Source organism: Perca fluviatilis, chromosome 6, assembly GCF_010015445.1.
Source record: "Perca fluviatilis chromosome 6, GENO_Pfluv_1.0, whole genome shotgun sequence".
In the NCBI taxonomy this organism is placed as follows: domain Eukaryota; kingdom Metazoa; phylum Chordata; class Actinopteri; order Perciformes; family Percidae; genus Perca; species Perca fluviatilis.
The window spans coordinates 8,633,213-8,777,391 of NC_053117.1; the positions used below are offsets into that span (position 1 = coordinate 8,633,213).

The 144,179-nt window shown below is 41.3% G+C and overlaps 1 protein-coding gene across 1 annotated transcript; it reads right to left on the reverse strand.

Annotated features, from left to right (window-relative positions):
* Positions 1-10,190: 10,190 nt before the first annotated feature.
* On the reverse strand, positions 10,191-94,231 carry tacr1a (tachykinin receptor 1a). The gene is made up of 6 exons (XM_039804237.1): positions 93,433-94,231; positions 61,601-61,795; positions 37,783-37,933; positions 33,148-33,344; positions 23,187-23,569; positions 10,191-11,997 (listed from the first exon to the last, which is right to left on the reverse strand). Exons 1-5 carry the CDS (start codon positions 93,834-93,836, stop codon positions 23,224-23,226), a joined length of 1,293 nt encoding a protein of 430 aa, XP_039660171.1. The 5' UTR covers positions 93,837-94,231; the 3' UTR covers positions 10,191-11,997; positions 23,187-23,223.
* Positions 94,232-144,179: the final 49,948 nt, after the last annotated feature.

Genomic DNA, 144,179 nt, shown 5'->3' on the forward strand with positions numbered 1-144,179 from the left:
TTGTAACTGTAATGGAATAAAGTTACTCATAATTTGTATTCTGAATACGTAACGACGGTACATGTATTGCGTTACTCCCCAACACTGCATATTTAACATCTGTGCAGGAACTTTTGACTTTGACGTCTTTTATTTATTAGTGAGAACAATATTTCTTTTAAAACAACACAGTGATTATAGAATGACATTGAGCTGAGATACCAACGGAGTATGTACAGTCTCAGATACCACTTGAGCATTAAAAACTTGAAAACATGTCCCTATTAAAGTACATTAAGAACAGATAAAAAATGTGATTATTTTGGAATTAATCACTAGTTAACACTCGAGTTTCGACACGCGAGTTTGAATGACATTAATTGATTGACAGCCCTATTTAAAATCTAAGTCACGTCAGATTGTCATCAGCAATAAAGAACAAAGACAATTTCCAGGATCCCACACTACTTCACGGCGTCATCAAAAAGTCCTTTATTTTGTAATTGTTTTAACTGAGAGACTCGTAGCAGTAGAAAACTACATATTGTACAGTTACATGTAAACTACATTTATAAATTGTGTGCCAATTACATAATCATACCTGAAGTCATAAAGAATAATGCCAGCACTTTACAGCCTCCACAAATAGTTTAAAGTGAGGCAGGCTCTCATCAGAACACAGACCTGGCTGGTTGATTGCTCATATTGAATAAAAATGTCTACGTCAGGTAGCCTGGTTCCCAGGCTACACATCAGCCTGAGATATCAGTAAATCAGAATATACATTTGTTGTAAACCTCCAGGGTGGGACCAGTGTGTGTGTGTGTGTGTGTGTGTGTGTGTGTGTGTGTGTGTGTGTGTGTGTGTGTGTGTGTGTGCTACTGGCTAGTATGTAATTTTTTTTTCCTCGATGTGCGAGGCAGTAAAGCTGCTGACAGTGAAGTGAAATGATAGTCCTTCAATTTGAATCTCTGTATCTCTGGAGACGCCTCCCAGGATCCAAGACAAGAATCCGCTCTCCACCACCTGCCTCAACTCTCACACACACAATCCAACCCCCACACACACACACACACACATACACACACTCACACATCAGACACAGTCAATCCCTTACTCATGGATATTAACACACTTATGCCAGCAGTAATGCACAGACATGCCTAACCCTTGTGTTTTCCTCGTGTCAAATTTATTTCCAAAGTTTTTCATATCAGAAATATGGTTTCTTACAACCAAACTGCCCCAAAATAACTTGGATGCATGCATGTACTTTGTATGGAACCCATACAACATTCTTTGCAGGTAAAATTATTGATTGAATTTTGGTTGTTTTACTCAATTTCATAGCATTTGAAAAATAATTAACCTAGGGGTTAATAACATACTGTATGTGTACCAAGTTGACCGTTCTCTGGGACATGTTTTCATGCTATCATCGAATGTGCTTGAAACAAGCTATTGCAAACCGGTGATTAGCTTGTAACGCTAGTAGTGGGGGTAGAGGGTAAATCGCTATTTCTAAACCACTAACAAGGCTCAAAATAGCACCACACTTCAACTGTAGCATAATGAGGGTCCCTACATGTAAACCGAAGCATTGAGAACTTTGTCATGACCAGTCGAACCACGAACGCCGTGTTTGAGCTATGTTACCGGTTACTGGTTGCACGGTGCTCGGCGTTCGACTGCTCATGACTGTTTTCCAAGATGGCGCCCGCATGTAAACATGAACACTACTGTCTTTATAATCTATCTTTTTAATAAACTGTCTGTACACTTCCAAAGTTCTCAATGCTTCGGCTTACATGTAGGGACCCTCATTATGCTACTTTGGTGCTATTTTGAGCCTTGTTAGTGGTGTAGAAATAGTAATTTACTGCTCCGACTACTAGAGTTACAAGCTAATCACCGGTTTGCGGTAGCTAGTTTCAAGCTACAGACACATTCGATTGGTATGAAAAAAGGATCCCAGAGAACTGTCGACTCGGTACACATATGTTATTAACCCCTATGTTCATTTTGCGACGGAATTGTCCTTTAAATGGTTTCAAAACAGTATCCTGACCAAGCTTTGACATAAACCAGTCTAAGATTCACTAAACATCCAACAAAATTCATAGTTTCTGCTGTTTTTTTTTTTAACAAAAAATTGAGGTGTGTCATTTAAATTAGGTTTTTTGACAGTGAATACAAAAAAAGTGGTGAAAAAGGTGAAAAAAAAAACATTTGAAAAAGCGTCAAAAGCATTAAAAAAAGCGCCAAATAAAAGTTAATTTTCAATTTTGACCAGGAAGGACAACAAGTTCATGGTAAATGGGAAGACAGCACAAGAGTTAATAATCTCACGAACAAATGTGGATACTTATACACGCATTTATAATACTAGCCTTGTGAGGACCTTGATTGACTGCATGATATTCTTAAAGGTTAACTAACTTTTATTTTATTTTGTAACCGTTGTATCTAAGTGACTGATGGTAACAACAATCTTTGACATTGGTCCAGTAATAAGCGATATCGCTACAATGTAAGTTAATAGGGCAATTGTCCAGCTTGTATTTACCTTCACAAAAGTGCTCGCTTTTCCACTGACAGGCTCAGATTAATATTCTAAGTGTCTGACAATATTATGGACCCTTTAAGGCCTGGACACTCCAGCAAAGTGATTGTACCTGATCCTGATCCTGTCACCAAACTTCTCGCACCACCTAAAATATTTCACAAAGACAAATACATTTCGCTTTGCTACTTCCTGTTGTAACTGGGCCTTTACTCCTCATTGACATGCACCAAATTACACACACACACACACACACACACACACACACACACACACACACACACACACACACACACACACACACACACACACACACTAAAGAGATTCAAGGCGAAACTCATCCATCTTCCCTGTGACGGTCGGGCAGCAGTCTTTTGCCTATCCCTGCTTAAGCCGCCCCCACTCTGGCACCCTTCACCAAATGTGGAAGAGGTATGTATTATCATGAGCTGCCAGGCTGCAGGTGCTACCCAGGGACTGAGATGCGATAATTAGCCTTGATGAAAGCTCCCCAGGCTAATTTCATATCGCCTTTGTCCCTACTCCCTTTTTTCCAACACCTCTACTATCTCAGTCTCTCTTTCCTCTGTCTTGATTCTTCTCACTTGCCTCTCACTCTTTAAGCTCTTTCTATCTGTTTTGTGGCAATTTCTCTCCAGCTTCCATCGTCTGCCTGTCTTTTGCTTTTGTCGTCTCCTGGATCTTCTCTTCTACTCTCCCCTCCTTCAATCTCCTCTAGAGTTTCATGTTGTCATTACAGTAATTTCCTGTCAGTCTCCCATCAAATTACTTTTCTCTCTTTAAAAAAAAATGTTTTCTCTAATTTATCCCTTTATTATAATGAGAATGTAAACTTGAAAAAGAAAATGTAATTCCAAAATTGCAATTTTAATTATTTGAGTAAAAATGATGAAAAATGAATCCAATATTCATTTTCACATTGGCGCTCCATGACCATATTAAAATGGAAAAGCAGTTTGACATTTATTTTTAAATTTGTACCCCACTGCACAGTGGAGAATATTCAAATGTCAACAAAGTGACACCCAAACAATGATCATCATATTTGGTTGAGGAGATGTGATACAAAATACATAAATTTGGGCAGAAAGTAGAATGGCGGCCATGGCGTCCTTGCAATTGCTCCATTTCTGAAATTGTTTAGGGCCTCAAACTGTACAAGTGTACCAAAGTTCATGCTTTTATGAAAAGTGAACATAATTGCGACCTGGACTAAAAGCAATATAGTTCTCATCATGTTTCCATATTTTTGTTAATGTAGTTTCTCCGTCTGTTGCTACGTGCTTTTCCACATCAGGGGGCTGAAGACTTATCACTGTCAGTAACGTCAGGCATGCTACTGCACAGTGCTGCCGCTCCCGCCACGCGCATCATGCGCTGTGCGTAGGGCACCAAGTTCTGATAGGGTACCAAAAAATGCTTAATGAAAAATCATCATAGTCATAATAATTATAATGCCGATATTATTTAACTATAGAAATATTAGGCACTTTTTAGGCATGTATATCACAAAACAGGCAGAACAAGAGATAACAAGAAAGTAACGAAAAGATAAGAAAAAAGAAGAAACTGCGAGATGATGCCTGTGCGTGACTTGCAGGTAAGTCCATGTTTAATCATTCTTGCTAAAATGTGCTGCTAATGTAATGGTTAGCCCATGCATACACCTCAAACTAGCTGACGTTATTGCTAATGTTAGCAAACTCAAATATGTTATACTTAGGTGCAAGCTAAGTTGAGATTTTACTGTTAAACATTATCTATGCATTTCACAAGTAACTGACGCCAGCTAGCTGTAACTTTAGATATTGAGCAGTAGTTTATGGTTTAGTCAGTGCATAAGATAGGCTAACAATTCCTCTTGCTTCAGACCATTTATTACCGTGTAGCGTGCGATTAATAGTCTTTAGCCAGGCATTTAGCAAAGTTTACCTAGCATAGTATCATTTGAGAATGCATATTTTGGCGTTTGCAATGCATAATAAACACACGACCATCTTTAGGATTGTCATTCAGTAGAATTCAGCAGAATGTAGGCTACAGTCTCACACAAATTAGGTGAGGTGTCGGATGTGCAGTGGGACAGAAAAAGGCTCTTGATAATGTGAAGTCTGAAGAGCTCAGACTTTTAGTGTTACTGCTACAGCTAGCTTAGCTACATCTGAATGTGACAGAAGCTAGATGACAAAATGAACTTACGTTTTGATTGCGTTTATGTCAGGATGCAAAGGCAAGGACGACATCTGCCGCTGAAATAGAAAAACCTTTTGTAGTAGACAAAATGCTCTCGTAACCATATTTAAGTTGTATTCAATTAAATGGTAAAATAATGTTTAAGATTCAGAAATGTAGTCTTGTGTAAGGTGTATCATTTTGCTTTTATTCCTGTAGGTAAGATATAAATATAAAATGTCATTATGAATGATATAAAGCAAACATTATTGTTGAATTGTGTGCAATATTGCAACTCATTCTATTATGCTTTTATATTAGATTAGATTAGATTTATCAAATAGTTGATAAATAAGTAATAAAGGGGGAGAGCTCCTTGGCTGCATGCTTTCAGTTTTAAATGTTCGGTATAAGATTCTTTGTCTGAATATTTTGTCTCTTTTTACTTCATCATAAAAGGAGTTGTGCTTAGGGCACCAAAATGGCTAGCAGCGGCACTGCTACTACAGTAGCTAGCAATACCTGTACTGCTGCTAGCCTCCTGATCCGCGGTAGACTTGGAAGAGCAACCTGGGTTGCTGTTGTCGGCCGATGCATCCTTGATTGTAGGCCTACTACTGTAGTCGAACCCGCGGCCGTCAAGGAGAAAACCTCCACACAAGGGTGCGCGCTCCACCAGGCGAGCCACCCAGGCACCCCTATAGTATGTGTATTCAATGCAATGTGACTGGGCTATTCCCATTTTTAGGGTTGCATGTCTGTGTATAGGTCAGTTTGAAAATGTAATTGGACCGTTTGACTTTGAAATGGCAAATCCCATTTTTCTTTGCGTACCCTCGACGTCTCCTGTTTGGGAATAACTGGTCTAAAATGGGTGCCAAACATAGAACAAGAACCGGCCCGCCAAAGGGTCCAATCAGGCCCACTGAATGACTTTACAAAGTGTGAAAATAGCAGAGAAGTAATTAATTACAACTCCAAATCTACCACTTTAATCTCAGATAATATCCAAGTTCTTTTTCCGTAAATTTACGACTTTAATCTTAGAAATTCTGACTTTTTTCTCGGAATATTACCCCTCTCTCCCGGGTCCGTAACATTATTTTTATTTCTATAATGGCCTTACGCTGTCGTAGCAGAAGCAACTTGTGTTTGCCAACATCAAGCTGACAAGAAACTCTGACAAGTTTCTGATCTTTCTGGAGAGGTTTAAAGGTCTGGCCCGCTTGAGATCAAATTAGGGGTATGTGGCCCATGAACTAAAATGAGTTTGACACCCCTGGTCTAAAACAATCATACATTGGGTTTTTCTATTTGTTCTCACAAAAATCCCCTACTTCTGAGTAAAGTGTTTGTTATGGAATACGGATTAAAGGGTGGGAAGACATGAAAATTAGCACAGATGGTGCTACCTGGAGGTTGTGGTTCTTCTGACAGACTTCATGAATTTGCTCGCTGAATCTCTCTCCACTGGTTTGGAAAATGACAGGAACCAGATGCAGTGCAGGCTGAGCTTCCTAAAGGCTGACAGGAGACCTGATTATTATGACCTTTTATTACACATCATACATTGGCTGAGTAGCTCTCACACTACTGGAGGTCCTTGCTGACCATGCCCTAATGAGCTGCTGGCTTTCAGCAGAGACATTTATTGTCCTAAGGTGGTCTGTTTAAGAGGCTATTGTTCCTGACAATAACAATACTGTAGGCGAAACACTCAATCTATTTTGGGAATAAAAATGACCAAATTATATCAAACATTAACACAAAAGGAATCAGCAGCTTAAGGAACCATACTACTGGTTTGCATGTTTCAGCCACTTTACAGCAAATCACATCTATTTTACATTTTGTACACCGTGCTGCTGTGTTTTAGATATTTGAATGTTTTCTCTGCTTTTCTTGGCAGCCATTGGTTTTCATTTATTTCAAAATCAATTTGATTGATGATTAAATTAATAAATGAATGAATGCAGACTTGATTTTCACTGTGATGGGTAACACAACTTCTGTTTCCAAGTATAAAAAAAAATCAATTAGCAGATTCAACTTTATTAAAGGGCCTATGACATGCTGCTTTTTGGATGCTTTTATATAGGCCTCAGTGGTCCCCTAATACTGTATTTGAAGTCTCTTTTATATAGACCTCAGTGGTCCCCTAATACTGTATCTGAAGTCTCTTTTATATAGGCCTTAGTGGTCCCCTAATACTGTATCTGAAGTCTCTTTTATATAGGCCTTAGTGGTCCCCTAATACTGTATCTGAAGTCTCTTTTATATAGACCTTAGTGGTCCCCTAATACTGTATCTGAAGTCTCTTTTATATAGGCCTTAGTGGTCCCCTAATACTGTATCTGAAGTCTCGTTTATATAGACCTTAGTGGTCCCCTAATACTGTATCTGAAGTCTCTTTTATATAGACCTCAGTGGTCCCCTAATACTGTATCTGAAGTCTCTTTTATATAGGCCTTAGTGGTCCCCTAATACTGTATCTGAAGTCTCTTTTATATAGGCCTTAGTGGTCCCCTAATACTGTATCTGAAGTCTCTTTTATATAGACCTTAGTGGTCCCCTAATACTGTATCTGAAGTCTCTTTTATATAGACCTTAGTGGTCCCCTAATATTGTATCTGAAGTCTTTTTCCCGAAATTCAGCCTTCGTGCAGAATGACAGCCACTAGAGCCAGTCCCACAATGAGCTTTCCTTAGTATGTGCCATTTCTGTGTCTGTAGCTTTAAATACTATTGAGGAGGAGAGAGGCGGGGCAAGGTGGAGGGTGGAGGGTGGGGGTGTGGCCTTGACCAACTGCCACTTTGTTTGTTTGAAAGCCATGATGTTTCGCTCTCATGGGAGGGCAAAATTCTCTGGGGGGGTAAAGCAGAGAAAGGGGAGGTAACCTTGCTGCTTATGACCTCATAAGGAGGAGATTCCAGATCGGCCCATCTGAGCTTTCATTTTCTCAAAGGCAGAGCAGGATACCCAGGGCTCGGTTTACACCTATCGCCATTTCTAGCCACTGGGGGACCATAGGCAGGCTGGGGGAACTCATATTAATGTTAAAAAACCTCATAAAGTGAAATTTTCATGCCATGGGACCTTTTAAGTTGTGTTATCCATCACAGTGAGAATCAAATCTGCATTCATTCATTTTATACAGATTTAGTAACAAATGAGAATTAACATGCTGTGTTTATTCTGTGTGAGCTTTAGTTTTTTTTTAACCATTAGATAGAGCAAGGCTAGCTTTTTCCCACTGTCTCCTCCAGTCGTTATGCTATGCTATGCTATGCTAAACTAAGCGTCTCCTGGCTCAAGCTTCATATTTCGCGTACGGACATGAAAGTGGTATCAAATATTCTCATCTAATGTAGCTCAGCAGGACAGCCAATAGGAGCATTTCCCAAAATGTCCAACTGTTCTTTTAACTACAAATGATGTATACTTTACCTGTTTTCTGACCATTTTCAAAAATAAGAGATAAGATTTTTTTTAATGTATTTTTCCTGCTGTTCAAGGCAGAACTACTACTTCAATTCAAATATCGAATTTAAGAAGACTGATTTGTGTAATACTGCTGGAGCAAAATACTGACCTAAGGTCACTGCATTTGATGTCATCTGCCACGAAATGAGGTCATATTCACTACCAACACATTCTCACTCTCCCATCGCGTAAAATACGGACGCTTGGTCATGTGCCTTCGGCGTTTGTTATTCACGCTAAAAGTCTCCTTTAGCGTCGGGACTCTTGACGTCACTTTTGACGCTCTGGGTTGGGACGTACTGACTGATGCGGCACAAGAACAGGACAGTTAGGTTTGGGAAAAGATCATGGGTAGGGTTATAAAATGTAAGTTTCAGTGACATGCGGTATAAGAACGGGACACGAACCCCGGGATACTGGATGAAAGTCCTGTGTTGTTTGACCCATCCACCAACTCAGCCAACCTCCCAACACAGCATTTCGGTCTTTCATACTACTCGCTACCGTGACATGAGCGTGGCGTTTCTGTTGCGTGTCAGTTGGGTGGCGGCTGCGTGGCGTTTTCTATGTCTTTGAACACCATGTACGTTTCCCATTGATAAAATTAAATAATAGCGTGTTCTTCAACTTTATTTTGTCAATATTTTTGTGTTTGTACATTTGTTTGCACATCTTTCGATATATATATTTTTATATTTCAATTCCCTTTCCTGAGATAATAAAGTCCATGTCCAAGTCCCTTGTTCGACGTATAGGGGGGAGAGATGTGGAAATGTACTGCACTCAAGCAGTAGTATACTTCATGTTAAACATAAATATATATACTGATTTGATTACAGCAAAGACAACGTCGGCAGAATTGACGGCAAAATTGGCTACAGAATATTTCGTTCTGTATTGACAGGTGCAATATTTGAAAATCGATAATTATTTATTATTATCTTTTTTAAATTACATTTATATCTGCATTTATGTCAAAACCTAGAGACTTTCAAACATCAAAATGTAATTTACTAAATGTATTCTTGTCAAAATGACAAACATGTTTTCGTATTCTATTTTAGCCTGGAAACGCTTCCAACACTCTTGCGTGTTAAAATAGGCGTTGGTCCTATTTCTAGCATGCACACGTTTTCGCCACGGCTAAGACGTGCGTGTTACATAGGCAGTATGAAAGCTCTAACCTGTTAACATGGGAGCCGAAATAAAAACAGACACGCCACGCAGCTGACACGCTCACGCCACGCAGGCAGTGTGCAGGAGCCCTAAGTCATCTTACGGCGCCACGGTCGCGCTGCTGCTCCGCCCGGTGCGTTCCGTACATACGCTGAAGGGAAGGGAAGTCTGTATCTGACGCTGAGAGCCACTGACCAAGCGTATGTATTTTAGTTGGGAGTGAGAATGGGTTGTCACTACTGGTTGTCGTCAAACAAGTCATCTTAGAACATTGACACTGATTTTACACTGTTTTTAAACGACAATGATCATTTTTGTCATGTAAGTGTTGCTCAATATATAGTCTTGTAGTCACATGACAGGGAGCCTTGCTTGCTTGTTTGTGGTTTGATATGCATACAGTGTGCTCTGTTTGAAGGTCCAGTGCAGCACACTACATGTTTTTATCTGACACCAGCAAAACACACACACACACACACACACACACACACACACACACACACACACACACACACACACACGTGCACACAGTGAGCCTTCTATTCTCGCTGCTGCTGCTTCTTCCTCCGCATCCTTCTCTCGCTCATCTCTGTGCACTCGTACCACAGGTCAGGATTCATATAGACAGAGAGTGAGCCGTGGCTACAAAGTGTTTTTTTGGTCTATTCTCTCTCTGAACATTATGGATCCTGTACGGCACTCTCTGTGCCAGATGCTTGTTTCCATCCTTTAGTCACAGGTGTTGTTTGATGTGAAGAAAAAAAAAGAAACAGAACACACACTCACTTGTACACCTTTTGTTGCTTGAAATGAATTCTGTTATTTCTCATTTTCTTTATTAGAAGACATTACAATTGATACCCCGATTTTGGCACAGATCACAGATAAAAACACCCACTGTACAGTAAATAGAACAGATACACAGCCACCTCAGAGCAGTACTCACAGTGAAAAAATAGATACACAAGATTAACTTAACTTTAATAGCAAAAGCATGGAGGTTTTGGAGAAACAGCCATTTAGAATGATGTCTCAACCTAAATCTCTTTCAGGAATAAGCATGATAGAAACAAGCAAAACAGATACAGCACAACACAGTATAGGACTTAGACTGGCATACATGGCTGTGTCTGAAACTTGGCAGATATCTACTTAGTGTATGTTTCAGATCCATATTTCTTATCTATGTAGTCACAAATATGATCAGAAATGTATTTTTTCACGTACTGCGCAGTATTAGTTAGCTCTATATTCCAGCACACTGGACTTCAAATGAAACATTTGAGGGATTCAAAGGGCTATAAGTTCTACACGGTTGATCGGATGTGAATGTAATCACCCTCAAATTATAGCTGAGTCAGCATTTTAAAGGATAAGGCTGTGGTATATTTTTCTCATTGTTAACAAATCCCGAAAAAGTCAACAATGCATTTCTGACTTCCCTAACCTGACAGGGGCCATTTGTTCCGACAGAAGATGTAAATCATTGAAAAATATATAGTTAATTCAACTTAATTAAATTACTGTAATACATTTCAAAGATATAGTTAGTTTCCTTGGTTAATTAAATTAACGAAAAAAAAAGGCTTAGTCATTTATTAAAACAGCTGGGCTCTGTTTTTAGCCAACGTTATTCAAGCAGGAGCCAATAGTGTATTTGTTAAGGGACTATATTAAACACACTATTACACACTGCGCTAGTGAGTGTTTCCAGCAGCATAATGGTGTTGATGTGTTTTAATTCATATTTGGGTTTTGGCCTTTTTTTGTTTATCCTGGGTCTAAACCTCTAAATCGCCAGAGGTCTGCAGTTGTGCCCACTGGCAATTCCACATGTTGGAGAAACAGTCGACCAACCAGATCTTAGAAGGCGGGACAAAAAATGGGGACATCATGTTACTGCTACTGTAACCCTCCTGAAACAATTTTGGGCTGTGAGATGATTTTGGCGCAGTGGTCTCATTCGATATTGCAAGATCACGTGACACACACACACACACACACTGGCCCAAAACGGCATGTTCCCATGCGCATTGTCTGTAAAACAACAAATACATTTTTCTGAGTGTCACAAGCACCATGAAATGATGCTTTGTATTATACTGTAAGAATGTCATTGATTCCCTACTGATTCCCAACAAGAAATCAGGTAACAAGAAGGTGATTTCAGACTGAATGAATGAATGACATGAAACTAAATGGGAATTCATGAGAACAAGATAGAATATTGCCAGCCTTTAACTTAAAGTTTCAATTGAATGCACAGGAGTACAGAGCCAAAACAGAACGTTCCGAATGTTTAATTTGAAACATGCAGCCCCTGACTCTCAACCTTCTAAACCTTCTTAAATTTAGGACACAAATGTCAATAAAGTTGTAGTATGGCGGGCTGGCCGTGCCTACAACAACATGCCCCTTATGTGGCAGTTTCAGTAAAAGCAGTGCTGTTTAGTTTTCAGACACAGCCAGAGGTATTTGAACATTTCTATTGAAACAGGCACTAGTACTGTAAGAAGACGTCTCTTCATGGCACACAGTTGGCATCTTTCCCCAGAGTCCAATCACTTTTCTTCACAGACGCACAGTCCCATGCGCCGAGATACTGTAATGTACATGTGTCCATGGATTAATTCAATTTACAACACGGACACAGATCGTGATTCAATGCGAGTTCTTTTTTCAGCTCATAATCAAAACGTCACATTCAAAAGCACAGTAGATTCACAAGAGAGACCACTGAAAAAGTTGAAATCTGTGCAAGATGAGGAAAACCAGAATAGGTTGGTATTTTCACAAAGCAAAACACTGAGCCTGACTGCAGCAACGCACATCTTCACATTGACTATAATATTACAGAGGCTGTTCTTCACTGCAGTTTAGTTATATAGTTATAGTTATATATTTGCAGATTGCTGTGGTCTTGACCCTGGAAACAGAGAATTTCTCCTTATATACTACTATATAATGTCATTTACTCTGGCTAAAGCATCATCCATACTGTATGTGTACACATTCTTATAAATAAGATATATTTTTGTAAATGAAGTGCGCAGTAATGCATCAGTGAATTTAAGGACATTAAACGACTAGCTATGCTGTGTGCGACACTTTTAAAACTACTTAGGTCACTGTGGCGAATAAGTACACTAATCCTCACACATACACACACACACACACACACACACACACGCATTTATATTTTGAGACTGTCCTCCCCCCAAAAAAAACAAAGTTCCCATAGTTGTTTGTGAAATCAACAATTATGACCTATATTTACGTTTATAGTGCGGGCGCCCACTAGTGGCCGTAGTATGACTCTGATTATGACGGGAGCAAAGCAGGAAGTAAGGTGAGAAAGTATAAGAGCGCCAAATTCCCGCAAAAGGAACAAACACAGGCCTTCCACCCAGGAGAGCGTGGTTCGACTCCCGTTTGAAAACAAATGTAACTTTACGAACCTCACGTTCTACACAGGCTACACGGCGGGGTGAATAGCCTCATCAGCACCATCTCTTCCTGTGTTTCGATCCGTCCCTCGCTCTCCAATCATGCGTTTTGCTAAATGCTAAAATATGTCATGCATAATTCCTAAAATAATTATACTACGATAATGAATGAATTCAGTGATGGATTCTAAACATTTGATATGTAGCATTTAAAAGTTTTTCAGTTACAACGTTGGTGTTTAGTAAATCTATCACTGCCGGCTGTATTGTACCTTTTATATACACTTTTTTTTTCTACCAAAAATGTTTTGCGCTGCCTTAAAAAACTATTCAAAGGGGGTACATTGTTGAAAAAAGTTTGAGAACTACTGCATTAGAGGGTAGGAACAAATGACCGATATCGTTGTATGGTTTGGAGGACATTATGAATCATAACGCCGGCTCTGGCGATTCTACTGTTAACTTAGCGCTATATAAATACAAATTTGCTTCACTCGACTATATAGTTACAAGCTCTTTGTCTGACTTTGTGTAAAATCGGTCCGTTTATAACACACACACACACACGCTTGAACATGCACCCATGTCACTGTTGTGTGTCACTGTATATTTTCACCCCATTTAATGATGAGACCTGTAAGCAGAAGTATATGCGTGTGTGCGTGTGTGCCTGTGTGCGAGGTACACTCCTGCTTGTGTTCGGCCCTCTCCACTTCTCTGCTGTAATTAGCATGATTGGAGAGCGAGGGACGGATCGAAACACAGGAAGAGATGGCGCTGATGAGGCTATTCACCCCGCTGTGTAGCCTGCCTGGCGCCTCTCCTCAGCAACAAGCAAGGCATTTTTTGTCTCCATCACTACAACTATGTGTGTGTGTGTGTGTGTGTTAACGAGGCAGAGAGAGACAGCAGCCTGCAGTACGCTCATTTGAGGAGCACTCAAACAAAGTTGATTACACATTCATTAAAGCCCCAGCCTCTCGTTTACTCTCTCCACTTGACCAGTCCAAGTGATACGTGGGGGATGAGTGAACATACTCTGCATTCAGGACACATGGGGTGGATTATTCCTGGCTACCTGGTTTTAATTAGGTTACCGTGGTCAAATGAGAAATGAATAAAGCTGATGAGAAGAAGAGAATGTTTTTTTAAGTATACCTTCACAGTGCTCACTCCACTCTTTAAATGCCTCTCACTTGCTCAGACAGCTGATGCTACATCATAATGGTTACTATGGATAGGTTATGTCATATTAGGTCTATCATTTGACGGGCTTGTTTGGGAATTCCAATTCAATATGATGTTCAAACCTTGCTCTGACAAATCACATCGAGATTCATTTCACTTTGACAAGCTGAGTTAAAGGTCCCATGACATGGTTCTCTTTGGATGCTTTTATATAGACCTTAGTGGTCCCCTAATACTGTATCTGAAGTCTCTTTTATATAGACCTTAGTGGTCCAAAACTAACGGCAGGGACACAAAGCCTGCGAAGCGCTGCGAAGCATAGATTCGTGCCAGGCGTCTGTTTGGTAGTCATCCAACAACAACCCCCACCACCTCCAAGCCAGGCCTCTTCCACCTGTGTCTGTGTTTTTGTCTCTCTGTGTGCCTGTCTTGCTCTATAGACACAGTCAAGACTAGTGGTGGGCGGATCGATCCAAATATCGATAATATCAATCCCAACGTTGGAATTGATATTGATCAATACCAGTGTAACGAGATTGATACTTTAGTTTTAGTTTCTCTCCAGGATGCACCGCTGCGGTTTCATCAAAGAGCCGACCTGGCTGTCTGTGTCTTGGTAAGTGCCGCTACTTTCAAGTGCCGCTCCTGTCACACATGCTGTCAAAGCGCGGAGCAGGCACACTTTGCTCCTCCTCCCCCCTCTTGTGATTTGATGTTGTACCGTCACGTGACTCAGCGGCGCCAGGCAAACAAGCAAGCAAGCAAGCAGACAGGCCTGGTGGCGGCCAGCAGTACACACACACACACACACAGACACACAACCGAACACACAAGCAGGACAGAGACGAAGAGGAGCGCTGTGTGGCTATATTTTTAGGCCAAAAATTAAACAACGGCAAGCTGTAGAATTTGTAAAAAGGGTGTAAGATACAGTGGTAACACAACAAATTCATACAAGCATATGAAAATTCTGTCCTGGGTTTTAACTTATTTAAAAATCACAAAACCACTTAAAGGTCCCATGGCATGGTGCTATTTGGATGCTTTTATATAGACCTTAGTGGTCCCCTAATACTGTATCTGAAGTCTCTTTTATATAGACCTTAGTGGTCCCCTAATACTGTATCTGAAGTCTCTTTCCCGAAATTCAGCCTTGGTGCAGAATTACAGCCACTAGAGCCAGTCCCACAATGACCTTTCCATAGTATGTGCCATTTCTGTGTCTCTGTGTATTAGCGAGGAGGTGAGAGCAAATTGGTGGCAAAAGCAAAGAAAGGGGGGTAACCTTGCTCCTTATGACCTCATAAGGAGGAGATTCCAGATCGGCCCATCTGAGCTTTCATTTTCTCAAAGGCAGAGCAGGATACCCAGGGCTCGGTTTACACCTATCACCATTTCTAGCCACCGGGGGACCATAGGCAGGCTGGGGGAATGCATATTAATGTTAAAAAAACCTCATAAAGTGAAATTTTCATGCCATGGGGCCTTTAAAGGTCATGAAAATTCATTCAGATTTAGCAATTTGATGATGTATCGTATCGGTATCGGCGAAACTGGCCCTGTATTTACTTGGTATCGGATCAATACCAGATTTTGCAGTATCGCACACCACTAGTCAAGACAGCCAAAATCACAGCTCTGCAGTTAGCTATGTAAGAATGTGGTAGCATCAATTTGATGCCCAGCTCCAACTCCTAGGTCATGTTTTCAGTTTTCTTTTACATTCATCTTACTTTGCTTACTTCCTGTTTTATTTTGATACAGTGTATTTGTGTTGGAGGTCACTTTCCCTCCAGTTTAGCTTTTCAGCCTCTTTCCCTGAGAGCTTGTAAGTGTTTTTGATCTTCCTCTTGTTTTTTGACCTTTTTGACCTGTCTGAGTTGAGTTTTTGGATTCTATCGCCAGATTTATTTTTTGTCTATTGCCTGCCAGTGTTTTTGTTTGTTTGTACCAAGTGTACAATAAATCAATTTTGTCTCACTGTCCTTGAGAGGTCTGTTGGGTCCTCGTAAGGAAAAAGAACCACAAACAAACTCATGTCTTCTGCACACGTACTGTATGAGCTAATTTACTTGCAGGAGTACATGCAGACGAGGAAAATTTCATCCAACTCTCTGACTCTAAATCATCCTATCAGGGCAGGAGGCATCAAGGGTGCAGGTCTCGTTCATACTGTAATCAAATCAAATAAGTATGTTCTAACAACATCATTGTCTCTCTTTAACGCTCTGTGGTTGAAATGACATGATGCTGAGAAGGCCTGCTGCCTTTGCAGATGGTAACTTAGTTACACAGTATCATTTTAGGCTGATTTGCATTTTGAATGCTTCTGCCCAATAAAACAAAGAGAGGAAAACATTGCTACAAGGTCAAGGGATAGTGTGTCACTGCTGTTGCCAGGAGAAGCTAAAGGTTAATGTCTTTTCCATACTTTGAAATTAATTGGACATTTGGCTGGATTTTGAATAGTTGAAAACTTAAAGGCCCTAATTTTTGTTTTCTTTCAGTCAGCTACTTATTATGAATGATGGGTCCCTGTTTGAACACACATCCTGCTTAAGTTTAAACAGCTGTGGTTATTTCATAACTGTATTTCTGAATTTTTTGTGTTCTCCTCATTGGTTTGAAGTGGGTGGGGGTTCAGTTGGAAAAGTTCTGTGCACCAATCAGGATATAGCAGCATTTTGATTAAAATGTCATGAGTTGTTTGCTCATGTTGCCAGGTCAATCAAATATGATTAAACTACATCCACACGCTCCTGATAAATCAGATTAGTTGAGTTTGTGATTGTTGAACTCTAATACTGTAAATTATAGTTAACTTGATCTTTGATTGTTGCTAATTTACTCATTCAGTGTTAGAAAGAAGTAGCCTGGGAAAACCCTGACGAACTTCCGGCAAATTTGAGATTTGCGCTGCAAGTCAGTTCAAGCCCATTTCCAATTTTTCCAAATCGAGGCACCAAGAGTTCCCCCAGCCTGCCAGTGGCTAGAAATGGTGATAGGTGTAAACCGAGCCCTGGGTATCCTGCTCTGCCTTTGAGAAAATGAAAGCTCAGATGGGCCGATCTGGAATGTACCCTATATGTCGTCATAAGGGGAAAGGTTACCTCCCCTTTCTCTGCTTTGCCCGCCCAGAGAATTTGGCCCACCCATGAGAAAATGAGCTACGACCGCAAGCTGGTCAAGGCCACACCTCCACCTTGCCCTGCGTCTCTCCTCTTCAATAGCATTTAAAGCTACTGACACAGAAATGGTACATCCTAAGGAAAGCTCATTGTGGACTGGCTCGTAGTGGTTGTAATTCTGCACCAAAGCTGAATTTCAGGAAAGAGACTTCAGATACAGTATAAGGGGACCACTAAGGCCTATATAAAGCATCCAAAAAGCAGCATGTCATAGGACCTTTAAAAATGTATAAAATAAATTCCTCTTATTGCTGGCAATTCATATCTAAGTTCACATGCTTGTATAAGAATATAGAGAAGTTTTGATATGTCTCATGTTATTATGCTCCGTGACATGGCATGTTTTATCCGTTACACAGTGAATATTAAAAGCTAAATTTAAAAAAAAGAAAATCGCAAATCGAATTGTAGTGACAATATCTGCCTATTTTACGCCTCCAATGATTTCAGAAACATATATTAGTGTACGGTTTAGCTGTAAAATGACAAAGTTTGTGACCTGGCTGTCATGTTGAAAACAGTCGAGCCAAAACCAAGCACCTGTCATTTTATAAAAGTTACCAACTGAACCTTTAAATGACATCAAATGATTAAATGATATAATCATGTATGAATATTCAGGACCAAACCACTATGCTACTATATTTATTAAAATTGCAGTAAAAGTTCTTCCCTAAATCACTCTCACTCAACATAGTGTATGTTAATGTGTTAGCATGCAGCATCAAAGACAGAGATCTATGATTTTGATGTTCTCATCACTGAACTGATGACTTGGCCAAGACATTCATCACCCAAAACCTCTCTAGGATGTCTCACTTTTATATTCTAGCCTCTGAAAAAGTGGAACGTCATGGTGATGGCAGGTCGATTCTGTTTTATATCCTTCATTTCCATTTTTCCATTTCATGTGGCTTCCTTTTTTCCCTTCACCATGTTTGTACTTTAGTGTTAGATATGTGTCCATGTCACCCAGACAACGTTTTGTTAGCTTAATACTTGGTGAATACAGTTATATAATATTGATTTTTATTGTGATTCCAATAAAGTCATGTTGCTTGACATCTGCTCCTCAGTTTCATGTCAGCTGACACTGGAATTTATAACAGCTTTTGTGCGTTGAGAATAGACCTGAGGCCTGTACGACGAAGCAAGATTTGGCGTTAACGAGGTAACTTCAGGTTGAATCCAGGGTTTTGTGTATCAAGATGGTGGATCACTTGTTACCGGGTTAAATTGCCATGGTAACTTGCCCTACAGTCACATTAGCTACAGAAGACAGTGACACACACTCGCTTGATGGGCGTTCCTGGGCGTGCCTAGCCTATTCCTGGTTGCTTAGCAAAAGTAAAGGTTTGGCACGTTGTATCGATAGTAGCATGCTATTGCCTAGTATCTGCAAGAGGTCTTACAAGTCACTTCAGAGGTTTTGTCAAGTCACGAGAACAATGTTTTTGGATTTAAAAATATTTATTTCTCGATAGGGGTAACAAAATATATGAGATAAAAAAATCCATACTCGATTGATAACGGCGTCAACGTTCTTAGATTAGTATTTTTATGAAAGATATAGATTTTCAGCGGAGGAAATTGCATATCGGCTATTTGTAGGCTTCTTGAGCCGTGTGTTGCCAATGCATACATCGGTTTGAATTATGTTTTTATATTTTTTTTCTCTCACGATCGCTTACCACTGCCAGGGTTGCAAGTGAAATAATAGGCTAAAGCAACGACAGTTTATGGAAAGCAAAAGTGTAATGATGGTCAGATCTTGTGCCTGACTGATGGGGAAGTGATACTGATAAGAGTTGTGATTTACGCATAACAGCGTCGGCTATTTTTTATTTTTTGACAGCTTTCCTTCCTGTTTTAGGAAGAGTAATAGCAGCGACTGTAATGCGTTTTCCCTGTAAAACCGTGTCTGTGTTCTTCATATTTATGTAGAATTATAGTTTGCTGTTCTTTTCTAAAATATGCGGCTCTGGTAGATGTTTGCGATTGGTCACGCTGGATTGGGAAACCCTGGGTTGATTGAACTAGTTGTTAACCACCGTCGTGACACAGCTTATGCGGGACCGCGGTTGTTAGGTTAAACCGGGTAACTGAAATAAATCCAGGGCATGTTGATCTGGATTCGTAGTACAGGGCTCAGGAGTCAGGAGGGGTACTGTGTGTGTGTGTGTGTGTGTGTGTGTGGTGTGTGTGTGTGTGTGCGCGCGTGTGTATGTGTGGAATGATTGGTGTCAACAGGTGATCACTCTCTGCGTGCGTGTGCTGTCAAGTCACACTGCAAAGAATATCCATCTTGAAACAAGGATTTTTCACAAAGGCCCAAAAAAAACATCTACAAGAAATCCTTCACCCCTCTGCTGGACAGCACAAAATCAACACCACAGTCAGCTGATACCTTAACACTCCCATGTCTTGTTTTTATATGTCTGTGTGAATGTCTCTTTGTGACTGGAGCCTTGTCAAAGACAATTTTCTGTAACCCTTGTGTAACAGACAATAAAGTATTATCTTATCTTATTTAATTGATTTCCAATGAAAAACAAGCGGATTTGTCAAAACTTGTTTTCCACTGTTTCAGGGAAAAAAAATATTTTTCAGTCTTAAATACTTCACTAAGACTTATTAAAATGGATTCTGTCTTCTCTCTTGCATTGTGTGTTTCAGCATAAATTACAGCTCGGCTGTTTGGTAGATGTGCGTGGGTAAAGCCTGTGTTTGTTCTGTACACAACAAATATGTGCATCTCGAGGATTTAGTTATTAAGCTCACCCAAGGATATTTGTGGTAAAAAATACTCTGACTTCCATCAAACCATTACAAACTATGCTTCGAATCTTCCAATTAAAACTGTGGCAAGTGAATATCTTGATATAAGTTTTAATATTATGCTATAACATGAAATCCGTTGAAACTAAAAGATTACTATAAACTATTTGCCCCTGTAGTACTGATAGTATGACTGAGAATTGTGTGACAAGCCTAATATGTTTCCACTAAAATCCCATGCCAAGCTTGTCATTTCTTACAGTGGGTATATGTTTCTGTGTGTGTACGTATGTGTGTGTGTGTTAACCACTGTAGGAGGTTTGTCCCAGTGGGCTTCTGTAGCCCCTGTTACCTAACCAACCTTTTCCTGGACCCCAGCAGAGTGGGCTGCGTCTCTGCTCCCCTCGCCCTTTTACAGACATTATGCTACTCAGCAAGGCACATCACTGCACATTAGAGAGCTATAGCTAACAGGCTGCCTGTGCACATTCCAGGCTGCAACATCTAAAAAGCCATTTCCACCTGATAGTAACATGCATGGTGTATGACTGGATTACAAAATGGAGTGACAGCACATAAAATGGGGATATTTGGAGAGAGGGGAAGATCTGATCACGTAAACCACCCGCAGAGGAGGTCAGAGATGACTTTATCCACCTTAACAAACACAAAAATACCAAGAAAAAGCACACAAATGAAATAGGCAGCAAGACATTTTAGTGAACTGGATGTAAATGTAAAAATAAATGTAAATCCAGACCAGGGTTATTATAGTAAACTAAAAATAAAACGAAAATAGGCAGTGAATAAAAACGTATTTTAATCTACGCCGTGGCTAAGTACGTGCCGTAGCCTGACGTGCATCTCTCAAAAAATGTAACTACACGTGGCGGCGACGCACATCGCTCGGCCGTGGCTTGGTAGCGCCGCATTTCCCCCGACTCATTTCCTGGTTCTCCTTCTCCATAAACAACATGAAATCAAGGAGAGGGAGAACTTTTCCTGCTACAAATTTCCCACTGTGGTCAGAAAGAACAGGGGAGTCACTTTGTTTCTCTCACTATGGCTCTAGAGTCGCTACTCGCTCCGAAGCTAATCACCGTCACTCTCTCACTCTCTCTACCACACACTCCCCACACACACATGCCGGCCCTGCTGTTCTCTTAAAGAGACTGACGCACACACCAACGCACAAGTATTATATAAACATCAGGCCACTAACATAGGCTACAGCGAAAGCTCTGCGTGGAGCCTCTGCAGAACCATAAAATCAAGCTTAAAGTATTGCAAAGATTAAACATTATAAATCATGGCCAACCATGTATTTTGTATGTAAATGGACTGTTTTTATATAGCGCTTTTCTAGTCTTAACGACTACTCAAAGCGCTTTAACATAGTACAGGAACCATTCACCATTCACACATTCATACACTGTGGCTGAGGTTGCCGTAGAAGGTGCCACCTGCTCATCAGATAAACATTCACACTCCGATGGCACAGCATCGGGGGCAACTCGGGGTTCAGTGTCTTGCCCAAGGACACTTTGGCATGGAACTGCAGGGCCAGGGATCGAACCACCAACCTTCCGATTGACAGGCGACCTCTCTACCACTTAGCCACAGCCACCCCGTAAGTATGTGGAGACATTATACCTGACCCTAACAAAAACAAACTAAAACTACTACTCAAATTAAAATGAAAACTAATTGAAACTATCATACATGTTACAGCCAGGTGGAAGGGTAATGAGAGTAACAAACATTTCACAGTTTGTCAGTGGTGCCTTGCATTCAGATCACGACCCAGTGTCATGTATGTCTTACAAAGGTGGAGCCAGTTGCACGTGGCTGAGGGGACGGTTATTATTGTCAAACTATATTAATTCTGTGGGAAACTGGAGCATTCCATCTGCTCTTCATTGCAGATCGGTCTCTAGGCTACACACCAGGATTGTTTGGGTTTTGGTGGAGTCGCGGAAAACTAAATCTGGGATTGAGGACTCATATTTCTCTTGAGGTTCACCGTTGCCTCTTCAGCATTTGGAGCACCATTATGTTCCAGAGACGATACTCCCAGCTGTTGAAGTCCATGTTTAGCCAGATGACAGCTGAGCTAGGCCCTGCCGGCGTTTCAGGTGAGTGCTCGAACTTTTCAGTAGAGCTGCAACGATTATTATTATTATATATATATATATATAATATTATATTTTGATAATCGATTATTCGTTAGGGAAACTGAACATCTTTGGGTTTTGGGACTGACAAAACAAGAAATTAAAAGACATCACCTTGGACTTTAAGAAACTGGGATGGAATTTTTTCTCTATTTTCTCATTTTTATACACCAAACGATTAATCGATTAATCAAGAAAACAACTGGCAGAATAATTGTGCAGCCTCACTTTTCAGCGCGCCTGCTTAGAGCACTCCTTGGGGCAGATAGGCACTCATCCTGCACATTGGATTGCTTGTGCATACACACGCTCGCACATGCAAAGTTCAGAGTCTATGCTCTGTTGTTTATCGCCTCTCCTCCTATCTCGTCTTCTGGGATAGAGCCTTTCAACTGAACCCACACATCTGCCTGTTTTTTTTCAACTTGTATCTTCTCCGCAGAGAGTTCCTGTGAAAACCAGGATTTCTCCATTAAAAGGTGCAGAGGTCTCCGAGCTCTGTCTCTTCGCAGAGAACACCTCTGTTAAAACGAGAAGCTGCTGTGTTCACAGCATGCTGCTCTCATGTTATAGCGCCACTTGAAAATAGACTTATGTGAAGTCACACCGCTTGTGCGATTGAGGATGTGTGAACGTTCCCTCTTCACTCAGAGCAGGCGGATGTGACAAGCGGAGGCCGTGAAGATTGGAGGCGCTAGCATCTGCTTCAATGTAGCTTTTGAACTGGAATGTGCTCATGTCATCTAAGTGCTCGTCATTACTTTTTGGCAGTGAGCAAACCCTTTCTAATGGGAGTTGATCATTGACTGTGAGCGGCAGGAGTGCTTGGTACTGGGTGAGGACAGCGCTCAGTGAACAGGGACTTAGTCTCACTTGCAAATTACCTCGCATGCCGTTCCAGTGAAAATGTATTCATCAAAAACCCAGTCACAGTCACTGGCAGACAATCACACATTCACGCTGTACTTTTGCATGAACACACACAGGCAAAAGCAACTAAGTGAACAATCAACTCACTCTCTCTCCCTGCAGTCCTGCAAACTGCGTTTGAGGTCTATTCCTGCAGGTGGTTACTAGAGTAGAAACTGGACGTCTCTGAGACCGTTTTGGAAACGCTCCGGGACGATGACCCATTGGAGGTGAGGTCCAAGGAGGAACTATGTGGTCTAGCCCCGACCGTGGCCCCACCGCGCCGTGGACCTGCTATTGCCTTGACCCTGGGCGGCTCCATGTCATCCCCAACCTGGGTAATAGTGGAAACGGTGGTCTCCATCCGGCTGGCCTTGTAAACGCTTGTCTGGGTCTGAAGGTAGCGAGTGGACTTGAGTTCCAGGCCTTCATAAGAGCCTCGAGGGACGCAGGGGCAGAAGTGGAATGCTTGTTTAAAACCAGCACGAAACCTGTGCAAGAAAAACACAGATTAGTTTTATTTAGATCGGTTTATGTGCACATTTAAAAACAAAACTAGCCTAGGATTGAATACAGACCATAACATTCTTGTTTTAGTAATGGCTGGCTCAACTACCAGGGATAAAAATATACCTGCCAATAAAAAGCAGGAGAAAAACAGAGAGAGGATTGTGTGTCTCTAGACCGGGGACACATATATATCTTTATTGAAAAAGTGGATTTTGCATTATTTGTATACCTGTAAGTGATACAGATGTCATCTCTCCATCTTCCCTGAAACGTCCAGATTTTTGCTCAGTTTTATGGTCATACTACCTTGTAATAGAATAGGTACAGTAGTTAACTACACTTAAATTCCTCCCAAACATCCAGATTAATGCTCAGTAGATTACCCTGTAATAATAGAATAGGTACCCATTAGGAAAGAAATAACTACAGTATACGTTATTCCATAACTTCACATCTTGTTCCCCTATACCTAAATATACTAATTATTGGTACATACTCTACTAGTAAACTGTAACTTCGGAGTAATTAAGATGTACGTTGCGGGCTGTAATCTAAAGAGTTTGATGTAACTTGTGCTAAATACCAGCAATTGTGGCAACAATGGGTAACTAACATTACTGAGTGGCAGGCAGCTCTTTTCAGGGTAAATACTCCCATAAGACCACTTTGCACTACCTGCCCAGCAACAAACAGCAGACATACACAGTTAGGCCTAGTCCCGTGTATTTTTTAAAACTTAGCTTTTTCTATGAGTTTGGGCCTTTTGTCTGCATGCAAACTGTGTATTAGGCTAAAGAAAACTGACTTTTTGAAAAAGTCTGTCCATGGTGAAGATTTTAAGAAACTCTGTTTTCAATGTTGACGTGCTAATTAGAGACTAGCTGGTAAACAAAGTTGAGCATTTAGCAGCTAAAAGGCCAAATTTAAATGGGTGAGGCTATTTGCACCCCTGGTACAATTAGCAGTGTATGCTATTTGCACCTCTGGTACAATTAGCAGTATGCTATTTGTACCCTGGTGCAATTAGAAGTGTATGCTATTTGCACCCCTGGTACAATTAGCAGTGTATGCTATTTGCACCCCTGGTGCAATTAGAAGTGTATGCTATTTGCACCCCTGGTGCAATTAGAAGTGTATGCTATTTGTACCCTGGTGCAATTAGAAGTGCTATTCGTACCCTGGTGCAATTAGAAATGAATGCTATTAGTACCCCGCCGGTGCACACAGCAATGTGTTCTATTAATACCCTATCTGGTACAAATATCAATGTATGCTATTTGCACCCCTGTGCATTTACAGTACCTTGCCATATATTTACACACAGTTATCCATACTACTCATCTATTACACCTTTTTGGAATATTATCGCCCTGACATTCTTACCCTAACCATAACCAATCCCACTCCTCTTGCCTAAACCTAACCAACCCAACCAGAGCAGGCATATTCATGAGTCTTCCCCTACCACCCTGCAAAAAAAAAATAAATTCGCGTTCGCGGGTCCTGACTTGCGCAATTGCATGCAAATTATCCAATCCAAATTTAAAAAAATAATATCAACACACAGGGGAATCGAACTCCAAACTCCCATACCAAAGGTAAGCATACTAACCACTCACCTAGCAGTTCTTTTAAAAAGCAGGACAACTGTTTAACACTTGGTTTCTTCAAGCCTCGGTTGCTAGGTAACCATACTGTATACAAAAAAATAGGTTCTAACTAACAAACTAACGGTTGTATGCTTTCACTGAAGACAGAAAGCGCAACTGTAGTATCCATTTTCCGCTAGAAATTCAATTGTTATAAACTTTAGAGACAAAACTTCCCTAATATGCCAGTTTCTGCGGTCATGGAAGATGAACGTCCGCCATGATTTCGGTGCACGTGAGCAACGTTTTTTTGTTGTTACGTCACAGGGTGTAAATAGCTCAGCTGTGTGGCCGAGGCTATTCGTACCGGGGGTGCAAATAGACACTCCGAATTTAAATACTGGACCAAAAAATCAATTCATGCAGGTTCCAAGCCTACAGAGTGTTCATTTTGTATCTTCTTCTTATTATCAACAACGCAATTGCCTTACATTCCTTACATCCCTTCTAATGCTGAACACATCCTCCAGATATTATAGATGCAATAAAGCATTCATGGGGAGCGACCTTTAGCATTGGATTACTTAATTCGCTGTTCAATATACACCAAAGGGAAAACCAGATGGGTCCCTACAACCACAACATCATCTGTCAACGCCATGTCAGTGGCAGGGAAGAAGACCATGGAAGAGGTCAGGTACATGGACATACTATTGTATGCTTATTTTATAAACTAGCCTAGGATTGAATACTGATCATAAAATTCAAATTAGTTCGATGCAGTTTACAGAAATCCCAGAGAAATAAAATCCCTCAACAGTGATCCTCTACTAAATCAGTATTTACATATTCAGCAGACATTTCTTTTTCCATCTTCACACTAACAAAAACAGGCAATTTGGAAATCTGCCCAATCTGACAAGACTATTTACTATATTCTACAGCTTGATGTAGAACCAGACTAACAGACAGTTTGACAGAAGACTGGCTGATACAGTGTACAGTGGCTAACAGAGATTAGGCGTGGGGTGTCACGGTCAAACTTATTGTTTGTTAGTTCTTTTCCTCTCTGTTCTGTTTGTGTCCTGTGTGTTGGTCTGAGTGTGTGTGGTTGTGGGCGTGGTCATCCTGGGGCACCTGGATCTTTCGGCGCAGCTGTTCATGGTTATCCAATCTACTCTGCTTAAAGACTCCAGAGGCCTGTACTACGAATCCAGATCAACATGCCCTGGATTTATTTCAGTTACCCGGCTTCACCTAACCTAACGACCGCGGTCCCGCATAAGCTGTGTCACTACGGTGGTTACCAACTAGTTCAATCAACCCAGGGTTTCCCAATCCAGCATGGAGGCACGTTCACATTAAAAGAGGCGTTGTTTGCACAGCGTGACCAATCGCAAACATCTACCAGAGCCGCATATTTTATATAAGAAGAGCAAACTATAATTTTACATAAATATGAAGAACACAGACTCGGTTTTACAGGCAAAATGCAATACAGTCGCTGTTTCCTAAAACAGGAAGGAAAGCTAGCAAAAATAGCCGACGCTGTGTAGCCTAAATCAATTTCACTTCCCCATCAGTCAACCATAATTACACTTTTGCTTTCCATAAACTGTCGTTGCTTTAGCCTATTATTTCAGTTGCAACCCTGGCAGTGGTAAGCCATTGTGAGAGAAAATAAAAAAAAATATAAAAACATAATTCAAACCGGTGTGGCTTTGGCAATACACGGCTCAAGAAGCCGACAAATAGACGATACATAATTCCCTCCGCTGAAAATATATCTTTCATAAAAATACCCATCAGGGAACGTTAACGGGGTTGTCGGTCTCTAAATGTTTTAACTTTTATGAGCACACCTCTCTCTCTCCGCGCACCGAGCTCCAGATCTTCTAAGAACGGTGACGCCGTTATCAATCGAGTATTGATTGGTCAGTAGGCGGTGCTTTTACAGCGGTTGATTTCTAATCTCCAACATAACCATAATGCTCCCGAGCAGGTTAGGTGTTCAGCATAAGTTACCACGGCGATTTAACCCGGTAACAAGTGATCCACCGTCGTGATACACAAAACCCTGGGTTGAACCTGAAGTTACCTCGTTAACGGCAAATCGTACAGGCCTCTGGTCTCCTGACGTCCAGTGCCAGATGGTTTTCCGCTCTGCATGTGGTAAGTACCCTCGGCCGACTAAGTATCTCACGTATGATTTACTTGCTTTTTGCTTAGACCTTTAAGTCATTGTGCTTTGTTTATTTTTCTACTACAGTATATTTTTGGATTGGAGTTTCTACACGCTCGCTGCCACGCCACACTGTAAACCCAGATTTTGATTCAACTCAAAAGATTGAGTTCATATTACTTAAATGTGTCTAATTTATTGACATCACTTGTTAATTCTGATTAAGATTAACTTTTTCATGTCCTTTCTTATTGTAATTGTGTTTTTAAGTTTAATCAATAGTTTCTACTCAAACAAACTGAGTTTGTATTACTTAAACATTTGTCATTTCTTTACATTAATTATGAATTCTGAGTAAACTGTACTTTTAATGGCCTACCTTATTGTAATTATGTGTTTGAGTACAAACAACTCAATATCATGAAGTTTTGCCTAGCAACACATTGACGTCACCCATGCAACCACCAAAAATCTAGTTTATACCAGTTTTGACAGAGTGGCATTGATGACAGAACAGAGACGGAACAGAACAAAGACAAAGCTGTATTGGAATTTTCGACAACTGACGTTCTAGCAAGCAAGTTGTTTGACCCACGTTTGAAGCCTTCGGTGAATGAACCGAGTTCAGCCACAAAACGGTAAGTTGGAACATGGCACTAGTTGCATCCCGTTGCAGTCCCGACTGCTAGCTGAGGTAACTTAGCTTGGAGTATATCACGAAAGTGAGTAAACACCTCACATTTTTACAAATATTTTATTATATATTTTCATGAGGACAACACTATAGAAATGAAACTTTGATATACAGATATATATATGATAGACATATAGACTACTTTGAGTTATATCATAGTTTCATTTCTATAGTACTGTAGTTATTTAAAAAAAAGCGAAAAAAAACAAACAAAACAAACGTAGCTAGTTATTAACAAGCTAGCAAGGTAGCTAACCAGCTAACTCTGCCTCACACTCTCTTAGCTAACGTATGTGTTCACTGGTAACGTTAGCTAGCGCAAGTAACGGAAATTATATGTCGCTCCCAGACAGCTAATGCAAGTTAAAAATCATAATTCATAATGCATAAAAACATCACATCATGGTGTCAACTCATTTGAACCTGAACATGTTTTGTTTTTACATGTTTCAGGTGTGTCTGGAGTTCAGCTGGGTGGTTGGTAGGAGCCTGAGACAGGAGTTCTACGAGGCCCTTGACCATTATAGTCCCAGGCTCATGGAAATCTTCAAGGCAAAGAGGGGCCTCACAGGGCAGGTCTTGGCTAACCCGATGCGACAAAAAAAGGTTAGTTGATTTTCAACTCTATATTTACGTCTTAGATCAGATAGTCTGATACTTAATTGAGCTTGAAAGAACACACATGGTGTAAATAAATGTCTGGTAATGTGAGATATCCTGTTGGTAGACGCTTTCTTCTCTTTAACTTTGAGTAGCCTATGTGTAATGGAGTTGAATTGACTAAACCAACTCCTCAGAGTAATTACTTGCCACCCATTACATTAGTTTGCCAGGTTTTGCTAACTGATCTGTAAATGAGGTATGCAAATAACTACTTGTATGCATAATGTCAAGAACACTGTGTGTGAGTTAACAGGTGGGGTGCAGTACGTAAATGGCTCTGCTGTGTATTATTGATTATATGTGTGCACATAGTGTTCAGGGTAACATATGGGTGTGATGTCCTCTCTGCTCCCTCAATCCACCAGGCTTAGGATGTGACAGAAGTCAGATGCCTCGTCCTCACGGGGCTTCCTGTCATTCTTAGTGACGATCCATCCACCTTCTTCAAGGCCTGCTTTGTAAGCAACTTTGATTTTTCTCTACCTCCCCTCCCTTGCTCCCCCTGTTCTCTACCTCCCCTCCTCTCTCCCTACCATACATTTTAAGGTGTGCATGTGTTAATAGTTTCTTTTTTTATTGTTATTGTTGTTTGAAAAAAAATTTGTGGATGCTTCTTGCAACTGTCCTGAGTGATTTTCTGTAGCGGCCGCTGCACTGGGCAGTGGGTGGACACTGGATAGGACAGACATGTGGGCTGTGTACCTATATAGGGTGTTTGTAGCACTATGTTGTCATGTTGATGTAATCATGCCCGGTTCCTTTTTTCAGGACGTTGATGATGAAGAAGGTTCGTACAATGATGTGCCAGTGGGGATCACTCTGCCATGAACAGGAAAACATCACTCCACACACGCAGTCCCTTCACCACAATGCATCCTCAGTGGGAATCATCTTGGAGGGAAACATTGTGATGGATGTTGAGAGCCTGCCCCAGGCCATGTACATTGTCTTCGGACTTACCTATGCACTGCATCTCAACTACCCAAAGTACATGAAGAACACTTTTGATTGTACTTCTGAAGGTGGAGGGGAGAGTATGGGCTCTCCATACAGGTATCTGCTCTGTTATTTTTTTCACCCACCCGTTCTTTCTTCTTTCATTCTCACACGCTTTTTTGTTTTTCCATGTATATATTTGGTATTTGTAAATGTTAAGATGCCAGTGTTCAGCAGGGCTGAGTTTTATCTTGCCAGTTTGTCAACCAAATTTGAAGAGGCGCAGTACAATATTGTAATGATTGGAGGTAAAGAGGAAGAGATTTTTTTTTCTTTTCATGCCATCACTGAGGAAACTACATACTAGAAGCCTATTAGGCTGAAAAAAAATACATGTTCAAAAAAAAAATTGGATCAGTGTAATGTTGCAGTTGTATGTATGTATTTTACACGGCTCTATTGATTGAAAGACATATTTTGAGTTTCAGGAAATAAAAAGTTAATTTGGGTCAGTTAGAATATACAATTTAGTTGAATTGGTAATGGAGTAATGCTTACTTAACAAGCTGAGTTAAATAAATGGGCAGGGAATGATTGTTTAAACTAAGTATCTTCAGTTACTGTAACTCAGTTATTAGTACATTCAACTTAAATGTTCTATTCCATTCCATTATGGGCTCAAGTACATTGAACGTAGTCCACTTCACTTATTCAACTAATGCTTCATTACTTAAAAATTTTAAGGCAACGAGTTACCTTGATTTTTTTAAGTAGATTCTACTTATCCGGGTTTACAGTGCACGCCACAAGCTCTGGATTCATACAGCCACCTCCCACTCCCCTCAACCTTGCCATTACTCTGTGTCCATAAAGATGAATTGAATCTTGTTACATATTCTACTTCTGAGTCCAGATAAACTAAAAACCTAACATGGGGGAAATAATCGATACAGCATAGTATCACGATATTTTCCGTGGCAATACTGTATCGATACACAGATGCCAAGTATTGATCTATTGTTATATATGTGTCGGTCAGTTTGTCTGCTTGGCAATCCCATTTTGCAGCAATACAATTTGAAGTGAGATGAACAAACCGAGACATGTATCTTTTTAGATAAAACAGGTGTTGACATAATTTCCTTTTGGGGACATAATTTGAAATTGGGAAAAAAAAGGTAATAAATTGCAATATATCGCAGAATATTGCAATATGTTTAAAATCGCAATAACATTGTATCGTGACATACTTATCGTGATGATATTGTATCGTGAGACCTCTGTTGATTCCCACGCCTAATAGAGATGTATTGTAAAAAAAAAAAAAGGCAAGACTGTAACTTAAGCATTTTTGAAAAGTTAACACTGAATGTTGCATATACCGATGACCTATGTTTTTACCCGCACTTGATGTTTAGCATGACATAAACCATAAAAGGAAGAGATGACAGAAATAAGAATTGCGCAGTTGAGATAAAGAAATCACAAGCGGCTGGCGACTGGATGAAAACACTCAATTGCTGAGAGAGATGACAAGAGATCGCTTGAAAATGAGAGTAGAGGGTCACAATCGGTCACGCATTTGAATTTAAATCAGCTGAGCTGTTAAAGACAAAAGCCGGTTGTTATCCTGTACAGTGTGAAATCTCATTTCTCTGACAGCACAATGCCAATTAACAGGTGGGCGCAATGCAAGGCAGTGGGAGAGGATTGATTAAAGACAACACGCAGAGGTGGCCATCTGTCTTCATTTTACAAATGACGAGTGTTGAATTCATGCTAATAACGCCACAGTTTGACAGTAAGTTGTTGATGTTCACAGTGGGATTCAGCCAGTTTCAGAGATGGGTTTTAAAGTTGGCAGTTTATTATAACTAAGTCTTTGAGGTGCACAGATTTTCGTTCCAGAGAAATGACAGAGTGAGCAAAAAGTAAGCAGCCTGTCTAGAGGCGTCAACTAAGCTTGTCACTAAGGCAGCAGTGGAGGATGGGGTATTGCTATGTGATGAGTGTACCTGTGTGTGTGTGTGTGTGTGTGTGTGTGTGTGTGTGTGTGTGTGTGTGTGTGTGTGTGTGTGTGTGTGTGTGTGTGTGTGTGTGTGACTACAGTCCTGAAGGACACAAAGATCGCTGCCATTTTTTTTTTTGTCCTGGTGATTTACCGACAATAGAGGACATTTTGCCAGATTGGCTGTATGTAATAGAAAATGTGGAAAGTACCTGCGCTTTCTGGAGGGCTCCTAACAAGCTTTGTGCTGAGGAGAGACGTGTGTAATGGGCCTATGGTGTTGTCATTTATACATATGTTTATTTGGTTTGTGGTTTATTGTCTATTTTGCTATTATTTTGTTGAATGGTCTTGAATACTGTAGTTACTGTGTCATCTTTTCTTGAATTTTGTCTGGGTGGGTGGTGATGACGAGGGGGGGTGGGTGGTTCATGTTTCGAATGGTATGTTTTGTTTGTTTTAAAAAAGAAAAAAATGTTAATCACAAAAAAACCAAAAAGGAGCATATTACCTTTTCACGATCTTTTAAATGCACACGAGGATAGCAGCACCAATCAGGGGGTCTATATTGTAATTGTAATGAATAAATGACGAGACAATTCAAGGACCCCCTCGAAAACGAGATGCTTCATCTCAAGGGGTTATCCTCTTAACAATTTCAATTCATGAAGTTATAGTAGTGCATATGAATAGTGCAATGAAACACTGCACCAAGGGAGGAAATTAATTAGTGATAATACTTTTGAATGATTTACTCCAAGTCTCAAATACCATCAACAACAACATGAATAACAACTATTAGTGCATACCAACAATACAATAATACTGTTGTCATTCACTAATTCATTTACAGTAATTGCTTTTACTTTGCCGCTCTTTCATTCGGTGTGAAGTTACCGTCAATGAAACTCAACACTTCCTGCACATTTTAAACTTAAAAGCCTTTACACAACTCTTCTGGAGTACCAGTGCTTTATTCACCACAACTCGCCTTTCGTCCATCAACTTGATGATGTTTTAGAAATTAATACGGGTTATCCGTTTGTATGAAGAGATTGAGGAGATTTAAACATACCGTCTATAGAGTTCGCTTCTCCGTATTAGAAAATGGAGATTCAAACCTGAAATGTTGTATTTTCTAACGAGTGTTTAAAAAAAGTTGGTTGTGCTGTTGTAGACTGTAACATTTCGATTTAGATTTTGAATAAAAAGTAGCAGCCCTATGGAGTTCTGGATAAGATATGCGCAACACAGTGATTATAAAATTCCTCTGTTTTTGTTAAATGTACAAATTAAAATCAGAGCAGATCATAAAACAGGGAGGCTTCTTTCTATTATATGATCAAGCATATGATCTCTGTCTCTAACATAAACCGGGTTCACATGGAGGCCTGGTTCTCTCTGCAATTGAGCTAAATATTTGAGAATCTCCACTAAATGAGTGATACAATAGATTTGTGTGTGTGTGTGTGTAGGTGCTGACGTACCTGTCGTTGAGGCAGCAGTAGATGATGGGGTTGTACATGGTGGAGCTCATAGCCAGCCACATGATGGCCAGGTAAACCTGCTGGATAAACCTTTCGATAAACATGTTTGGAAAGAACTGCTCCAGCAGGAAGAAGACGTGGTAGGGCAGCCAGCAGATGGCAAACGTACAAACCACCACGATCATCATCTTGACCACCTTTTGGACACATGAAAAAATAACAAAGGGATGTCACGAGACCACGAGTAGTCGGCACCAAAATTCAGAAAATGTGACTGTTGTGAATTATGTTACGTTCCACATTCCATTCTGTGAGAACTCTGAAGAAAGTCGTTCTCATCCGTTTGGTTTGTATCCTAACTTGCCACACTGTTTTCCTATCTGTGTGAATAAAACCTTGAGACAATCCTTCTGCCAATCCTGACTCTTTTGTCTCGTACTACAGCAATTGTTAGAAAATGTGTATATCCTCGTTATCTCATTAAACTTTTAGAACAGGGGTGTCAAACTCAATTTCCTTAAGGGCCATACTGGAAAAAGAGAATCGCACCAAGGGCCAGACATGTAGAGTTTATTGCTTTTATTTCATTGAAAAAGTAAAATATCTTGGACTCAATTATTGCATGTATCATATAGTCATCCTAGAATTTAGCAAATCGAGCAAAACGATTACATTTTCTAAGTAGGCTACCACCCAACTGACTCACAACAACCTGTTTCACAGCCTGAATATGCAAACTCTCTACTTCTGTGGGAATTTCTGAGTCTCAAAGTCAGCAAATTTGCCAAATTCTGCTTTGAGTGATGTGTAAAAGTTGAAAAACAGTTTCCCATGGTTTTGGTTTGGCGCACGACCAGGCGGGCCAAAATTTATTGTGAATCTAAATTGATATGCGGGCCGGATCACAATGTGCGACGGGCCGGATTTTAGTTTGACACGTGTTTTAGAACATTGTGAACTGAACCCTGCTTCGTGTTGTTTTGTTCTCCGAGATCTCGCCACTGTGTCCGTCTGAAAAATGCCATTACGAGTGTCAGAATGTTCCCGGAGATATTTGGCTTATGAAAAATGGCTCCAATATTTACTTCGGTGTCTACGGGGCAAAAAAAAATCTCTCATAATTATAATAATAAGTGTTACTTTTCGTGGTACGTTCACTTCTCCCATTGGAATCAATACACTCAGGACCTGCCGCTAGTCTCCTGAAAAGGCGTGGCAGTGGCGGAGCCAAAGTGACACAGATACAGGAAACTAGTCTGAGTTGGGGCGTCTCTGTGGTTCTAAACCGTCTCTGTAACATTGCGTCTACAGCAACAGCTTTCCCGACTTCACCTGGAGCTCACGAACCGAAAGTAAGTCTGTTTCTCTCTCTGCCGTTGTCTGTCACAGCCATAGACTGTTAATATTAGTCTATGGTCACAGCATAACGTTAGCTCCGATAGCTGACGTTAGCTAATGTTAGTTCTTGTCTGATATGACCCTCTATTATGTCAGTTAAGGTAACCTTAACCAGACTGGTTCAGTCCCTAACGGCAGAGAGAAAAAGACTAAACATGCTTGCTATCTGGGAGCTCCAGGTGAACTCATGGAAGACGTTGCCGTATGCTGGCTGTGTGGTGATGCCAGGCTTCAGATCAGCGGGCTGTGGGTCCAGAAGACTAACGTTTTCTCTAGATTAACGTTACATGTAACTCATGCTCTCCTTGCCCCCTTCACTCCACACCAAAACAGTGACAGAAAGTTGAAACTAAAAATAAAAAAATGACACTGAAAAAATAGTGACATGAGACTGAGACATCTCCATCCCCCCCCTCAGGTGTTTAAATAAAGGAATTAATGTTATTAAGTATTACTGTTCGCTTTTTTTTCATACACACCGTGGTATCAACTTTGGTTTTGAGTTTCATGTACTTTTGGTGGTATCGGTATGGACTACTACATTTTTGGTATCGTGACATCCCTAGAAAGCACCATCTTGTCTTCATTTTTATGTTTTGCTTTCCTGTCCTTTCTGGATTTTGCCAATGTCAATGTACATGTACTTTTCAGACTATACCAGAATGGCTGAAGGGTTGGGGAAATACAAATTAGCCTCTCCAGTATTTATTTTTTTATATCCCAGCCTTGCTGCAAAAAATGTCTGTTACAAAACACCAGACATCTGAGCACAAAGCACCTGTCAGAAAACATCCAACAGCATGCCTGCTCCATAAATAATATATAATACATATAAACCTGTCCAGGAAAACCCATCAATCACAACAATGTTGTACCAGGTATTGTCAGTTTTCTGCTTGTTTTTGTAATCTCTTGATGATGACATATGCTGCACCACACTGATTGTCTCCTCTATGGACTCAGCATTCACTTTCCTTTCTCCTTTCTTTAACAAGCTCAAAAAGTGGCAACAAATCTGTCAGTCCAGAAAAAGGCTGAGCGGCTTTGAACTTTCTGTCTGACAAAATGGAACTCAAATACTCCTAAACACATCTGCACTGTCCATAACAGACAGTGCTTACTGACGATCAATTGAAAATAATATGCATTGATGGACAGATGTAACAGATCCGTTAGGCTGCCTTATTAGAGTAGGAGGCGGACTGGTGTCCTGCACAGCTAACATGATCAAGGGATTTCTACAATCGGAAAGGAAGACTGGAAAGCATGTGTTAGTGTGCTTGTAGTGTTGTTTCTAAGATCTCTGTCTACCACAGCTTCCGAGAAACGTCATTAATGCCCTTTAGTATGGATCAGTGGAATTACATTTCCAGGATAAAGCTGTCTGACATTTCTCTCATCTTTTGCTCTCTGTGTGTTGCCTTTCTCAAAATCCCATTGTTACGGGAAACAACAACAAACTTGGGGCTAGCAAGCTACACGCTAAAAATGGCAAATTTTGGATAAAAATTTTAGTTGCTCAGGACTTCCGGTATAGGGGAATCAAGGGGGATGTTTGGCAGGTTAAGTAAGTGTGCTACTGTATGGTGTAACCTATTTATTTTACCTACTCATCTTTTTTACTCTTGTTTCACACTGTTCCCATTTTGTCTTTCCCTCTGCTGGTCTACTGATGGTCAACTGGTCTCTCACTGATGGCATCTCTATCTACAACCTTGTCAATAGCACACTGATGGGCTCAACACAAGAGTATCCCATCAGTAAGTTTATGCCTTTTACATTCTCAGTGTTACGCTGTAGCCGGTTGTAAAAGATTCTCACAGTAATGTATACCTACTCAAATATAAATGAACAAACACACAAATGCAATACAGTAACAAAAACATTTTTTTTGAACACTTGTGTTTTGCATGTACCACTTTCCATATCCAGAAGGAGAAAACCAGGAAAACATGCAGTAAGAGAAAGGGTTTACTGTACAAAAATTACAAATGAAAGTGACTAATTCTTTCAAAACTCTAAACACAAAAAGACAAAAACACATGCAAAATGTAGAACAGAAGAAATTAGGCTGCATCCTGCCTCCTATTTTGGTCTGGCCACAGCACCTCATCTACCTCTAGCCCTTGCTTCACCATTGAATCTCATTTTTCTCCAAAACAGGAGCGCTCATCTGTGGCCTTACAGTGCTAAAGCTCTGATTGTGCACAATTCAGCAACAAGTGTTTACACCTGTGAGGAGTGGGTGTTGCCAATTGGTGTATAGAGCTTGGCATTGTGATTGGTGTTGCTTTCCAAAGGGACTACAGAGATTTTAATTTTGAATGTTGTGAATGTAGACATCTGTGTGTAGTGTTTTGCAAAAAGCGTGATACAGAATTGGACACTGAGTGTAATGCAGGAATTGTGCTTGCAATTTTGCAGACTTGGTTTAGGGATTTGGTACATGAGTTTCGGGTTTCCGTGATTGTGTTTCAAGTTCCAATTTTGGTGTGTAAACAATTGGGAAAAACTGTATTGCTAAAATATATATATCTTATATTTCTAAGGTGTGTACCAACTAAGCGACCTACATTGCCATCTATGAAACCACTTCGCTAGAATGGCTATAAATAGATTCATGAACAGATTAATCAAAGCAAGACATAAAATTGACGGAGCAATCTAAAATATAGAAAACTAAATACAATAGGTAAATTGCTTGAAAAAAAAACCCTATCAAATCTATTTCAGACCTGCAGGGACTGATCTCATCAGTGCAGAGACATCTTGGTAAATATGTCTGTGTAGGATTCTCATTTGATGATCTCGGAAAAGCGAGTGTCTGCAAGTGTTTCTCTAAGGAACTGCAACACTAAAACTGTGAACACACCTGACAGGCATGGGCAATGAAAGATGACCGGAAACGAAAGAAACAGAAGTCAGAGGAGAAATAGAGAGCTGATGGCAAAAACAGAAGATGAATAGACCGGGCTGAAAAGACAACAGATACAGGTTGGCTGGAGAACTACCAAAGAGGAGAGGATGAAAGGAGAGAGGGCTGTGATTCGGGCTCATGGTGCTGTGATGATAAATTTATCACTGGAGGGAAAATGCAAGCGGACATGAACATTGCAGTCACGTCCTGTTCAGGGCTGCAGTGTACAAAAGGGCATTTGACAAGGTTATAGTAACTATGATTACACTAGTTTGTCATCCAAAACTGTGGGTAGCTATCTACTGCAAAGTTTAGGTTACCTTGCGTTTGGCAGTCAGCTGCTCCTTGTAGCGATCAGAAGAGTCTCCGGGGATTTCACTGGCCCAGAGAGTCAGTCCCACCACCAGATAAGCCCAACCCATCACCAGCAGAGGAAGAAGGTAGATCAGGATGACCACACACACATAGTACCTGCAACAGGACAAACATCCCATATCACATAGAAATCATATACAGTAAATGTTACGGCTGGGACCATATATACTTTAGTCCTGATTTCTCATTTAATTTAATTGTGATTCAATAGTATTGCGTATTGCTATTTTCTTTTCCTTCTTTAACAAAAACAAAAGTGGAATAATACACTTCTAGGGACTATATATCATGAGACATTTCTAAAAAACTAATTGTTTTCTAAGAAGAATGCACATCACATGTCAGTCATTCAGTCTGACATTGATTTCATGTATTTTCTGCATTTTGTGATGTCTCTGTTTTCCTAGAAACAGATATGATGTAGTCGCCGTCAGCGGTACCGTATAAACAGAAAATATTTAGGAGATCATTGGTAAAAAAAAAATGTAATAAAACATATTGATTCTGGGAAAAGACTCAATTTTAAAAATCGTTGGCAAAAAAAAAAATCACGATACATACGATTTTCAATTTTTGTGTCCACCCCTAGTAAATGTTTTGTTGTAATGCATGACTGAAACAGAGAGACACTGATACCGTTAATATTGTCCTAACAGAAGGCCTTTGAATTAATTTGATCTGCCTGCCAACTTCCCCTAACTCTGAAAGCACTGATGCAGCAAAGTAGTTAAACAAAAAGTTACTCATTCGAATCAAGGGCTGAATCAATCATCATTCGTTTGAGGACTGAGCAGCAATAGCTGTGCTTTGTAACACAATTAAAGATGTGAGGGGCATCAGTTAGACCTCTACTCCAATAACTGTCCAATGAATTTAAACCCTTAATGAAATAATTAGATATGACAGTTTCAGTATTTGGCTAATGATATGGTAATCTGTCACAGACACAGAGTTAGATCCTGTTAATTCCCTGTTAAGTGTGTGTGCAGGTTAATAGGGGGGCCTGTTTATATACGTGTGTGTGTGTGTGTGTGTGTGTGTATGTGTGCATTAACGTCACTTAAAATATGGCAAATTGTATTATATCACTCTGAGCTGTGTAGAGCGAGCGTGTATATCGTGTTTAACAGGGTTCAGAGAGGGAAGACCCCCTGACTCCAGCATCCACAGAGGGACAATCTGGTTTTTTTCCTCTGCGGATGCAGGAGATGAGACTCATGGGCCATTTTCTTGGCAATTAACTACAATTATGTTAATCCCACTGGATACCCAAGAGTACGGTATCTTTCATCAGAGTACAAATGACCACACACACACACACACACACACACACACACACACACACACACACACACACACACACACACACTAAAGACTTTTGAGGTTTAGATAGACCTAGACTGGCTTTGCAGTGAAAGCCTGTCTGAAAAGTCTAAAATAAAAAATCTTAATTTTTTAGGCCCAAAAATGTCTTAAATACGATTTTGACAGATCTTAAAAATTGGTTGGATTATAAAGTTAACGTTACTTTTATGAAGTTGCATTGACTTCAGTTTTTCTTTTATATTTTAAATCTTATCAAAAAAAGCTACCTCTAGAAGTAATAAGTTTAAAGAGTCCTGTTACAGTAACATTACTTTCATCTTATGTGGGTAAATGCAAGTTCACCGAGATCTGGCTCGAGAACAGCGCATTTAGTGTCGGGTTGAAGCCTGTTGAAAATAACAAATTTGAAGCCAGCTGCACCTAGCCTGGTTCCGCCCTCCGACGTACTTCCGCTCAATTTTAATTTTCCTTCAGTACTCCGTCTGGGTTTGCGGTATATTCTTGGGTTTTCTCCGGCCAAATATTTGGCGGTCCAATCAGCGAACAGAGGGAGTGGCTGAGAATGATGACGTTGAGGTTGTGACGTGCGCTAGTTTGAGTTGTAGTACCGCAATGGCAACCGAGAAAGATGCGGTCCGTTGTAGCAACCGAATACCCAGAAGTTAAAGCCCGATCAAGAACATTCTTTGCTGAGTTGTGTTGGTTGCCATGATGTGGTGGCCCTCCTCCCCACGGGGTTCGAAGAAAAGTTAGATTTTCCAGCTCGCTCCGTTAGTGGTGAAGGAGTTGGATGCTAATGCTAAATATAAGCCGATAGTGTTGTTGCCGGTCTCCCCTCTTGTTGCACATGCGCATGACATTCGTCACGACCAAACGTTAGCGATTGGTTATGGCAGATCCGCAGTTCAATCCTCTGGCAGACTGCGCAGACACCACCTGTTAAGCATGGCGATCTAGCCAGGTTAGAAGAGAGCTTCCTTCGTAACATTGAAAACTCTGGCTTATTTTCTCCCAAATTATGTTTGTTTCAGCACGTCGTACGTTAAATATGTTGCATAAGTTAAAGGTTACAAATGTTAAAGGTGCTATGATGACTTTGATTAGACATGTATTCGTAAAAATCTAACGTAATCTGGGACAAAATGTTTCCCTCCAAATGTAATAGAGAATGCATTTTACAGTAGTTGTATAGGAACATCATTATTTAGAAAACAGGGCTGGAGCACTAGTCACATTGTGATAATTTGAGTTTTTCTGTCTTTGGTTGCCAAAGCTCTAAAACTGACATCTGTGGACCTGTGCAATCTAAGACCACTGTTTTGAATTGATGACCAAAGGTTTTTGCGCTCTTATCTGAAACATCCAAAAATCACACCGTGTGAAGGTGCCTTTAGTCACACCAGCAACATGATTCTGACTTAAAGGGGCTGTGCTCAAAATACAGAAAAATAAATCAGGCCGGGATTGCCTCCACATGGCTCTCGCCAGAGTTTGAGTGTCTGGGCCAGAAAGGGCTGCACATGGCTTTTGCCTCGGACATGACAAGCAAACCGAATAATGAACCGTAATAGTGAGTGATTATTCTTAGTTTTTTTTTGTTACATTTCCAACACATACTCAATTTGCTCAAAATGTGTATGCAGGGTGAGATTTATTAAAAAAGCAGAGGAGGGGATGTTTTTGATCATGCACAACAAAACAAACCATGCAATAATTACATTTCCCTTTCAATACCATGGATAGTGCCACTCGGCCAGCCATACCAAAACACTTATTTATGAACTACAATATCCAGTGGAAAATAATCTCAAAATGAAATAGCACAATGTGGTGTCAACATAAAACACAGCGCTCTCAAGCCAGAAAGCGGAGTTCATTTAGCAGCGAAAACAAAAATACTATCACCCAGGAAACACTCCTTCTTTCCTCAGGAGTGTTTAAATCCAAACCACAATCTTTTTTCTAAACTTAACTAGTCGTTTAGGTGCCTAAACTTAACTGTCATCGAATAACTACCATGGCCCCTGAAAGGACCGTCAAATAGCGCTGCCTGTACCCGGCTCACAGTCACCTATTGGCGGCTAAACAACTGTCGCTGGCAGCTGGCGTCCAGGGGCTCTGTAGCGACTAAACACGATCAGCAACTGCCGCTCGGATATTATCGTTCTATGGCACTATAGACTGGTATATATAGACCAAAAAGGATGAAATCCCACGCATTTCCCCGGCAAATCGCAGTCTGTGTGTATGTAATTGGAACTCCGCAATGATCATGGTTGTGCGTGTCATCTCACTGTCACAGCCAATCATCTATAAAGATGAGGGGCCTCTCATGAGCCAATCAAAAAATCACATTGATTTCTTATTTGTTGAATTTTCGGTCCATCACTTAAGCCAGTGATAACAAGGGGCAAGAATGGGCTCAGCCCACCCAAACAAGATTTAAGAAAATGTGTTCAGCCAATGGAATTAATAGCACAAAAAATACGAGTGCCTTTCTAACTTCTGATTGGGTGGGCAGCCTAAAGCCTGCCACCAAAGTTGCACGCTGCCCACTGCACCGTCTTCTCGTTGTGTTCAGACTTGTTAATATGGTCAGGCACAGCTATGACAGAACCGTAAAAATAGAGACGAGCAGCCCAGCGTCTTTATTCCGTGTAGCAGCTTCTGTTGATTATAATGGAGGCACTCTGCTGTGCCTGTTGCAGCAGAAGTGTGGCGTTGCGTACGTGCGTGATTCACGTATTTCTGCCGTCATTTTGGATTTCTACCTCCGATGCAGAGCAGCGTGCAGCTGCTTCCCTAAACTTTGTCTCATTCATACACCCAAACAGGGCTCTGTGTCTGTCAGACGGTCTGGATACTGCCATACAGCAAAGGAATAACGTAATGCACAGCAGACTGTAGGGCAGGTGGATTTTTTTCATTAAAATATTGTGACTGTATCAAGTTATTACTTTTATTCTCCTAATATTACAACTTTTTTACTCAAAATATCACAACTCTTCAAAATTTCAGAACACAAATGGGATGAGTTTCATTTTGTATGTGCACAAAGTTTTAAGCTTGAGCAGAAATCTTGCTGAAACACATTTGAGCTATTAAAGTCCAGGGTGCCATGGTTTTGTATGTTCTGTTTCCTGTTTTATTTTGCAGTCTGTTTTTTCTCCCTTATCATGTCTTGTATTACTTCCTGCTTTGTGTTTTCCCGCCTTTTGTGATTGTTCTGCCTCACCCTGATTTGTTTCACCTGTCCCTTGTTACCTCGTTACCCTGTGTATTTAGTCTCTGCGCGGTTTTTGTTTCGTGTTGGAGCATTGTGCTCTTCTGTACTGTTGGTGTAGGTATGTTTTGTCTCGGGTTCAGTGTCTTGCGTCGTGTCTTGTGTTCTGCCATCTTGCCTTTGTTTGGATTATTTTTGTGTTTGCCTACCTCTGGACACTTTTTGTTGTGAGTTTTGTTCATAAAATCCCTTCAACTCTGCATTTGGGTCCAAGCCTCACCATTATTCCTGACAGAACCTGACACAGGGGTTTATAAATTAATTAAAATTAATTAATGTATCATTGAAGTGCCACATGCACATTGAAAGAGGTTAGTTCCCTGACAAAAGATGCAAAAGAGGAGGGAGAGATGTGTGTTGACTGAGCAGAGATAACATTAATTGAGAAGTTGATGTAGAGGCGGATAAATATTTGAGAGCCTTAGTGCACTATATTATGTTTTTATATTTGTAATTGTCGCCTATGTTTCCTTTACATACAGTGAATAATGCTATTTTCACCATAAATTGGTGTATAATATTAGTACATATTATTTAAATACAAAACCTCTCATCCCCGGGGCCTAACTGCAGGTTAATGGAAAAAGTAATTGTTCATGTTTTTAGTAACAACTGTGCTTTTTTTACCCTCTCCTTTTACAGCAGTAAAATTTTATCTTGTCTTCAGTTAAACCAAAAAGTCAAGCATTCTGCCACATTGGTGCAATGAAACCCTATTTAAAGTGTTAACTGAAGTCAACGCACACAGCAGCAGGTCACACAAGGTGCAGATAACGTATACCACAAGCCTGAGGAAAATCAAGTCAGAGAAAACGGAAGCTGCCACAATCCAATTACAATACTAGCAGAAATGTGATTTGTATGTACACAAGTGCCCATAGGAGTAATGAGCTTAGAGAAACTCTTGAGTAAATCCTTTTGTATGTGTGTGTGTGTGTGTGTGTCTAATGTAGGTGTGTTTCTCAAGAGTACAGATTGAACAGGATAGGCAGCATACTGTGCATCACATCTGTTATCTGCTGAATAGATGTTCCATTTTTGGTAAATGTAGACGTAACCAGACGACATTTATCTTTTGCATACTTTCTTTGGCATCCTTGACTGGACTTATTGTTATCAGGGAGGTGTGAAATTGGCAGTAACCGCTTGCTAAATCCCTCACATGAGAAGAAGGCTTAAAATTAAAGACCACAGGTAGTCGACATTTGTAATTCATTGCCTGAAATAAGTGCCTCGGTTTACACAACAGCCAGAAGACAGAGGAGAAATGGAGGGTTTGTTAATACATCTCGGTCTTGTGAAAGCTAAAAGAACGTGATGAATCCCCAAACTGGGACACATTAAAAGAACATAAGAGATCCCCATTTCTAATCTTGGCTATACAGTGTGTTGGGTGCCCGGATAGCTAATTTGGTAGAGTGGGTGCCCATATATAGAGGTTTACTCCTCATTCCCCCCTCTCTCTCCCCTTTCATTTCTTCAGCTGTCCTGTCAAAAATAAAGGCTGAAAATGCCCTAAAAAATAATCTTTAAAAAAGCAGTGTGTTGTTTAACTGTTCTCAGGTCTCTTATTTTCTAAATCCGCTGTCATAAGCAATCCTACTTTTTTTCGCTTGAAAAGTCGGCAATGTTAGTCACTTTAAAAACCCGATTATATTCGGGTTAAGGCGTTACCCATGTTTTTCAAAGGCCATGTAAACACCTTACCCCAGCTAAAATCGGAATCTCATAACCTGGTTAACAGACCTAGAAAACTCCTTTAGTAACCAGTGTATTCCTGCATGTATACTGTACACCTTAACCGGGGTAAGCTCGGGTTACACGTCTGTGCATGCTCCGTAGGTTATAACTGCCATAGTCTATATTCACGATGTTCCACTTACAGGATTGCTCCTGTGCCACTGGAAATTCTGCTGGATGTCCGTTACCTTCCACTTTCTTTGTGTTGTGATATTAAACTCCGGTGGATTTATGAGGACTATGGTTAACTGCTCCTCAGATCTCTGCAGGGTAAATCCAGACAGCTAGCTAGACCTGATGTGTCCAATCTGAGTTTTCGGTTGCACGACTAAAACAACTTTTGAACGAACACATGTTCCACCAAGACAACTTTGGTCCCGAGGCTATTTTGCAGCGGCACCATGGCTCCGTCTAGCGCTTAGCGTTGCCAAAGACGATTGTGATTGGTTTAAAAGAAATGGCAATAAACCAGAGAACGTTTATCTCCTATCTCGGAATGCTGTGTGGACTAGCCAGACCCTACTCCGCAGCGTTGTGGAGAATGGTCTGGCAATGCGAGACTAACCACCCCCTCCCAACTCCTCTGCAATGTATTTGACCCAGAAATAAAAGAGAGCAGGTGGAAGCAATGGCGACAAAAACAACAGCAACAACAAAAGCTTTACACCAACCCCTGTGTTGACTTCGGGTCAAGTTGACCGCTGCGAAGGAGGGTCTGGCTAGTCCACACAGCATTACGGGAATGGAGAAAAACGTGCTCTGGTTTATTGGCATTTCTTTAAACCAATCACAATCGTCTTGGGCGGTGCTAAGCGCCACATGGACCAGTGGCACCTCTGCAAAATAGCATTAAGTTTAAAATTCTACCACAAAGAAAGCAAAAGGTAACGGACATCCGGCCGAAATGAAAGACATCCGGCGGAATTTCCGGCGGCATCTGAGCAATCCCGGAAGTGGAACGTTGTGGATAACACTGCTGAACAGCCACATCTCTGCACACAGTACCTCCTTAAACAAAAATGCTGAAAACTTACTGACACTAGCTTCTGTTTCCATCTACTTGGCATTCCCACTCTTTCTGAAGTGCTCCTCCAGACAGTGCATCATGAAAGTGTAAATCATGCAGAGAGACAGTTGATGGATTAATTTACTGATCCTTCTGATTTGCATGATTAAAGTGGCTTTGTAGGCGGCAAGATGGTTGGTACCAGATCCAACATCATTAAGAAAACAGCTTTTACGAGGATTTTGCCTTTGTGGTGTCTAAAGAAACAATGGTGCCAGGAAAAAATGTATCCAGCAGCAAGCTTCTGTAACAGGTTAACTACAACAAAAATGTAAATGAGCTTTTGAAAACAACTAATTACCTCTGAGATGTACCTGAAACTTAAGCTGTTAGAAGGCAAACAGTGCATTCCCCCTTGGAAGTTTTCATGTTTTATTGCTTAATAACGTTTAAACATCACACCATATTTTTGTTGTACTGCACATTGCTGCAGCTCCTCTTTTAACCATGTGTGTTGAGCTCTCCGTTTTAGCTACCATCTTTGTACCATCTTTGTTGGGAGTCGCACATGTGCAGTAGCTAGGTAAGGACTACTAGCCAGTCAGAAGCAGATGATGAGCTCGTGCCACGCTAGCAGCTAGGTGAGCATTATAACGTGTGTTACAAAGTGACGCACTTTCGGCACGGAAGTAAAGGCTGGACTACAATAGAGCTGTTTGGAACAGTTGGTGAACAGTGTTTTCTGTTGGAGATGGTAAGTCCCTTTGGGGTGGACCTTGGGATTTTTCACTTTGTAAACCTATAACATGCACAAAAAAAGATATATAACACAATAAAGGAAAGGTAAAAGGCCAAAAAGCATCAAATGAGCACTTTAATGTAAAACTGAAAATAGATCTCTAAAAGTGATCTAAATTAATTACAAATATAAAAGATATGTTGTACATAATAGGACAAACCTAAACCACTACAGGTGGAGCCAAATCTTTTCTGAAGTTACATAATTAGTTGAAAGATCACATGTCAGTAGTTGAGGGGTTTCACTTGATTGCATGAATGCAGTTGTATCTGGAAGGTAATTGTCGTGGCAAAACCTGCAACAATATACTTTGCAAAAAGATGTAAAGTTAAGTCAATCATTAAGAAATACAAAGAGTACTCTCTCAAAAGCTGAGGACAAATTGAAGAAGAGTCTATTGGGTGGTGATGGGACAGTGGATATGACACATGCCTTTAGTGTGGGAGACCAGGGTTTGATTCCCACTGTGATACATCAACCAATGTGTCCCTGAGCAAGACACTTAACCCATAGTTGCTCCAGAGGCGTGCAACCTCTGACATATATAGCAATTGTAAGTCGCTTTGGATAAAAGCGTCAGCTAAATGACATGTAATGTCTATGGTGTGATGAGACCAAAATGGAGCATTTTGCCCATTAGAAGAAATGTCATGTTTGGTGTAAGGCTATGGAAGTTATGGCCATATATATTTGAAAATGGCCAAATCTTTATGGCTGTTATTTGCATCCATATAAGTTCTACATTGCCCACCATCACAAACATACAATCCCCACAGTGAAGCCTGGTGGTGGCAGCACCATGCTGTGGGGACGCTTCTCTGCAGCCGGCCCTGGAAGGCTTGTGAGGATGGAGGGTAAAAGGAATACAACAAACTATAGCAAAGTCCTGGAGGAAGAACTTATGCAGTCTGCAAGAAACCTCGGACTGGATTGATCAGTTAAAAAAGCCACATTAAATCTCCTTTAATTCGATGTTGTAATATTTATGTTGTGGTAATAAAATATAAAAACTGTATAGAAATAATCACTGTATGGTTTATGTTAAGGAAAAACTCAGGAGCAGCACAACTCAATTCACATTATTAATTGGACAAAATCATTTAATCGATATTCATTTGAGGAGAGAAGTTAGGCAGGCAGTAAAGTAACCACAATGTCTTATCATGTCCCTAGTCTCGCATTGTCAGACCTTCCTCCACAGCGCTGCAAAGGAGGGTCTGGCTAGTCCACACAGCATTCCGGGATGGGAGATAAACGTTCTCTGGTTTATTGCCATTTCTTTTAAACCAATCACAATCGTCTTTGGCAAAGCTAAGCGCTAGACAGGGCCACGTTGCCACTGCAAAATAGCCTCGGGAAGGAACTTGTTTCGTGTTCGTTCAAAAGTTGTTTTAGTCGTGCAACAAAAAACTCAGATTGGACAGATAGTCCAGCTAGCTGTCTGGATTTAACCTGCAGAGATCTGAGGAGCGGTTAACCATAGTCCTCATAAATCCATCAGAGTTTAAAATGGCAACACAAAGAAAGCGGAAGGTAACGGACATCCGGCCTAAAAAGAGAGAATTTCTGGCGGATGAAATGTCATCGATATAGACTATCATGTCCCCAACTCTCTGAAGTTCCTGTGTTCCTGAAGGACTATTTAAACTCATGCTGGAGGCGTTAAGTTTAGCTGAACTTCCAATATAAACAAAGATATTGCCGGCGTCGTAAACACAGATACTTGACCCAATTATCTCAGCACAGACAGAATGTGTTATGTGTTTATTTCCTCCATGACCTTGGCAGGATGAGGCAGCACTGTTATCATACAGCTGTCACGTCTCCCATCTATGGAGACAGAGTTGAACAACTCCTCTGCCTGGAAAGGTTATGAGGTTATGTTGGACAATGACCTGAATGAAACCTGGCCACCACTGTCTCAACTTACATAGCATGAGTTTGAAGCTGGGAATTCCACCACAGTTTACTCTCATTCTTTTTTTTTCAGGGTGTGACAAAATACACAGCATTCAATCAGTATTAGTATATCTGGATTGTCACTTTTTATTTTAAAATAGACACTGTGTCTGTAATTGAAATGTCTATTTTAATCCACAAGTTGTATTTTCCCGAGAGTGACAACATTTGTGCTGGTTTCAAATGTGTCTGTGCCAACATTGACACACAAACATTCTCAAAAGTGTAAAGATGTTTACTGCTGCTCCCAAACACAGACTATCAGCTAGCTACCATTCAAGAAAAGTATCTAAAAACGAGAATATATATTTGCTGATATGTATTGCATGTATATGTATATGTATTGAGAAAACAGCAAAGAAATGGCCAAAACTGCATAGCGCCCCTTTAATCTTCCTTTCAATTTAAGTTGTTGACTCCATTCATCTAGTTGGCGCTAGCTAAATCACGGAACCCGCTGTTTATTTTTGGACTGCTCGCTCACTAACAACACTCATGTCTCTGTTGAACCTTCCGGGCCCCGTAATATTGGTATGGGATCCCAATGCAGTCCCCTATGCCTTAAAAATGCAAGAATAATTTGTGTCTCTGTGTGTGTGATTCAGATCCGCTACCAAATGTAATGGGTTATTTCTTAGCCCATGCTACACTCATGGATGTATAATAAAGCCTGGATACAGTGTTTTAGGCGGCGCATCCACATATAAAATTACCCTGATGATCTGCGCTGCAGGCCAACTAGAGACCTCTGCCAGCCGAGTCAGCTGCTTCCGGTTTAGCATTCTGCTAACTTGAATGGGGATAACATGATTTAATCGTGCAGCTCTTCTAGACTTACTAATTTCGGACCGAATGGATCAGTCAAACGAGTGATTTCGCAGGGATTGTGACGCTCCAAAAAATGTATCCACTGATTTGATTTGCAAGACTTAAAACCTACGATAATATCAAACACGTTTTATGACCACCTCACACTAAACGATAGAGACGATGGCAGCGCGCCCCATGTTACTGCCGGCTGGATAATGTTGGCTGTGTAAACAGTTTACTGTATTACAGTGTCCTCTTACAGACCACACTGGTTGGGGGTTGAATAATAATAATTGAAATGGACTTTTGTTGTCTATTTATTACCATGCACTAAGTTGTATCTAATTCATTATGTGGTATTTCTCATTGGGGGTAGCAGGGGAATCTTTTGCTGGTTGATCCAAACATAACAGTGGAACTTCTCACAAAATTATTGAGTATTCTTGTTGGCATATGACGCTAATCCAGGTGAATTTACCAACAACACATATTGTGTGCCAAATATTCCTGCTTAAAATTAGCTTGAATGTGTCTGCTTGGACTACCCCCGGCTGTGGTAGAAGCTGCTTTGCCGAGTATAAATATCAGAACACTGGCTAAATGTAGTAGTCCCAGTTTGAGCTTCTCACACATAACTGCTGGTAGCGTTACCAAGCTAGATAAGCTTTCGTTTTCCATTGAAGCGCCAGCTGAATAAATAGTGCAACATGAACATGTATTCCTCTTCAGTGGCAGTAAACACAACACATGGGGTGGTTGAACGCTGTTCCATTGGTTGACATTTAGCGGCGGTATGTGCAAAATGTAGCAATTAGCCAGCAAAGACAACGAAGACTGCAAGCAAACATGGATGTAATTAACGCAGGGAATGAAGAAGGAAATGCATTCATGTTTGTCAGGCCTCGAGGTTACAGACAATGAGTTTTGGTGGGAAAAAAAGTTCTGTAAACAGAAACTCTGGTTGTTTACAAGGCTGGCTCATCGGATCATCTTGTTTCTGGAACAGCCCTCAGATTCATGTCTTAAAGGAGAACTCCGGGCAATTTTTACGTTAATCTTGATCGCTATATGTATATGAGTACTGTCGATAGCAAAAAAAACGAACTGAATCGGTGCTAGCAACGGAGTTGCTGCAGCTAATGCCGAGAGCTCCCACTCAGCTAAAACGGTAGTTATGGGGGCATAAGATAAAGAGTGTCTTTGTGCCTCTTAACAGACACAAAATGCAATTAAAATGTCTGTGCAACATGAACAGGGCCCTTACATGACAACAAGATGCGTTTAGCAACTTAGCCATTGTTTAAATTCACCTACCCTCTTAGCTGCTAGCTGCCGTCTGGGATGAGTGAGTGTGTTCAGCCAGGCTCCGGTAATAATCATCACGCAGCAGTTCCATGTGTATTTGTAGCATATATATCCATTTTGTGTGCTGTCGTTGGTGAATATGAGTCTCTGCAGTGGCGAATTGTGTGGTAGTTTCCTTAGCCAGGCTAGCAGCCCCGACCGGGCATCCTTCTACTTCCTCCCGCCTCCCTTGCCTGCCGCTGCCGCAACAACAATCACGAAGCCCGCTGGTCTGGTGGATGTCCTCCGAAGGACAGTTCGTCACTTCCCGCGAGAATTTAGAAGTTTATTCCCCCCTCATAAATAGGTAATTGAGCACTGAAGTGATCATATCAGTGACTATGTAACTACATGGAAACAGACCAAATGATGCCACTAAAGTGCTCAATTACCTATTTTTGAGGGGGGAATAAACTTCAATATTTCGCCGTGAAAGCATGAACTGTCCTCTGGAGGACATCCAACAGACCAGCGGGCGCGGAGGAAGTAGAAGGATGCCCGGTCGGGGCTGCTAGCCTGGCTAAGGAAACTACCACACAATTCGCCACTGCAGAGACTCATATTCACCAAGGACAGCACACAAAATGGATATATATGCTAAAAATACACATGGAACTGCTGCGTGATGATTATTACCGGAGCCTGGCTGAACACACTCACTCATCCCAGACGGCAGCTAGCAGCTAAGAGGGTAGGTGAATTTAAACAATGGCTAAGTTGCTAAACGCATCTTGTTGTCATGTAAGGGCCCTGTTCGTGTTGCACAGACATTTTAATTGCATTTTGTGTCTGTTAAGAGGCACAAAGACACTCTTTATCTTATGCCCCCATAACTGCCGTTTTAGCTGAGTGGGAGCTCTCGGCATTAGCTGCAGCAGCTCCGTGTTGCTAGCACTGATTCGGCTCGTGTTTTTTGCTATCGACAGTACTCATATACATATAGCGATCAAGATTAACGTAAAAATTGCCCGGAGTTCTCCTTTAATGGCTACAGTCAAATGAAATACTGTACTCTGGAGATCCAAACATTCTCTAAAGTAAAAAAAGGGAAAAGCAGCATTGAAACAAGTAACTATAATTGTTGGATTTTTGTTAAGTGTATTTACTAAAACTCTTCTGCTCCATTACAAGTAATTAAGTAAGTCCTGCATTGAAAATATGACTATAAAAGTATTAAAACTAAATATAATACTAAAAGTTAAAAGTTAAGCTTTCCGACTGTAATCAGAAAGCAGGGGAGACACTTTGTTTCTCCGTCTACGCCTCTAAAGTCGGTACTTGCTCCGAAGCTAATCCCCATCACTCTCTCACTCGCTCTACCACACACTCCCCAGCATACACACATGGAGGCCCTGCTATTCTCTTAAAGAGATACGCTAGAACGACGCAGACACCAGCACACAAGTACAAAACTCAGGCCACTTACGTAGGCTACGGCGAAAGCTCTGCGTAGAGCCCCCGCAGAAGCATCAATCCGACTTTACACTGTTATGGTGGGTGTCCATATGCTTTGTTTTCACGGATGGGATCGGCCCGCTTCCCAGCATTGCATGCTACTGAGCTTGCCACCAGTTTCTCTTCACTGACCACTGACAAGCAAAGAAAAGTCTACACCCTCCTACAACCACGATGGCTGCAGCTGATTGGACGAACGCGTCACGTGGGGCTGGTTGCTCCCAAGTTTTAAAACAGACCATAATCGCAGCTGGTTCGGAATACGATCTTGTATTTTACGAAAACAGTTCACCAAAACGTGTTTCTGAAAACATTTGAAGTGAGAAATAGGCTAAGCAGTTGCTGAATCTGTCTTCATTTCAGATCGACAAAGATCAGTTTACAATATTTTCGTCAGCTTTTGAGAGGCAGTGAGCCGAGCCAGATGCGACGCCCCGCTCCTCTAAAGTCCCTGCGACGCTACCAGAATGCATTGCACGGCTGCTCCCATAGAAATGAATGGGAAGCGGAGAAATGACACTGACAATGGACACACACCATTATACTGCATACAATTTTCAAAGTTTCTTCCATTACTACAAATCAACTGCAGATGAAGTATTACCTTGTAGTACCTTGTGTGGAGGGACTCCCTGACGGAGCCTGTTTCCCCAGAGAGCTACGGCAGGCTCCTTAGCTCCCATTGATGGATGGCACTTTAGGGAATAGTAGCTGTACTATGTCACCTTGCTGTCATGCAAGCTGCTTCAATAAAACCACCATCAACAAGGTCCACATACACAAAATGGACAAATTATACACAGTAACTTATGTTGTTTTCATTTCTGGTGCTGCTGCCTCTTCTCTCCCCCAGCGGACTAACATGCTTCAAATGTCTTCATATCTTGCAACAAATATGAGTGGCTGAGCTCATAGAATGTACTGTATCAACATCTATTCTACAGTATATGAGCATTAAAGTGTAGGGTATGTGAGGAAAATGCATGTTTACATACATAATTAAATTGTGCCCGCTTACTTAAACATGTGGCTGTTTGTATCAGTATACATAATTAATGAATGTGTGTGTTGGGAGGAAGGGCAGCTGTTCTTTTGACTTTGCCTGCCAGCAGAGGCAAAAGAATCCTGTAGGTAACAGGAGGCCTCGCTCCACGCTGCCTTACTGGCACTAATCTCAGGCTCATGTCGTGTGAAGCCAAATTTAGTGGAGAGAAATCACAGGGGACAAGGTGTGCTCAGTCTGTGATTTCCTCTGTGTGTGTTTGAGTGTGTCTAATAACTTATTTGTGTATCCACTAAGTGTGTGTGTGTGTGTGTGTGTGTGTGTGTGTGTGTGTGTGTGTGTGTGTGTGTGTATCTTTCTTCAGCATAATATTGCTCTATTTTGTGATATGTTCTTGTATTTCTTCTATATGAGAAGCAAATATTCTCTGAAGCATACAAAGATCAGGAAGATTCTCCAAAATGAGCACATTTCGTTTATTCTCGCTGCTTTCATGGGGTTATTTGGTGTGGGTTAACTGTTAATAATAGAACTCGGAGCAAAAAATATTTAGGAGTAAAGGTTAACGGTTGGGGTGGAGAGTATGGGTTAAGGTTATAGTCAGACTTTAAAAACACTATTGAACCAGATGCCACACATAGTGGTTGTGACTCAACAAAGGACCTGTACAGTAGCTACTAGCTAGTTCAGAGGATATTAAAAACATAGTCAACAGGTCATAATTAACTATAGCTGAATGAATGTAGTGAAGAAAAAAACAAATGTTTGCCTCTGAAATGTAGGGGGAGTAGAAGTATTAAACTATCATAAAATTAAAAAAACAATCAAAATCAAAACCTTCAGTAAATGCAATACATTCTACACAGGCTTGAAATGTGCTTAACAGCTGCCTCCCACATAGATTATTCTTGCCTTTATAAAGTTCCAGCAGCTCTTCAGCTATAAAGACACTCAAGCCTTGAGTGAATTGGCACCATAGACTATATAAATATGGATGTAGTCTTGTGACGTCACCTATAGGTTTCTGAAGAGCCAAAATTAAGCTCAAAGTGGGCGGCTCCCGGTGGCTCTTGCCGTTGCTGTCTTAGCAGTGCCTGACGTTTGCTAATTCAAAAATGGGCAAAGATGTGGCGCGTGGATGGAGCTGAGGCGGGCTGAATGAAGCCCACAGTCTGTGCTCGCCTCATGTGATGGCAGCCTACCGGTCACTCGAAACAGAACGCCCTTAATTGTGCAGAACCTTAAGCCTTTAACATGGCTATTCTGCTGTAAAGTCGGGCATTTTAACATTTTTGGAAGCCAGCCTCAAGTGGCTACTCGATGAACTGCAGTTTTTGGCACTTCCACATTGGCTTCATTTTTCAGCACCGGAGGTTGCCACTTGATTGGCAAGCATTATTATGCCATTTTCTAAGTTTGTTACATCAGTTTTAGTAATCAGTTTACATGCAAAGCAAGTGTGGAAATGAATTTGCTGTTGCAGGCGCCAGAGACAGGTGCAAATGTAAAAGGGGGGCATGGAAGGGTTTCTAATCTTCTGCTGTGTAGAAAGAAGTGTGTGTCTCTGTGTGTAGGTGTGATTATGTTATGGGGGTGTGGATGGTGTGTTGGTGTTCAACAGTTATCTACGGTATGCATGCATTCACAAACAGTGTCATCTATTAATACTCTCCTGTGAGACCTTGCTTGCTAATTCCCACCGACTGCGAAGGCAGCAGACAGGCCATCAGACAGGGTGAGTGTGGCGACGCCCAGAAAGAACGACATGTAGGAAAACCGACCCGGGGTCAGCCTTAATCAGATGTGTCATTTACAGCTTCAGCAGCTCAGCTGAATGACTACTGCTTTCTCACTCAGCTCCTATGTGTCACTGATTACAGTTTCATTAAAAAAGTAATAAGTGCAGCTGGCAGCCCTTGATGAACAATGAAATTGCTGTTGCGCTGTTCATAACAAACTATATTTCCATGGAGAAATGTGACAGAGGCAGTCGAAGGGGAAGGCAATCGCAGGCTTGCAGCAGAGCGGGGTAAACACTGTTGCTGATGAGCTGAGAGCTTGCCCATCAGCAGAGCTGTGATCAGAGCCATGTCGCTGTGTGTCTGAGTGCCTGCATATGTGCGTCATAGCGTGGCTTTTTTACTGTGTTCGCTGAACTAGTCTTGTGTGTGCATTTGTGGGGCCGTACCTGTGTGTGTGCCTTTGTGTGTGTGTGTGTGTGTGGACCAGTTATGTCCGTGGGATTGCAAAAAGACAAATAGAAGAAATTGGAGTTATTGGGTGGGCGCAAAGTGTAAATAAATCCCTTCCAAGCATGCTGCATTTATCTTGTGTTTTAAAGCAGCTTGAGAAGTTTGTCTAGCACAGCAATGTTTCAGTGTGTGCAAGGGGAAGATTAACTCAAACAAACACACTTTGATCATAGATCATGGGGAGATGGAATTGGTGCGCTTCGGCAGCAGTCGCAGCCATTTCACCATTTCCTCTGCGCAAGCAATGCATAAATACAGACTGTCACAATGATGCACATTTATGGTTAGTCACTGGTATGATTCAAAGGGGCTTTGGTTTAATTTTAGCAGCCTAAAGATAGATTATATCTAGAGGAAAGGTGACTAGTCAACTCTGACTTTCACTGGACAGCCAGACCGGGGTCACATAGTGCCTTTAAATCATTGTTAGTGCTTGTTTTGACCTTCTTTAACCTGCTGCAGTGTACTGGGAAGCATCTTGCCAATATTCTATGGCACTCAGAGAGATTAAAATGATATGCAAAGAGTGTTCGAACCAGCCTGTGGGGGAAATAATACCAAGGTTTGTCTAAATGTGGTTTTACTTAAAGTCTTCATCAAGTGAAAATGTGTTTTGCTTGTTGTTACTTCTCCTGAATGTTTGAGCTTCTCTGTGAAGAATGACGCATGTGCACAGTTTGACACTAGAAGGCTGTTGTCACATTCATCTGCTGAAGGAGGAAGGTTTCTCTGTGCTCACCCTGAATCTCAGTTTAATGTGTACATACATGAAACCTCCACTGCTCGTACACTGAGAATGGACATTACAGTGAAGTCATGTCCAGCAGATAAAATTAGGAAATGAACAATATTTGCATATTCACAGACTCTGGATTTTACGAGGAATAGATGTTATTTTATGATTTTTTTGACAAGGTGATAGAAAACCCTTATCAGTCTATCAGAGTATTTTTAGGGCTGTCTCGGTTGCTTAGAAGCTTCAGTTTACAATGGTAATCTACTTCAAATTCTTTTTAAAATATTTTTTTATTATTATATATGCATTACACCAAAGATCCAGAATAGCCCATGAAATAAGGAATAGTAATCCAACATTATTTATTCATGCATCAACAATCATAATTTGTTATTTTCAAACGCAGCGTTGTTTGCTGTGTGTGTGTGTAGGGGCGGGGGTGCGTGTGTCTAAGCCGAGGTGCGCCGCTGGGTACTAAAGTCGATAGACACACAGACAGACAGAGAAACATGTCATGCCTGCCTCACTTCATATTGCCACTTGACCTGAGCTATCATCCAACGTTACCAGCACTGAAACTGTTGGCTTGACCACGTGAGGGCTAGCAACTCGGCTGCAATTATCGGATGTCGAAAAAGTCAAGAGTCTGGAAGATGGCAACTAAAACGTTGAGTGCCAGATATACCAAAGGAAACTGGCATGTCACCAATCTACAATGAGTCTGGCAAATCTCCTGAAAACTGTAACAATTTAGCCTTGATAAAGGCATTGCCATGCCTTTTAAATTTTTATATATATATATATATATATATATATATATATATATATATATATATATATGTGTATCATTTATTTGATGTGATTATCCAACTGACTCAGTTTTCTGTAAACATCAGGGTTCACAGAGTGCACAGCGGCTGGCTAACTGCCTGCTGAGCTGACAGGCTGACAGACATAAGTTAACTAAACTTAAAGTGGCTATATGTAACTTTCATTTTGTGTTGATTCTAGCGGCCGCTTTGGACAAAAGTGATAGTGTTTTACCACTCCTGCTGTCGTAAAAGTTTTTTCTTTATGGTGCTGCATTACCCACTGTAGATTACTGAGTTAGCATTACCGGGAGGTCATATAGTTGCGATGAATGTTTTGCTCAGACAGAAAATCATCCATTTACAATAAGAGAATAAGTTGCTGATGCATCGTTGCATTTCAAGTGTAGCATATGGTAACTTAGCCTACTTTGGATGTATCGTGAGCTAAACTAAGTAACATTATCACTGTCACTGTGTCACGAGCCAAAGCAATAAGAGTTTGTTGTAGCAACCAATGTAATAATAACTTAGATTAATATAGTGCATTTCATGAAACCCACGGACGCTTTACACAAGTAACGTTACAGGGAGACAAAGGGAACAGAACATAGTAAGAAAACATTAACAGAATAAAAGGAATAAAATTTCTGCGCTAAATGGAAGGAGGATGTCATTTAATTAAATTGGATTGCCCACATAAAATTACGTCGCGCATTGTGACTACTTTGTGATTACTAAAAGCTATATAAAAATGGCATTCTTTTCACTTTTAGTCTCGTTTGCGGTTACAGGTCATTTAAGACCATTATATAAAAAATGACAGAGCTTCAGAAACATTAAAAAGTTGCATATAGTCACTTTAACCCTCCTGTTGTCCTCGGGTCAAATTTGAGCAATTTTCAAAAAGTTTTTATATCACAAACTTGGGTTTATTTCAACCAAATTGTTGAAAATGAAAAAAGAACAAACAAAAATTGACAAAAACATTGGAAAAAGTGACAATAAAAAACTGAAAACTAGACCAAAACAATTTTTTTATTTAAAATTTTGACCCAGAAAAACAAAAATTTGCTTGTTGGTCGACGGGAAGACAACACAAGATTTAGCGTTAACTAAACTAAATCCTTGCGTAGAGTCCGTCTCCCGTTTACCCCCCCGTCCTTACAGCATATCTGGCAGTAATCTTTTAAAATCTGTTATATCTGGATTCTTTCTTGTGAGTCCCCCTTTTTGAGACAAAAATAATCTGAGTATTGTGCTAGATAGCTGTTCTTTGCTGAGTTGTTTCTTCTAAATGGCCCATTAGAGAGAAAAACAAATGAATCACAGAAATGCAGTTGTTGCTGCATGAAGGAAAATAACCACAATCAAACAAAAAGCAGACCACAGTGCTATAAACTAAGGGAAAATGGAGCTATTGAATACACAGATAAAAAAAAAATAGCAGACGTTGACCCTGACTCAGAATCAGAGAATCAGAAAAACACTCAGTGTGCCTCAGGACTAAAATCCCCTACCTGTCTGTTATAGCTTCAAAATATGTACTCTGTGCAACTCTCTGGCTGAGCTCTCTAAAGCTGTTCCAAGCAAAGGACTTACGATATAAAATAGGGTCTGTATTTGGCTACCTAAGTGAGTGCTTGAACATTTATTCATAATATAGAATCAAGCCAAAATTCCTTGTCGGACAGCTGGCTTTTAGCGAAGTTGGAATCAATAGCAAAGGTTAAACGGGGAAATTCCTCCAAAACAGACTCAGTCTGTTGTGGTTTGATTAACAACTACAGCAGTCCAGGTGGGTTTGCAGGTGGCTGTTCACATTAGGCTTCTCACATAAATCAGATTCTGCTTTGGTGTTATATGGGAGACAAGGTTTGCCCGAGTACTGTCTGACTCAAGGTTTTCTGTATGCAGCTTGCTAAAAGTGAGAGTTAAAGCCATGGACACGTCAGTGAGCTAACATCAGTGTGAAAAGCTGAACTAAGTGGGAATCATAGTTCTCAGCTTTGAGCTGAAGGGTAGAGACCTGTGTGGGACTGTTTTAATCCCGCTCCTTCCCGCTCCCGGTGGATTTCCAACCATTTCCGGCCGTTCCCACAGCTTGTGTGTTGGGTTCCGCCAGTATGGCAAACATTAGATTGATTGTCAGTAGACTGACCATTGATTTTGTATCTTTTCCCCTCCTGTAGGGAAACTAGTTATTTTAATGTGTAGTATTAATAAATATGCATATCTGTCGTAATAAGTAGCAAAGTTACGTTCTAGTGCATAAGTACATTCAAGTGCAATAATTAGTTATTCTAGTGCAATATAAGGGCAAAGTGACATTGTATTCATTTATTTATTTCACTTATTTTAGAACATGTTGTTGGCTGTGGTTTGCTTTGCTCAGGTTGTTTTATTATGTTTCATTTCCCTGTCTTTTAAAGTGCTCATATTATGCTTTTTGGCTTTTTCCCCTTTCCTTTATTGTGTTATATATCTTTTTTGTTCATGTTAGGTTTACAAAGTGAAAAAGCCCAAAGTCCACCCCAAAGGGACTTAGCATCTCCACCAGAAAACACTGTTCACAAACTGATCCAAACAGCTCTGTTGTAGTCCAGCCTTTACTTCCGTGACGAACGTGCATCATTTTGTTACACACGTTATAATGCTCACCTAGCTGCTAGCGTGCCACGCCCTCATACTCTACTTCTGACTGGCTAGTAGTCCTTACCTAGGTACTGCACATGTGCGACTCCCAACAAAGATGGAACAGTGTGATGCCTCACTCTGTAGCTAAAAGAGAGAGCTCAACACACAGGGTGAAGAGAGGAGCTGCAGCAGTGTGCAGTACAACAACAACAAAAATTAAACTATGTAAACCTATTCAGGTACAACCTCTAAATAAAATTATGGACCTGAAAATGACCATAATATGAGCACTTTAACACTCAACTTCATGTTAAAGTCCCTGTTGATTGGATAACTCCGGTCGCCGTAGGAGAAATGGGCGGGGCACAGTGCCCCGGAAAGAAGTGAGAGAGAGTAGAGGAGTGTTGATAAAGCATTTGGCTGGTGTTTAACTGGATGCACTGTGTGCGTTGCTGATTTTCTAATGAAACCAAGCTAGGGGAAAATAACAGTCGGTTACAGCACTGATCAGGAGCAGCGCTTCTAAATCCCGGGACCCGCTGTCTACTCCCGCGATATTTGTGTTGGGTCCCTCTGGATCCCAATTCCAATGCAGTCCTCTACTGAAGGGCACTGATTTATAAAGAACTGAATGGACAAGGAATCATGTGGTTTATCCCAAGGGGGTAAGCTTCGCTTCAGAACTCGAACCTCCTATGGCGCCATTTTGTTGCTACCTGGCCATCACCTCCCGTTAGCATTCCACTGACTAGCATTCATTTTGGCGCCACTTGACTGCGAATAACTTTACATCTGAAGCGTTTAAAGACTCTATTTGTCCATTGTTTAGTTCTAAAGAAACACGACAATGTATAAAAGGCTCCATTACCTTGTATCTCACATTATGGCTCCATAGCAAACGTTTTTGTAAAAATAGGCTAACGATTGTGTATAGTAGAGGAATTACCGTATAGTACAGGATAAGCTTGCAGGCAGTTTCAACTTATGAGCTGTTTAGGATTAATTACTAATGTTAACTAGCATTTTAGTTAGCAATAATTAGCCTGTGCCCATGTTATCTCCTTACCTACGCTCTCCATCTCTGTAAGATTGGGAATGATTGAGATTTCTCTTGGCACAGCTACCAGAAGACTTACAACTTTCAGACAGGTTGCTCACGTCTGGGTTAGGGGGGCAGACACCGTCACCACATTTAAGAGTAAACTGAAAACTCTTCTCTTTGATAAAGCTTATGGTTAGGGAGTGAGGAGTTGCAGCGTCCGCCTAACCCGGCCCACCTGCTTCTCTTCGTAGTCATCAGATTTATTTATCATATAATCAATAATATAGTGAGAGTAGAGGGAGGCAGGCCGTACAGCCTCTCATCAATGTTTTCATTTGTTTCCTTTTGTATGCATCCTGTCCCAAAACTGCTTGTTACCAACCTAGCTCTGGGGAGTTTACTCCCGGAGTCCTTATGTTTCTTCTTCGCAGAGCTATGCTCTGCGATTCCCTGCAACGCCCGGCCACGTTCTGCTGCGTCCGCCGCATCCACCCATGCTCTGCAGCGCCACGTTTCATCCCGCAACGTCCTACTGTGACACGAACTACAACGACTACCTTCAAAGTCACTGTTCCACTATCTTTAATGTGACTATTATCGCCACTGTTCATCACACCCCCAACCGGCCCGTCAGACACCGCCTACCAAGAGTCTGGGTCTGCCGAGGTTTCTTCCTAAAAGGGAGTTTTTCCTTGCCACTGTCGCAATAACCACTGCTAATGCTTGCTCTTGAGGGAATTACTGTAATTGTTGGGGCTTTTTAATTTATAGAGTGTGGTCTAGACCCACTCTATCTGTAAAGTGTCTCGAGATAACTCTGTTATGATTTGATACTATAAATAAAATTGAATTGAATTGAAAATTCACGTCACATTCATGCTGTCTCTCTCAGTTGGAGGCTGCGCAGTAAAGCTGGCCATCACCGGAAAAGTGCTTCTAATAGCCTTCACTGGTCTACGTCCAGAGACACGGGGTCTGTTGGTCCATTATATACTGTCTATGGTTTATCCACTGTTAGCGACCGGAAATTCTACTGAAACCTCAGGTGTATGGATTTCTGATAAAAAGCTGAAAACAAAAAAAAAAAGTAAAATGTAACCGTAAATACTGTCTTTTCATTCCATTAAATAGTTTTTTTCAAAACCTATTCTTTGTTCATTTTTTGTTCATGATTGATTTATTCTCATGTTGTCCTGGTTTAATGTCTTGAAATGTTTTGATGTGTAAAGCACCTGGTAAACTGTTCTTGAAAATCATTTGCCTTCTTCCTCTTAGTAGAATTACAAATTGAAAATGAATGGTGGAGTGCTTCAATCAAATTGTTCTTTTCTCCTGTCCAACTTGATTTGTTTGCCTTTCAGTGGAGGGAGAACACAAATCCCCCATGATGTGCCTTCAGTTTATTCACTACAAAGCACAGAATGCTTCCGTGCTTTTTCGCTGCGCTCTCTCATTTGCACTTACAGTAATACAAACAAAATCCTCCCACATTTGCTGCCTATTCAAAAGCAATTAGCGATGCTTGTTGACTATCTGAATGGCTTTTGCACTAAAAGACTCACATCTTTTTGAAGTCGCACACGGTGTATTCGGGCCAGTCGATGTAGCACACCACCCGGCCGGCGTCCTGGTATGTGTTGGAGTAGTAGTACTGGGGGAAGGCCAGGAGCAGAGCCAGCACCCAGATCACTCCCACCACCACCTTGGTCTCTGTGGACGACATGCGCTGCTGCAGAGGGTGGATGATGGCCATGTACCTGCAGGGGTGAATGGGAGCAGAACGGTGAACACCTGAGCCTTGACCCTAAACCCAAGAAAACTTTATATATTAGTCACCACCTATGACATAATGCTGTTGGTATGATCATCACTAGGGCTGGGTTAAAATAATTGATTATCCAATTAAAATCCATCTTTGTTTGAGTGATCTGTTCACTATTAATAAAATCCCGAAATCGATCTTTTAATGTATGCCTTTTCACCATGGATGTATGTAGGAGTCACGTGACGGGCTGGGAGAAGTTAAAGGGAAAACACAGGCCATTCACCCAGGAAACTGGTGTTCCTGTCCCGGCCTACGGAAGATTCAATTTTATTTTATTTATAGTGTAAAATCACAACAGAAGTTATCTCGGGACACTTTACAGATTAGATTAGTTCTAGACCACACTCTATAATTTACAGAAACCCAACAATTCTCCACAAGAGCAAGGATTTGGTGTGACAGTGGCGAGGAAAAACTTCCTTTTACTGTTAGAGGCAGGAACCTGACTCTTGGTGGGCGGCCATCTGCAATGACTGCCATGTGTTTTTCCAATCTTGACCAGTTGTTTTGGTGCCTAAACTTAACTGTCGTCGCATCAAGACGCATTTTGTTGGCTAAAAACAATTGGTATTGTAACTGAAATGTCCCAAACCTAATTGATATTGAATCAATCACAAATGTAATCGAATTGGGACCTTGTGAATCGGAATCAATGTTGTCACATGGACATGTTGTCAGACATTTAGAATATCGGTCGGCTGCTGCCGACTGCAGCGATCTCGCTGAATAGTGGACCAATGTCAAAGATTGTTGTTCCCATCAGTCACTTAGACACAAAAACATAGGAAAAGAGGTTGAAAAATACAGTAGTTACCCTTTACAGCCTTTTCAACCACATTGTCACAGTTTCAGTAATACAAAACCAACACAACAATTTGTGTGACTGTCCAAATGTTTTAGAATTGCACTGTACATAAGAGTAGTCTGTTCAGTATAAAATATATATAAAGCATAGCATAAATTAATTTAATTAAAAGAAACAGAATTTGTTTTTGGCCTAATGGTGGTCATTAGACATTTACCTTGTGCATACATGTATATTATGGCGTTTTTCCATTACATGGTACCTACTCGACTCGCCTCGACTCTACTCGACTCTACTTGCCTCGACGCGCTGTGCGTCCGTTTTCCATTGCAGATTTTAGTACCGCCTCAGCGTGGCTGGTCGTCATAGCGACTGCCGTGGGCGTGGCTTAGTAGCTTGCTTTTCCCATTGACATATCCCCGACTCATTTCCTGGTTCTCCGTCTCCGTAAACAACATGATATCAAAGAGAGATAGTATTTCTGAATGACCGTGCCTCCCTCCCTCATGTCCCCCTGAGACGAGAGATTTCTGCATTTGGGGCCTGGAAAAAATCTTCCGATGACGTAAAATGATGATTTTTGCGTCATTGGAAGATTTTTGGGCCAGAGGCAAAGGACTACTGTCAGTACCCGATCCGTTCCACCTGCACAATCCGTTCTGCGCATGTGCAAGATGACACGTATGCCATGACGTAGGCGCAGATGATAATGCTGCGTTCATTCCACCACCACCTTGGAATAACGGCACCGCTTCCACCTGCACGATCCGTTCTGCGCATGCGCAAGATGTTCACACGCTAGCCTCGAGCTAACGTTAGTTAGCTAATAGCTAATTCGGCGGACCGCTAGGTGATTATAGCGGTCTGCCGTTAGCCTCCCCCGGGAAGCTAACGTTAGTTTAGCTAACGGTTAATTCGGCGGACCGCTAGGTGATTATAGCGGTCTGCAGTTAGCCTCCACCGGGAAGCTAACGTTAGTTTAGCTAACGGTTAATTTGGCTAACCGCTAGCTGATTGCAGCGGTCTGCCGTTAGCCTCCACAGTTAAGCTAACGTTAGTTTAGCTAACAGCTAATTCGGCTAACCGCTAGCTGAGACAGCATGTAAACTTTAAAAGATACTCAAAATAAAACTTGAAAATAAACGTTAACATATATAACAGCTGTTACGTCAGTTCTACTTTACTTGTGCTCATTTAAAATACAATCACTCAATACTTGTCTTTATTGTTATTACTGTAATGTCTTAATTTAGCTGTAGCTTGCTTTTCCCATTAAGTTTAACTTAACGTTATTTTAGACTGAATCTAGCTGCAGAAACAACGTAACCAGTGGGGCGGTGCCTGTTATTTCGAGGTGGCATGAACGCAGCATTATCATCTGCGCCTACGTCATGGCATACGTGTCATCTTGCACATGCGCAGAACGGATTGTGCAGGTGGAACGGATCGGGTACTGGCATACGTGTCATCTTGCACATGCGCAGAACGGATTGTGCAGGTGGAACGGATCGGGTACTGACAACTACAGCCAGTAGTAGGATCTACTTCCGTATGTTTTCAACACGCCCACAGGGGGTTGGACTGCCGAGTCTGGCCGAGGTATTCCGAATGAAAACGACTGTCAGCCATCTTGAATCTTCGCTAAACAGGCTCTCGGTTTTCAGCAGAAAACATTTACAACAATTATCTGCATTCAAACTACCGGACGTGTGTACCACCGGGATACATCGGTACAGATCGGAGAATATGGAGGAAACGTTATTACAGACGATACCGGAAACACTACGTGAGCTTCGCCTCGCACGGAGACCAGCGGTGTCGCTCAATGCCGCTAGCCGGCTAGGGGACATCCTCATCGGCTAGGGTGGAGAAAGCTAACGCTAGCTGTCCACCTGTCCCATCCATCCTGCTTGCAAGTGTCTGCTCATTAAACAACAAGCTGGACTACATCCTCCTTCAACGAAACTCCCAACGTGAGTTCAGTGACTGCTGTGTTTTTGTTGTTGTGGAAAGATGCCTGAACAACAGTGTACCGGAACCGGGACTATCCAGCTACCAGGCTGCTCTCGCCGGCCCGTGGAGGTGGACTGGTGTAGAAATAAAATCCAACTAGCTACTGCTAACTGCTGGTGGAGCTTGTGACTGTTAAATGCCGACCATTCGAGTTTATACTCTGTGTTTAGCTACACCAATGCTAGTATGCGTTAGCTGAACTTTATGGATCCTGCTTGCAAGTGTCCGCTCATTTAGACCACAAACTGGACTACATCCAACTTCAACGACACTCCCAACGTGAGTTCAGAGACTGTTGTGTTTTTGTGTGGAAACATGCCTGAATAGTGTACCGGACTGTCCAGCTACCAGGCCTGCTAGCCCTCCGAGCTAGAGATGCTCTGTCGCCGGGTAAAAGAGGTGGGCTGTGTTAACACAGAGTGGTGCAGAAATGTGGTTTGTATCCATTTAACTGCTAACTGCTGGTGGAGTTTGTGACTGTTAAATGCCGACCATTCTACATTACACACTAATTCACGGCTGTGTTTATGCTCGGTGTTTACAGCCCACCAAGCGCTAATGCTAGTATGCGTTAGCTGAACTTTACGGAGCCTATAAAGTGTGTGTACTAAATGTAGCCTGTTTCGTATGTCGTTTTTATATAATGTCGTTTTTATATTTGTTAAATGTGTAACACCACTTGAGTCACGATGAAACGTTGTTTCGTGTATATGGTTGAAATGACAATAAAACACGCTTGAGTTAAGTTGAATGCCTCTGTCAGTCTGTCAAGCGGTAGGCGTGGCTTGGGAGTGGACTCAAAGCAACGAAGCAGGTGCATTCTGGGATTTGGTGTTTTTCATCCATATAAGACCAAAACACATTTTATGGCTTTTCTCGGCCGTCACTCTCTCACTTCTCCCTCGCTCACCAGCTCCCCACACACACACAAATAAGGCGACTCAACACACACACATCACACATGCACACACCAGCGCACAAGTATAAACATCAGGCCACTTGTATGCTACGGAGAAAGCTCTGCGTGGAGCCTCCAGCAGCAAAAAAACCCCGCTGGCTAAACTATTTAAAAATGCCGTCTGTGCTAGCAATGCAGTGATCAGTGACGATTCTTTCCGACCAGTCAGCAGCATGCAGGTTTTCACGTCACCGTTTCGGCTCGCCTCAGCTCGCTTGGAACCTCGACTGAGGAGGTACTAAAAAAAGTATCTGTTAGCAGGTACCAAGTCCTTTTTTTCGTAATGGAAAACCAAAAAAGGCGAGTAGAGTCGAGGCGAGTCGAGCAGGTACCATGTAATGGAAAAGCGCCATTACAGTAGACAATGCAATGCATAAATACATACACTAGGATTGTAGTCATCTGATTTAAAAATATGACTCTAATCTGCTGCAGTAACTGTAGCTGTAGGAGAAACAGTTCCCAGATCACACTTATGCGGCTCAGAAATCTATTACATTTATAAGATAAGAACTACAAACCAAATCGCAAATCCAATTAGATTTATATGCAAGTGTTTGATTGTTCACCTAAAGGCAGACCGGAGGAGAGTTGTACAGATGGAGGCTTCATTGTTCAGTGTGATCACAAGTTATTAAGCTCCTTGATGTAGGCATAGTGTAAAATGTGCCCATTTGTGTTGGAGTCATAAACTGAAAATAGAGTTACTGAAAGGGTAAGTTAAACTTCACACTGAATACCAAATCTTTTAACTGCTGGAGACTGCTGTGTGGGTTTTCCCAGGCAAATCGTCATCATGTGTTCTGGTTTTGCACATTATTATTTCCTTTTTGGCAAGAGGTTCATGCCATTAGAAAATGCAACCTCTCATGTTGGATAGCTATTTGGAATCCGGGCAGGAAAGTAATTACTACAAAGTGGCTAAAACCAGCAATACCCACAATTAAGTATTGGATTGACATTATTTATTATATCTGTAGGATGGAAAGAAAAAATTATTTGGAAAAGATGGCAAAGTTGAATTAAGTATATCACACCTGTATGACAATCATTTGTAAATTGAGGTTTTTATTTTTATAAAGTAATTTGAGTATCATGTTTCAATATATTTTCCATATTTAAACTTGTATTTTTTTTAAAGCTACTTTATTGGTCCTATTGTAACTGTTTTAGTTTTTGATACAACAGCATTCTACAAAAGGCTTGGATGCATAAGACGTGTAAGTCCTGTGAGGATTGGTTGGACATTGTTATAACTCAATAAAAATTGTAAAGCAAACTTGATATTGAAACACAACCTGCAGGACACACACACACACACACACACACACAAACACACGCACGCATCTGCATCTGCATCTGTTTTTAAGTTTACAGGTCAAACAACACAGTAAGCTTCAATTAGTTGGTACTAAAACCAATTCCTGGATAAAACGTTGGTTTCTGGATGGGGATGTAAACCAACACTAGAGTTACATTACAAAGAGTGTTTGCTATGAAAAATAATTCTCGTCAAATGATTCCCCTCTGCGCTTGAGTAATCATATGGCATTGTCATAATCATGCTTCTAATCAGAGAGACCACAGAGTGCATGAATAACTTAAAATGACCGTGTACATCATTAACACTGGGCCGCATCAGGAAATAGGTTTTCAAACACTATTGCTAGCAGAATCCATTTCCTCAGTAATACTTAAGGGTGTGAGGAGAAAATGATTATACTTCACCTCAGTTGATATTTTATCCTCTGCATAGATTTTTTTCATCATAGATTTGGTTGTATTGATTTACTTTCACGTAAATCCCTCAAACGTTGGTTGTTCTTCCTCATTACTCAATAACCTAGAGGCTATATTGATGCGTGTTGTTTGAATTTAACATCATCTCTCAGGGACACACATATTTCTATACATGTATTAAAACCCCCAAATTAAATATTGTTATGCTAGACTGTAGCATAACAATGTCTACAGCGAATTAACATCAGTTACATTTTGTTTGGCTCCCTTTTAAGCAGCGCTCTCCAGTGAGTGAAATTCCGTCCTGAGAGGTCTAATTAATGGCTTAATCCCACTAATAACTCAAATGAATCTGCTAAATTGACGTTCTCCCTTTAATTATATCAGAGACAAGAGGGGGCTTTTGAAATCAAACGCTCCCGGCGGTATGCTGAAAATAGAGGATCACAGCCTTGGCTTTACTTTGGCTCTGCTTCAAACAGCGCTGGCAGCCATGTGGCTTTTCTTCATGTAGGTGAGTCATAGTCGGGTAGTTGATGTCAGAATCAAACACACACCTGCAGAGAACAATGGTCTGTTCACTCCACAGCCCAAACCATCATCACCCCTGCTGGCAATGCAAGCACTGTGCTCAGATTAAATACATCCTGGACACCCAATCAGACAATAGTTTAGTCATTACAGTAAAACGGGCACTCAATCGGTCATGATTGAAGACTGAAGTTTATCAAGAACGATGAAAGAATCTGGACTATTTTCTGGTTTTATACAGAATACAAAAACTTTATTCCTTGAGTAAAGTCAGAACTGTAACCACAGACTGTATATTAATAATGGATGTAGCATCACTTACGCAACCCATTGGTTGTGGACTGCCGTTTTGAAGGCAGGAGTTAGCATTTTTGCCGTCGGCATCTTGGTATTTTGGAGCCAGAAGTGAAGTATGTTTTACATCTCACTACTCAATAAGAGTGGAAACATGAATTCATGGGAAAAAAATGGAAGAGTGGAAAGTCATGAAGATAGCTACGATTCCCTCAGGACAACAGTGGGAACCCAATGTTAAAGTCAATCTGCAAAGGTTTAATTTACAAGAGCTTTGTGACCGACACCTGCTGTGCAAACTCTATAATCTATACTCTTACTCCTCCAGCGTAACTCAATATGAACAATATTTATTCACCTAAAAATAGTCTTCTAATGTCTCAACAATCACTGCTACAGCTCAGAGTTATTTCATTTTTATGGATTTTTCGGTAGAGAACTCTGCTCCCCCTGTGTTTCTCCCTTTCATTTCACATCTTGGAAAGCACACCTTTGAGACTCTACACTCCAAATATCTGTCTGTGGGTAATATCTGATTCCTCTCAATAGGATACTTTTTTCACTAGCTGGCAGGCAGCATGGGCAGCCGGTGCTAGACTGCATGGGTGACATACACCTCCAATTATCCACAAATAGCATCTACTGCAACTGCCATGGCAATACAACAGTTCGATATAAACACCATGAGGTTGCTACACTGTTTTCCTGAAGAAAACGGGAAGTGATTAAGACGGAAGCAGCTAAAGCGACAGATGGAATTGCCTGCCTTCATGCCTGCCAGTGATTTTTTTGTCCTTTTTGTTTTCCAAATTGCATTTGAAAGTAGGCTGTGGTAATTTGATCATGGATGTGCTTCCTCTGGATTATTGGCCTCTCAGGGGGTTGTTGTTGTTTTGCAGAAGGTTACGTAAAACTCCCATCAGAGATAGACTAGGTGAAGGTGACAGAGTCTGGGTGTGTGTATGTGTATTTGTATTGGGTAATTTGAAGGATTGTCACTGTTGTTATTGTCCACATGCATACATAGGACTCCTTCAGCCACCTCGTTCTCATCAATGTGTGTCCACTGAGGGTGAAGATGAGCTTGCTTGTTGAGGTCAGCCTAATCTAAAAAAATCCGATCCTCTCAGCATTTAAAAAAAGTGCTGCAAAGTAACAAAAAACACAACCAAATACAGAAATCACAAATACAGAAAATGCAAAAAACAGAAAACACAACGCTGCAAGTCACACAGTAAACAACGGAAATGACTTAGAAAACAATTTGATGAGCTAAGGATACAATTAATAATTTTGTTTTTTTATTGTTCTGACATTCTGATTTGGTGCAACAGTTGCGAGGAAAAACCTCAGTCAGAACCGGGCTCTTGGTGGGCGGCTATCACAGAGGCACTGATACAAATATATAGAAATTAGGGCAATCAAACAATTAATTATTAGTCGCGATTAATCGCTGAATTTCTATAGTTAATCGCGATTAATCGCATGTTTTATCACATGATTAAAATTCTAGTATTTTGCATTTCAGAACTGTTTTTAAGTACATATTAACAATGGAAAGCAATTCTTACCAGTGTATCTTGATTGGGAATCAAATGAATGCAAAGAAAGTGACTTTATGAACTTAATTTTAAGATTTTATTTGTTTATAATTTATTTATCGGAACAATGGGCTGTCGGAGCAGAGGGTTTATTCTTTTTTCGAAAGAAATGGACGTCGGACTAGCGGGCTGTAGGACTAAAGGGAATTTTTTGGGATATTGAGAGGTCGGAACAATGGAGCGTCGGAGAAATGACATGGCACCCTGGAAACGGATGTTTTGTTACTTATTGTCGTCTTCTGTGTTATTTGCAGCATTTCTGTATTTGGTGTTATTTTTTATTAGTTTGTTTTCTGGTTGTTTTTTTTCTCTTTGCAGCGTTTTTTGTAAATGCTACGCCTGTGTTGTCAAATTGATGAAAATGTTTTTGTCATTTTCTTGTGTTTGAACTAAATTGCAGTGCATTGAGCCTTCAGGGCCACCATACCAATGACCTAATTTTCATAAACACTTCAAACAACTACTTAACAAGATTAAATATGAACACCACATGAAAGATACCATCACATCAATGATGGTCTATATCCTCGACATTCCACTCTTTTCGCCGATGTTCATTTCCTTCCGCTTTCTTTGTGTTAGAATTTTAAAACTGTTCCTCAGATCTCTGCAGGGTAAATCCAGACAGCTAGCTAGACTATCTGTCCAATCTGGGTTTTCTGTTGCACAACTAAAACAACTTTTGGACATACACATGTTCCACCAAAAGAAATTCCTTCCCGAGGCTATTCTGCAGCGGCTCTGTGCGGTGCTTAGCGCCGCCCAAGACGATTGTGATTGGTTTAAAGAAATGCCAATAAACCAGAGCATGTTTTTCTCCTATCCCGGAACGCTGTGAGAACTAGCCAGACCCTCCTCCGCAGTGCTGTGGAGGAAGGTCTGGCAAATTGAGACTACATCAATGACAACAATATCCGCCAGCCAGCCAAGTGCCCTTAAGCAAGGCACTAGCAGCATCACAGCCATTTTCCATGCTTTAATCAGAGTTGATTTTTATGTGACAGGAGATGACGTGTTGATTGGAGTGTTATTTATTAAACCAGAGGTAACATAGCTCTGAGGCAGCTGCTCAAAATGATCTAAATGTGTTTTTTGTGTGTGGCATTTTCAGGCATTTATTTGACAGCTTAGACTTGAAAGGGGAGAGAGAGGGGGAATGACATGCAGAAAAGGGTCGCAGATCGGAATTGAACCTGTGGCTGCTGCGGCGAGTACATGGGGCACACGCTCTACCAGGTGAGTGTGTGTGCATATATATATATATATATATATACACAGCCAGTTTGGGGTTTGTGTTCATGTAAAGTGCCTACAGTAAATGTAGCCAAAAGCTCTTTTAAAGCTTATATACTGGTGTTGTACTGTGGAACTTGTGTTATTAATCTGTTTTTGTTGAATTTAGGTGTAGTTTTAAGATTTCAATCCTGTATGCTCAATGGCAATGATTTTGAAATCGAAGCCAGCGAGAGGTGAGGTAAATTCGTATACCCATCATCAACATTTTCTTGTTTGTCACATCAATGTCATTCTATTTCCTGTTTCCAGTACTGTCACATACAGTGTAGTCCTTTTGTGGAGCAAAAACACATTGTTCCCACTTTTCATTCACAGAGAACCAGTGGGCAGAATAACGTCCGATGATAATCCCTCTGGGGACAAAAGACGGAGGAGGGAGTGGAGGAAGTGGAAATTGGAAGAAGAAGGTGAGAGGTGAGAACTAGAGGCGAAGCCGCCGTAAGCTGTTGTTGATGGTCTGTGCAGTAAGTCATCTGCTGCCGTGACCTGGTCTGTCTGGGACAAGCTGGCTGTGTGCTTCAGCTGCAGTAGCCTAGGTCAATATGAAAGGTCCAGCACGGTCCAGTCTCATCCAATCACTCTATCATTTGTTACTGTATTCGCTCCTCAGCACTCTGAGAGGCAGCATTTACTGTAGTAGTAGAAGTCAGAGAGGCAACTTGGAGCAAGTGGTCACAAATCTGGCAGGTTGTGAATGAGTAGAAAGCTGTATTCAAAAATCACCTACTACAAACTGCAGACAACTGCAGTATGCAGTACCTACTGCATACTGCGTTCATCAGTAGTATCCTGCCGACTGTCACCTCAGACTGTGGAGCTTCTCAACTCAACTCCCTAAATTTTCATAAAAGTGCCCATATTTGAACTCTACATAGTTGATTTCTTGCAGAGAAAAGTCTCAGAAGTGAATTTAGTGATGAAATAGCAGACAAGTATTATAAAAAGTTTCCAGTTGTTGGCCACAACGGCAATCTGCAGTTGTTGTGATTGTTGCGTCGCTTTGCATTCTGGGATACAGTAGGCGAGATAGATTGATCTGAGGCATACTGGAGATTTTCTCCCAATCAGTACGACATCCGGGTATTTTTTGCCATACTGCAGATTTTGCTTTTGTTTGCATGTAGTGGATAACGTGTAAAGAGCAACGGCTTATATATTATCCCATTCTAGCACCATAAAGTCTCGTATTTCATCTGCTCTTTTATGTTTAATTTCTTATACTGCACTGTAACTTTTATTCTGTTTTATGTAAAGCACTTTGAATTGCCCTGTTGCTGAAATGTTCTATACAAATAAAGCTGCCTTGCATACTGCATACTACATGCTACATTGTGAACACTTTTGTACTTTTATATATTATCTGACTATTAACAAACACTGACAATCTCTCCACAAAGCACTGGACATTACTCTAAGAGGTTTCCCAGAATGCATTTCAGTAGCAAGAGAATGTTGCTGCGTTCCGATCCACAGTGTACATAAACAGTTCTCCCTACTCCCTGATAAGGGAATGTCGGTTAAGGGAACTTCACTCGACAAAATTCCTACATTCGGGACACCCTGCAACGTCACTAACGCAGATATCACTTCCTCTATGCGTTACCCTGGTAACGTGAACACCTTGGATACGTTGCTGCTACTGTGGAAATTTTACTGTACTGAACTGAAACATTGAAAAAAAAACTCATACCATTACAAAACATATTCTATTGAAATGAATGTAACTTGTGAATAAATGTGTTTTGATTAATTTAAAAGACGTACGCTGTTGCTTTTATGTGGCACAATGACCGATCTTGAGTGATCTTGCTTGTGAGCTCAGTTGTTCCCCACACAGTTCGCAGTTCCATTTGAACTGAGCATTTTTGCTCCCTACGATTTGGAATCTTACTTTACATGGCGGAATACCAGTCCTCTTCGCAGGGAACAAATAGGCGGTCGGAACGCACCCATGTTTTACAGTTACATTCTAGCCCATTATGTGGTTATAGATATTTGTAGCACTTTCTAACAAGGCACACTTTATAAAGGGTTTATATACTATCACTAATGGCTGTATTAATGGCTAAATATTTACTAATGCTTTATAGATCAATTAATTAATTATAAAAACTTTTGGGTTGCCAGTTTGGCTGGATCATCAAACTTTTTCTTTTTTCACATTTTGTCTGTTTAGCTCTTTAATTCATCAGGTAGAGCTTCCAATAGACAAGTTAAGTCCCTCCAAATTATTTTTTGATCCCATTTGATTTGAGTCATGAATTACACTAATGATGTTTTCAATTTAAAAGATAGTTTTGCAAGTCAAGAAATTCTCAGTTTGTCTTAAAACTGTTGAAGTACACTACCGGTCAAACGTTTTAGAACACCCCAAAATGCTGTGGTAGCCGTTTTGGTTCAGGGTGCCTTTCACTCTGTACAAATCACAGACCCTGGATCCAGCAAAACAGCCCCAGACCATCACGCTTCCTCCTCCATTTTTGATAGTTGATGTAACACACTAAGGAACCATCCTTTCGCCTACTCGACGGCGTACAAAAATCCTGCGTGATGAACCGAAGATTTAAAATTTTGATTCATCAGTCCAGAACACCTTCTTCCAGTCTTCAGTAGTCCATTGACGATGTTTCTTGGCCCAGGCAAGCCTCTTTTTCTTATTCTGACGTCTTAGCAATGGATTTCTTGCTGCAACTCGACCTATCAAACCTGCAGCTCGAAGTCTTCTCTTTACAGTTGAAACTGAGACTTGCTTATTACGACCACTATTAAGCTGTGCTTGAAGCTGTTGTCCTGTGAGCCGCCTATCACGCAAGCTGTTGACTCTCAGAAACTTGTCTTCTGATTCTGTTGTGGCTTTGGGTCTGCCAGACCTCTTCCTGTCAGAGTTTCCCCCAGTTTCTAAGTGCCTTTTGATGGTGAAGAATACTGTACTCACTGACACCTTGACGTTCTTTAATATTTCTCTATAGGAAAGACCAACATTCTTAAGTGTTATGATGGTCTGTCTCTCTTCCATTGTTAATTGCCTTTTTCCCGCCATTTCTATGGCAACACACTACTTTCTGCAGTATAATACTGTTCAAATAATGCTCAGGAGGGTACAGTACCACAGTGTGTTCCAACAATACTTTTATACAAACAGAGGGGTTGTAAGTAATCCAGACAAGTTGGAACACCTATGGGAATTGGTAGCACCAACTTTAAAAGCTTGATCCACCTCCATTGCTGCAGAACAGCTTTATGTTGTTAACCCATTTCTTGTTCCCTGAAAAAGGCCTTTTTGTAAAATACTGAAATGTACATTATTTTTCAGTTTTGGGTAACCTAGACTTTTTTTTTAACCTCAGGCAGTTCACTACTTACCTTTGTAGCATTTCAAGCTATTCATTGGACTTGAACTGCTAAAATTTCAATAAAAAACAAAAGAAATTGGGGTGTTCTAAAACTTTTGACCAGTAGTGTATATGACTGTGAAAATAAGTAATTAGAAAGACTACACACTACAAAGTTGCATTGGTGACGTCTCGCTGAAGCTACGGTGCTTCTTCTGTTTCGTACTGGGATGTGAAGTTGCTCACAGGATAAACAGATCTTGCTCATTCTTCTGCTTCTCCGCTGGATAACACACATCAGGCAAGATAATTTACATGTGTTGTGAAACATAGCTAAGCTGGCTAGCTTGCTAGCGAACAAGCCCAGCATTAAGCAAGGTGATGTAAATTGTGGAAGACGAGAGATGGGATACTGAGCGGTTTCACACAAAACTAAGTGTCATTACAACAAACCTATGACAAACTGTGACTTTCTTCACTTGCAAAATTATGGCTGAATTGAAACTGAATGAAAAGAATTAGTCTCTCTCCATTCACTACCGTAGGCTACATATTTTTTCCAGAAATAAGGACCCATAGGCAGGCAGCGCAACTACCCAGTGTCAGAGGGGTATGCAGCATCAATTTTGGCCCCCAAAAAAAACAACAACAAAACAAAACAACAACAAATAAGGTTTATTTTAAAGTATATCAGCCACTGTAGGCCTACCATAATTATAAATAATTAGATGTATATATATATATATATATATATATATATATACAAAAATGAACATTATTTTCATTACAATAAATAAATCATCATTGATGGCATTTGAGCATATGCGTTGCGGATGTTTAAATTTGAGTTCTGATTTGTTTACTACGTCCCCGCTGTCAGACATAGGCTAATTGTTATATTACCCACATGCACGGGGTTTTGATACAGAAATGCATTTTTCATTCGCAATGGCAAGATTAGCCTAATAGCATATAACAAAACATGTTCATTTTTTTTCAATTTGGCATTAGAAGCAACACTAACGTTAAAGTGCAAAATGAAACGAAAGTGAGGAGGACTCGGAGCTTGAACTGGACATTTAGTTTTGTGTGGTCTAATAGAACTCCTACTTGATGTCATCACTGGTCTCATCTCTACATGATGCCATCGCCAACCTCATGTCTGTCTCATTCACTCCTTGCCTGTGTTCTTCTCCACTAAGACATATTGTCAAACAAACATTATGTAATGTATTTTCCATATTAGTTTTTCCATATTAATAATATTAAGAAATGAATCTGTTGGTATCAAGTGGCTCCCCCTACACTTCCATCTAATGTTAGGCCTACCTGTTGCCTTCCCCTGTCTTTCCTGATCCACCATCCTCACACCTGAATGAAATGGACTCACTGTTAAATATAGCAGCCTAAATTCAATTCTTATCAGCGTAGTGATGGCATCTGATAAGACAAATATTATGCAGTAAGGTTGTGCTGCTGTTGAAATTACATTCACATTTTGGATTTTAAAAAGTACAAATATGGAGAGCCACTTAGCACAGACCTTTTAAAGAGAGAGAGAGAGAGAGAGAGAGAGAGAGAGAGAGAGAGAGAGAGAGAGAGAGAGAGATGTGACCCTGTAATTACAGCTTCCATGTCACCCAACAGATGTAACTATAGCCTGACAGCACAACTAACATGAACAGTTAATGATAAAAAAGAAAAATCTATTAATGATTCCATGGTAAACCAGAGTTATTGCATAAGTTATGTTTTCCAGCTTCTTGTCATTTATTGTGCATGCTACCTTATATTTACCAGTTGTTATTTTACCTTAATAATTAATTGCGATATGTCATGCATGGGATTGCTACTATAGGGTTTAACCAAAATCTAAATGTAGCTATCAGCAACATTGGCTTGAATTAAGCTAGCCGTAAACTCGCCCCGTCCCCCCGACATCTTCTATGTCAAAATTCTATGATGAAATCTTATGAGACAGGGTGCCTACTTTAGCCTGTTAGTCCTCTAAAATGTTATATAACATTGAGGAAATGTAGAAATTATTGAGAAATGCACAACAGCAGCTACATATAGAAAATACCCGCCCCCAAAAAAACATTGCTTTGTCGCCCCCATGGTGTTGCGCCCCTATGCGCCGCAGCGCATATCCACTTTTCGCGCCACTGCCCATAGGGTCCACCGGAAGGGGAGGGACTTCTCCTCTCCATTGAACACTTGACCTGACCTTTACATCAAGAAATGCCTCCCTATGTTTACCAGCTAGTCGCCAACATTGTGTGTATTTTGATGCTTGCCAGCATGCATCGGGTTTATCACAGCTTTTTTGCTGAAAACTGCTTGTGAACATGTTAAGAGACATGTTGAGATTTAACTTTTACAGAGGACCATACAACCAAAATAGTGAAAATGAGTTAACTTAACCTTATGCTAAAATGGTCCGTAAAGATGAGAGGAACCGCAGAGTTTGGTAATAATTGTCTGTGTTTTTCCCAAGTGAACCTTTTTACAATATCCCTTGCCATTCGATCCAATATTTCTAGAAACATTGATTAGTGCAGCTTTATAATTATAATCCTTTAGATTCCAGACCTTGTTGATTTTGTGCCACCTTTGGTTACCATAGTAACAGCAAATAATACCAACAAGTCCTCCAAAACATACAACATCATAGTTAGTTTATTGCTACCCTCTAATACAACAACAATAGGAGCGTTTTACATCCTTATATTTCTATACCAGAGAACATAATGGTTGCGGTTCTAAACACGTTAACGTTGTAAAACGGTCACAGTTTGGTTACGTTTAGGCACAAAAACTAGTTTAGGCAACAAAACATCTGATACATTTCTTTACTTCCGGTTATGCATGTGACAAAGAACTTGACATAGTTCCTTTTGTTTCATAAAGTAAAGAAAAACTTTTTGTTTACCGTTTATTTTTTAAATAGGACATGAATCCCAGTCTCTGGGTATGAAAGTCCTGTGTTTGTTTGACCCATCCACCACCCAAATCTCCCCAAACGTAATTTGGCACTCTTCGTCAGCTTACGGCCACTAGAGGGCGCTGCCACTATAAACATAAATGTGAGTCGTAATTGCTGCTTGAACAACTTAGAGGGCCGTTTTTCAGTAGAGGAAATAAAAAAATGCTGATAAATTAAATTGGGGTCTGATTTCATGAGACTATTATGGATTATAATTTAACCAGTTGTTATGATTGGAAGTTTAAAGTTTGGGGCCAGACTGGATGTCTGTTACAATATCTTTTCCCCTGCTGTCATAATGAGCAGGCTTCTCCAGAGCAGGCTGCCAAACTCTGTGTGGGGCTGCTTTCTGTAGCTGTGATTATGTCAATGTGTTTAATTGGGGCTGTCTTTTTTGCTGAAAAAGTGCCGTTGTAAAGTCAGGCAAGTGTTGTGTATGAGGTACAATAACCTTCCCTTTTACTGTCAAAATGACACCACTTAACACAGTTTGAAACTGTACACCTTTGAAATGAAATAACAAGTGTTGCACCAATGTTGCTGAGCAAACTATATGATACAATACAATATATGATATCTATCTATGTATATATATATATATATATATATATATATATATATATATATATATATATATATATATATATATATATATATACACAGTATATGTACATTATATATCCATTTTGACTGGTGTTTATTGGAATTCCATTTCTTGGTCAGTTTTGTAGCGTAATAGAGTCTGGGCCTCCTTGATGGCCACGTACATCACAATCTTGCCTGTGTCTCATCAAGGAGTGTTGCTGCCTTTTCACACTTCAGGTAAATTAATGAATTGCTGGCAAACTGCAAGACCAATTGAACTGCTGGATATTCAACTCAAGCTCCTGGTCCCCATAATGACAGCATAGAAAATTGCCAGTGCATTTACCCGTTAAGGTAGAAATAGAAGAGGGGCTTCTGGTTGTACAGAGAGGCCGTGCAGTCGACTCATCAAATTACTTTTAGCTGATCCAAACGTTGCTGTTATTAGATAAGATAACGTAACACTAATTTGTCTGTACTGCAAGTACAATAAATATAATGCTAAATTTCATATATGTCTCAGTCATTCTGTCCAATCAAGAGTAGTTTTACTCAAATGGGCACTAAATAAATGCACACTGCCAGCTCATTCTGAATAATCATTGTCTGATATTTTAAACTGTCCTCTTAGAGTAAAGCAGGAATTGATCTGTGAAAGTGATCTTTAGTTCTTTATACAAAGGGCCAAGTGCAGCTATCAATGGCAGCCACACAGACGACCAGAACTAAATGGAGGAGAAATTAGCCTCGCTAAATGAGACGATAATGAATTTGGTCATACCCTCCACACTTCACTGAGCACGTTGATTCATTGTAACTATTCAACAATATCTATCAGTCCATTCTCCATACTCTTTAACCGCTGGGAGCCTATCCCTCGACGCCTTAGGCAAAAGGCAGAGAAATATATTATTTATATTGTAGGGCCAATACATTCTGTCATTCTAGACAATTATATTCATGCACACTGTATGAGCAATTTAAAGCTGTCATTTCACTTGAGTCATGTCTGTGGACTGACATATGTGGAAAATATCAGAAAGGAAAGCGAAACTATACTCTATCATAATATCAGGAATGTTATTTATGTGACTCATTTGAACAAAACAATAACGTTTCTTTATTATTTCTTTCCCAATCTTTTTATAGTTTTTTTGCCCATTGCTAATCTGCTAAAGTGACACAGAGATCCTGGCTCCAAGGGTGTCCAAACAGTTTGACTTTATGTTTGAAATGAGATTATAAACTGTTGATATGAGGCCCCCTTTGACTTGAGTTTTGTGATAGGAACCTGGAGGTTGGTCAGGAACGTTAGGCGATTGAGATCATAAATAGTGTCGAATTTGAAAGGAGCGGAATAGATGGCCATTTGGAAGGTTAAACTTTGCTGATAAATCCAAAAAAGAATAGAAAACAACATCAGCATAGAGGTCGTTGATAGTTAGCAGGCCCTTGTTTGACCAGATCTGGAAAGCTGGGTCTGAGCAAGCAAGAATAAATTAATGGCTATGAAGGACTGGAGCCAAACCTGATGAAGTATGTAGGCCAAACTGTCTCCTAAACAGATTCCAGAATTTAACTGTATTTCTCAGTATCGGATTCAAAGATAATTGCTTAATTGGAGGTGGCAGTTGGGAGCAGACCACCGACAAAAGCAAGAGATGCGAGGAGGAAGTTTCTATATGGGCCCACTGAGGCTGATTGCTCTGAACTTTATTTGTGTTCCAGAATGGAAGTCTAGACCTAGGGAGTTGGAGGACTTTTCTCCTAATGCGTGCATGCCCACTGCACCATAAAAAAGTGTGTTAACTGGTCTAGAGAAGAGAAAAATGAAGTATGGAAATGTGTTGGAAGGCATAAAGAAACCTGGGCAGTACCACCATTTTCAACAGGTTGACCTTCCCTGTAACATCCTGACTGTATGTCCCTAAAGGGACACCGTAACCCCCGGGCAATATCCCTGTACTCTCGCGAGATTCAGTGTGTGATCAAGATGGCGGAATAAACAACACGTTCGTAACATCCAGTGTCCGTTCCAGTTATTAATATAAGCTAGTTTAGCCAGTGTGCAAACCAGTAAATATTACATGCCCCACTAGTGGAAGAGGGAGGGAGGACCATCTGGCAAAATCTGATTTACACCGATCTAAAAACGGGCTGAAATATTTGGCAAAAAGCTCTCTGAATGAGTTGGTGACAAGGATTCCCAGATATTTAAAACCTTCAGTAGCCCTTTAAGCAGAGGTGTCAAGTAACGAAGTACAAATACTTCGTTACCTTACTTAAGTAGAAATTTTGGGTATCTATACTTTACTGGAATAATTATTTTACAGCAGACTTTTTACTTCTACTCCTTACATTTTCACACAATTATCTGTACTTTCTACACCTTACATTTTAAAAATAGCCTTGTTACTCTTATTTCAGTTCGGCTTGTTTTCATTTTGGCTTTTCATTGTTAAAAAAAACAAACACAAAAAAGCACAAAACCCTATCCAGATAAATCGTGCCATCGGGATAGAGTGAATTTGATTGTGGTTGGATGAGAAGTATAAACATATACCATTCCGACACCCTATTGGTTTGTACGCGATCCATCGCACCTGCACATGACACAAATCACGTCACACTCCAGCAAGGAATTAACAGACGTATGTAGCCTAGTACAAAGATGTCTATGGCAGAGACTCAAGGGAACTCGAGCGAAATGTCTCAACCAAGCACTGGCAATTTTCTTGTCCAGATTTGTTATCTTACATCCGTTGCATTCACAGATTCCTGCAGCTAAACTTGGATGTACATTTACATTCCAAAAAAGGCTATTGATACCATGCCTTTTTGCACCATTACAATACTTATAGGCAACTAGTCATCATATCTTCCGCTCCATGAAACACATGTTAATGCTCAGTAGTACACGTATGGTTCTTTAATGTATTTGCATTGTACTAAAAATGCGTTCATTTTCAATGGGCATAAATGCGGCTGAAACAGGTGCATCCCAAACTTCTCAACATTAACATTTTAATATAACATTATACTCATTATGGCCTTTATAAAAATGTTTTTTGTGGAGGTGGGGTAGGGCACTGTAGGCCCCTGTGGCGTGGCCTAAGCTTTTGTCCTTAATGGCCTTTTTTTCCCCTTACATTACTTTTACTTTTATACTTTAAGTAGTTTTGAAACCAGTACTTTTACACTTTTACTTGAGTAAAAAGCTTGAGTTGATACTTCAACTTTTACAGAAGTCTTTTTAAACCCTAGTATCTATACTTCTACTTGAGTAATGAACGTGAATACTTTTGACACTTCTGCCTTTTTAGCGGGAAAGAGATCTTGAGGAAGCTGCTCAGCAGATCTATGGGTTGCGTAGTGCAAGAACAACACAGGAATGATTGTAGCAATGATGGAGCTGCAAAGAAAGATATCATCTGCAGCACAGTGCTCTATCCCCCCCTGATGAGATCCTGCAGATTTGCTCTATTTGACAAAAAATATTTCATGTAACTAATGGGGGCTCTTCAGCTCGCACAGGAGGTGGTGAATGAAATTAAGAAATTAAATATTAACTGGTGCCTAAACGGCAGTGAGAGATGGGTCATGCGAAGGATGGGTCGCAGTGGGTGAATCGACATTTTCAGAAATTCTGAAATACCTTTTCTCACCACAGCCAGAAAATGGTAATGATGCTGTCAGTGTGAATTGAATATTTAGTCTTTAATATATCAGGTTTTTGATCATATCTTTGTGTTGCATGGACACAGGTCAGGGGAAAGTAATGCCATTTTTACATCTAAATCTGCCTTTTCATTCTCACTTCCTCTAGTTCTAAAGGTTTAACTTAAGCTGAAAGAGAATTACAGGAATTATAGGCCATTATCACCTGACTTGATACGCTTCAGGCAAAATAGGTACAGCTTTATGTGTACGATTACGAATGAATGCAAACACATGGATGCACACACACACACACACACACCGTAGCTGATTTTAGAGTTGTTCCGTTACCAATACATTGGAAGGGCTGATATTGCCTTAACTGCTGATACAGACCAAACCGGCAATCAATTATTCTTCGCCGCTCTATAAAAGTAGCCTACAAAGCAAATGTTTCTGGTGTATGTTTGTCAGAGCTAGTAAGATGTCAGCAATTTAGCCACATTTGACACTGTAAAATCCCAACGGGTAAAACAGCAATGTGTACAGTATGCAAGGCTTCAGTTTTGAGGGGTGGCACCGGTGTTGCTTTTGCACGACAGTTTTATACTGTTACTGTACTATTTAACTTTGTAAATGTCTTTTTTACTAAATTGTGCACTTTTATTTTTTTAAAGGAATTATTATATATTCCTAGATGGTTTTATCCATGTACTTTTTCAGTTATGACTAGTCTTTCATTGTCAGACCTATCTCCACAGTGCTGTGGAGTAAGGTCTGGCTACATTACACATACATTCCAGGATTGGACAAAATGCTCTGTGTTGTTTACATTTCTTTAAACCAATCACAATCATCTTAGGGCGGTGCTAAGCTATACGGCTCTGCAAAATGGTCTCGACAAGGGACCTGTTTTGGTGAAACATTTACACCCTGCAAAAGAAAACGCCACATACAATATTAAATAAAGTTAACTGTTCACAATACAGTAATTAAGAATAAAATTAAGAACTCTTGTTACTAAGGCTGAGTTAGAGATGATAATTCATGCTTTCATTTCTTCACGTTTGGATTACTGCAACAGTCTTTTTATCTGTTTGAGTAAGAAGGAGCTTTACCGTCTCCAGGCTGTTCAGAACTCTGCTGCAAGGCTTTTAACTCACATTAACAAAAGAGCACACATCACGGCTGTTTTAGCAGCACTTCACTGGTTACCAGTCCAGTATAGAATTCAATTTAAAATCCTGGTCCTTACTTTTAGAGCCCTGCACGGTCAAGTCCCCCCTTACATCTCTGACTTGATACAGCTTCATACTCCCACCCGTAGTCTAAGGTCATTAGGTCAGAGGCTATTAGTGGTTCCCCGCACTCAGGTTAAAACTAGAGGGGATCAATCATTCCAAGTTGTGGCTCCTACGCTGTGGAATGTCTTGCCTCCCTCTCTACATTGTGTGAATTCTGTCGAATCTTTTAAAAAGCAAATGAAGACACTGCTGTTCAGCCAGGCTTTTAGTTAGTTTAGTTTTTCTATGGTTGTTTATGTTTTCTATTTGTATTTAAATGTTTTAATTTGTTGTATTGTATTAAATTTTATTGTGAAGCACTTTGTGATTTTTATCTATGAAAGGTGCTATACAAATAAACTTTACTTACTTACTTACTAACGTTAGCTATTTAAATTAGCTGGATACATGGTTAAACCTCATTTGCTCTTACCAGTGTGGTCATAAGCATATGTTTTTTATTGACAATCATTCTCCGAAAGAACCAAGCAAGCCGGACTTGTTGCACAGTCCAAATTTTCTTCATAACTTCACTCTTTCAGCGTTTAGCTTGCTATCTCGAAGTTGTTTGTTGTTTCCCGAAAGGAACGGAGTTTGAGAACGGCAACACAGAGAGCAGAAGGGAAGGGACATTCGACGGAACATCCGGCAGCGCCAGATGTGAGGCAATTATCCTGTAGACGCTGATCCAGACCAAATTATGACTGACTGTCAAACTAGATGATAAAAGAAAGCATTCATTCTCTGTATTTGTTCATGTTTTACAAAGGGTTTAACCTGAGCCAGGCCATACAACAATGATAGCAATCCACATCCATAAAGGGTTTGTAGTATACAGGTACTAAAATATATATACAATCTGTATATTTTTAACACACTTGGTATCAGATCCGTACGTAGTATCGGCCGATTCGCAAGTTCAGGTACCGTTTCGGTATCTGGAAGGAAAAAAATGGTATCGGTACATCTCTAGCTGCTGTAATACTGCAAATGTTCCCACTGTAGGACACATAACAGATTAACTTATCTTAAAACAATACACATATTCACGGACACAAATGCCCACACAGTATTATGGCGTTGTAGTGAATGTGACATACATAATTCACCTTATTTGTTAAGTGTGGTTCTACACACTGTTGATTATTAACGCAGCACCTTGTTCTTAGTATGGTTCTATATGCCATAGGTTCTACCTCCACCGCACGACCGCATATCACCCGCAGGCTAATGGGCTCTGTGAACGTTTTCACAGGTCGATGAAGGCTGCCCTGCGGGCCAGCCTTAAGGACAGCAACTGGGTCGACAAGCTCCCATGGGTGATGCTGGGCATCAGGACTGCGCCAAAGGAGGACCTTCAATCCTCTTCTGCGGAGCTTGTTTATGGACAGCCACTGCGGGTTCCAGGGGATTTTGTCCCTAGCACCACGGTTCCTTGGTCTGCTACACTCCAGCGGACTACTCTACTGGACAATGCAAGGCTTTTCGCACCTGTCCCCACTTCCCGTCACGGCCTCCCTCAGTCACACGTCCCCGCCAGGCTTCAGACGGCCGACTATGTTTTCATTCGCCAAGATGCCCACAGAGGACCGCTACGCCCGCCCTACGAGGGCCCATTCCACGTTTTGGAGTCAGGGGACAAACATTTTGTGGTGGACAGGGGCGGTAAAGCGGAGCGACTCTCCATTGACCATTATGTCATATCTCGCGAGTGCAATAAAACATAAAGGACAATTCCGGCGCAAAATTAACCTATGGGTTAATAACATATGTGTACCGAGTCAAACGTTCTCTGGGATTTGTTTTCATGCTAATCGAATGCGTCTCTAGCTTTAAAGGGGTGATAGAATGATTATATAGGGTATTTCACACTGTTCCGTATGGTCTCCTAATGGGGTATGTAACATTGGTTGGGCTGAAAATGGCCTGGTTGATATTTTATTGGCCCTTATGCATCCCTGTGTTTTGGCCCTATTTGTAACAAGAGCTTTTCTTCCAAATATGGTATGGTCATGAATATTTAGATGAGCTGCGCGCTGATTGGTTGAGCGACTTGCCATACGCAGACATTAGAGACGCGCACTGATTGGTTGAGCGAATCCCCAATACACATACATTAGAGAAGCGACAGAATCTCATATTCCAGACACTGCAATGTTTCATTACCAAATTCACTTCTGAGACTTTAAGCGAGACATCAACTATATAAAGCTGAAATATGGGCCGTTTTACAAAAAATGATGGCTAATTGCAAATTTGGTAAGACGTGTTGGACTTTAGGAGCTCCACACAGTCTGACGAGAAAGCGGCAGCCTGCTGGGCTCCATACCCAGCGCAAAGTCACCCTTTGTGTATACTGCACTACGGGGCTCCGCGGCCAGCTGCCGGCATAACTAATATATTTACGGTTTGAATTTCTTCACGCCACTTATAGAACATCATTCCCCAATGTCTTATAAAGCTAACCGTTGTGTCCGATTTGATTTTAAGGCATTTTTACGGACGCAAAGCGTCTTTGTAGGACCAGCAGCTGCTTGCTATATGTCCCATTCATTACAATGGGGAAATACCGCAGCTAGCTAGCTACACTGTCGCCATAACTAAATTATATTTACAGTTTGAATTTCGTCACGCCACTTATACAACATCATTCCCCAATGTCTTATAAAGCTAACCGTTGTGTCCGATTTGATTTTAAGGCATTTTTATGAACGCAAGGCGTCTTTGTAGGAAAGCAGCTGCTTGCTATATGTCCCATTCATTACAATGGGGAAATACCGCAGCTAGCTAGCTACACTTTCATCATAACTAAATTATATTTACAGTTTGAATTTCATCACGCCACTTATACAACATCATTCCCCAATGTCTTATAAAGCTAACCGTTGTGTCCGATTTGATATTAAGGCATTTTTATGAACGCAAGGCATCTTTGTAGGTGGAGCAGCTGCTTGCTATATGTCCCATTCATTACAATGGGGAAATATCGCAGCTTGCTCACTTTCGCATAACTAAAGTATATTTACAGTTTGAATTTCGTCACGGCATGAATATTATAGGTTCCTCAAGGTCTTACAAAGCTTAGCTAACACTTGTCTGATTTCGGATTTAAATTGAATGTATTTTTGTGAATGTCAGAGTTAGGAGGAGGCTAGCTAGCTCTCATTGATGGACTCCATCTCACCGCGGCTCTATCAATGAGACTCACGGACAAGAGGCGTTTATTTCCCCGATTGTTTGTTGAAATAACTCAACACACATACCCATTATAAGATTAACTGGAACCTGCGGGCTGCGGTAAAAGATTGCGGGCGTAACAAGCTCGCTGACACTGCGGTCAGGGCGGCGATGTAGCAACCCAGGCAGCACCAACACCGGCACTAAACTCCGACACACAGTCGGAGAAAATTTGGCAAATAGCCATCCATTTTCGGTAAAGGCGCCCCATATTTGAGCTTTATATGGTTGATTTCTCGCATAAAAAAGTTTCAGAAGTGAATTTTGTAATGGAATAACAGAGATCTGCGTGACCTAGCTAGATTCAGAAAACTACCTGATCTCAGGTCAGTTGTGTAGCCTATGTAAATGTTGGGGCGTGACCGTTCTCTTAATACACCCATGGGCTGACAAAGGTTCCGGTTTTTGGGAGGTTGACGTCAACTTCCAGCTTTGTTGGGATTCGCTCGTTTTCAGCGGCAGTTTCAAAATATGAGATTTTCATAGTAAAGGGGTGTCAATGGGATTTTGAGCTTCTATGTATGTCCTATTTACCCACCGAACTGTCGTTATTCAACTATGACAGGGTAAAATCGGTTTTGCATTCTATCACCCCTTTAAACAAGCTGCCGCAAACCGGTGGTTAGCTGCTAACACTAGCTTTCAGGGCAGATGGTAAATCACTATTTTATACCACCACTAACAAGGCTTCGTCATTTGACTGCTCATGACTGTTTTCCAAGATGGCAAGATGCAAACATGAACGCTACTGTCTTTATAATCTTTTTAATAAACAGTTTGTACACTTACAAAGTTCTCAATGCTTTGGTTTACATGTAGGGACCTTCATTACACCGTTGAAGTGTGGTGCTATTTTGAGCCTTGTTAGTGGTAGGACAGACAAGGCATGGCTTCAAACATTGGCAAGGATTTACGGACATTTCAAAAGCATCGCACTTATCCAAACAACAGAACAGATGAGACACATCCCAGAAGACTATGATGCTTGGCGCATCCCAGAAGCATGCGTGAAGCGGCTTTCCGAGTATCCAGTCAGTTTACCAAACCCCCCCCCAAATATCGTTTATGTCTCCTTTACAACACCATGGACAACAAGAGATTCATCTTTGAGGTGGAAAAACATAATACCACATCACAGATCTTTTTTTATCAGGACAACACCAGAAAATGGGAAGGCATGGAGGTTAATTGCAGGAGTGCTTGGAGTGGAAGGTAGATACTAGTTTAATAAACATGGGATTGTTCTCTGAAGTACTTGTAGTGTCAATATAATCTGTGAGTCGGGCAGCAAGGCGCGCCACTTCTGAGACGCTCCCAGTGTGGTATGGCGCGTGGCGGAGGACGGAACAAAACAGAGGCGCAGCCAGAACGCAACACATACGCACCCAGTGGAGAATCAGAGTAAACTAAGGAGGTTTGTGAGGGTGGGATCGCCTTGAAAGTGACTAATCATAGGAGGGCCCTGTGCTTCCTTGGTTTCCACTCCCCAAAATGGCAAAATTCAGTTTCATTCAAGCAAGCAGAGATCAACTTTGAGAGCAGAGTTTACCTGCTACAGCGTGTATGCAAAGCAGACGCTGGCGGGCGTGTGGTGGCTGCTCTGTGCGCGTGGTGCTTAGTCAATACACGCAGGTGCCATTCTTTCCCTCTACCTATGGTTTGTTTCACGCTCGCAGCTGCCTGTAACTCTCAATTGTTGAATTGGTGCGCGAAGAGCAGGGGTGCACGATTCGATTCACTATCGATTTTCAGGCTCAAGATTCGATTCAAAGTCGATTTTCAATTCAAAAATGATTCTCGATTAAAAAAACGATTCACAGTATGTACATGTAGTTACTTTTCCCATGTGATTGCAGTAGACATACAATAAAAAAAATGTTTTTATCAATTTTGAATCTGTAGAGCTTGAATCGCGATTCGAATGTGAATCGATTTTTTTGCACACCCCTAGCAAAGAGTAATATCAGCGCGTGTGGAATTATATAATTTGCTCATGAGCATGTTTTATTGCGCTCGCGAGATATGACATAAACCTGACGCCATACAGTATATACACACACCACATACAGACACATGCAGAAACACATGAACGAGCAACAGCAGACACAGACACACACACATATTTAGGCACTCACACACATGCACACAGCAGCCCAGTACTCTTTATGCAACTCATTTACATTCAGCTTAATTTTCATAAGGAGCTGTTACTATTGATGAATAGGGTTCCTTCACACATGAATGTTCATTGAGAGGAAACCTTAGATTTCAATATATCACCTTCCCAAACTCCATATATTCCCAGTAGAGTCGCTACAGTATAGAGTCTGTCATGGGCAGATAAAACCTAGCCTACAGTACAGTATGTACAATGATTGCCTGCTTTTAGCAAAGGATTTATTTCTACTCAGACTTGATCCAGAGGGCATTGAACCATTAACCTCGACTGTGTTGGTGGATTTTTCCACTCATTAAGCTAGACACAGCTCCCTTCAAGATATGACAATAAGAAGAGGTCCTCAGTGGGAGAAAGAAAGCTACACATTAGAGTTCTTTTTAATAGCAGTAAGATGCATTTCTCAATACTAAGTTTACTTTTACAAGACTCTCCACACAGTCCTCCAAATATCTGTGTGTTAGTAGGTTTACATACTATTGTAAAATCGGTTTAATTTACGCCAACGTTACACAAAATAACTATAAATCAAGATTACATTAGAACCTAGTATATGGCTGGACCATGTATGGTCGATGTGCTTAATTGTTACAGGGATAGTCAGCTGTGGTGTCTATAATGTGAATGTAGATTACATGTTCATCTGTAGCAGTGCTGAACATATTTTCATAGTTGTACGCAAAAGTCAATGAATAAGGATAATCATTTTATTTAAAGCTACACTGTGTAAGAATTTCTCCCATCTAGCGGTGAAATTGTATATGACAACCTTTGGTCTTGTTGCTTTGCCTGTCGCGTTGTACTTTTAATTCTCTTTTTCGCTTCACTGGCGAGTAATCTCCCCCTGGCATTCGTCACAGTGCCACTAGGTGTAAGAGGGCGAAATGCGGAGGTATGTCCCTCTTTGGCTAACATATTTTAAAGATGGAGGCGCTACATGGCTGCCGTCATTTGAGCGACTCGCTAGTATGTATTCTGAATGATTCTAAATGGCAGATTCTACGCTTACGAGAATACTTTGATTACTTGGAGGAAGTAATTACACAGGAACGAGCACATATTTTTGAAAGAACAAAAGTTTTTTTTGCTAAGAATCAACTCACAATGTAGGTTTAAGGATGGGTACCGAAACCTGGTATTAAACGAGCCCCCAAGCTAAATCGTAGTATGCATCATCACCCTGTAGCCTTTCCGCTGCTCTGGATTAGGGCAGAGCTCCACCACATACACACATAAACATACACACATACATACGCACGGAGCGAAGTCAGCGGACAGCAGATCAGAGGCGCCGCAGAGGAAACAACTACTCGTCATAATACGTGTCCATTGTCAGCGTCATTTCCACACTTCTCATTAATTTCTATGGGAGTGACCGTGCAATGCATTTTGGTAGTGTTCACTTTGGAGAAGAAGTTGAATCCAGGCAACTTTATGCAAATTAGGAGCGGGCAGCTAGGCTCGACGCCTCTCAAAAGCTAACGGAAAGTCCAGTCCTATTTTTAAAATCAAGGGCAACTGGACTTCGTTAAAGGTGCTTCGAAAACCTTTTGTCTCTCATTCGAGAGACTTCTTCAGTTCCAACTGAACGGTAAGGAACCCCAGCATTTAATCTCTGTGGTGTCGTTCTCAAGAGGATCACAACTGAAAAGGTCTCTCAGATGAGTGCAGAACGTCTTCGAAGTACCTTTAACCAAGTCTAGCTGCAATTGATTTGAACCCTTCCTTGGATAACTATGACCTGAATGACTGAGAACCTTCACGGACATAAAAAGCCAATACTTTATCTGATCGGGGATGGTGTTTAACAATAAAAAACTACAACTCTCATAATTCCACGCCACTTCCCAACGTCATTAAAAGTAATTGTTTCCTTGTGCTACTTTCAGATGGTTCTATTTTAAAGATTTCTCATTTCTTCATAATGTGTAGGCCTACTCCTTTGTTATTTGAGTAGTTTATCTTTCGCCAACCACTGAAACGCTGCCCGCTTCCTCTGCGCCCATGTTGAGCAATTGTGCTGTTGCAGCGATTGTCTATTTTTGTCCGCGAGGCACGAGCAAATCTTGCAAGAAAATACTGATAACCTATTATAAACAACATAGAAACTATATTAAATCTGATCTGCTTCTGATAAATGATAAAATATGCATCCCCTACTTGCCAACCTTTGATTTCCCTGCCCCTCTCCCTGCTGTTCTCCTGGAGTTTCAAATTTGCTGAAATTTTACATGATGAAATATCCAAACCTGACCATCCACTATATTTATTTAGAAATTGCCTCTTGTCACTGCAGTTTGTGATTTCCGCCCCCCAAAAAAAAAAACTACACAGGCCTACTTGTTTCACACATTAATTTTTATCTGAAGAGAGAGCAACAGAGAGGAGCAGGCACACACACACACACACACACACACACACACCACATATATGAGACAGTGTGTGTGTGTGTGTGCGTGCGTCTCTAGAGTACCTTATGAGGCTATACGTGTGTGAACTTGTTTGAGGAGTTCACAGACACACACAGACACACAGACTGCCCTGCTCGTGCAATAAAACTCAACCGTATATTCAGGAAGTTAATCAGCTGATTGATGGGCAGGGTAAAAGCCTGTGTCCTGCCAATACAGTTTGGAAGGACATTCGGGGAACAGCAACACTGAGGTCATCACACTCATTTTGACCATTGCCGGAACTTCATAAATCAGTGACAAACCGATCAGCGACAAAGCAACAGAGTTTTGAGGTTGTAGGGCTGGCTCCAGGCCCTGCCGGAACAAAGTCCAGCCAAAAAAAAATTTAAATAGAAATCTATCAACTCCCATCGGGACATACAACAATGAGCGCTTATTTTTATTCCTTGAAAACCTCTAAGACTTGTACCAGGTGAGGAAAGCAGGCAGATGAGGTGAAATCCAGAACACTTTATACAAACTGTATATTGTATGGGACTAGGCACGTGCACACATAGACATCAAACGGGGCTTGAGCACCTGCCCTTTTGCGTCCTCGAGAAAAAGTGCCCTTTATTCTGCAGTACTTTTTTTTATTATATATATATATATATATATATATATATTCCTGTTTGCGCACAGTTTCCCTGTCAAACATATATATTTATTGAATAAAAACATCTAAATATCAGGTCGGGAGATGAGTTTGTCGAGGTCCGACCCCCTCCCTCCCTCTCCCTCCGCGTCCCCTCGCAGCAGCGGCATACGGTCAGACACAGAGGGGCAGGCAGGAGCAGCTCCTACCCCAGCTGTGTTTTTCTTGGCTTGTGTGGAGGGGAGTAGTGACGATGAACCAAAAGAATAGGCCATCAGTGCCTCAAGTTTACAGCTAATTACCCAAAAGACAAAAAAACAAAAACAAATATAGTTAACTTGTGTCTCGGATGAGCACCTTTAACAAAGTCCAGTTGCCCTTGATTTATAGGCGTTGTTTTCACGGCTGGGATCGCCCCACTTCCCAGCATTGCAGGCTAATGGGCTTGCCACCAGTCGTTATCAGTCTGTCTTCACTGACTACTGTCAAGCAAAGAAAAGAGGCTACACCCTCATACAGGCCCGATGGCTGCACCTGATTGGACGAATGCATCACATAGGGCTGTCTGCTCCTACATTTCAAAACAGACTATAATGACGGCTGGTTTGGAAAACAATCCCCTTATTTTACGAAAATAGTTCACCGAAATGTGTTTCTGAAAACATTTTCTGCGAGAATCTACGCACGATCTACTAGCAAATGTAATAAGTTAGCTAAGGTTAAGCTAAGGCATCATGGCCCTACAGACTAATGTATGTATACTTAGTAGAGACACTAGAGGTGAATACAGTACAATTTGTGTCTAATGTCATCACAATCTCTACATTGATATGCAAATTAGGCGTTAACTAATTAAAATGCGCTCTTTTGCACATATTTGACAAGGCACTGCAGGTGAATAAGTGAAACTGAATTTTTAAACTAAACATTTCACCACAGAACTTCCCCAGTTAATGACTTCCATCAACAGTTTATTTTTTTTTCATGAAATGTTATGTTTAAATATGCACATTAGCTTGTTTGGTTCATTTAAAAGAAATCTACAGGGTTACAGGTCTAAAACAAACATCTAAATGTGTATTTTGGAAGTTTTCTTGCCATTAAACAAAGACATGGAAGCAAAATTGACCAAAACCTCTAAATTGACCAATACATGAAAAATAGCAGCAACAGTTGGTGCCCTATGAATATTTTGTTCAAAGAGCACTCTTTAACTCTAATCTCTGACCTGAGAAGAGTAAAAAAATAAAAGTAAACGGTGCACCACCTGTGGCGAATTAAGGATAGACCAACATCCTCTTACATATCAGTAATTTGCTCTAAAATATTGCTATAGGACTGTAAGAGGGCAAAGGGGAATTCAACAGAATTCCACAGAATTTGGTGTTTAGTCGCAACCACTGCAACATAACATATTAGGGCTGCAACTATTGATTAATTTTCACTGCCGAATAAGCTGTCGATTATTTTGTCTATTAATCGATTAGTTGTTTGGTCTATAAAATGTCAGAAAATGTCAATCAATGTTTCCCAAAGCCTGGGATTGTGTCCTCAAATGTCTTGTTTTGTCCACAACTCAAGGATATTTCATTAAATGTGTCCGGATTGGCTCAGTGGGTAGAGCAGGCGCACATATACATGGAGGTTTATGCCTCGAGGCAGAGGTTCAGCGTTCGAGTCCGACCTGTGACGATTTCCTGCATGTCTTCACCTAACTGTCCTGTCAATTAAAGGCGGAAAAGCCCAAAAAATTATCTTAAAATAACAAGGATATTTCATTTAATGGCATAGAGGGGTGAAGAAACTAGAAAATATTCACATCTAAAGAAGCTGGAGTCAGAATCTTTTTACTTTTCTTTTAATAAAAAAAATGACTCAACCCAATTCATCTTTGCAGCTCTACACACTCTTCATTTATTTTGCTTTGAATGATTTAGGAGAAAATGGTGAAGACTTTTGATCAATCATGAATGGGTAATGGTTACATTGTGCGCTTTTAAAGCAGGACAGTGAAACCCGCAGCTTACCTGTCCAGAGCGATGGCAGTCATTGAGTAGATGCTGGCAAACACAGCAGCGATCGGAAAGAAGTTGTGGAAGCGGCAGTAGACCAATCCGAAGTACCAATCGTTGTGCACGGCGTAGGTGAAGTTGATCACGGTGTTGAAGGCGGACATGAAGGTTTCGGCGAACGCCAGGTTCAGCAGGAAATAATTGGTGACGGTCCTCATGCGTTTATGCGCAATAATAATCCAGATCACCGTAAGGTTGCCTACCACGGACACGATCACTATACAGCTGTACGCAATGCCCCAGAGCACAATTCTCCAGACTGGCTGCACAAACTGGTTCCAGTTCACGGTCCCGTTACTGGTGTCGTTGGAGCTGCTGGTCCAATTTGACGCATAGGTGATATTGAACAAAGCATCCATTTTGCTGTTTAAGACCAAAAGTCACACTTAAACTACCGAGCATGAACCAAATTCATTGCATGACAACGTCAAATATCCCAGTGTCAAATGTAAAGTGAACAATAGAAAGTTTCAGAAAAGCTTGACCGCCGCACGCACTGTTGAGTCTGCAGTTCACTTAAAGACTCCGCTGTCTCGAAGAGAATACAACATGGAGTTCAGTGTAAGTAATTCACGTGGACTTCACAGTGACAATCTATTACTATCTATTAGCCTATACTCTTGAACATTTTTCGCTGTGCGTAAAAACGAAAACGCGCCTCTGACGCGCATTGCAGTATCCGAACAAGTCTGCGTTCCTCTCACTGGTCACACATATCTGAGCTCTCTGCTCCGTCCTCCTGTCTCCCTCAGCCGCTCCCAGCTCTCTCTGCTCAAACCCAGCGGCTGCACACCGGCTTATGTAGCGAGCCGCTGCGCACCCGTCCAATAGGCAGTCTTTATAATTATGATTACAAGTTATTAATTCCATCCGACTCACACCGCACGGGGAAGCCAAAAGGATTACCATGCCTAAATATGCCTCTTATCTGATTAAAAATTCCTTTGGAGGCGATAACAAACAGCACGCAAGCAGGACACTGGCTGAACGAATTCAGGCACATTAGTAATAATACTAATACTGTATTAATACTAATGTTAATAATAATAATAATAATTAATAATAACAATACACAAGTTGTAATAATTGTCGTAGTTGTGTAGTAGCAGTGGCATCAGTGATGACATTCATTTTGAATAGATTATCTCAAAATACACTTTAAGAAATCCGTTTTTTTACTGAATGTGATTTGTATGGAAGAGGATTAGGGCCAATGTAGTCTATATCCACGACTTTCCACTTCCGGGATCGCTCTGTTCTCTTTTCGGCAGAGATGTATAGTAACAAAGTAGAACTACTTCACTACTGTACTTAAGTACTAAAAGGCTGTATCTGTATTCTACTGGAGTTTTCTCTTCTCTTTTTTTTCCTCCTACTTCCAATTTTACTTCAGTACATTTTTTTCGATGAGTTTAATACTTTTACTCCGATACATTTTGTTATCTGCTGCATCGTTACTCGTTACAATTATAAAAAATGTTACGAATCATAAAAAATGTTACGAATCATTCCATACCCACATTATCGCTGCCAGAGCGGTATATGGCTCTGTCCCCAGGTTTGATGATGCTGGCTCATCATTGAGCGAATCAAGCGATCAAGCTGTCTTATAAGAAGACCACGCGTGCTCCCAGACTTCAAAAATTCACCGTCGAATTTGAAGAAACAAATCAAAGTAAGCTACAAATATAATACACAAATGGCACACCAGCTTGAGCTATCAGTAAGCACTAGCTAACTAGCTACCCGCGGTTCATGACATGCTGCGGTGTTGTACATTCCTGTGCTTGTACTGCTGCTACAGCCAAAGGAATTGTGAGTGTCCTTTAGGCTAAACATTTCAAATAATATAAACAATATGATATTCAAACTTTTGACCGCTTTCTTTAATAACTACATAACACAATACTTGTACTTTTACTTTCAGTACTTGAGTAGTACATTTTAAAATAAACTACTTGCTATACTTAAGTACAAAAAATGTTGAATACTTTAGTACTTCCACTTAAATGTGGTGCTTAAAGAGCACTTCAACTTCTACTCAAGTTACTTTTTTGATAGAGTACTTTTACTCAAGTCTGAGTCTCTAGTACTTTATACATTTCTGTTTTTCGGCCGGATGTCCGTTACCTTCCGCTTTCTTTGTGTTGGAATTTTACACTGTGGTGGATTTCTGAGGACTATGGTTAACTGCTCCTCAGATCTCTGCAGGGTAAATCCAGACAGCTAGCTAGACTAGACTGCTGCACGACTAAAACTACTTTTAAATGTACACGTTCCACCAAAACAAGTTCCTTCCCGAGGCTATTCTGCACAGGCACAGTGGCTCTGTCTGTGGCTTAGCACCACCCACGACAATTGTGATTGGTTTAAAGAAATGCCAATAAACCAGAGCATGTTTTTCTCCCATCCCGGAATGCTGTGTGGACTAGCCAGACCCTCCTCCGCAGCGCTGTGGAGGAAGGTCTGGCAAAGCGAGACTAGGGCCAATGTGAAATATTTATTCAGAGTTCTGAGTTTAAAGTTAGAATTGTGAGCTAAAAGTCAGAATTGTGAGAACAAAGTCAGTATTCTGACTTCAAACTCTGAGATTAAAGAGTTCTGACTTTATTTTCAAAATTCTCAGAGTTTAAACTCAGAATTCTGAAATGATTCTTACAATTCCGACTTTAAACTCAGAACGCAAATACATTTTTCACATTGGCCCAGATGTTTTGAGGTGTTGTTTCAGTGTCCCTGTCCTCCCACTCACTGTCCCCTCTTGTGGACTCATTCTGGATTGTGTATTTGGAGATCAGCTGCTTTATAGGGTGTGAACATACTGAAGACAAAGTTCAAATTGCAGGAATGGAACATGCTTCAGAAGGCTTCTTTACACATTTCACACTGTTGTTATAATTCTCTCTGTAATGTAATATTTCAATAGCCTACTGACTTGGACTTATGAGAATAAAAGAAAAAAACATAATGTAAAGACACACTTTAATAGTATATTATACATTTTTACTGATCCACTAGAAAATAAATTCTTTATAAGGGAGGGCAGTCTAGGATATTTTCTTTAGGAACCAGCACTCTTTTATTGTTTACAATACCAAGCTTTATATATTCGATCAGAGCCCAGAGCCTTTTTCCTGGCTCTATTTTTCATGTCTGCAATTGCAGGAGTCTACCCAAAAGAACAATGTGAGAGGATGATTGAGCTCATTGAGGGCTACTTCCAGGCTTGCTACTGGACTCTTGACGACAGTGAAACCTTAACTCACAGCCCTTCTCCGTGTGATTTTGGAGTAAAGGAGCTGTTATAGCCACAGGTTTTGTTACTGTAAATCTGAGAGGTGTGATAGATATTTTTGTATAATATCGCTCTGGGGTCTAAGCCATTTTTTCCAATATTTGGTTCCCCTGGTCTCCTTCTGTCATAATGCTTGAAAAACCTCAGCCCTGTTGTGCACAATGAAGTTATAGACATCATTTATTTTAGGGAAAACCTGGGCTATCAGGATATGTATATGCTACAGGGATGTCACATGATTGAATAAATCATCATATGACTATTACAGTTTTTTCACCGAGCAACAGTAACTGGACGTTTGAGCCATTTATCCATGCTTGCTAGCTAGCCAACGTTATTTGGTTAGCGACATGTGCGTCACGTGTAGTGACCTTCACAGAATAGTATAACAGTTGAAACCTGCCAGGGGGGAACTAGTTGTGTCTCGCACGTACCATTTTACCAATGGGTTTTTAAAATAACTTCGGATATTTTATTATCATTTTGGAAATAAATTGTAATTCCCAATAATCCCCAATCTTTCCACGTACCATGTCTAAGATATTTTTGCAAGTCAAAAAAGCCTCACTTTGTCATAAAACTGTTGAAGTATTAGACTTTGAAAATACTTAATTAGAAAGACTACTCACCCTGAAGTTGCGTCAGTGACGTCTCGCTGAAGCGACGGTGTGTGTTTCGTGATGTAGAGTTACTCACACAAGCAACCGATTTTGGTCGTTCTTTCGCTTTTCGGGTGATAGTCTCGCACTGCCAGACCTTCCTCCTAAGCGCCTCACGGAGCAACAGTGCCTCGGGAAGGAACTTGTTTTGGTGGAACATGTGTACGTTCAAAGGTTGTTTTAGTCGTGCAACAAAAAAACTCAGATTGGACAGATAGTCTAGCTAGCTGTCTGGATTTACCCTGCAGAGATCTGAGGAGCAGTTAACCATAGTCCTCATAAATCAACCAGAGTTTAAAATGCCAACACAAAGAAAGAGGAAGGTAACGGACTTCCGGCTGAAATGAAAGACATCCAGCGGAATTTCCGAACGGCACCTGAATATTCCTGGAAGTGGAACGTCGTGGACTACTCGACTGATACAACTTCGCTGGATAAAACACATCAAGTAAAAAACGTTACAATAAATGTTTTGTGGAATATAGCTATGCTAGCTAGCTAGCGAGAAAGACGCAAGGGTGACATAAATTGTGCGAGACCAGATATGTAGTTCACTGAGCGATTTCACATAAAACTTGACTTTCTTCACTTGCAAAATTATCTTTTAAATTGACGAACATCACATTCATGGCTCAATTCAAATAAGATGAAAACAAATATTTGTCCCTTCCCATTCACTACCATACATATGTTTTGTGAAATAAGGTCCCATGGGGTCCACCGAAAGGACTGCCGATTACCAGAACAATATTCTCATGAATTAACGAATGACGTTCAGTTAAAGCCACAACAACTAAGACGTATTATACATTAGGAGAATGTCACAGAGCACAGTGGACCCAAAAGCACGACTCAGAGCAGAGGGTAAAAGGTAATGGAGCTTTATTGTACAGAGTACAATCACAGGTGAAGGTAACAAAATCAGCAGGCAAAAGACATGGTCAAAATACGGGCTAGAGATCTACAAAAACACTGGGAAGGTAACACGAGGGATAACGCTAGAGATTGAGACACACAAGGTACTACAACAATCTGGCAAATGACAAAGGACACAAGGTGAAGATATATCCCTTGTGTGGTCCTTTGGGTCACCGGGACCCGAAGGACCACACAAGGATGATGTACTTCCGTTTATTTTGTTGAGAATTGCTCTCTAAACCCTGTCTCTTGTAAAGTAAGTAAGTAAAGTTTGTTTCCTAGCACATTTAAACACCGTTTAAGCTGACCAAAATGCTGTACAAACGAGCACCAAGGTGCTGCATTAACCTTTGTTTTGTCCACACAAGGGATAGACACTGGGACAGGGGAAGACGATAACACACAGGTGACACACATTAGGGAAGGGAGGGTAATGTCACAGGCGGGAAGGCGGACAAAGATGGGAAGGCAAGTGACCTGAAACAGAGACAGACAGTGAGTTAACAAAATAAAACAGGAAGTCAGAGAAACAAACAAAACATGAATTAAGACCGGGAACTGGATGTGACAGAGAAGGTCACTGTGAATTCACTGCTGGAAACACTGCTGCCAAACAATAATCCCACACAGACAGTCAAACACACTGTAGGGCTCTATTGGAAGAATATCAGAAAAATAACAGAGATTTTTTTTTTGTCATGCACTGAGGCCATAATTTACTACATCAAACTCACAGAGCATCTTTGGCACTCCACCACTCTCTGCGTCTCTCTTCACATTCATTGCACTGCAGGCTATTGCTTTCATGCAGGCTTGTTCTGTGTTACTGGTACCCAGAACCTCATGTGCCTCTTGAAGGAAACTTTTTTTTTGGCTTCCCATCTTGACAAAGGCTTACTGGGGAAAAAGAAAGCAATTTTATGTGTGAGTACTGTGATTAAATGCTTTGGTCCAGAGAAACAACACTTGGCCAGGTTGCTATGAAATTTCACATGATTTCCTGTTTTTTTTTCTGGTGTTATCAAGTCAAAAGTACCCCTTGACAAACGCTTTGGTCTGTGACAACTAACAGTTGAATGTCCATGAACGTTTCTGTGAATTCATGCTCCTCAAGGTGACCGCTAAACTTTTCTTTAATGATAGTGTCAGGTCACAGGATTTATAATCCTTATTGCAGATGCAATATTGCAACACATTCTTATGAACGGGTTCGTATGATATCGTATGAACAGTTATGCTAACAATTCATATTATATCCTATGAAATAGGCGACCACCATCTGGTGACGTGACGACCGGTCACATGACAGTTCAGCGTTTTTTTACAGTTACAGTTTGGCTGAGAAAAAGTTTACTGTGAGTCATTTTAGAGGCCGCTACAGTTGAGTTTTGCCGACAAAAGTTTACTGCGAGACGAGTACAGTGCACCGCAAGGTGACAGTCCTTTCAGCAGCTGTTACAGTTGAGTTTAGCTGACAAAATGTTACCATCATACGGTGAAGACCGTTAAGTTTAAGCATCAAAATGACTAGTTAAGATAAGCAAAAAGATTGTGGTTTTGATTAAGACACTGTCCCCTTAAGTATTACTCCCAGAACACGATCGCGTTTCCCGGGACACAAACTCCACTCCCCCACATGAAAGCCCTGTGTTTTGTCACCCACCCATCCACCCCTCAAACATTTTATACAGCAGCTCACTGTCACTGTGGTGCATACAGCAATAAATACGTAGCCTCGAGAGACCATCCTGATCTCGCGAGCTCCAGTTTTCCACTCGCAGATCAGTCTGGCATCTTGAGATAGAGAAAATTTGGAGCCGTTCGCCAAACGACCGGGCCAATCAGCGTTGGTTTTGAGGCGGGTTTAGGTGGTGATAGACAGATGGTTTCTCCAATCAGCTAACCAGTATTTTCAGACAGCGGTAGCCCTAATCTGTTAGCTGCTCGCTAATGCTTTTTTCTCTTGGATCCTTCTTTTGGAATATGAACCGGGAACCTGAAAGGGTGCCTTTTATTCGTAAATTCTCGTTACACAAACGGCAAATATCCTTTACCGACATGTTGCTTGCTTGCTGAGCTAACGAGCTATGCTTTGCCTGCAGCAGCAGGGGCTTGTGGTTGTATTTTCATACGCTTCGTTGATCTGATTGGTTGATTTGGCCCGTCTATCACCAACATAGGTGATAGACAGATGGTTCATCCAATCAGCTAACCAGTATTTTCGCCCCTTCCCAAAAGTTCTCCAACGGAAAGTTCCCAGATGGATATGCCGAGCAAATGCGAAGCAATCCATCTGGTGGAGTCAGGTTAATAAATTATTTTAGATTCTTCAAAGTAGCCACCCTTTGCTTTTTTTGATACAATTGGTGTTCTCTCAATGAGCTTCATGAGGTAGTCACCTGAAATGGTTTTCACTTCACAGGTGTGCTTTGTCAGGGTTAATTAGTGGAATTGTTTCCCTTATTAATAAAAAGAAAACACTTAAAAAAAAAAAAAAGGGGGGGAAAAAAAACAAACAAAAAAAAAATTTTCAGTTATTTCACACTTTTTTGTTACGTACATAATTCCATATGTGTTCATTCATAGTTTTGATGCCTTCAGTGAGAATCTACAATGTAAATAGTCATGAAAATAAAAAGGAAACGCATTGAATGAGAAGGTGTGTCCAAACTTTTGGCCTGTACTGTATCTCCTCCAACGATAATTCCATTATAGATAGTGTCCAGTCATGGCAATTCTATTCCTCTAGCACAAGGACATTGCTTTTCTCTTGGGAGAAGCTCGATCCATACTGGACTGTCCTCTCCATCACGACTGTCAGAGCTCCATGGTGGAGTCTAAACTGTTTGGAAGGAGAAGTGTACCATTTTGGCCATGAAAATATCAGGTCAAACAGTCCCAGTAACCTGTACGTCACTGCCGTCCATGCACCATGAGACATTGATTCAGAGACTGGGTGTGCGTTCCGATCGCCAGGTAGTTCCCTGCAAAGTGTACTGCACAGGGTATTCAGCCATGTTAAGCAAGATTCCAACCTGTATAGGGAGCAAAAATGCTCAGTCCAAAGGGAACTGTGAACTGTGTGGGCAAGAACTGCACAACGGTTCATCACTTCGCTGGAAGTTGACTAGCAAGATTACCCATCAGTCAATGTGCCTCACTGGAGTGACACTGTACATCTTGTAAAATAAATAATACTCTGACAACTGACAAGCTAGCAGTGCTTACCTAGCTACTGCGCGTGTGCGACTCCCAACAAAGATGGAACAGAAGTGAGATGTCTCACTCTGTAGCTAAAACAGAGAGCTCAACACACAGGGTGAAAAGATGAGTGCAGCAATGTGCAGTACACAAAAATATGGTGTTTTTTAAAAATTAAACCATGTAAACCTATTATGGTACAACCTCTAAATACAACTATGAACCTGAAAATGTGTATAATATGAGCACTTAAAGTCCTCTACATTTGATAATACAGTGCACTGAAATCTTTTACTCATAATTAAATTAGGCTGTAAATTAACATTGATGATTAAAGTACTTGTAATTGTATAAAATTGTATATAAACCGTCTGAGCACATCTCTTTATTTGTCTATATGCTTTTCTTCTAATAAAACATGCACCACGCCCCTATTTCCAAAAGAGATTCAGTTTTTACTGTTCTTATATTTTCACTTTAATATAAATTGTTGCTTATATCCTAGGTACTGCCCAAATAACACTATTCTACAGCAGGGGTGGACTGGTAAAAAAAAAAAAAAATCGGCCATGGCATTTAGAGCTGCAAAGTTTTATCGCTTAGTATTACATTTATTGCCAACTATATTGATAATCAAGTAATCATGTTGTTATTTATTTATGAAAAAAAGTAAAGATTCTTTAACTCCAGCATCTTAAATGTGAGTATTTTCTAGATTCTTCACTCCTCCATCTTTGAGTTGTGGACAAAACAAGATTTTAGAGGACATTCTCTTGGGCTTTAGGAAACACTGAATTACTTTTTACCATTTTCTGACATTTTATAGACCAAACAACTAATCAGTTAATCAAGACAATAGTCAACAGATTCATCGACAATGAAAATAATCGTTACTTGCACCCTACTGGCATTTTGGCCCAGACTGGCTTTCCCATACTAGGTGTCCTCTCCCTGTTTTATGAATGTACAGTGCACTATAAAGTTATTGGTCCAGTGAACTGGGATTATAATTTGGGAGGATTGTACAATTATGGAACCTAATAACCACAAATTGTGTGATAACAATGGCAAATAAAAGCACATGGAAGAGTAACATACATGATAGTCTCGCATTGCCAGACCTTCCTCCACAGCGCTGCGGAGGAGGGTCTAGCTAGTCCTCACAGCATTCTGGGATGGGAGAAAAGCGTGCTCTGGTTAATTGGCATTTCTTTAAACCAATCACAATGGTCTTGGGCGGCAGAAAACTCAGATTGGACAGATAGTCTAGCTAGCTGTATGGATTTACCCTGCAGAAATCTGAGAAAAGGTTAACTAAAGGTTAGTCCTCATAAATCGACCGGAGTTTAAAATGGCAATAAAAAGGAAGCCCACGGCAAAGGATAACCAACCTAAATGAGTGAAATCCGGCGGAATTTCCATAGGCAATGGAGCAATCCCGGAAGTGGAACGTCATGGATATAGATTACATACATGATCCCTTTTTGTTAAAGAATAGAAAAAAGAAGAAAAAACAATAAACTAAATATTATTAACACATTGGTCTCTGACCAGTCTGCCATTGTTACCAATTATAGAAACTCCCACGTGTATAGAGGACTTTTTATATTGCCTTGACTGACTTCATTGAAAACACATTTGCAATAATATATTCATCAAACCAGTAACAACAATATAAACAGCAGTCTTCATAAACACAATATAACAGTAACAATGACTGTCACATGAATAATAATAATAATAATAATAATTTTATTTATATAGCACTTTTCAAGCATTAAGCATTATTAACCGGTATTAAACTGAATGGCAATATGTACCTGTGGTATTTTAATGCAGGATAATACAAATTCCTACCATCTAATACGTGTTTCATTAATTAGCGCCCCTAGTGGTGGCAGGATATACAACCTTATATTTAAACCAGAGAATGAAATGGTCTCCTGTAAAATACCTTTTACCTGTAAAATAACTTTAAGGCAACTTTTTAATTTATTTTATTATTTGGTTTTCAACATCTACGCCACACTTAAATTTGGCAATGAATTTGTTGACCCTTCATTGTCATTTTGCCATAAAATATGTCCATCTTCTTCTCACTGAATCAACATGCCACTGTCCGATGTATTAACTGCTAACAGTCATCTTTCCAATAAGATCAGTGTGACTGAAACTCAATTACACTGACGTCAAACCAATTCTACATCCAATTTCCTGCAACTGACTGGGTTTTGACAGACTGCATCAGTATGGCAGTCCCGGACTGACTTTAATTAATTAAAACCATCCAATCAAATGTATCTTGTATATGTGTGGGCATGATTCAGTTTTAATTTTCATGTTTGACAGCACATTAGTGTCAGAAATTTAAATTTTTATGAAAAAAGTAGGATTATCTTCTTTAACTTTACCATGCCCTATTTAAAATGATATGTGAAATAGATTTATATAACATTGAATCTTAAAATTAGCACACAATGTGTTAACCAAACTTGAAAACGCAAACTGGGCTTAAATTTATGAAAAGAAATTATTTAAGATGGTTGAATCAAAACACGCATGCAACTAACTTACAATTATATTACTATGACAAGCTGCTAGTCATTCAAAATGCCATTCATTCTTTGTAATTCAAGAGTTTTGCTAGATCCAATCACAGCTAACAGAAAAACAAGTTAGTCGCATGTGATAAGCAAATGAGGATGATTATGATGACAAGTTGTTTACTGTATAATCCAGCCCAATCAGCATGTGGCCAGGCTGCTGAAATTTATGGAGCCATCTTGCTCCTTCTGTAATCAGTTACTGAAACTACTTTTTCAGACTATTAGGAAAAACATTAGCCAGTCATATCTATTTTTCTAAGTTAAAGACAAGCTATTTTCTCTTAAGCTTCTAAAAGCTGTCATCACTACGGTGACTGATACTGAGCATCCTGTACGGCTGCTGGCACTTTCTCACCAACTGCTGTGATGATGTGATGATGTATGAGTCTGAGATGACTGAAATTACACCAGGCAGTCACAGTGAAAGGGGATCAGTGCTGTGTGTATACAAAATATGACCGCAGCATCTTTGTTGTAATAGGTTATAATGATGATAGCTTTAAAATAATTCATTCAGCTATGCATTTCATCACAGACAAACATCATTGGGCATGTTATGGCTTCATTATCATAGACAGATGCACAAGTCCTCCAAACCATACGACGATATCGGTTGTTTATTCCTACTGTTATGATACCAGTCTACAGTAGGTCTTTTATGGGAGTAGGTATGGTTAGCCTTTTGATAGGGTCAGTACTGACACGTCACATGAGGGGGCTGAAAGAAAGACATTATTTGAAAGACTGTTTTGTTTCCCCCTCAACAGGACTTTTTGAAAATACACCTTTTAAAACCTGAACTACAACATGGACAGTGTTGGGAAAGTTCACTTTCTACATGAACTAGTTCAAAGTTCTTTTTTCCATATGTTGCTGCGAGCTATTATTTTTCTAAATTATTGCCACAGCCCATATAGAACCACAAACAGCAATTATTTTATCAGTTTTAACACTGAAACTATGCGTCAGATCTCATCTTCATATCCAATCAGGTCAATGTGCCGTTTCAGGTTTGCTGTGGATGTGACTGAAGTGCGGATTTTCTTTTTGAAAGCCGGCGGGCAAAGTTTACACAGAAATGTATGATTTTTCGCATCCTCACCGACCTTGTCATAAAACTCGTTTAAATGATCATACGAAGCCTCCTTGCTGCTTCGTCGCCTCCATGCTGCTTTTTGTTTTGATGATGCATGGTGGTGTGACACTGGTGGCTGGTGTTGCCAGATTGGGTGTTTTTTCCGCTACATATTAAGGTTTTAGCCGGGTTTTCGCCTGGAAGGCTTTATAGAAATCTGGCACCCTATTGAACGAAGTTAAACAGAGAGCGTGCCGTTCACAGACACCAGAATGAACGAGTTCACAGTAACGTTCATCAGAGAGTAGTATGGTATGTTCAGTTCACGTTCACCCAAAATATGAACGAGTTCATGAGCTATCGTTCAATGAACGCGTTCAGGCACAACACTGAACATGGAGATTGGGCTCGCGGAGTCCCGACGCCGACTAAGGACGCTGGAAAACGGACCCGGTGCGTAGGATGCCCCCGACGGCATGGTCACCAAAGCTAGCAGCCATCTTTTGACTGCGAACTGAAGCAGCGGCTGCGTGAGTCAGTTTAACACAGCACAAACCCCTGTAGAAGTAGGAGAGATATACTCATTCAGGCCAGCTCAGGTCTCATTCCCAAGACAAATGCAAACATGCAGGGAGAGGAGACAATATAAATGATTTAATGGTATGAGCTAGGTTAGCCTTTAGTAGCTGTGTTCCTTTGTTCTACGAGCCCAGGTTAGCTTAGCCGTGTAACACTAATACGACCCACAGGAGCGTTTCACAAATTAGCAACCTTACCGTGGCAGGAAATACAACCCTATATCTTAACCAGAGAATGTAACAGTCGCGGTTTTTAACACATTGTTAACGTTGTGAAACGGTCGGAGTATGGTTACCTTTAGGCACCAACACTAATTAGTTTAGTTTAGAAAAACACCGTGGTTTGGGTTAAAATCATGGATATATTACGCTACTTCGCTCCAGGTTGCGCACGTGACGCAGTACTTGACGTAGCTCTGTTTGTTCCATAAAGTCCGCGTTTCGTGGGTGAAAGTCCTTTGTTTGTTTGACCCATCCACCACCCAAGCCTATCTCCTTACGTGGAAATTTGGCGCATTTATAGTTTGTCACCTTACTTCCTGCTTTGCTCTCGTCATGACTACTATGGCCACTAGAGGGCTCCGTCACTATAAACGCAAATATAGGTCGTAATTGCTGCCTGGTTTTTTTTCGGGGATAGTCTCGAGAAATGACAGGAACTGAGGGGCGACAGACATGGGAGAAAGTCCCTAACCAGACTTAGAGCGTGGACATTATGGTTCATGGTCAGCACCTTAACGTCTAGACCACCAGGTTGCCCCCATGTACAAATACTTGACTAATAACCAAACCAATTCATCTGTAGTGGTTATTATGGTAATCAGTCATTTTTGCACCACAAATATTAGCCAAATAAACCTGATACTTTTGATGTAAGTTTTGCTTGGAGAGGGATTATTGTAGAACATTATTTCCTTGTTTTAGGTCTTTAATCAACTTTTCTGGCTTTTACACTGGAAATGGTTTACTAGATTTTATTATAAAAGGCAACCCAACAAAATTTCACTAGCCCTTTTTTAAAATCATTGTTTTACTACTGTATGAGCTCAGTAGCTGCTACATGTACCATCAAGCTAAGCTAGGTTCAATCTACATAGCAGTATTAAACAATTCTAAAACGGGTGTTAGCAAATTGTGTTTCCCTGTGTTGGGGACCAAGAGTCTGATTAAACCTGATTTTAACCAAAAGGCCTCAGATTAAACTGACCTCTGGATACAAGACACACATGTGCTCAGAGACAAGGGGACATGTGCCAAGACAAAGGAATCTTGGCCTGTATGTAAACCCCAAAGCCTGGTTAATTCACACCTCTATGCCAGCCAGAAGGGAAACGCCTCACAACTGGCAGGAAGTCAAAGGACTACAAGGCTGTAGTCTTCACCCTTTCAAGAGTTTCGAGTCTTCCTATTGGTTCAGCGGGACCATAAACACAGCAGGGGGTCTGAACCTATAAATAACCTGACCCTAGGAAACTCCCTCGTCTTCACCTGCAACTCCCGTTGCTGACAGGAGACGCGCAAGCGCTTGTGCTCAACTTCTATTTTCTGGAGAAAGTGGATTTAATTTCAGAGGATCCTATGAAAAATGCACCATTGTTGCCATTAATGTGATCTGATTTAATCATGTACTGGTCCATATGTGATTATTAATCTGGTTGTGAATGTATAACTGATCAATTATACCGTTGGTTTATGTTGTGTTATGTAGCTGGTTTAAAACCGTAAGCGCTACCCGCTAATTCATTCCTTTCATGGAATTTAGTTACCGTCTGCGATAGAATCACGAAAATCAGCTGTTAGCTACTGGAGTGGTTATAGTGACGTTTCCCTCAGCAAAACCCAAAAGTCTCAGTCTGTAGGACAGAGTGGCTGAGGGGAACTAGGTCATTATCGATAATTAAGATCAAAGTGTCTCTTTTCTTTACTCTTCTTCTCTTTCTCCTCTTTCTAACACACACACACACACACACACATACACACACACGACACAGGCTAGCCGCGTATCTCCCGAGCTAACGCGGTAGGCTAGCTTCACACGTAGAGTCGGCATCACCTTGTACAGAGCTAACACATGACCTAGCATACTAGGCTAAGCGTGCGCGTTGCCTAGCAACCCCCTCGGCTTCTTCAGCTCCTCCCCGTGCACGCAGCACCACTACCGCCCTCTTGAGGCTAAATAGTTTTGTGCAGCTCACAGGAGTAGCCAGTTTGGTTTTTGTGTTAGGTCTGCATTTTGACACCGCCCCTCCTCGCACGCTCACACACACACACACACACACACACACACACACACACACACACACACACACACACACACACACACACACACACACACACACACACACACACACGTCCATAACACATGCTGCTTTGTTTTGGCTTTGTTTTGGTTGTGATATGGTAAAAGATATATAAGTTTATTATTGAAGGATTATTGATTGATTAGCGACGTTAATAAATCTTATTATACTTAATTAGCAGTTGCTTGTGATTATTTGTGTACTTGTTGTAATAATCGCTGGTCGATCAGGTCCGTGCTTGGATTCACCCCTTCCTTTATTTCCTTTTTAAAGGATTACCACAGAAATGAGACTGTTCCACAGGTTGATTATTGGTCCCTGACTAGCAGGGTGGTGCCCCGTTTTGATTGTTTGTCGATTTGATAAAGTTATTCATAACCATATTCATAACTTTATTAATATTGATAAAACATCTTTGATAATTTGCCAATGATCAAATCTGTACCCTAAGAGAATCCTACACCTGTGTCTTATGACAGCGATTTCCCTCAAATGTTTTAAAGACATGATTGTGTGTTTATTTTTCAACCAATAATAAATGAGGCTACTGTGTAAATTAGATAGAGACAAACTTAATTCCCATGTTGGGGACCCAGTAGTTACTTTCACTATTCCCCTCACTACAACATCCCTGGTTGGAGACACCAGTCGGAGCCAACTGATCATCATCTCATGGCTGTAAATTACTCTGGCCTATTGATTCTTGCTCTAATGTTCAGTCTTGCAACAAAAGTGAACTTTGACCCGTGAGTCATGCGAAGCTCCTTCCAAAATAGGCAGAGATGATTGAATTCATCAGTTGCATAGGTATTCAATAAGGGTATAATGAGGCAAAATACTAAAACCTGTGATAGAGCCCTTACAGGCAGGAGGGCATTCAAGAAAGAAATATAGCAAAAGTGATGACTGATTCATGCCATAAGAAATGCATTATGTGACAAGGACAATTGCCTCACCTTTTTACGTAGGTGTCCAATTTTGAGTTGATTAACAGAAATCATCTTGCCATTGAAGAATGAACGATTGTGGTAGAGCTTTACCATGTAGGCCCACCTTTGTATTGACCACCGAAGTGATGGCTGTGGAAGGAGACTTCAACAATGTCACAGAATCTCCAATTGTCGAGTGCAGATAGAAATCAAAAAAATACATGACCTAGCATACTAGGCTAAGCGTGCGCGTTGCCTAGCAACCCCCTCGGCTTCTTCAGCTCCTCCCCGTGCACGCAGCACCACTACCGCCCTCTTGAGGCTAAATAGTTTTGTGCAGCTCACAGGAGTAGCCAGTTTGTTTTTTGTGTTAGGCCTACATTTTGACACCGCCCCTCCTCCTTCGCTCACACACACACACACACACACACACACACACACACACACACACACACACACACACACACACACACGTGTCCATAACACATGCTGCTTTGTTTTGGTTGTGATATGGTAAAAGATATATAAGTTTATTATTGAAGGATTATTGATTGATTAGCAACGTTAATAAATCTTATTATACTTAATTAGCAGTTGCTTGTGATTATTTGTGTACTTGTTGTAATAATCGCTGGTCGATCAGGTCCATGCTTGGATTCACCCCTTCCTTTATTTCCTTTTTAAAGGATTACCACAGAAATGAGACTGTTCCACAGGTTGATTATTGGTCCCTGACTAGCAGGGTGGTGCCCCGTTTTGATTGTTTGTCGATTTGATAAAGTTATTAATAACCATATTCATAACTTTATTAATATTGATAAAACATCTTTGATAATTTGCCAATGATCAAATCTGTACCCTAAGAGAATCCTACACCTGTGTCTTATGACAGAGATTTCCCTCAAATGTTTTAAAGACATGATTGTGTGTTTATTTTTCAACCAATAATAAATGAGGCTACTGTGTAAATTAGATAGAGACAAACTTAATTCCCATGTTGGGGACCCAGTAGTTACTTTCACTATTCCCCTCACTACAACATCCCTGGTTGGAGACACCAGTCGGAGCCAACTGATCATCATCATCTCATGGCTGTAAATTACTCTGGCCTATTGATTCTTGCTCTAATGTTCAGTCTTGCAACAAAAGTGAACTTTGACCCGTGAGTCATGCAAAGCTCCTTCCAAAATAGGCAGAGATGATTGAATTCATCAGTTGCATAGGTTTCAATAAGGGTTAATGAGAGTCAGAGCAAATACTAAAACCTGTGATAGAGCCCTTACAGGCAGGAGGGCATTCAAGAAAGAGATATAGCAAAAGTGATGACTGATTCATGCCATAAGAAATGCATTATGTGACAAGGACAATTGCCTCACCTTTTTACGTAGGTGTCCAATTTTGAGTTGATTAACAGAAATCATCTTGCCATTGAAGAATGAATGATTGTGGTAGAGCTTTACCATGTAAACCCACCTTTGTATTGACCACCGAAGTGATGGCTGTGGAAGGAGACTTCAACAATGTCACAGAATCTCCAAGTGTCGAGTGCAGATAGAAATCAAAAAAATAATGGTCTGTTTTTTGAATCCAGTTGTCAAGCACAACCCGACTCGTACCATGTGTGGACAAGCTATATCCAGGTCTGGCCATACCAGTGCTGTTTCTCCTGCTATTATTACATAATTATTGTAAAAGGTGTGACATTGTAATGAATATGACAAATCTAAAGTTCGTATTAGTAATTGCTTCTATAGCTTTTAGACAATTTGCCAAATTGTCTCCAACGTAATGTCAGTGAGAGGACAAAACTCATGCGCACACACATATCCACACACAAAAACATACAGAAATTACATAAACATACAAAGCCTAGATGTAGGCAGTTATATAAGTATGCACGTCACGTGCATACCTTTAGTGTGTCTTGTCAGAAATGTTGAAAGCGGAAATGAGGAGGTAGGTTGGCAAGCAGCAGGTTAGGCAGGCAGCCAGGCAGGAAGGTGGATGGGAATACAAATGATCCTGGGACAAAGGGAAGAAACAGCGAGTGGCAGAGTACCAAAACACTAGAAAAGGTCTGAGAATGTGAGTCTACTACTCTTAGTAGACTACTACTAGTGTACTACTTTGGATCAGAGACCGAGCGTTAACCCAATCTATGAGTCCGAGGTGTCGACTTCAACGATAAAATGGCGTGATGGTGTGACAAAGTGGGCGAGATTCCCTGCCCTCACCACTTGTCCCCTGTGCTTGTCTATATAAATTTGCCCACATTTATTTTTACACATTGCTCTAGTTATTTTCATATTGCATTTATTTTCAGTTTGCTATAATTTTACCATTGCTTTTGTGTAGAATTTCAGCACTTACTATCCCGGTTTTGTTTGTGTTACAATTGTTACATTGATCATTTGTTAAGCTCAGGGAAAGCAGCGTCTGCCTCAGCAGTCCAGGAAAAGGGAGTTGCAGGAAAGGAGAGTTGGGTAAGGAGTGCGGCCACTCAGCTGTAGTCTCTTGGCATGCAACGGTGGTAGAAATAGGCAAAGCCAAGGAAACACTGAGGCTGTTTAATTGTCGGTTTGGGCCATGCTGCTGCCTGTACCTTCTTAGAATCCGCACCTGCCTGCTTTCAATGATGTATCCCAAGAATAAAATAATTGTCTTTAAAACGGAAACACATCTTTCGCTTCATGTATAGTTGAACCTGTGTGTCAGTCCAGTTCTATTCTCTGGGTGAAACTCCCATGGTGGCGTTGTCAGTCTCTTCTTGTATTTTTAGGGTTGTTCGTAGACCACCACCTCCCATTTCGACACACATAGTTTTCAATGGCTGCAAGAAAATCTGTTATTAGACCAGTTATTTATTGACTTCTTGTCAATGTTATGTTATGCTCTATTTGTTTAGTTTTTTTACTGTCTTTCTGTGATTTTGGGATTCTTACATTGCTTGTCTGGTGTGTGATACTGCTGGCTGTAAATGAAATTGCCCCTCTGGGATAATCAAGTTTCCTTGACCCTTGAAATCTCCACATGCGATAGAAAATTCATTTTCTATCAAAATAACTACATAACCAAATACTACTAAACATTACAGTAGTTTATTGGTGTGCCAACATATTACAAAAAGTATTTCTGTATCTGGTAATCGTAAATTTAATTTAAATTTAAATGAATTAATTTAAACTTTTCTGTGCCAAGAGGTTAAGACAGAGATAACTTATCTAAATTTCAAAATAAAAAAACGTAAACAGTCCACAAACATTTCAGAAAATTTCAGCCCTTACTCACTATCTTCCCTCTTTTCGGTCCTACCGTGTTTACTGCGGTATATGTTTTCATCGACTTGTAAGCAATCATTGTTGGTCAACTAGTTGTTCGAAATGGCAGCGTCATCTATTGTTCAAACTAAGTGGCGGGGCTTCCTAATAGTTGTTGAAGATGACAGCAACTACTACTGTTTAAACTAGGATGTGTGATGAACATACGGTGCAATTTATTAGAAATGTATAGATTCCTTTTAAAAATTCACTGCAGACCATTTAAAAACGAGCAGCAGGCCGCAGTTGACCCATGGGCCATAGTTTGGCCACCTTCTACAGTCCTATAGATATTTTTGAATGCCTTATTTGTAAAGAAAACCAAGCTTCAGAGTTTCTCAGCTGGAACCCAACAGCTTTTGCTTCCCCACCATCCTCTCCTAATCCCTGCCCCATGACGATGCACACAGGCAACCCACAATCCTGATACTGCCTCAGCAGATTAACGTGGCATAATCTGGTCTTTCGTCTACCCTCAGGGGTGTTGATCACATAATTGTTTGTCTCCTACCTTCTTCAAAACTGTATAGGGACCACAAAATGACACATTCAGACCACAGACGATCTTTGAACTCAGAAACATACTGTAACATGGTTGTACTACTGGCTCAGATTGTAGCAGCTGTTTCTTCAAAAAATTAAGGAGGCCCCTAACCTTATGCCCAAACATAAGCTCAAAAAGGAGTGAAACTGGTAGGAGTCCCTCATCGCAAAAAGCAAAAATGGCAGAGCAACAACCCAGTCCCCAGGAAACTGGACACTGTTTTTATCATAGATTTTAGGGGCTAATGTGCCCGTTTCAGTACTGCCTAGGATGGTGGATGATATGCTGAAGAAACCACTTGAGAAATGCCAAGCTCACACATGCTGGAAAACCCTAGACACAAAATTAGTGCCCTGGTAATGCTGCACCTGCTTTGATAACCCAAACAGAAAAAAATACAACCAATCAAGATTCAAGATACTTTATCGCCATTGTATGAACACAACAACATTTTGTTGGTGGCAATCAGTGCAGCAGCAGTAGATAAATAATAAAAACAAGATAAAAAAAATAAACATAAAAAGGCATTGCACATAGTACTCATGAGCATTTGCAGAGATTTTTCTAAGTTTAGATTTTTGTTTTGTTAAAGTGATATTGTTGTGGTGTGTGTAGGGTGGAAGAAAGAGGACCCAAATGCAGAGGAAGGCAGGCAGGCAGGAGATGGTTGAACTCAGGGATTTAATATAACAAAAAACAGCAGTACAAAGACTGGAAAACTCACGAAACAACAAACTGACGGGCAAAACACAGGCAGCAGCAAACTGATACACGCAGGAACAGGCACAGGGCACAGGGAAGCAACACAAGACAATCTAACAAAAGACCTTAGGGAACACAGAGGCTAAATACATGAGGTGATGAGCAAATCAGGAACAGGTGAGACAACAGGTGAAACACATCAGGGCGGGGCAGGACAATGAATAAAGGAGGGAAAACACAGGAAATAAAAATAAAACAGTAAGCAGAACATAAACAGGGAAATGCACGACAGAAAACTACACGCAGACCACAATACACAAAACCGGATACATCAACACAACAGGGAACAGAAATATACAGAATGAATATACAAACACAGGAAACCTACAGAAATCAATAATACAGGCAACAGAAATTAACAAACGGGTAACAGAAATGTCCATAGCCATCACAATTGTGCTTTCATGACTGTAGTCCTTAGTAGCTATAGGTTGTATTTGTGTGCTTGTGCATGGAGAAGGTGGGGAGAGTGATGGAGGCTACACTGCCATACTAAGGCAAAAGGTCGTAACTTCAATTTTTGGCGAAAATTTGTTATTGTAATCGTTAGGACAATAAACATAAGTTGGATCATGTACACAAACATCAAGTTTCAATTTGGTTGTTTTTGGGGGGAAATAATATGATTTCACCACCCGGGCCAAGTCCTTTTTGTTCTCTGCTGTGCAGCTGGCATACTACACTGTGGCACACTGACAGAGGATGCTTTCTATTGTGCTACGATAAAAGTTGACCAGCAGCTGAGAGAGGAGACCGGCTCGTTTGAGTTTCATGAGAAAGAAAATCCTCTGTTGGGCTTTCTTTACCAGGTGGTATGTGTTGACGGACCATGTGAGTTCTTTGGTGATGTGTACTCCCAGGAATTTGATATTATCCACTACATCCACCACTTCACCATTAATATGAAGTTGGTGATGTGTGGTCTTCCTGGATTTCCAAATGTCCACAATGATTTCTTTTGTTTTTGTTGTGTTCAGGACCAGATTATTGTCTGTACAGCACCAGGCCAGATGTTGGACCTCTTCCCTGTAGTGGGCCTCCTCGTTGTTGGTAATCAGTCCCACTACAGTGGTGTCATCTGCAATCTTCACTATAGTGTTGGAGGCGTGAATGGGGGTGCAGTCGTGGGTGAAGAGGGCTGGACTGAGAACACAGCCCTGCGGCACTCCTGTGTTCATGATGATGGTTGAAGATGTCTGGTTGCCCAAGCTGACATGTTGTGGTCTTTTTTTAGATTCTTTTTTGGGGCTTTTCCCTTTATCCGATAGTGACAGTGGATAGACAGGAAAGGGGGAGAGAAAAAGGCAGAAAAGGGCCGCAGGTCAGGTTCGAACCTGTGCCGCTGCAAAGGACTACATGGGGTGCACACTCTTACTGGGTGAGCTAGAGGCCACCCACATGTTGTGGTCTTTGAGTGAGAAAATCCATTCACAGAGTGGGGTTGTTAATTCGAGGTTGCTCGGTTGATGTACCAGTTTATGGGGGATTACTGTGTTTAAGGCGGAACTGAAGTTAATGAATAGCATCCTAACATATGTCTTTGGATTCTCCAGGTGGGACAGAGCTGTATGAAGCGCAATTGAGACCGCATCCTCCGTAGATCTGTTCCTTTGGTAGGCAAACTGGTGGCTGTCCAGATCTGTGGGGATGATGTCCTTGTGGGATAGTATAATCCTCTCAAAACACTTCATAATAACTGGGGTCAGAGCAACTGGACGATAGGCATTCAGATTGTTGACTGCTGTCTTTTTGGATCAGGCACATTTTTTTTCATTTAAGGCAGGTAGGGACTAGAGGATGCATACCCGAACCAAGCCCGTCAGGACATGGCGGTACCTGACGGGCCGGGCCGGGTTCGGACAGATATTTAGAAATTATGTTCAGGTTCGGGTCGGGCTCGGTCACATCAGCATGATAAGGCATTGAACATTTTAGATTAAACAGCTTATTAACGTGCGCTGATGCGCTCATCTGTCGACATTTCCGAATGCCTTCCTACAGTTGCTTAATAAAAGCGGGCTTTCCACACAAACAAATGTACATGTGTCATTAGTATGAGAAAAGAAATGAGCTTTTAACTGTGTTGGGCTCGGGTCGGGCTTGGACGTAAATATCTAAATGCCTGTCGGGCTCGGGCCGCGCTGGTTACTGCTCTGTCAGACGCCGGCCGTGCTCGGACAGAAAAATGCGGCCCGATCCTCACTCTAGTAGGGACAACAGACTGTTGAAGGGAAAGGTTGAAGATGTCAGTGAACACTCCTGTTAGTTGGTCAGCGCTTGTCTTCAGTGCACAGCCTGAAACCATGTCTGGTCCTGCTGCTTTAGAGATGTTTATTCTTCTGTTTAAGTGCTGGTTCCTCCCTGGGCTAGGTCAGTTGGCTCCCCACTCTACCCACAATACACAAGTGACAAGACCAACCAAACGCTACCACATCTCAATGGAGTTTAGGCAAATAGAAATATATCATGAACTTAGCCTGAGCGTTAGCATGCTAACGCTAGCATGCTTACGGTTGCGGTTAGCCAGCTCATTTCGGCTTAGGACGTAGAAAGCCGTGCAGATTTTGAACAGCTTACCCGGAGACTGAGGCAGGACACATTCAGAAACCGTATCTCACTCAAAACAGCATGGATTATGATTTTTTCATAATATGGGCACTTTAAATCGTGATTAATCGCTGAATTTCTATAGTTAATCACGATTAATCACATGTTTTATCACATGATTAAAATTCTATTATTTTGCATTTCAGAACTGTTTTTAAGTACATATTAACAATGCAAAGCAATTCTTACCAGTGTATCTTGATTGGGAATCAAATGAATGCAAAGAAAGTTACTTGTATTTGTTTATTATTTCACCCATTTCGCAAGAGCTCTCCAAAATAGTGCTTTGCCTGAGCCCGCTAGCATCAACCTGAGTCACGTTAACTGTATTATGCTTAGCTTGTAGGTGGTAGCTCAAGCCTGACGTGCTTCGGTGATATTTTAATTCGGCTTTACACAATGTGCATATGGCTTTCGACTTGTCTACTGAGCCGTCCGGGAGTTTTGGAAAATAAAAAGCGCCATTCACAATTGTGTTGCTGCTATCTTTCTCCATCATGCGTGCAGCAGTAGGATGTGTTACGAGGAAGTATGGCAGCTTGATGATAAGTAAAGGTGTGGCAAGAGACCGTAGATTCTAGTGATTTTAGAACAGCTAAGGGGCGTTGTTAGGCACGATGCGAAGCTGAGTGAAGTGTAAAATAATGCGGCATCCGATTAAAAAAAAAATTATCTTGTTGTCTCTTATATCGCTGGGGCGTTTTTCAAACTCGCATATCCTTTTACTGTGACCACTGGGTTTGTCATGCCAGGAATCCCTATGAATGAGGACATAGTTGCCAGCTGCCTCAGCAGTTTTAACACCCAAGTCATTCAAATGGATTTGCATGACCTTAGGCATGCTCTGCTTAAAATGTTCTAGAACCATCAGCTCACGCAGTTCCTTGAAGGTGTAAACTTCACTCGCTCTTAGCCATTGATCAAAAGCTGTTTCTTGCTGATGTGCAAAGTCCTATATGCTTCTGGGACTAGCTCATATGCTTTTAAAACTGCCTGTCACACCTTATCATAATTGGCAACCTCGACGAGGTCTAGAGCAACATAAGCTTCCTAAACCTTTTCTATTAAAGACCCTTGAATCAGATTTACCCATCGTCTTTAGGTCAATCTTGGGTAAAATAGCTCAACTTTCTCAGGGTTAAACCTTGGTACCAAAACGGAAACACTTATGGATATGAAAGATTTGTCATTGCTCCTGACATCTCTTATCTAAAGCGAGCCTCGCTCTCTCCAAGTCGAGCTTAATCCTTTCCTGTTCCCTCTCTCACTCTCAAACCCTTTGTTCACGTTGCCACTGCTGGCCTTTCAGCTGACATTCCTTTTCTTGAGCTATACATTCTGTATTGCAGTAAATAATCAATATGAGATTTAACTTCTTAGTCTCCTCAGAAACTTCTAACTCCAAACACTCAATCACTTTCCTCAGTTTCTGTTTGCTGAGCCCCATCTGCCAAGGTGCTCTTGAGCAAGGTACCGAACCCCCAACTGCTCGGGGCGCCTTTCCATAGGCAGCTCCCTCACTCTGACATCTCTCCATTAGTGCATGTATAGGTACTGAGCATGTGTGTGTAATTCAGGCCTGTGTGTAATGTGTGTAATAACAACAGAGTGAAAACATTGTAATTTTCCCTTGCAGGATTAATAAAGTATAAATTATTATTATTATCAAACGTACATGAGTTACCTCAGTTTCTAAAAAGTCTTCTGGCTCAAAATCTGCCATGTTCTACTGTTAGTGCTTGAATCACCAAAAAACGGGAAATACCACAATATATAGACTGGCTATGTAAACCAAATGTCACCCAACTGGCAACAACAATTATTTTGCTGAAAAACACAAATAACCATCCAAACGTTGGATGCTCCACACAATTAGCCGTCCAGCCTAGGACGCTATGTACACAAACTAATCAGCAAAACCCAAATCACATAACAGCTAAATCTAACATCAAAGCTAGCCAAACAGAGGCAGACTCATCATTTCAGTGGCGGTTCTACACCCAGGGCGAGACCCCCTTTGAATATTTTGTATATATATATATAGTGTATATTTATTGAAGTTCTGATAACTTATACTGTCATATTTTGTGCAGAATTGTGTTTATTGTCTTTTGGAAATGTTGGAGGTGGAGCTTGTGCACCTTAAAAAAGTGTTTCCTGTTGTAATTGCAATAGTTAAATAACTGGATTTTCTTAAGTGTGTTTTTCAAATGTTCTAATGAAGGATTTGTGCAATTCAGAAATATAATTTTCTCTTTCACTTATGTTATTATATATATATATATGTGTGTGTGTATATGTGTGTGTGTGTGTATATATATATATATATATATATATATATATATATATATATATATATATATGTGTGTGTGTGTGTATATATATATATATGTGTGTATATGTGCCAAGAATATATACAATCACATATATAAAAAATGTAACAAGAGCAAAGAGCAACAATAATATAAAATATTAAAAATAATATACACATAAAATATAGAATAAATAGGCCTATTCTAAATAGCACAAATCCTTCATCACACAAATGTGAAAACACACTAAAGAGAATCTAATTATTACACTATAGCACTAAGAACAGAAAACACAAACTAAAACCTGACCTTTCTGGCCTTCCTTTAAGCAAAATCATCAATGATGTTATCTTATGAAATCTGCTCCCCTATTGAATGATTGATACCGATGACGGAAAGGCCAGTGAGCCGTTCCTGGGACTTGGTTGACCTCAGGTATGACTGGATCAACTTTAGTTTTGAAAAGCTCCTCTCTGTTTGAGCTACAGTGACTGGCAGAGTAAGGGAAATCCTCAGAGCAGTCCAAAAGTTGGGGGTAGATCTCCGATAGATCCTTATCATGAATAAAAGCGATGAGCACAAGGATGCTCATGGTCCCTTCCCCCCCCCTTGTCCTGACCGTTCCATTTGCGAGACCCAGAGGTGAACTGTCCTCCGCGCCCCCCCTCCCCCGCGGGCTGCAGCGAGATGCTCCTCTCTCAGCAAGCAGGGCGCCTGCAGCTGCAGGGGGCGCCGATTTACCAATTTCCCCACACAGTGGTGCCCGGTTCGCCCATGACAAAAACCGCTACTGCACCATTTCATAAGTCCAAACAGTAGACCGTACTCACGCAAACTTTCCACCATGCTACGGTCACAAAAGCCTATGTTACATGCCGTGTCTTTGTTTTGGTGTTGTGCTGTTTTGTTTTTGTTTGTCACTCCCTCCAGGTGTGCGTGTTGCGTCGCTCCCTCCGCAGCTGAAACCACTCAGCTGTAATCAGCGGAGGCCTTAAGTGGCACATCAGGTTGAGAAGCGAGGAGATGAGCTTCAATGGAAGCTGTGTGTGGGGGCTTCAGTAGACGTCCGCGAGAGACAGAAAGAGGAGACAGTAGAGGACCAGAACCAGTGTTATTCAATGGGGTGAAGTTAGTTTAATGTTCGACATTCGTCGGTTTTCACGGATGTTACCTTCAATAGCTCCTTGTCAAAGCCTCGATTTCACCCAGTTTCAGGGTATGTTGGAGAGCTAATTTAGACAGACGTTTCACACTTATTTTTTACTCAGAATCACCAAAAATGATGGAGCGCAAATAACTGAATGTCTGTCGACTACCGTAAAATTGCAATGTACACCTATTTCAATCCTTAATACCTTTTTTTTTTTTTTTTTTTTTTTTTTTGCTATTCAACATTGAAATCTCAAACCACTTCCATTATAGATAGGGAGAGCCATTAAACATTTTACAGAAAATCATGGTTAATGCAATAAAGATGGTAGTTTCAATAGGTTTCTTGGTTATGAATAAATTGACATTAAACCACCTCTAATATGTCTTAGACATGCTTTTACAACTTTCACAGCTATTAGTTTGTGGAAAAACCTTTGAAAATCACTTATCATTGTCAGTGACCTATTGTGTATAAAATGCATGTTAAAAGAGCCAGTAGAACAGTGGCATTACAGTTGTCATTAAACCACCTCTAATATGTCTCAGACATCCTTTTACAACTTTCACAGCTGTTAGTTTGTGCAAAAAACCTTTTGAAAATCACTTAACATCATCATTGTTAGTGACATGTAAAATGCTTTAAAGGTTATCATTTCAATCGGTTTCCCATTTATAAATACATTGACATTCAATCATCTCTAATATGTCTCAGACATCCTCTCACAACTTTCACAGCTGTTAGTTTACGCAAAAACCTTTTGAAAATCACTTATCATTGTCAGTGACCTATTGTGTATAAAATGCATGTTAAAAAGCTTATCAATTTAATAGGTTTTTCATTCATGAATTTGACATCAATCCATCCATCGTCAACCACTTATCCCGCGCACAGGGTCGTGGGGGGGCCGGAGCCAATCCCAGCATACGTCGGGCGAAAGGCGGGGTACACCCTGGACAGGTCGCCAGTCCGTCGCAGGGCCACACATAGACGAACAACCACTCACTCACACATGCACACCTACGGACAATTTAGGGACACCAATAAACCTAGCCCGCATGTCTTTGGTCGGCGGGAGAAAGCCGGAGTACCTGGAGAGAACCCACACAGACACGGGGAGAACATGCAAACTCCACACAGAAAGGCTGGGCCAACCGGGGTACGAACCCACAACCTTCTTGCTGTGAGGCGACAGTGCTAACCACCGCACCACCGTGTCCCCTGAATTTGACATCAAACCACCTGTAATATTTTTCAGGCATCCTCTCACAACTTTCACAGCTGTTAGTTTGTGACAAAATCCTTTTATCATTGTCAGTGACCTATCGTCTAGAAAATGCTTTATTTTAAAGTTGTCACGGCCTGTGTGTGTGTGTGTGTGTGTGTGTGTGTGTGTGTGTGTGTGTGTGGGGCTTTCTTCAGGGCACCTGGCTCTCCAGCGCAGCTGCAGGTGATCTAATAATCAAGCTCCAGCACTAGTACTCCTGTGATCCAGGTAGCCAGCGCCAGTTCGTTTCAGTCTACCAAGTGGTAACTACTCTCGGGCGAACACTCAAGTTCTCTAGTGAAGTTTTTCTTTGTATTAACTGTGAGTATACGTTTACAAGCTGTCAATTTTCGGGTTATGGTCGGGTTAAGGTCACTATTCAGGTTTCTGAAACATTCGGAATAACCCGTTTACATGCGTGAGCAGAGAGTTACTCCTGTATACATGGCATTTGTAATCAAATGGAAATATCTCTACGTAAACGGTGACGCACGGTTAGCGTCTGGACGTAGCCTACGGACAACCTTAAGACGCAATAACTTTTCGGTCACCTTCTTATAAATCTCACTATCTCGGTACTTTCTGCCGTCAACAAAAGACATTATATTCATGGTTTTCACCACACTAATAAAGAAATTGGTTTCCTCCTCGCTCCAAAAGTGTGGTGCTGTGCTGCGTCTATATTATTAACTATATTATTATAGTATATAATTATTATAACTGTTTTCTGGCGCATACAAGAAGTTCCTCTACTCAAAAGACAAAGATTCCTTGCGAATAGAACATGCGCAGAACACAAATCAATGTTCCTTTTGATGGGGATATGCCGATACGCGTTTACATGACCAAAATTTCGGGTTAGAAAAGGGGTAACCCAGGTAGCATATTCGGGTTTTTAAAAACCGGAATATGAGCATATTCGGGTTTTTGCCGGTGTTTACGTGGCCGTGCGCGACCGGGTTATTGCTAATATTCCGGTTTTGAACGGGTTACTGGCTGCATGTAAACGTAGTCACTGTTGTCTATCTGTGTGCAGACGCTGGAGGTCTACCTCATCTTCGCTTCCAGCCACGCCACCAGCCCTGTGTGTTTTTGAGCTTGCCTTGCCTACCTCCACTCCATTTGGATCACCAACCTCCTTAGTTGAATTGCAAGATTTCTGTTCGGCTGAACTTACATTAAAGAACTGTTTTCAAATTCCAACCATCTAGTCTGTGTTCGCTCTTGAGTCCAGACCTCACCCTAACAGAATTAACTGGCCAAAGAATGGACTCCGCAAATGCAGACTCGCTCCGCCCTGCTCTCGCTTCCCAAGGCACGCTTGTAGGAAGCCATGAGCAGGCCATTCAAGAAACCAGACAGACACTTCAACCGCTAACCTCTTGCATCGCTCAGCTCAGTGATAAACTGGATCAAGTTACCCTTCACCTCTCCTCGGAAGCTCAGTCCCCAGGTGCAATCCCCTCTTCGGCCGTTTCTACTCCCTCCGTAGTTTCCAGCCAGCCCTTGTTAGCTCGAGGGCCCTTTTTTTCCCCCTACCTGAACGGTACTCTGGTGATCTAGGTTCATGTAGCTGTTTTCTTCTCCAATGCTCCCTAGTTTTTCAACAGCAGCCAGCCACCTAACACACAAGTCCCGTATATCTTTTATTGTGGGTTTACTGTCTGGGAAAGCAACGCAGTGGGTTACAGCATTATGGGGGGGGGGGGTTCGTCTGTTTGTGATTCTTAGGGCCGTTACAGAGTCAACGCATCGGTACGCGTCCGCAAGGCTACGCATCGCTACGCTTCGGCCGCCATTATGCGTCGATGCGTAGCCAAATGTGTTGTCCCAGTTTTTGATACGCGACGCGCCGGTGCGCACAATACTATGCGTTGTCGGTGGGGGCGACACTGCATGTATTGTAGTAGTGCCCTATATTTAAATATAGGATACTATATTGTACATTATACAAAAATATTGAATCAACTTAGCAGAGCAAATTCATCAAAGATAGGACTACTGAGTCACATTTTTCGGTATGTATCAACTTTCTGTGTGTGTGTCTATGCTGTGTGCCCTCCTCAAGAGGCTGAAATAGCGTACAGCAGGAGAGAGAGAGAGACCCAAATGTATTTATATATTTTTAAAACCTGCTAAACCATGTTTACGCGACCTTTTATCAATGTATTGGTCAGTGCTACCCAATCGTAGTACACTGTACTGGTGGGGAAACACGCCAGCATCTGATAAAAAGAAGTAAGCCAGACAGCTGCTCCCTGACGAGAGCCACTCTCCGGGAGGGTCTGGCTCTGCCGACCGAACACCGTGGAGCACTCTGCTACCCCCTGTTGCGTGGGCGGTGTATTGCATTTCACGCATCGTGCATGACGCTTGCGTCTACTTGCGTCCACTGTTTAGACTATGAAAGGGAGCGCGTTGCTCGCGTTGCTTGTTCGCGTTGCTCGCGTTGACTCTGTAAAGGCCATTATGAATCCTTTATTTTTGAGATGCGCAAGGTTTTTGACCACCCAGTGCAGGGAAGGGAGGCAGGTAACGGATTATTTTCTCTTTGTCAGGGCTCTAGTTCAGTAGAGGAGTTTGCAGTGGAGTTTTGCGTTTTTAGCTGCTGGGAGCGGGTGGGGGGAGACTGCTTTACAAGCAGCGTTTATTCGTGGTCTTTCTGAGGAGGTTAAGGACGAGCTAGCAGCTAGGGATGAAACCACCACCTTAGATTCCCTGTTTTTCCCTGGCCATTCGTCTAGATAACCGGCTTCGAGAGCTTAACAGAGAGAGGAGCGGGAGTAGGCACCGCCCTCATTCTCGTGACTTAGCGGTAGTACTGCTAGTTATTTCCCATTTAGTTTTCCTGCCCAACAGACCCAAGCAGTTGATCAGGGGGAACCCATGCAACTAGGCAGAGCTCGCCTCACTCCTGCAGAGCGCCAGCGGCGTCTTCATGGTGGATTGTGTCTCTATTGTGGTGAAGCAGGTCATAACCCATGCAGGCTGCCTTCAGTTAAACAGTCCGGCTCACCAGTGAGTGGAGGGATCCTGGTGAGCCACACCGCCATTCCTGCCCCTTTCCCTCATAATCGCATGCAGCTTGAGGCTACCTTTCTATTTTCGGGAGAACCAGTCTCCGTGATGGCCCTAGTGGACTCCGGGGCAGATGACATTGATTCCTCTCTAGTGACTAAAGCTGGTCTACCTGTGGAACTCCCCTCGGATCCTAAGGATGTCAATGCTCTGGAGCCTATTAGCACGCATCACTCAACCCGGTCTCACTCTTATTCTTAATCTATTGATACGTGTTCACGGAGACGTTTTTCTCATTTTTTACGTGTAACTGTCACGTTATTTTTTACGTGTTAATGTAATTATTTTCTCGGGGAAAGGACGCCGGGAGGCAGCCGAAAAGGTCGCTCCATAAGCCGGGAGGCGCCCGCGAGACGGCCCGCGAGGCGGCCCGCTGGGGACGCCCCACAATAACGGGATGGCAGAGATTGGGTTTAGGAAAAAACTTACGGGGAAAGGGCGCCTTAAACGCCGGGGAAAGGGCGCCTTAAACGCCGGGAAACGCGCCACAGTAACACGCGGGAAAAAACGCCACACGCAGGGACGCCATCCCCGGGAAACAAAGCGCCGTAAACGGGACGCGATCCCCGCTCGCCCGGGTGAAAGTCCTGTGTTGTTTGACCCATCCACCACCCCTACCAACCTCCCTACGCGAACTTCCATGAGACCGGGCTGCATCACTCACGTCACTGAACCCCTCAACCTTCTTCTGTCTGGCAATCACCATGAGGTAATTAGATTTTTTTTTTTTTTTTTGTCATTCCCTCACCCCACTCTCCTGTTTAGTGCAGCAGATTAATGGCACATTTCAAGAGAATCGTTCAAATTAGTATACAAGCATGACATTTGGCACAGATACTCTCTAAGGGTTTTGGGGAAAAAGGTGTTGGCCACCCAAAAATTCAACATGGCAGCTATTTAGATATAGAGTATCGAGTATATAGAGTGTGGTGTAGACCTACTCTATCTGTAAAGTGTCTTGAGATAACTCTAATGATTTGATACTATAAATAAAATTGAATTGAAAATTGAATTGAATTATTTGTCAAATGCTCATTATGTCAATTGTTCAAACAGTGATGTAGGCATAACATTTTGTGAAAATACACTCTTAAGAATGTTTTGTTTTTTTTGGAAAACGGTGCTTGTCCCTCAATTTCAAGATGGCAACCATTTTTCAAGATGACCACCATTTCTCTTGAATCCTTGCATACGTTTTTCAAATTGTGATGCTATCATCAAATTTGGTACAAATATTCTTCAAGGAACATTCTGTTATTGGGCCGGTTAAGACCAAAGGCATTCTATTCTTTCACGCCTTTACAGGTTGTGATACTGTATCAGCAGGGCTCTCAAGTTTTGAACAGAGTTCAGAGTGAGAATTTGGCGGCAGGGGTTTGGGTGGGGACGGGGGTCTGATCTGATAAATGACACATAAATTCAAATAGAAGTGTGCGTGTGTGTTAGTTACTATGCATTGTCTGGATACTGTCAGAGTAGCCCTGCAGCTGATTCAACATGTAGCAATAATAATAATAATAATAATAATAATAGATGCAAAAGCTACCCAGTGCAAAATTATTCAGCCCCTTTACTTTCAGTGCAGCAAACTCTCTCCAGAAGTTCAGTGAGGATCTCTGAATGATCCAATGTTGACCTAAATGACTAATGATGATAAATAGAATCCAGCTGTGTGTAATCAAGTCTCCGTATAAATGCACCTGCTCTGTGATAGTCTCAGAGGTCCGTGTAAAGCGCAGAGAGCATCATGAAGAACAAGGAACACACCAGGCAGGTCCGAGATACTGTTGTGGAGAAGTTTAAAGCCGGATTTGGATACAAAAAGATTTCCCAAGCTTTAAACATCCCAAGGAGCACTGTGCAAGCGATAATATTGAAATGGAAGGAGTATCAGACCACTACAAATCTACGAAGACCCGGCCGTCCCTCTAAACTTTCAGCTCATACAATGAGAAGACTGATCAGAGATGCAGCCAAGAGGCCCATGATCACTCTGGATGAACTGCAGAGATCTACAGCTGAGGTGGGAGACTCTGTCCATAGGACAACAATCAGTCGTATACTGCACAAATCTGGCCTTTATGGAAGAGTGGCAAGAAGAAAGCCATTTCTTAAAGATATCCATAAAAAGTGTCGTTTAAAGTTTGCCAAAAGCCACCTGGGAGACACACCAAACATGTGGAAGAAGGTGCTGTGGTCAGATGAAACCAAAATCGAACTTTTGGCAACAATGCAAAACGTTATGTTTGGCGTAAAAGCAACACAGCTCATCACCCTGAACACACCATCCCCACTGTCAAACATGGTGGTGGCAGCATCATGGTTTGGGCCTGCTTTTCTTCAGCAGGGACAGGGAAGATGGATGGAGCCAAATACAGGACCATTCTGGAAGAAAACCTGATGGAGTCTGCAAAAGACCTGAGACTGGGACGGAGATTTGTCTTCCAACAAGACAATGATCCAAAACATAAAGCAAAATCTACAATGGAATGGTTCACAAATAAACATATCCAGGTGTTAGAATGGCCAAGTCAAAGTCCAGACCTGAATCCAATCGAGAATCTGTGGAAAGAACTGAAAACTGCTGTTCACAAACGCTCTCCATCCAACCTCACTGAGCTCGAGCTGTTTTGCAAGGAGGAATGGGCAAAAATGTCAGTCTCTCGATGTGCAAAACTGATAGACATACCCCAAGCGACTTACAGCTGTAATCGCAGCAAAAGGTGGCGCTACAAAGTATTAACTTAAGGGGGCTGAATAATTTTGCACGCCCAATATTTCAGTTTTTTGTTGTTTCTTGTTGTTGATTCTTCACAAAAAATTACAGTTTTATATCTTTATGTTTGAGGCCTGAAATGTGGCAAAAGGTCGAAACGTTCAAGGGGGCCGAATACTTTCGCAAGGCACTGTATATGTACACCTTCCTGGATATGTTGCCCCCAATACAACACTTGCTGACTGCCAAGCAGGGAGGCATTGGCTACCATTTTTAACAGTCTTTATCATGACTTGGCTGGGCACAACCTTTCAATCTCAGGTTGGACACTCTAACCACAAGGCCTTTTAAGTTGGTAAAAATGTGAATAGAACTTATGTGTTTTTTTTTGTTTTTCCAATCCTTTTAACTCAGTCCCAACAGAGTACACATTTAAAGCAACACCCACCTTGAAAAATGAATCTTGAATTTTTGCGATTGCCTTTTTCTAAAAGTGTCGCAGTATTTTTTCTAACATGCATGTGTGCATCAGTTTACGTACTAGTGAAATGACGGCCATCTTGGAAAAGTTCTCCATCTTGAATTTTTTTTAATGGCCATCCAATTTTTCCAAAAAGTGGCCTTATTCTCTGTATTACTATTTGGAAACTGTGGCAATGAACAGGAAAGGAATGGCAGCCATCTTGAAAAATGGTTTCCATCCTGAGTTCTTACTGGCCACTTCCTTTTTCTAACAGTGGCCCTTCCTCTCTGTGGACTGCACCTTACCGTGGTGGAGAGGCTTGTGTACTCCAATGAACCTGAGAGCTATGCCGGCGGGGATTTTATATCCCTGGCAAGTTTAACTAAGCCGGACAGGTCAAAGCAGGCCATCTTGAAAATATTGATCATATTGAATTTTTTTAGTGGCCCTTAGAGTATCTGTGCCAAATTTCATGCTTATATACCAAAGTGAACTTTTTTTTTTTTTTTTACTAATCTGCTGCACTAGTTAATAGTTAGTTGGAGCCCTTTTTGTCATTCCCACTGTCTGCAGTCAGCACGTGCCCCCAGTCAAGTCCATAACACCCTGCTACATGATCTTACTCTTGTGCCTCCCATGTATCTTGACCTAGGAGAAATATTTAACAAACGGAAAGCGCCATCTCTGCCCCCTCACAGACCAAATGATTGTGCTATTAAGATCCTTCCTGGTGCCCCACTTCCCTGTCGTCGGTTATACAATTTATCTAAACCTGAGAGGGACTCCATGGAGAAATATATCTGACTTATTAGCTGCTGGGTTCATCTGTCCCTCCTCCTCCCCTATGGGCGCTGTTTTTTTTCTATTTGTTAAGGACTCGACTCTGCGGCCCTGTATTGACTATCGTGGTTTAAATGAGAACTGTCAAGATTAAGTATTCCTCTCATTGATCCTGCTTTCGAACTCCTGAACCGAGCTAAGGTTTTCACAAAACTGGACCTGAGAAACTCCTACCACCTCATCCGCATCAGAGCTGGGAATGAGTGGAAGACCGCTTTTAACACCCCTCTCAGCCATTTTGAATATTTGGTCATGCCTTTTGGTCTCCCTAATGCCCCAGCTGTTTTTCAGGCCCTTGTAAATGACGTCCTCAGAGATATGCTCAACCGGTTCATCTTCGTCTACTTGGATGACTTACTGATTTTCTCTCAGAACATGGAGGAACACGTTCAGCATGTCAGGTTGGTGTTACGCCTACTGGAGAATAAACTGTTCGTAAAGGCTGAGAATTGTGAATTTCATGTTCCATCTGTGAGTTTTTTTGGGGTTCATCATGGAGCAGGGACAGCTGAAGCCGGATCCCAACAAGATCAAGGCAGTGACTGAGTGGCCGCTACCCGGAAGCAGCTCCAGCGTTTCCTGGGATTTGCCAATTTTTATCGTCTGTTCATCAGGGATTACAGTAAGGTTACTGCTCCTCTCACCTCTCCCTCTGTCCCATTCACCTGGGAGTCCAAAGTGCACACAGCATTCACCACGCTCAAACTCTTGTTTTCTTCTGCCCCTGTGTTACTCCACCCAGATTTGTCTCTGCAGTTTGTCGTGGAGGTGGACACCTCGGATACTAGAGTAGGAGCGGTTCTCTCACAGCGGTCCCCTCAGGACAACCAGTTGCATGCCTGCGCCTTTTTCTCTCGGCGTCTGTCGCCTGCTGAGCGAAACTACGATGTGGGGAATTGTGTACTGGCGATGGTGTTGGCTCTAGAGGAGTGGAGACATTGGCTGGAGGGAGTGGAACAGCCATTTCTGGTTTGGACTGATCACCAGAATTTGGCTTATCTTCATTCAGCCAAACGACTGAATTGTCGGCAGGCTTGGTGGGCCCTGTTCCTTGGAAGATGAAATTACACTTTGACATATAGACCCGGCTCTCGCAACACTAAGCCGAACGAGCACGCGCTCTCTCACTCTCTCTTTCCCGCCCGTTTGGTTCGGAGAAAACCATCAGTGAACCGGAGACCATTCTGCCCCCCTCCTATGTGGTGGCCACAGCTTCCTGGGACATTGAGGCGGCAGTGGTGAGGTAGTCTCAGCAGACTCACCCTGCTCCTGTAACTGCTCCACCTAACCGGTTTGTGCCCGATCCTGTCAGGTCTCAGGTCCTCCAGTGGGGTCATTCATCTAAACTCACCTGCCATCCTGATTTCCACTGCACCCTCTTTCCTGCGTCAACGTTTCTGGTGGCCCACGATGTCTGCTGACGCCCAAGCCTTTATGATGGCCTGCTCCATCTGCACCTGAAGCAAGGTCTCTCGCCGGCCTCCGGCGGGCTTATTGCAACCCCAACCTCTTGCCGGTCGACCATGGTCTCGCATCACGTTGGATTTGATCACTGGCCTTCCACCTTTAGAAGGTAACAGTCATTTTGATTGTAGTAGACAGATTTTCTAAGGCCGTACATTTTATCCCCCTGGCTAAACTGCCTTCTGCCCTAGAGACTGCTGAGCTGTTGGTTCAACAGGTTTTCAAATTGCATGGAATACCTTGGGACATTGTTTCAGATCGGGGTCCACAGTTCTCATCTCAGGTTTGGCGGGCTTTCTGTACAGCTTTGGGTGCCTCTGTTAGTGTCTCTCTCTCTCTCTGTCCCGCTCTATTATGGGTATGTCCCCATTCATGGCTATGTTTGGTTACCAACCTCTCCTTTTTCCTGAGCAGGAGCGGGAGTTGCCTATCCCGTCGGTCCAGGAGAACATCAGTCGGTGCCGGCAGGTGTGGAGGGAGGCTCGGGCTTCCTTGGTGCGGACTGCAGCTCAGAACCAGCGTCTGGCGGACCGCCGTCTCATTCCTGCACCAGCTTATGCACCAGGTCAGGAGGTGTGGCTGTCCTCCCGTGATCTTTCTTTGTATTAACACTGCCTATCTGTCTGCAGACGCTGGAGGTCTACCTCATCTTCGCTTCCAGCCACACCACCAGCCCTGTGTGTTTTCGAGCCTGCCTTGCCTACCTCCACTTCATTTGGATCCCCACCCTCCTTAGTTGAATTGCAAGATTTCTGTTTGGCTGAACTTACATTAAAGAACTGTTTTCAAATTCCAACCATCTAGTCTGTGTTCGCGCTTGGGTCCAGACCTCACCCTAACAAAAGTTATCATTTCAATAGGTTTTTCATTTATGAATTTATTGACATTCAAATTTTTATTTCTAGTATCAAATCATAGTTATCTTGAGACACTTTACAGATAGAGTAGGTCTAGACCACACTCTATAAATTCCAAAACCCCAACAATTACAGTAATTCCCTCAAGAGCAAGCATTAGCAGTGGCTATTGCGACAGTGGCAAGGAAAAACTCCCTTTTTAGGAAGAAACCTCGGCAGACCCAGACTCTTGGTAGGCGGTGTCTGACGGGGCCGGTTGGGGGTGTGATGAACAGTGGCAAATAATAGTCACATTAAAGATAATGGAACAGTGACTTCAAAGGTCATTGTGGAAGTTCATGTCATAGCAAGGCACATCGTGTCTGAGTAGTAGTAGTGCAGTCTCCTATACCGGATCCTGACTACTCTGTGCATATGAACATCATAGCACGGCGTTGCGGGATGTAACGTGGCGCTGCAGAGCATGGGTGGATGTGGCGGATGCAGCAGGACGCGGCTGGGAATTGCAGAGAATCGCAGAGCATAGCTCTGTGAAGAAGAAACATAAGGGGAGTAAACTCCCCAGAGCTAGGTTAGTAACAAGCATTTCTGGGACAGGATGCATACAAAAGGAAACAAGTAGAGATGAGAGAGCAGCTCAGTGTGCCATAGGAAGGAAAGAACTTACCCGGCAGTCTAGAATTATAATAGCATAACTAAGAGAGGCAGGTTAAAGAGAGGTGCCTGGTCGGGCAAGAACTCTCCCCAACCAGGTCGGGCTGTACTGGCCTGCCTCCCTCTACTCTCGCTATGTTATTGATTATATAATAAATAAAACTGATGACTACGAAGAGGAGCAGATGGGCCGGGTTAGGTGGACACTGCAACTCCTCACTCCCTAACTATAAGCTTTATCAAAGAGGAGGGTTTTCAGTTTACTCTTAAATGTGGTGACGGTGTCTGCCCCTCGAACCCAAAGTGGGAGCTGGTTCCACAGGAGCGGAGCCTGATAGCTGAAGGCTCTGGCCCCCAGTCTACTTTTAGAGATTCTAGGAACCACAAGTAGCTCTGCATTCTGGGAGCGTAGTTCTCTACTAGGACAATAAGGTACTAAGAGCTCTTCTAGGTATGATGGTGCTTGACCATTTAGAGCTTTGTAGGTCAGGAGAAGGATTTTAAATTCGATCCTAGATTTCACAGGAAGCCAGTGCAGAGAATCCAATACAGGAGAAATATGTTCTCTTCTCTTAGTTCTCGTCAGAACACGTGCTGCAGCATTCTGGATCAGCTGGAGAGTCTTAAGGGACTTATTTGAGCAACCTGATAGTAAGGAATTGCAGTAGTCTAGAAGTAACGAATGCATGGACTAGTTTTTCAGCATCGTTTTGAGACAGGATATTCCTAATTTTGGCAATGTTACGAAGATGGAAAAAGGCTGTTCTTGGGGTTTGTTTTAAGTGGGCATTGAAAGATATATCCTGATCGAAAATAACTCTTAAATGTCTGACAGTAGTGCTGGAGGCCAAGGCAATACCATCCAGAGTAGCTATATTTTTAGATCAGTGAATGTCAACTGCCGGCCCGCGGGCAACATCCAGCCCGCCAAAGCTTTTAGTCTGGCCCGCAGAATAATCATGAATTCACAAAATGTAAAGAGAAAAAAAATGCGTTCTGTTATTTATCATTTCAAGCATTTAGAGCAAAAACCCAGCCTCCTGTATTTGCATCTCTATTCACATGCCGGGATTTTGTATGTAACCGTGGTTAGTTAAACCCCAGGTTATTTGTAATTTGTTCAGTATATAATATATTTGTGTTCTAAATGTGTCTTCCTAATTTAAAATCATAAATGCATTATTATTTTCCATGAGAAGAAAGCACCAAAAGTAGCTTCTCCTAAGCTTAAGTCACATTATAACTTGTATATGTGTTACTGTACCTTTAATTGAAGAGACAGTTGTTAGGTGTTTTTTCCAGTGTGCAAAACCGATAGGAGTGGTCATCTTACCTGGGTACCAATCTCTGCGCATTTTCCCCTCGACTGTTGCATGGTGCATGTGTAGATGAGAAAAGTAGGTCAGAAGTCAGAAAGCTGAGAGATAAGCTGAACACGGATGTAAAACAGGCGATTGATGAGCTGCGACTTCAAGTAGGACTCCGTAGAACTGTTTAGAGCTGTAAACAATTGATTTCCCGGTGAGTAACGATCGCTATGCTACATTAGCATGCTAACTCGCTAGCAAAGTGTTACACGTTGTTAAAACGTAAAGATTAGCCTTGTACTCTCACTAAAACCAGTCGGGATAAACTTTGATGTGTGAAGCCTGTGTTTATGTGCTTTATGAATCTTGTGTTGTTATTCAAATTATTACTGTGTGAAATGCTTGATAACTGCTTGGTGCAGGCTAATTAGGTATTGAACTAGTGTTAGGCCAGCAGAACTGTCATGCAGCTAAACTTATGAGTGTGTTAAATTCTTGGGGTGATGTAGCTAAATAGGTTACAGTATGAGCTTTATATTAAGGAAACACTTTTTTGAAATGTTTATGTGAATTCATGCAAAACGAAGTAAAAGGACATTGTAGAGCAGTACAATTATTTAAGTATATACAAATGGACCTTATGTGGATTAGTTTAATAATTATCTTGCCTGGCTGTCTAGGCTGGTTTTTTTAGAGTCCTTCAATTGGGTCCTCAGTCCTGGGTTCCTCTACCATCTTCTGCTGTCATCCATCTGCATCTTCATCCTGGTTGCTACTCACCTTCAGGAAAGGGATCATCCACATCTCCATATCTTTACCATTGCAATACTCACCTTGGACATTCACTGTGGAAGAGGGTGGTAGGACTTTGAGTGCACTCATATTTTTCCTCACTTTTATTTTTTTTTGATTTTTTGATTTCATTCTATTCATTTGAACTTTTGGGACAATTTCTTTTATGCCTGAGATCTCAGATGTTTTTTTATTTTATTTTGGTCCAAAGTATAAAAATCAACAAAGGCACTTAAAATAACTGTGTATTGTGAATCCAACTTTGAGTTGATGATATAGATACTGAAGTATTATAATGCAGTATTCACTTTAATTTGCTTATCTTGTTGAGGTGCTGTGTTGTGAAGGATTTTTGATTCACTGGGTCCAATATACTTCCTTTGGATTTGTCAGTCTGTTGTCGTGTGTATTATTTGGGGTAGATATTGCAGGTCTAGTTCAACAATTAGGCAGGTAAAGCTCAGCAGTCTCCTCATCGAATCTAGAATTAAAGTCAACCCTCCTTTACTATTTGATATTTAGCACCAGTCTTAAGGTGACAGGTGCAGGTAGGGGTTACATGTACAGCGATGCCCAGCGATGCTCAGCTGTGTGTGCGTTAAAACACACACACAGCTGAGCCGGGATGTGTGTGCGTTAAAACACGCAGCATCTGACTGGGAACGATACAGAGAGAGTTACCAACGCTGCTGGGGCAGATGAACTCAGGCTCTCTCTTTTCTGTAAATAGTAAGGGTGTGACGAGATCTCGTTTTACGAGATCTCGCGTGACGAGATTTCTCGTCGAGGTGAAAAGAGTGAAAGAGTGACAGACAAGACGAACACAATATGTAAACATTGTAAGAAAGAAATGCCGTACTACTAACTACTGCACCCGCGACTCGCGGGTGCAGTAGTTAGTAGAGAGCTGTGGTGGTGCTGTAAGTGTTTTTGCATAGTGCTGGTATTGTGCTAGCGTTATACGGCATTTCTTTCATTTACATATGTATTGCGTCTTCGTCTTGTCTGTCACTCTTTCGCCGTATTATATAATCTCGCGGGAAAACCAAAATGTTGCCACACAAATGATTTAAAAGTGGCAGGGGATTTTCAATAGTAATTCCACGCTCCATCACGCGCTGACATCATATCGCCTCACGAGACAACTTTTCACCTCGGCGAAATCTCGTCTCGTTCTCATGAACCCAATCTCGTGATGTGTTTCGTCTCGTGGAGTAAGCGTCTCGTCACACCCCTAGCTTGTAACCTTGGTTCTCTGAGTAAAGACTATTTTTCCCAGTCATATTTCTTAACTGAAGTTTTCTTTAAATTAGTGTTAAAATCGCGTCTCGCTCTCGTGACCCCAATCTCGTGTCTCGTCACACCCCTAGTAAATAGGCTACAATTTAAACCTTCGTGAGTAAAAAGTCACTACTTATCAATGCACTCACCTGTGTAGACCGGCATAAACATGTAGAAAGCGATATTTCAATCTGCTCTGTCTGCTCAGTCCACTCTCCGCGCTGTTTTACGCAAACACAGCTCTACTCTGCAAATAGCGAGTTTTTACAAACAAGCTAAAACAAAAGCTGTCGTGTTTAGTCTAACAGTTTATCTTAGTTTGCAGGGAATCTGGAAATTCTTGTGAACCTCACGGCTGGCTGAACAAACCAAACTCCGCTGTAGCGGTAAATCTATGGAGGTATTATAAGTGGCTACTTAATATGCACGTGAATGACGCGATCGTTATGTTCGAGTTCTTTATTCTTGATGATGAGGATTCTGGTTGTATTATTTTGGAACAGCATCTTTCATTGCAAATGAGGCATACATGACAAGTGCATATCCTTCTTAATAATAATAATAATAAATTGAATTTATATTGCGCTTTTCATGGACTCAAAGTCGCTTTACAGGGCAGGGTAGATAACGAGCAAACAAAACAAGTAGAACAAAACAAGATACAGATGAAAAAGGGAGGGGGGCAGGTGGACTATGGGTAGGCTGAGGTGAAGAGATGGGTCTTGAGGCGGGACTGGAAGATGGTGAGGGACTCAGAGGGGGGCGCTCTCTTGGGGGAGGGAGTTCCAGAGCCTGGGAGCTGCTCTGGAGAAGGCTCTGTCCCCAAAACAGCGGAGGCTGGACTTTTGGATGGGAGGAGACCGGCTGAGGTGGATCTGAGGGACCGTGAGGGTTGGTAGGGGAGGAGGTCAGTGAGGTATGAGGGCCCCAGATGGTGGAGGATTTTTGTAGGTGATCCGGTGGGAAATGGGACGCCAGTGGAGTTGTTTTAGGACTGGAGTGATGTGGTGCCAGGATTTGGAGCAGGTAATGAGGCGGGCGGCTGAGTTCTGGACCAGTTGGAGTCGGTTGATGTTGGTAGAGCTGATGCCGAGGGGAGAGTGAGTTGCAGTAGTCCAGTCGGGGAGGAGATGAAGGCGTAAATTGAGAGCTGGGGTGAGGGAGGGTGTGATGGGGCGGATATTTAGCGGAGGGTGAAAGAAGGAGGTTTTAATGACTTGACGGATGTGAGGCTCAAGGGAGAGGGTGGAATCAAAGATAACCCAAGGTTGCGGGCCTGGGGAGATGGGGAGACAATGGTGCCGTCGATGGTGAGAGTGGGGTTATTGGTTTTGCTGAGTGTGGGTTTGGAGCCGATCAGAAGGAATTCTGTTTTGTCGCTGTTGAGTTTGAGGAAGTTGTGTTGCATCCAGGTTTTAATAGCTGACAGACAGGAGTTGATGTGTGGAGAGGGGAGGATTGTGGGGGGATTTGGTGCTGAGGTAGATCTGGGTGTCGTCAGCATAGCAGTGGAGGTCAGGTTGAAGTGGCGGAGTATCTGACCAAGAGGGAGGATGTAGATGATGAAGAGGGGGGGGGCCAGAAATGCGGACCCTTGAGGGAACACCTAGTGACTGTGGCTGTGGCAGAGGTGTGGTTGTGGAGAGAGATGAAATGGGATCTGTTGGAAAGGTAGGAGTGGAGCCAGCTGAGTGCAGTACCTTCGATACGAGGTCTTTGAGTCTGGTGAGCAGGATGTTATGGCTCACAGTATCGAAGGCTGCACTCAGGTGCGTGGAGGATGAGGATGTTGAGGGAACCGGTGTCAGCAAAGGTGAGGAGGTCGTTGAGGACTTTGAGGAGAGCGGTTTCTGTTGCTGTATGGGGCAAAAACCAGATTGGAGAGGTTCCGAATAGGTTATTGGCATGAAGATGGGTTTGTAGTTGTGAGGCGACTATGCGTTCCAGGGTTTTAGACAGAAAAGGGGAGGTTGGATATTGGGCCGGTGGTATTGTTGAGAGGAGGGATCCGGACCAGGTTTTAAGGATTGGGGTGACAGCGGCAGTTTTGAAAGCAGAGGGACAGTTCCAAGGGACAGTGAGGAGTTGAAGAGGTTAGTGAGGTAGGGGCTAGGACCGGGAGGCAGGACTTCAGAAGTGGAGTAGGGGAAGGGGTCAAGGGAGCAGGTAGTGGGTTTGAGCTGATGAGTTTGGAGATTTCAGGAGGAGTGACTGGGTCAAACTGGGAGAGGAGGAAGTGTGGAGGAGGGGTCGCGGGAGGTCTGGAGGGATGGGGAGAGGAGGGTCCAAGGTAGGTGCTGGAGTAGATCCTGGGAGGTCAGATACAGGGGATAGAGATTTGTAAATGAGATTGATTTTGTCAGTGAAAAAGTGGAGGAATGAGTTGCAGAGATCCGGAGTAGAGGTAAGGAGGCTCATGGTCCGAGGCTTGATGAGGTTGTTCAATGTGGAGAAGAGGGTTCTGGGGTTTTGGCAGGTGTCGGTGAGGATGGTGGAGAGGTAGGCAGATTTGTAGGCGATGAGATGGGATTTATAGGCTTCATGATGGACTGTGAGGGATGATTTCTTTGTCAGACGTTCAAGTTGGCGGCCAGTTTCTTATCAGTCATTCATCATTAAAGGGGTGATAGAATGATTATATAGGGTATTTCACAGTGTTCCTTATGGTCTCCTAATGGGGTATGTAACATTAGTTGGGCTGAAAATGGCCTGGTTGATATTTTATTGGCCCTTATGCATCCCTGTGTTTTGGCCCTATTTGTAACAAGAGCTTTTCTTCCAAATATGGTATGGTCATGAATATTTAGATGAGCGGCGCGCTGCTTGGTTGAGCCTTAGCCCTGTACACACACGTAGAGACGCGCGCTGATTGGTTGAGCGAATCGCCATACACACGCATTTGTTACAGGTACAAGGAGAAACAAATGAGACAGGGCAAACTGCGTCAGTTCTTGATCTCGCTCAGCAGAAAGAGGGAGAGGATTTATTAGACATTCACAATTTAAATCCTCCTCTGTTACCAACATTCAATGCTCAATATGAAATAAACACGACTTCAAAATAAAATACAATTTGTCTTCTTTTTTCATCTTTCAGCAAATACTGAGTTAAAAGTTCTGTGTGATTAAATAAATCAAAATGACAATAACCACTGTTACCCTGGAAGTTGTCTCTTTCTAACTCAAAGTAAAACATATATAGCTTATTTTATTACTTACAAATAAAACATAGCTTATGTTATCACTTACATATGGTTCCTAAATGCATTTTCCATTTCCAGTTAAAGTAATTTTTACTCTTCCCAAAATGCATGAGCTGACAGATTTTTCTCTTATTAATTTAACCATTACATAAACTCAGTTTTTTTTAACATTAGCTTTTCACATTTTACACAATATATTTAAAAACGATAAACTTTACAACAATGTTCAGGGAGCCAAAAACTAAACTCTGTCCGACGTGAGCCTGATATCAACCCGTGACGTCACCAGGCGCGAAAACGCGACCACTACACACATGTACATACATATACTATGTCCACATATTCATAAAAAAGCCTTATTAACGGACACCAAAACACTCGGCGACATGTCAACACATTACACTTCAGGTATCTAGTTCAATTTACTTTTCCACCAACCTGTAAACAGGAGAAACAAATGAGACAGGGCAAACTCTGCGTCAGTTCTTGATCTCGCTCAGCAGAAAGAGGAAAACCGCAAAGCGGACAAGACTGACCTAAAGCCCCCCGGAGCACTACAAACGCCACACTGCCTCCTGCTGGCGAACCCCGCAATTACTCCTAACCTCTATATAAATATTTTAGTGCAAGGATGGTGGAACCAGGTTAATTACCCCTAAACAAATATTAACAAACTAAAAAAAAAAATTACAAAAACTATCACAAATGTGATAACACCAGTGGGCATCACACATTAGAGGTCGCGTGCTGATTGGTTGAGCGAATCCCCAATACACACACATTAGAAACGCGACAGAATCTCATATTCCAGACACTGCAATGTTTCCTTACCAAATTCACTTCTGAGACTTTTTTATGCGAGAAATCAACTATATAAAGCTCAAATATGGGGCGTTTTACGAAAATGGATGGCTAATTGCAAATTTGGTAAAACTGTGTGACGGAGTTCAGCTGCCTGTGTTGCTGCCTCGCCGCCCAGCCCGCCTTCCTCCACAGACCCCGGCCTGCTGTGAGCTCGATTGAGCTCCGGCACGGCTACTGCAGCCCACAGCACCTCATACCCGTGCAAAGTCACCGTTTGGGCTAATGGACTACTACCAAACGCCGCTGCCCTGACAGAGCTCCAGGGCCTGCATCTCCTCTCTTCCTGTAGCTAAATGGCCCATGTGTGAGAGCGCGGTCAGCGAGTTTGTTACACCAGCAATTAGGGATGCACCGAATATTCGGCCACCGAAAATTTTCGGCCGAAAATGGCCCAAAAGGGCATTTTCGGTTTTCGGCCGAAATACCTTTATCACCGAAACAATACGGCCGAAAATGTTGTGATGACGCAAACAGAAAACGCGACCTGCACGTGTGTCAGTACCGATCCGTTCCACCTGCAAAGCGTCTCCTAAGCAAAGAGGTTGAGACGGACCACGGAGTGAAAACAATGAAAAGTACGCTCTTAGAGTCTGTCAGCACACGTTTCAGTGAGATCTGTTCGGATCCTCTGCACTTCATCGCGACTGTACTTGATCCGCGTTATAAAGACCATTACTTGGATGCGGAAATAAAGCAGGGCGCACGAGAAATGATCCAGGCCGCGATGGATGCGGAGAACCTGCGTGGAGACGGAGCAGCGCCCAGCGCAGGAGGAGATCAGAGCGCAGAAAAAAAGACTTGTCTCGCTGCACCAGATGAGGGGCATGCACCCTCGTTGTCTGATATGTTCAGTGAAATCCTGCAAGAAAGTGCCTCAATTAATAATAATAATAATAATAATAACAATAGGTAAGCTATTCTGTTCTTAGGCTACTGTATACTGTATGTGACTATCAGATTGTAGCCATATTTCTGCTAGATATTTTTTTAATTAAACTTTAATATTAATTTATACAATTGCAATGCCTTGATTTTAGTAAAGTTAGTACACAGTCATAGCCATAAATGCAATGGTACTAATAATTGGCTTAATTTCTTTCGGGGTTTCGGTTTTCGGTCTTGGTTTCCTCTTTTTTCGGTTTTCGGTTTCGGCCAAGAATTTTCATTTCGGTGCATCACTACCAGCAATCTCTTACCACATGTTACACACATGTCACGCCACTTAGCTATACAACATATACCTAAATGTCTTATAAAGCTAACAACGGTGTCCGATTTCAAGTTAATGAATATTTGTGAGCTGTAAGGGTTTCGTTAGCTGCGACTGTCCCTTCAATCCTGTGTGTACAGATTGCGGCTAGTTAGCTTCATTTTTGGTCGTAATTCGAGTATATTTACAGTTTGAATTTGGTCACGCCACTTATACAACATCCAACTAAATGTTTTATTTAGCTAACAACGGTGTCCGATTTCAAGTTAATGAATTTTTGTGAATTCCAGAGGAATTCTAAGAGGAGGCTAGCTAGCTCTCATTGATAGAGCTCCATCCAGCCGCAGGCTCTATCAATGAGACTCACGGACAAGCGGCGTTTATTTCCCCAATTGTTTGTTTAAATAACTCAACACATTATAATTACACACATTAAAAGATTAACTGAAACCTGTGGTAAGAGAACGCTGGCGTAACAAGCTCGCTGACCGCGCTTTCACTCACATACACCGGGCATTTAGCTAGCAGGAAGAGGGGAGTTGCAGGCCCTGGAGCTCTGTCAGAGCAGCGGCGTTTCGTAGTTCATTAGCCCAAAACGGTGATTTTGCGCGGGTATGAAGTGCCGTGGGCTGCCAGACGTAACGGAGCTCAATCAAGCTCACAGCAGGCCGGGGTCTGTGAAGGGAGGCAGGCAGGCTGGGCGACGAGGCAGCAACACGGGCAGCACCGGCCTCTGAAGTCCGACACACAGTCGGACAAAATTTGCAATTAGACATCAATTTTCGTAAAACGGCCCATATTTGACCTCTAAATAGTTGATTTCTCGCAGAAAAAAAGTCTCAGAAGTGAATTTAATGGTAAAATAGCATATGAACAATGTATACAATTTCTGAGATCTGCACGACCTAGATTCAGAAGACTAACTGATTTCAGGTCAGTTGTGTAGCCTATGCAAATGTTGGGGCGTGACAAACACAGACTAGAGCCAAATGAGGAGGAGCCGCAATAGTTGACGTCAACTCTGGGGCTTTTTGAGATTCGCCCGTTTTCAGAGGCAGTTTCAAATAGTGAGATTTGCAGAGAAAAGAGATGTCAATGGGATTTAGAGGTTCTATGCATGTCCTAGTTACCCACTAAACTGTCATTATTCAACTATGACAAGGTAAAATCAGTTTGGCATTCTATCACCCCTTTAAAGCTGGGCTTTTGGCTTTTCCACGTCAACTTTTCCCTTCAGCCTCTTTGACAGTGACATGTTTACCTGACAACAGCCATTTCTTTCTGCAAGCATTTTCCACCAATCAGGACGCTGCATACTACTATAATATTTCCATAATCACAGAATTTAACCATCACTCCTCAGTGAACTGCCTCCTAGTCTGAGATCATTTTCTAGTTAAATAGCCAGTTATCATTATGGAGTTTCCATGTTTTTTAGGAGTTTGCTCACACTAATACATGTAAAAAAAAATAGCATTAATTCAGTAAGAAAGTGAACATTTCGAACAAGAATAGGCGTATTAGGTATAAATTCATTTTATTTCGAAGTCCGGGCCCCAGAGTGTCTGCTTAGACAAATTCTGGCCCTTAAAAAAATTTAGTTGATGACCCCTGCTTTAGATAATGAAGTTCGGAGGTGCGTTGGTCCCATCACAATAACTTCAGTTTTGTTTGAGTTTAACATCAGGAACTTGTGGGTCATCCAGGATTTTATATCTTTAATACACGCTTGAAGTTTAGCTAACTGACCACTTTCGTCTGGCTTAATTGACAGATATAATTGGGTGTCGTCTGCGTAACCGTGAAAGTTAATTGAGTGTTTCCTAATAATACCTAGAGGAAGCATATATAAGGAAAATAGAATTGGTCCAAGCACTGAGCCTTGAGGAACGCCATGGCTAACTTTAGCGTGCTTGGAGGGTTTATCGTTAATGTTAACAAATTGGGATCGCTCAGAGAAATAGGACTTAAACCATCTTAGTGCAATTCCTTTAATGCCAACTAAGTGTTACAGTCTCTGTAACAGGATGGTATGGTCAATAGTGTCAAATGCAGCACTAAGATCTAGTAACCACCTGACATCAAACCACCTGTAATATTTCTCAGACATCCTCTCACAACTTTCACTGCTGTTTGTGCAAAAAACTTTTGAAAATCATCATTGTTAGACGTTATTGTACAAAATAAATATTTAAAGTTATCACTTCAATAGGTTTTTCATTTATGAATGTATATTCACATCAAATAACCTAAAATATTTAGACATCCTCTCACAACTTTCACAGCTATAAGTTTGTCAAAAAACTTTGTAAATCACTTATAAAATGCTTCTTTTTTTTTTTTTACTTTTGATAGCATTTTCAGTATTTACTTTATTTTGATGTAAAGTTTGCATGTTCATGGAGAACTAGATTGATTGCTTAACTAATTTAATTTACTGTTCTGATGGGGGTAGCCATCAGTACATAAGGAGCACCTCTGTAAGTACAAGTTTGTCTTGTCCTAAGTACGGCAGGTTACCTTACTTTTTTTTATTTATTTTTTTTATTTTTTTTAAAACCATGTTTATAAATCACATCAAGTTATACATTGTACAACAGTTATACAGAACACAGCAAACCTTTTTCACACTGTTCTCCCTCCCATCACCCCAACCCACGCACTGGATACGAACATAGAAAATACATATATAACACATGTATAATGCAACATATAAAAGTTAAATAAGAGAAAGGAGGGGGGGGGGATTATCTTTTCCATTGACATGTTTGACACCATTCCTTTGATCCACATCCCAAGTCTTGGCCCATCAACATTTTTCCAAGTAAGAACAATTGTATGTATAGCTTGTAAAATACACGTCTACAAATCTAAGCTCTCTGTTTTGTAATTGTATGTTGGTAGGACATATACCCAGAATAAAAAGTTTAGGATCCAGTGGTAGTTTTTTGGATATCATTTGACGTATCATATTAATATCTTGCCAAACGTTTTTCATTTTCATGCATTCTCATATACAGTGATTGTCCCTCTTGCCTCATTGCACATGCACGATGCAAGTATCAAGAATATTATCAAACTCATGCAATTTAACTGGATTCATGTATACTCGCATCAACCATTTATACTGTAAAAGTGTCAGGCTACTGTGACTGTTTGTCTTTGAGCCTTCTAACATGCCTCATTCCAGACTTCTAATGGTATTTCATCATCTATATATTCTTTCCATGGTCTTAGTTGGACTCAGAGTTCATTGGACCCAAACACAAACAAGTCATACAAAGATGAAATTAAACCTTTATCATAACAGTTTATTAGGGGTCAAAGCCTGAGGGGGCATGGGAACCGAGTGTTGCAAGGCAATGCGGTTCACATCTCCAACGGAGCTGTGGAACCCTATTGTTTTTCTACTGATTATTCTTCTTCTCCGCCTAAAACTCCGACTGCAGCCTAAACCGTAGATGGTGGGGGGTTGCAGTTTTCAGGACTGGTCTGAAACTCCGCAAGGACCTCAGGCGCAAAAATTCACCCACTTCCACCACTAGGTGGCGCTATAGCAGAAAAACGCGTTTGGCCCTATAACTCCCACACCGTACTCAAAAACCATACATCTACGCGTTCCCTGGATCCAACTGAATCACACGATATAGGCCACGCCCATTTCCGCCTAGACTGTTATGCGTGAAAAATCGCGATTTATCAAAAACCTACTTTTTTGAACTCCTCCTAGACCGTGCGACCGATCTGCACGAAACTTGGAGCGTAGCATCTCCAGACTGACCTGACTAAAAGTTATGGAAAGAATTGTTATACGATAAAAATTGCGCATATAAAGCACAAACTAATTTGTGTACCCAGACAGCAAACCAACATTGAATAAATATTGATTTTCCATCGGAATCATCATTATGGTTGATATTGAAATTTCAATGCAAAATAAATGTTGAATCACCATTACAATATCGATGAAACCTGATGTTATAATGTTGATAGCAACAACATTGGAACAACACTGATCTGTAGTTATCTTTATGATTGATTAAGCATTTATATTTGGTTTACCGGGCGATATTGCCAATGTGTTGAAAAGTCATTGATTTAGAGTTGACCGCAGGGGCGGTGTGTTCATTAGGGCGATATGGGCGACGCACTGCCAAACGGGAAAAGGAAGGAATTTTTTTCTAATCAATTATATCATGGCAACAGTCGTTATCAGTGTTCTAATCTAGACGTCTGATCTGCCACTAAATGTCCAATCAGGCTAAAGTCGTGCTTCAAATGGCCCCGCCCCTTTTGGGGCGATTTCAGTCAGGTTGAAAATCGCCCCAGAAGTCTCTCATAGACTGTCATGTAAAATCTTTTTTTTTCAAATATCAGAGCTTTCAATACAATCTCTATGGGTTCCGGGAGGGCTTGCACTTACGCGCTTTCGTCATACCTAACATAACCATGAA

Bases quoted from the DNA above. Each gene is read 5' to 3' on its own strand.
- tacr1a (XM_039804237.1), bottom strand. From the start codon at position 93,836: ATGGATGCTTTGTTCAATATCACCTATGCGTCAAATTGGACCAGCAGC. The intron at 61,796-93,432 runs GTAAGCTGCGGG...TCACCCCTGCAG, and splicing joins ACTGCCATCGCTCTGGACAG to GTACATGGCCATCATCCACC. The intron at 37,934-61,600 runs GTGAGTCTTTTA...GTCCTGTTGCAG, and splicing joins GTGTGCGACTTCAAAAAGAT to GTACTATGTGTGTGTGGTCA.